The following is a 144,179-nucleotide window of genomic DNA, read 5'->3' on the forward strand; positions in this document are numbered from 1 at the left end:
CTCTCTGTTCCCACTAGAGCTAAGCTTCATGAAGACAGGGACCAAAGTACATTATCCATCATTTTATTACCAGTGCCCGGCACAGTGTCTGGAACATACTAGTAGATCAATTCATGTTTTGTGACTGATTCGATGTCACAAAAGCCCGGAGTGGAGAGTGTCAAATTTAACAGGAAGGACCAGCAACATAAATATTGAAAAAATCATGTTGGATCTGCTCATTTGGGTGGTTCCTGGGGATCTCAGTGAAAGCAGTTCTTAGTGGTATACTAAAGGGTTAAGTCAGATTGCATAGGGCTGTTGAAAGGATGGGAAGTGAGGGTGTGGGTACTAGGAACATGATTTACTGATTTGGGGAGTGTAGATAAAGAGGCGGAGACAACTAAGCGAGTCTTTTAAAACTGTGTTCTTCTTTTGCTAAGGATAAGAGAGATTCGTAGAGAACTAGCCGTGGGGGGTGGGGGAGAGACAGGGAGGGAGGGAGAGAGAGAGAGAGAGAGAGAGAGAGTTGTAGAGAAAGGAGATTCTCAGATTTGAGAGGAAACAGCTCAAGAGATAGAGAGGGTCCTTGAATAAGAGTCAAAATTTCATTCTCTGAAACTGGAACACACGAGGTAAGGACAAGTAGGTAGGGAGAAATTTATTCATTCACTCAACAAATATTTATCCAGTGCCTGACATTCATCTAGGAGCTAGGGAGGCAGCAATGAAGGAACTAGGGAAAAATTTCTGCTCTATGGAACTCACTGTAAACAAATAAGCTCCATAAATAAGTTATGTTAGATGGTGAGAGGCAGAAAGAGAAGGCAGAGGAGGAAAACAGTATGGGTGTGTGGGTGGCAGGGAGGCTGCAGTGTTAGATGTGGTGAGTTGGGAAGGTCTTGAAGGTGACATTTGAGTAGAGACCTGAAGGAGGTGAGGAAGGATCTCTTTTGGTGAAGAGCTTTCTAGGTAATGGAAATAGCAAGAACAAAGTCCCAAGGAAGGCAGGGGTCCTGAAAGGGTTAGGACGTCAAGAGGAGGCCAGTGTGTTTGGAATACAGTGAAGAAGAGTGAAGAACAGGGTGGTAGGAAATGAGCCCTAAGAGGTAACAGGAGTCAGACCACATATGATCATGCAGGAAATGTTAAGGACTTTGGCTTTTCCTTTGGTATTCGTTGGATGATGTTAAACAGAGGTGTGACATGGGCTCAGGTGTTAGCAGTCTCATTCTAGCTGATGTGTTGAGAAGAGTTTGTAGGGGCCAAGGGTGCAAGCAGGGAGGACAGTTAATGCATTTGACAGGTACATGTGAAAGTGGCTTGCACCAGGATGGAGAAGGTAAGTGGTGATTGGATTCTGGATGTATTTCGAAATGCTGGCAGGATACTTCTGGATCATGAGTGGAGTGTAAAATAAAGACAGTAATCAAGGATAATGCCAAGATTTTTTTGTGCTGGGCATCTAGAAGAATGGAGTTGCCTTATATCGAGAATGGTAGAACTGTGAGAAAAGCAGGTTTGGGTTGGGGTGGATATCAGAGTTCAGGTTGTTTTTGTTAAGTTTCAGGTGTTAATCAGACACCTAGGTAGAGATGACAAGTGGGCAACTTGAAATAGGAATCAAGAGTTCAGCGGAGCATTCAGGTGAGAGATTTGGGAGTCATGGGCTTCTAGATGAATTTTAAGCCATGAGACTGAAAGAGATAACCGAGGAGAGAGTATAGTACACTAAGTCCTGGTATTCTGTAATGTTTAGAGGCAGGGGAGAGGAGGGAAACCAGTAAAGGAGACTGAGAAGGAGCAAACAGAGAGGAAGGAGGAGAGCTGGGAGAACACTCTGTTCTGGAAGTCAAACGAAGAAATGTTTCAAGGAGGAGACAACTATCTTTGTCAAATGCTACTGATGGGCTAAAGAAGAGGAGGATAGAGAATGGACCACTGATTTATTGCTGTGGAGACCATTGGTGGAGTAATGGTGCTGAGAGCCTGATGGGAGTGGGATCCAGAGAGAATGAGAAGGAGAAACTGGAGACAGAAGGTAGACAAGTTCTTAAAGTGATACTGCAAAGGCTAAGAGAGATGAGGGGTGATAGTGGGGAAGGTGGGGTGAAGAGATTTTATTTTAAGATGAGAGCTCTTGAACACTTGTGTTTTGGGGAGAAATGGAGGACAATATGGCCCGAGGGTGAGTGCCAAAAGGTGATTCAGTGGTTTGAGTAGATTTATATGAAAATTAGCAATAGTCACTGAGGAAAATGAGAAAGGGAGCTAATTGAGACAGGTGACTTCAAATTTTGGGAAGCTCACATTTCACAGCATTTCATTATTTTATTCAAATTAATTTCGTTCAAGGATTTGAGAAATCCCCTGAGGCGAATTCCTTTTTTTGGCCATGCCTGTGGTATGTGGAAGTTTCTGGATCAGAGATTGAACCCACACCACAGCAGCGACCTGAACCCCTGTAGTGACAATGCTGTAAACTTCACCCACTGTGCCACCAGGAGAACTCCGAGAATTCTTGAAATTCTTTTAAAAAATTTAATTGTATTAGCATATCCTTAATTTACAATGTTGTATTAGTTTCAGGTGTTCACCATAAAATTCTTTTTTTTTTTGCCTAGTATAAGTTTATTTCTTAAAGTTATTCAATGAATTTATTACGTTTATAGTTGTACAATGATCATCACAATCCAATTTTATAGGATTTCCATCCCACAACCCCAGCACATCTCCCCACCCCTCAAACTGTCTCCTTTGGGAACCATAAGTTTTTCACAGCCTGTGAGTCAGTATCTGTGCTGCAAAGAAGTTCAGTCTGTCCTTTTTTCAGATTCCACATGTCAGTGAAAGCATTTGATGTTGGTGTCTCATTGTATGACTGACTGCACTTAGCATGATAATTTCTAGGTCCATCCGTGTTGCTAAAAATGCTGGTATTTCATTCCTTTTAATGGCTGAGTAATATTCCGTTGTGTATATGTACCACATCTTCTTGATCCACTCCTCTGTTGGTGGACATTTAGGTTGTTTTCATGTCTTGGCATTGCAAATAGTGCTGCAATGAACATTGGAGTACCTGTGTCTTTTTTTTTTTATAAGGTAATTTATTTATTTATTTATTTATTTAATTACTCAAATGAATTTATCACATCTGAAGTTGTTTAATGATCATAACAATCTGATTTCACAGGATTTCCATCCCACAGCCCAAGCACATCCCCCTACCCCCCAAACTGTCCCCTCTGGAGACCATAAGTTTTTCAATGTCTGTGAGTCAGCATCTGTTCTGCAAAGAAGTTCAGTCTGTCCTTTTTTCAGATTCCACATGCTGGTGAAAGCATTTGATGTTGGTGTCTCATTGTATGGCTGACTTCACTTAGCATGATAATTTCTAGGTCCATCTGTGTTGCAAAAATGCTGGTATTTCATTTCTTTTAATGGCTGAGTAATATTCCATTGTGTATATGTACCACATCTTCTGGATCCACTCCTCTGTCGGACATTTAGGTTGTTTCCATGTCTTAGCTATTGAAAAGAGTGCTGTAATGAACATTGCAGTACATGTGTCTGTCTTTGTGAGTCGTGGTTTTCTCTGGATAGATGCCCAGGAGTGGGATTGCCAGATCAAATGGTAGTTCTATGTTTAGTTTTCTGAGGCATCTCCATACTGTTTTCCACAGTGGCTGCACCAATTTACAATCCCACCAACAGTGTACTAGGGTTCCTTTTTCTCCACACCCTCTCCAGCACTTATGTTTGTAGGCTTTTGGAGGATGGCCATTCTGGCTGGTGTAAGGTGGTACCTCATCGTGGTTTTGATTTGCATTTCTCTACTGATGAGTGATGGCCATCTGCATGTCTTCTTTGAAGTACTCTCTGTTTAGATCTTCTGTCCATTTTTTGATGGGGTTGTTTGCTTTTTTGGTATGGAGCTGCAGAAGGTGTTTATAAATTTTGGAGATTAATCCCTTGTCAGTTGCTTCATTTGCAAAGATTTTCTCCCATTCTGTGGGTTGTCTTTTCATGTTGTTTAGGGTTTCCTTTGCTGTGCAGAAACTTTTAAGTTTAATGAAGTCCCTTTTTTTTTTTTTTTTTTTTTTTTGCTGTCATTACTCTAAGAGGTGGATCTGAGAAGATGTTGCTGTCGTTTATGTCAGAGAGTGTTTGGCCTATGTTTTCCTCTAAGCATTTGATAGTGTCTGGTCTTATATCTAGGTCTTTAATCTATTTGGAGTTTATTTTTGTGTATGGTGTTAGGGAGTGTTCTAATTTCATTCTTTTACATGTGGCAGTTCAGTTTTCCCAGCACCACTTATTGAACAAGCTGTCTTTTCTCCATTGTATATTCTTGCCTCCTTCATCATAGATGAGTTGGCTGTAGGTGCATGGGTTTAATTCTTGGTTTCTATCCTGTTCCACTGATCTATATTTCTGGCTTTTTGCCAGTACCATATGGTTTTGATGATTGTGACTTTGTAGTATAGTCTGAAGTCAGGGATCCTGATTCCCCCAGGTCCATTTTTCTTTTTCAGGATGTCTTTGGCTATTCTGGGTCTTTTGTGCTTCCAAACGAACTTTAAAATATTTTGTTTGAGTTCTGTGAAACATGTTCTTGGTAATTTGATAGGGATTGCATTGAAGCTGTAGATTGCCTTGGGTAGTATAGTCATTTTGATAATATTGACTCTTCCAATCCAAGAGCATGGAATGTCTTTCCATCTATTTGTGTCATCTTTGATTTATTTCATCAGTGTCTTATAGTTTTCAGAGTACAGGTCTTTTGACTCTTTAGGTAGGTTTACTCCTAGGTACTTTATTCTTTTGGATGTGATGGTAAATGGGATTGCTTCCCTAATTTCTCTTTCTGATCTTGCATTGTTAGTATATAGAAATGCTGTCAATTTCTGTGTATTAATTTTGTATCCTGTGACTTTGCCAAATTCATGGATGAGCTCTAACAGTTTTCTGGTAGAGTCTTTAGGATTCTCTAGGTATAGTATCATGTCATCTGCAAATAGTGATAGTTTTACTTCTTCCTTTCCAATTTGGATTCCTTCTATCTCTTTTACTTCTCTGATTTCTGTGGCTAGGACTTCCAAAACTATGTTGAAGAGTAGTGGTGAGAGTGGGCATCCTTGTCTTGTTCCTGATCTCAGAGGAAATTCTTTCAGCTTTTCACCATTGAGAATGATGTTGGCTGTGGGTTTGTCATATATGGCCTTTATTATGTTGTGGTAGGTTCACTCTATGCCTACTTTCTGGAGGGTTTTTATCAGAAATGGGTGTTGGATTTTTGTCAAAGGCTTTTCTGCATCTATTGAGAGGATCATATGGTTTTTAGTCTTCAGTTTATTAATGTAGTGTATCACACTGATGGATTTGCGGATATTGAAGAACCCTTGCATCCCTGGGATAAATCCCAATTGATCATGATGTACAATCCTTTTCATGTATTGTTGGATTCGGTTTGCTAGTATTTTGTTGAGGATTTTTGCATCTATGTTCATCAGTGAAGTTGCCCATAGTTTTCTTTTTTTGTGGTATCTTTGTCTGGTTTTGGTGTTATGGTGATGGTGGCCTCATAGAATGAGTTTGGGAGAATCCCTTCCTCTGCAATTTTTTGGAATAGTTTCAGAAGGATAGCTAATAGCTCTTCTCTAAATGTTTGATAGAATTTGCCTGTGAAGCCATCTGGTCCTGGACTTTTGTGTGTTGGAAGTTTTTTAATCACAGTTTCACAGTACTTGTGATTGGTCCGTTCATCTTTTCTATTTCATCTTGGTTTAGTCTTGGAAGATTGTTCTTTTCTAAGAATTTGTCCATTTCTTCTAGGTTTTCCATTTTATTGGTGTATAGTTGCATATAGTAGTCTCTTATGATCTTTAGTATTTCTGTGATGTTCGTTGTTACTTCTCCTTTTTCATTTATAATTTTATTGATTTGAATCCTCTCTCTTTTTTTCTTGATAAGTCTGGCTAAGGGTTTATCAGTTTTGTTGATCTTTTCAAAGAACTAGCTTTTTGTTTCATTGATCTTTTCTTGGTTTTCTTTGTTTCTATTTCATTGATTTCTGCTCTGATCTTTATGATTTCTTTCCTTCTACTTACTTTAGGTCTTGTCTGTTCTTCTCCCTCTAGCTGCTTTAGACGTAAAGTTAGCTTCTTTATTTGAGCTTTTTCTTGTTTCCCGAGGTGGGCTTGTATTGCTATAAACTTTCCTCCTAGAACAGCTTTTGCTGAGTCCCATAGGTTTGGAGTGTTGTATCTTTGTTGCCATTTTCTTCTAGGTATTTTTTTATTTCCTCTTTGATTTCTTCAGTGATCCATTGGTTGTTAGTAGCATGTTGTTTAGTCCCATGTGTTTGTGTTTTTTGCAGTTTTTTTCTTGTTGTTGATTTCCAGTCATATAGCGTTGTGGTCGGAAAAGATGCTTGATATGATTTCAATTTTCTTAAAGTTACTGAGGTTGGATTTGTAGCCCAGAATATGATCAATCTTAAGAGAATGTTCCATGTGTACTTCAGAAGAATGTGCATTCTGTTGCTTTTGGATGGAATGTCCTACAAATATCTATTAAGTCTATCTGGTCTAGTGCTTCATTCAGGGCCTGTGTTTCCTTATTGATTTTTCTGTCTGAATGATCTCTCCATTGCTGTAAGCGGGGTGTTAAAGTCCTCCACTATGATTGTGTTATGGTTGATTTGTCCTGTTAAGGTTGTTAGCAGTTGCCTTATATGTTGTGGTGAACCTGTGTTGGGTGTGTAGATATTTAAAATTGTTATATCTTCTTCTTGGATTGGTCCTTTGATCATTAGGTAGTGACCTTCCTTGTCTCTTAAAATATTCTTCATTTTAAAGTCTATTTTGTCTATTATGAGTATTGCTACTTCAGCTTTCTTTTGATTCCCATTTGTGTGGTCTGTTCTCTTCCATCCTCTCACTTTCAATTTGTATGTGTCCCTAGAAGTGAAGTGGGTCTCTTGAAGACAGCATATACATGGGTCTTGTTTCTGTATGGATTCAGCCAGTCTATGTCTTTTGGTTGGGGCATTTGGTCCATTAACATTTAAGGTAATTATTGATATGTATGTTCTTATTGCTACTTTATTAATTGCTTTGAATTTTTTTGTTGCTCTTTTTTCTTCCCTTCTCTTGTTCTCTCCTCTTGTGGTTTGATGACTATCTTTAGTGTTGTACTTGAGTTGATTTTTCTTTTTTTTTTTCTTTTTTTTTGTCTTTTTGCTATTTCTTTGGGCATATGGAGGTTCCCAGCCTAGGGGTCGAATTGGAGCTGTAGCCACTGGCCTACACCAGAGCCACAGCAACGCAGGATCCGAGCCTCGTCTGCAACCTACACCACAGCTCACGGCAACGCCGGCTCCTTAACCCACTGAGCAAGGGCAGGGACCGAACCCGCAACCTCATGATTCCTAGTCAGATTCGTTAACCACTGTGCCACAATGGGAACTCCTGAGTTGATTTTTCTTATTTGTTTGTGTATCAGTTGTAGATTTTTGGTTTGCACTTACTCTGAAGTTTTGATATGAGTCTATATGTATATGTATGAGATTGTTTTAAGTCGTTGGTCTCTTAATTACAAGTGCATCTCCAGTGACCTGCATTTATACCTTCCTTTTCTCACGATTTCTGATTTTGGTGGCATAATTGTGCTTGGATGATTTCGTATCTTTACTGTCTATATACCTTTACTGGTGAGCCTTGTCATTTGTGGGTTTTTTTTGTTTGTTTCTGGTTGTGGCCTTTTCTTTTCTGCCTAGAGAAGTTCCTTTAGTATTTGTTTTAAAGGTGGTTTAGTGTTGCTGAATTCTCTTAGCTTTTGCTTATCTGTGAAGGTTTTGATTTCTTCTTCAAATCTGAATGAGAGCCTTGCTGGGTAAAGTAATCTTGGTTGGAGGTTTTTTCCTTTTATCATGTTAAGTATATCATGCCACTCTCTTCTGGCCTGCAGAGTGTCTGCTGAAAAACCTGCCAATAACCTTATCAGGGTTCCCTTGTACGTTATTTGTTTCTTTTCCCTAGCTGCTTTCAAGATATTCCCTTTGTCTTTAATTTTGGTCAGTTTGATTCATATGTGTCTCGGTGTATTCCTTTTTGTGTTTATTTTATATGGTACTCGTTGCACTTCCTGGATTTGAGTGAGTGCTTCCTTTCTCATGTTAGGGAATTTTCTGGCTGTTGTCTCTTCGAATATTTTTTATGTCCCCTTCTCTCTCTCTTCTCCTTCTGGTACCGCTATAATACGGATGTTGCTGCGTTTAATGTCCCAGAGTTCTCTGAGACTCTCTTCATTTGTTTTCAATCTTTTTTCTCTTTTCTGTTCTGCATCCGTAATTTCCACTAATCTGTCCTCCACCTCTCTTATTCGTTCTTCTGCCTCCTGTATTCTGCTGTTGGCTGCTTCTAATGAATTTTTTATTTCAGTTATTGTATTTTGCATCACTTCTTGCTTAAGTTTTATATCTTGTATCTCTTTGCTCAGTGTTTCCTGTAAATTATCCATCTTTGCCTTCAGTTTATCTCCAGTGTCTTGCATCATCTTCAGCATCAATGGTCTAAAATCTTTTTCCTGGAGGCTGAGAATCTCCTGATCACTTAGCTTTTTTTTCTGGGTTTTTTTTTTCTCCCTTATCTGAGTTATAGTTCTCTGTCTTTTCATTTTCATAGGTTTTTGGTGTGGGGACCTTTTTACAGATAATAGAGTTGTAGCCTCTCTTACTTCTGGTGTCTGCCCCCCTTGTGGCTGAAGTTGGTATGGGGGCTTGTTGTAGGCTTCCTGATGGGAGGGACTGATGCCTGCACACTGGTAGGTGGAGCTGATTCCTATCCCTCTGGTGGGTAGGGCTTTGTCTCTGGGTGAGATTAGAAGCTTTTGTGCACCTAGAAGAGTCTTTAGGTAGCTTGTTTACTGATGGGTGGGGCTGTGATCCCACCTGGATTGTTGTTTGGCCTAGGGCTTCTCAGCACTGATGGGTGGGGCCAGATTTTCCCAAAATGGCCACCTCCAGAGAAAGGCATGCTGATTAATATTCCCAAGAGCCTTTCTTCCAATGTCCTTCCCCCACAACAAGCCACATTCACCCCTGTTTTCCCAGGAGGTCCTCCAGGTACTGCAGTCAGGTCTGACCCAGATTCCTATGGAGACTTTGCTTCTCCCTGGGACTCAGTGCATGGAAAGTCTGTGTGTGCCTTTTAAGAATGGGGTCTCTGCTTCCCCCAGTCCCATGCAGCTCCTGTGCACAAGCCTCACTGGCCTTCAATGCCAGATGCTCCAGGGGCTCTTTCTCCCATTGCCAGATCCCCACATATGGGGGTTTGATGTGGGGCTCAGAACTATCACTTCTCTAGGTGAGTCTCTGTGATACAGTTACTTTCCAGTCTGTGGGGCTTACCACCTGGGAGGTATGGGGTGCTTATATCACGTAATTGCCCCTCCTACCTCTTGATATAGACTCTTTATTGTCTTCTGGAGTAGGATATCTTTTTGAAAGTTTCCGGTCCATTTAGTTGAAGATTGCTCAGCATTTGGCTGTAACTTTTCTTGTTTTTAGGAAAGAATTTGAGCTCCAGTCCCGCTGTTCTGCCATCTTAATCCCATCTCTCTTAACTGTTTTTTGATGGTTTGTCATTCCTCTGTTCCTTTATTTCTCTCTAGCTGTCTTCTTTTTTGATTTCATGAGTTTCTTTAGTGGTTGCTTTTATCTCTGTCTCTTTTTCTTTTGCCTATCTCTTATAGCTTTTTGCTTTGTGATTACCATGAAGCTTGGATAAATCATAAAGTATTTTAAACTGAATACAACTTATTTTTAATACTTTTTGTCTTTTATACTTTATGCTGCAGTTAAGTGACTTATGTACTACCATTGTAGTATTAGAGTATTTTGAATTTGACTTATCTCTGACAGTGAGTGTTATTTTTTCATGTTTTTATGTTATTCATTAATGTCCTTCCATTTCTGCTTGAGGAATTCCTCTTAGTTTTTTATAAGGCAGTTGTGGAGGTGATAAACTCCTTCAGCTTTCCTTTGTCTTGGAAAGTCTTTATCTCTTTTTCATTTCTGAAGAACAACCTTGCTGATTGTATTCTTGGTTGTTGTTTTCCTTCAATGCTTTGAATATATCATCCCACTTTCTCCCAGATTGCAAGATATCTGCTAAGGAATCTGATGGTAGCCTTATGGAGTTTCCATTGTATGAGGCGAGTATTTTTCTCTTGATGCTTTCAAAATTCTCTCTCTCTTTGACAATTAATGTCTCTGATTTTTGACAGTTTTAATGTAATGTGTCTTGATGAAGCCCTCATTAGGTTGAATCTGTATGGGAACCTCTGGGCTTCAAGTACCTGGATATTTATTATCTTTCCCCAGATTTGGGAAGTTTTCAGCCATTATTTTTTAAAGATGCTTTCTGCCCTTTCTTCAAACTCTTTTCCTTCTGAGCCCCCCATAATGTGAATATTTTTTTTCTTGATGGGGTCCATAATTCATGTAGATGTTCTTCATTCTTTTTTTTTCTCTGACTGGATAATTTTGAATGACCTGTGTTTGAGTTCACAGATTATTTATTGTGCTTGATTAAATTTTCTGTTGATACTTTATTGCATTTTTCATTTTATTCATTGCATTCTTCAGCTCAAGAGTTTCTCTTTGATTCTTTTTTAATGATTTCTATCTCTCTGTTGATCTTCTTATCTTGTCCATGTATTTCTTTCCTGATTTCATTGACTTGTCTATCTGTGCTCTCTTATAGCTTACCTAACTTCCTTAAAACAATTTTTTTGAATTTCTTGCTTGGTAATTTGTAGCTCTCCATTTCTTTGAAATCAATTACTGGAAAATTATTGTATTTCTTTGGCGGTGTCATGTTTTCTTGATTTTTCATGTTTCTTGTAGCCTTGCACTGATGTCTGCATATTATTTTAGACTTTTCAGAGTGGTTTTGTTGAGGAAAGTCATTCACTTTTGTGTAGGTACAAGAGTGCCAGGTGATTGGGGTGTGGTAGTTCTGGCTCTGCAAAAAGCTCTAAGTAGACATTTCTCCAGAGAAGACATGCAGATGGCCGGTAGGCACATGAAAAAAATGCTCAACATCACTTAGTATTAGAAAAATGAAAATTAAAACTACAGTGAGGTACCACTTCACACTAGGCAGAATTTCTATCATTAATAAGTCTACAAATAACAAACGCTGGAGAGGGTGTGGTGGAAAGGGAATGCTTCTACACTGTTGGTGGGAATGTAAATTGGTACACCCACTGTAAGATCTACCATATGCTCCAGCAACCCTGGTCCTGGGCATATATCCCAATAAAATGATAATTAAAAAAGATACATGCCCCTATATTTTCATTGCAGCACTATTCACAATAGCCAAGACATGGAAATGGTCTAAATGTCTATCTACAAATGAATGGATTAAGAAGATGTGGTACATGTACACAATGGACTACTACTCAGACATAAAAAGAGTGGCTTACTGCCATTTGCAGTAACATGGATGCAATTAGAGGTTCTCATCCTTAGTGAAGTAAGTCAGAAAGAGAAAAACAAATACCATATTATATCAATTATATGTGTAATCTCAAATATGGCACAAGTGAACCTAGCCACAAAACAGAAACAGTCTCAGACAGGGAACAGACTTGTGGATACCAAGGGAGAGAGGGGAGGGAGTGGGATGGACTGGGAGTTGGGGTGAGTAGATGCAAACTATTGCATTTAGAATGGATAAGCAATGATACCCTACTGTATAGCACAGGGTTCTACATCCAGTCTCTTGGGGTAGAACATGATGGAAGATAAAAGAATGTATCTATGTATATGGAGTTCCCTTTGTGGCTCAGTGGTTAATGAATCCGACTAGGAACCATGAGGTTCGATCCCTGGACTTGCTCAGTGGGTTAAGGATCCGGCGTTGCCGTGAGCTGTGGTGTAGGTCCCAGATGCGGCTCGGATCTCGCGTTGCTGTGGCTCTGGCGTAGGCCGGTGGCTACAGCTCCGATTCCACCCCTAGCCTGGGAACGTCCATGTGCTGCAGGAGCAGCCCAAGAAATGGCAAAAAGCCAAAAAAAAAAAAAAAGTGTATCTATGTGTATACCTGGGCCACTTTGCTGTACAGCAGAAATTGGCACAACACTGTAAATCAACTATAGTTCAATTAAAAAAACCTGAGGAGCTGAAGTATGAACTTTAGTTATTAATAATGTATCAATATTGGTTTACTAATTGTAACAAATGTACCATAATAATGTAAGATGTTACTGTTAGGGGAAATGGGGTGTGTGGATAGATGGAGAACTCTCAGTAATATCTTAATAGATTTAATAGATTGTACAATGAATCCCAATAAATATTCTCAAAGATTTTTCTGAAAATCTAAAACTATTTTGAAAAATAGTCTATTGGAGTTCCCGTCGTGGCTCAGAGGTTAACGAACCTGACTAGTATCCATGAGGATGTGGGTTTGATCCCTGGCCTTGCTCAGTGGGTTAAGGATCTGGTATTTCTGTGAGCTGTGGTGGAAGTCGCAGACATGGCTTGGATCCTTAGTTGCTGTGGCTGTGGTGTAGGCCGGCAGCTACAGCTTTAATTTGACTCCTAGCCTGGGAACTTCCATATACCACGGGTACAGCCCTAAAAATACAAAAAGACAAAAAAAAAAGTCTATTAAAGATATTTAATATACAGCAATATTTATGAAGCCCAAAGGAGCGGCTTCTATGATAAATATGTAAGAGGACTTTAATTAATTTTTATAAAGGTGCTATGTTATAAATGATTTTTAAATTTCAGCATCGATAGTGATGGGACAATGACAGTACACTGGGATGAATGGAAGTGCTACTTTCTGCTTCATCCTGCAACAAATATTGATGAAATTGCTCATTTCTGGAAGTGTTCTACTTAGATTACTTTGTATTTCACTCTTTTTTTTTGCCATAAATGTCATAGCTGTTAGTATGATCATATAATCCCTCTAATACTTTCAGCCTCAGCGGCTAAAGGAACAGTAATCTCTCCTAAGAGTGTTCTACTAATTTAGCCAGGAGTATTAGTGTTATATGTACAAACACAGCAACCACAATTTCTTTATTTGCTAAAACCTAGAACTTAAACTAGTTATCCATCTACTGAAAGGGCCTACTTTGTGTTGAGAATAAATTACTCTGCTATAGTTAACTGTCCTAGAAAAGTGGGAAAATAATATCTTTTCTTTTTTCAGATATAATGTACTCAGTTTGGCCTTCCATCATAGGAAACGTAGTCAAAGATTAAGATAAAATTTTACAATGAGAAAGGATCAAATATATAATCTATCAGCTTTTTTATATAAGCACTTGAATAAGAATATTTTTTTTTTCTTTCTTTAGATCTCGGGTACAGGGGTTAAGTCAGTCATTTTCATGGCTTGCTAGTCTCATCCATTCTTGTGACTTTTTGCCTTCTCTTCATATACAATATTGGGGAAGACTAAGAGCCTAGGCTTTGGAGGCAGACTGCCTAGATTTAAATCCCCCATCTGCCACCACTAGCTATATAATCCCTCTGTGCTTCAGTTTCCTCATTTATATACTGGGGATAATGGTAAAAGTTTTGAGAATTAAATTAGTACATTAGCATATTTAGAAAAGGGTTGATCAGGTAATAAACATGTTTAAAAATGTTACTTATTGTGATAGACACTTTTTTGATTTGTATTCTTGAATATGTGTATATTCTTAGGAATCATGTAGTATTTTTGTGTGTTTTTAATTTATATAGATAGTATTGTGTTAAAGGCCACATCTTAGCTCTTATTTTATTTATTCAACAGTATGATTTTAAGATTTGTTCTTGTTATGCATTCACCTAGTTTATTGCTTCTGAGTACTATACAATACAAATTTAACACATCTTCCTTATCCACTTCACTAGTGACAGACCTATAGGTTTTCTCTAACTCCTCACACACTTAAAGTGGTTGTCTCTTATGTATCTTAAGGAATTTCACCCGTATTTCTGAGTCAAAAGGAATAACACATTTGTAAAATATCCTAGGCTATCCAGTTTTAGTTTTATAGCCATGGTTATTTCTTAAAACGACTTGCTGTGCCTGTTTACATTCTTGCTGAGACCAGCTCAGCAGGATGGGGCTGAAGAACGGGTGCTGTGGAACTTAAGGAAAAAAAGTTAACATAAAACAAGACACAGAGACATTTATCTTAAGTAAAGGTGGGAAAGGGGTGGGGGGGAACTCAAGGTCTCAGGGACCAAGAGCCCTGCCTCAAGAAACCACGTTGCTTTTATTGTGCTCTTAAGGATTACATCAAGTGAAAAGGGGGGTGTAGGTGCAGGATATAGGTTTTTTTTTATTATTTTATAAGTTCTTTTATTATTTTAAAAGTCACTTAGCTGGTAGATGGTTAAACTTTTACTCTAAACTTTAGGCATTTAAGAATCATTAGCATTTGAGTTAGCTATCTATGCATAGCATTTCAGAGAATCCTCACTGTGCTTCTGCAAAAGGCCTGCCTATTTGTGGCAACCCTGTGTGCCTAGGTTTGCACCTTGGTTCTCTTTGCTAATGCACATTCTGATAACGACCACTCGACCACTCGTAAACCACTTGGCCATGAGGTTCCTCTTTCTCTTATTCTTTAGAGGATATATCATGCTTGTGCAAAGGGCGTTCCAATCTGCACAGGTACAGCGTGCCTAGACCAATGTATTTTGTCCTCATTCAGCTGACCCGCGAATAACCCATGCCTTTAGGTCTTTGTTCTTAAGCTTAAGTCATTTACCATCACCGTGACTTTTTCTCACGCAGGAAGACGGGACAAAGTAAGGAAGGACAAGATGGAGTTTTCAGCAAAGAGGCTAAGAAAATATTATAAAAACATGTCTCGCAACACATTCCCCCCAGCAGTACATGACGGTTTATTTCTCTACTTACGCTGTTGCTTGGCATCATCCAGTTTTCTAGTATTTGTCATTTTGTTAGGTGTAAAGTGGTATCTTATTGTTTTAATGTGCATTTCTTTCATTCCTAGTGCATTTTAGGCATCTTAGTAATCTTAGATAATCACGTGCTCTTTTCTATGATCTGTCTGTTATATCCTTGTCTGTTTTTTCCAGATTTATTGAGATATAACTGACATATAACATTTTGTAAGTTAATGTGTGCAATATTGGACCCGCATTCTCGTGAGTACTAGTCAGGTTCATTACTGCTGAGCCACAATGGGAACTCCCATATTCATCTTATAACTGGAGGCTTATACCCTTTGACCAACATCTCCCCATTTCCCAGCCCCTGGGACCCACCATTCTACTCTGTTTCTATAAATTTGGTTTTTAAAATTCCACGTGTAAGTGATACCATACAGTATTTGTCTTTATCTGTCTGACTCGTTTCACTTTGCATAACGCCCTCAAGGCCATCTATGTTGAAGCAAATGGCAGGGTTTCCTTCTTTCTCGTGGCCGAATAATAATCCACGGTATGTTTATACCACATGTTCTTTATTCATTCATTCGTAGCTGGACATTTAGGTTGTTTCCGTATCTTGGCTGTTGTGAATAATGCTGCAGTGAACAGGAAGGTGCAGATATCTCTTTGAGATCCTGATTTCATATCCTTGGCTATATACCAAAAAGTGGAATTCCTGGATCCTGTGGTACTTCTATTTTTAATATTTTGAGGAACCTTATTTCCATAGCGGCGGCACCAATTTAAATTCCCACCAACAGTGTATATAAGGGCTCCCTTTTCTTCATATCCTTGCCAACACTCATCATTGCTTGTTTTTTTTTTAGGTAATAATAGCCATTCTAACAAGTGTGAGGTGGTTTTGATTTTCATTTCCCCGATGATTAGAGATATGGACTGTCTTTTCATAATATATGTTGATCATTTGTGTGTCTTTTAAAAATGTCTATTTAGTTCTTTTGTCAATTTTTTTCATTAGATTTTTTTCTTTTGATCTTAGTTTTATTTATTTTTTATTTATTTATTTATTTTTTGGCTTTTTGCCATTTCTTGGGCCGCTTCTGTGGCATATGGAGATTCCCAGGCTAGGGGTCTAATTGGAGCTGTAGCTGCCAGCCTACGCCAGAGCCACAGCAACGCAGGATCCTAGCCGCATCTGCGACCTACACCACAGCTCATGGCAATGCTGGATCGTTAACCCACTGAGCAAGGGCAGGATTGAACCCGCAACCTCATGGTTCCTAGTCGGATTTGTTAACCACTGCACCACGATGGGAACTCTTGATCTTAGTTTTTATTTAATATGTTGGATATCTGGATCTATTGATATCTATTTTTTATTTATTTTATTTTAATTTTTTCCATCATAGCTGGTTTACAGTGTTCTGTCAATTTTCTACTGTACAGCAAGGCGGCCCAGTCACACCTACATATTTACATTCTTCTTCTCACATTACTCTGCTCCATCATAAGTGATAGTGCTCATTAGATTGTTTTGTTATTGAATTGTATGAATTTCTTGTATACAACGTATATTTCTCGGCTCTTGACTCTGTTCCATGGATTTCTGTGTCTATTTTTATGCTAGGAGTTTCCTGGTGGCTCAGCAGATTAAGGAACTGGTGTCGTCACTGCTGTGGCTCAGATAGCAGCTGTGGCGTGGGTTTGCTCCCTGGCCTTAGAGCGTCCTCATGCCATGGGTACCACCAAAAAAGTTTGCACAATATTTTTAAGCTAGTACTGTATGTTTTTATTGTTATAGTTTTGTTGTATTGCTTGAAATCCTGGAGTGTGGTACCTCCAGCTTTGTTCTTCTGACTCAAGATTGCTTGGGCTATTTGAGATCTTTTGTGGTTCCATACACATTTCAGGATTATTTTTTCTATTTTTGTGAAAAATGCCTTTGAAATTTTTATAGGGATTGCATTGAATCTATAGATGGCTTTAGTTCTTATGGACATCTTAACATTATTAATTCTTCTAGTCCATGAACATGGCATATTTTTCCATTTAACTATGTCTTCTTCAATTTCTTACATCAGTGTCTTATAGTTTGCAATATACAGAACTTTTACTTCTTTGGCCAACTCTATTTGTAAGTATTTTATTGATGCCCTTATGAGTGAGATTGTTTACTGTATTTCTTTTTCATATATTTCATTGTTAGTCAATAAAAATTCAGCTGATTTTTGAATGTTGCTTTTGTATCCTAAAACTTTATGAATGTCATTGATTAGTTCTATCAGCTTTTCTGTTGGAGTCTTTGAGGTTTTTTTATGTATAAAATCATTTAATTTGCAAACAGACAATTTTACTTCTTTTTCATTTTGGAAGCCTTTTATTTCTTTTTCATGCTTAATTGCTGTAGCTGGAAATTTCACTGCTGTGTTGAATAGGAGTGGGGAGAGTGGTCACCAGCATCTTCCTTCTGATTTTAAAGAAAAAGCTTTTAGCCTTTCACCATTGAGTGTGACTGATGTTAACTGTATGTTTATCATAAATGGCTTTTATTCTAGTGAAGTACATTAATTCTGTGTCTAATTTTTGAATTTTTTATCATGAAAGTGTATTTAATTTTGTCAAATGCTTTTTATGCAGCTATTAAGATGATTATATGATTTTTATCCTTGATTTTATTAATGTGTTGTGCCACATTTATTGATTTCTATGTGTTGAAACATCCTTACATCCCAGGGGTAAATCCTATTTAATCATGGTATGTGATATTTTTAATGTTCTGTTGAATTCTGTTGGCCCTATAATAATAAAAAACTATGTGTGTTTACTTAGAATAACCCGTCCACAAAACCTCTGCTTTAGCAGATAGGCAACTGAGGTTTTAGGGGTTCAGGGCCCAGTCATCTCTTCAGCTTCTCCAAAAATACATGATTTATCAGGTTTCTCACTAGTTAATACAGTACATTAATTAACAGCTCACTAATTTATAATAACCCCATGACAAAATGAGGACTTGACACCTAAAATGTATTATTATTGTATTACTATAATACCATTACCTTAATGTATTACAAATTATACAACTGGATGAAAAGTTAACTGCTTAACTATATCTATTTATTCATAATATCTTGGGCAAGGAGATGCTTTCTGCAATTTCCTGGATGCCTCAAAATTCCAAGTTATAACACTGCTACATGCCTGTGAAGTAGAGTGTGTTATTTGTTCTAAATATTGTTTATCCCTCTTCTTTTGACCCATCCACATAGGGTTCATCCCTGACAACCCCTCTGTAGCATAAATATTCTTCCTGCCTCACTGATGTCATCTTTATGGTGTGGTGTATTTGATAAACTTCCTATGTCAAGCTCCTTACCTGGACATCGAATTAGATTTCTCTCATCTTCTCGTTTACTCTGCTCTTGCTACTGTCCACTCCCTTCTGTATCATTAGTGCATAAGATAGGAAACTATAGCAATTGCATCCCAAAAGACAGAGACTTGAATGAGATAGAAACCTATTTCTTGTTCATGTAATAGTAAGGCTCGCTTGAGGTGGCAGGATACCTCTGTTGCATGAATGTCTTGAGAAATCTAATGGTTCTTTCCATTCCCCAGGATGTTGTCCTTATACGCATAGTTAAAGCTGGGATATGAAGTGGAAGTTTTACATATTAATTCAGCTCATAACTAACTAGCCAAAATCTAGATTCATGTCTACTCCAAGCTCCCAGGGAAGTTTGGAAATTTTGTTTTTTTCTTTATAACTTTAGCACCTAAGTATTATATATTACTAATATATTTTTTGATTTTGCCTATTTTTGAATTATATGTAGTTTTTAAAACATTCTGTTTATTTAGATTCAACTATGTTAATGTATATAACTGTATTTTAATCCATTTTCCCTCACATAGTATACCAATGTGCAAATATATATATATTCATATATGTGTGTGAATATATATATATATATATATATATAGTTTATCAATTTCACACCTATTGAACATTTGTGTTGTTTCTAGATTTTTGGCGTCATAGGTGATGATACCATGTGCTTTCTTAGTCATGTCTCCTGTTGTACATGAATAAGACTTTTTCTAGGAATATAGAGCATATACCCAGGAATGGAATTGCTCTTTTGTAGAGTGTTTGTTTACTTTCACTAGGTAACATCAAAGCCTTTTCCAAAATTTTTGTTGTACCATTTGTTTGTTTCCACCATCAATGGATTAAAATTACCCTTGTTCTGTATCCTTGCCAATAGTTGGTATTGTCTAACTAAAGTTTTGGACAATTTTGTGAATATTAAAGAGAATATCATTGTAATTTTAATTTGAATGATTTTGAAAATCTTTTAATAGACCCTATTCTGTTTTGAAACTTCACAGGCTTTCTTTTCAGTGACTTTTGAAGTATTGACCTCCATATTCCCAACTTCAGTAGTCCATTCTCACATCTCAACTTACTTGATATCTTAGTTACATTTATTTGGTTGATCACTCCATTCTTGAAATATCTGATTTACCTTGCTTCTAGGACACTGCATTCTGTTGGTTCCTGCTGGCACTCTGTCCTTTCCTGTTCAGTGTCCTTTGCCCTTCCTCTTTCATGTGATGCTGTGGATGGATTGAATTGTGTACTTTTGCAAAAAAGACACTTCAAAATTCTAACCCCCAGTACCTTAGAACATGATCTTATTTGGAAATAGGGTAGTTGCAGATGTAATGAGTTAAGATGAGATCATACTGGAGTAGGATGGGTTCTTAATCCAGTGTGACCAATGTCCTAAATGATAACCATATAAAGACAAAGACACATAGGGAGAACACCATCTGAAGATGTAGGCAGAAATTGGAGTTATGCAGCTGCAAGCCAGGGAACACTAACAATTGCTAACCGACCAACAGAAGCTAGAAAGATGTAAGGAAACACTCCTCCACTGGTTCAAAGGGAACATGGCCATGCCGATACTTCAGTTTTGGACTTTTAGTCTCCAGAACCATGAGACAATAAATTTCTGCTATTTAAAGCAACACAGTTTGTGGTACTTTGTTATAACAACCCTGGCAAATGAATGCACCTGACTTCTAACTGTGTTGGCATTCCAGGGCAGTCCTTCGACGTTTTTGGTTCTCTAGCTGCACTCCCTTTCTAGGCGATATCTTGCAGTAAGTATATGTTGGAGTTTGAGAGAATTTGAAATACAATAGGGAAAATTTGTTAAGCATTTACTCCTTACCTACTGTGTGGCAGACACTGTGGTGTGTGACTAGGACATCATCCCTGCCCTGAGGGTTTACATTTGTTATGGAAGAGATCAGACCAATAGTTTGAGATTCCTTAAATAGATAGAGAATTTAAAACTAAAAACCCCAATTTGGTGGGAGCTGATTTTACATTAAATCTGTATGTGAGTGTGGTGTTAAAAATCATTTACAGGAGTTCCCGTCATGGCGCAGTGGTTAACGAATCCGACTAGGAACCATGAGGTTGCTGGTTCGATCCCTGGTCTTGCTCAGTGGGTCAAGGATCCGGCATTGCCGTGAGCTGTGGTGTAGGTTGCAGACGCGGCTCGGATCCTGCGTTGCTGTGGCTCTGGCGTAGGCCGGTGGCTACAGCTCTGATTAGACCCCTAGCCTGGGAACCTCCATGTGCCATGGGAGTGGCCCAAAGAAATAGCAAAAAGACAAAAAAAATAAAAAATAAAAAAAGTTGGATGTACTTTTCATCCATTTCAGTGCATTTTTCAGTGCACTCTTTAATAATCTTATAACATTTTAGCAGCAAAAATTCTTCTTATGTATGAAAAAATTTTCTGGAAACTAGGTTATACCCATTTTATTCTTTTCTTTGATTTGTGAAATTAAAGTATGTATTGGTGGACAATAAATTAATATTTCATCTTTATATGCCTCTAAAGGAAAATGAAAATGGTATTGAAGGTCATAAATTTATACATATATGTACCATTATTTTATTATCAATAATATTAATGCCATATTACCAGCCAAACAAATTTTAAAATAGATAAATTTGCTGTTTTTATCTAGGTTCACAGTTTAAAGTCAGGGAAAATGAAATTGATAGGTGGGTTTGAGCAGATGGTAGAAGGAGGAGTAATTTGTTCTCTTTGGTGAGGAAATGGTATAAATGTTTTAAAAATTGCGCCTGAGACGGCACTCAAGGTCGGGGCCTATGAACAGGTAAAAGTCACTGTGTATGTAATTTTATAATAACGACAGATTTTAAATTTAATTTAAAAAACTTTAGACCTTTATGAGATAAAAAACTGGAGTGTGCACAAGCAGTAGCTATCAAAGTAAACATAAGTGACTTTGTTTATTCTTATTTATTTTTGTTATTTTCACATTTGTTTGCAAGAGCTGTTCCATGGATCACATTATAGCTATTATATAACCTATTGCATTGCTTATTAGCAGTTCTTTTAATTTCTCTCTTTCTTTCTTTTTTTTTTTTTGTCTTTTCAGGGCTGCACCCACGGTATATGGAGGTTCCCAGGCTGAGAGGTCTAATCGGAGCTGTTGCTGCTGGCCTGCGCCAGAGCCACATCAACGCCAGATCCAAGCTGCATCTGTGACCTACACCACAGCTTATGGCAACACTGGATCCTTAACCCACTGAATGAGGCCAGGGATCGAACCCGTCACCTCATGGTTCCTAGTCGGATTCATTTCTGCTGTGCCATGACGAGAACTCCAGTAGTTCTTTTAATTTCAATGTCGCAGTGTAAGAGGCCCTCATAGAACATCTCAATATTGTTTTTCCTTTGAACAGTTTGAACGTTTGATTTAAAATTTGTTAATCTGATTTAAGATTTTACTTTTGCTTAAATGATTGGCTTTGAGATGAGCTCTATGTATTTTCAAATAATATGCTATTAGCATCACATAAGAGTCTGAGTACTCTGTGTGCATCTCAAGTTTTCCATTTTCACTCTAAATCTTGTAGTAATTATTTTTTTCTTTAAACATTTTTATAGCATATAGCATAAAATTTCTTCTTTTGTAGAGCCTTAGTTTACAAGGGCAGAAGACTTCAAAATTTTAAGAAAATATAAAAGATAAATAATATCCTTTCTCAACCCAAATCATTGAAAAGCAGATGCTCAAATAAAAGGGACACTAGACTTACTTGTAATGCACATCTTAAAAACATACATATCTTTCTTAAATAGGGATTTGCTTACTCATTGAACAAATATTTCTTTCATCACTACTTGTTTCTTGAGCACTTAATGTGTTTTAAACATTATTTTAGGTGCTGGGAGATATAGCAGCAAATAAAACAAAAATAAAAGAGAGAAATTCTACTCGTCTTTGAAGAATTTATATTAGCATATAGGTTGGAGGAGGCAATGAACAAGAAAGACATATGGTCTATCAGATGTTGATAATGCTGTGGAGAAAAGAGAGGATAAAAATTGGAGATACTAAGAACTGGCAACTCTTTCTAGGAGTTTTCCTATGAAGAAGAGAGGGAAATTGAGTGGTAACTGAAGGTGCATGTGGATGGAGAAAGAGTTTTCTAAAAAAGGAAGAAGCCACAGCATGTTTGTATACTTAGGAGAATAATCCAACAGAGAGGGGACTGCTGATGACAAGAGAGAGAGGAGAGTGGAGCAAGGAGATTATGCTTGAGTCTAGGAGAGGGAGAGAAGATGGGAGCTGGTGCTCATGGACACCATTGAGTGAGGCCAGGGATCGAACCCGCCACCTAATGGTTCCTAGTCAGATTCATTTCCGCTAGAGGGGTTTGGCCTTGGCGAGGCACTTCATCCATAGTTAGAGGAGAAGCTCGAAGTGGGTCCAGACGCTTTCTTCCTGCAGTTTCTTCAGTGATATGGGAAGTAAGGCCATGCTGGAGATGTGAGGAGAGAGGAGAAGGTATAAAACAGCATCTTAGGAGTGTGGACAAGCAAATGGATAGAGGAAATTAAATAAGACGGCTGGCAGCAGAGGGTCTGCGTCAAATTCTTTTTCGTCTGATTCGACAAATCAAACAATACTCTAGTTTGTATTTATGTACTGCTTGAGTCTAGTCCATGATCTTGCCCCTAGGAAGTCCATGAGTAATTAGTCATCAAATTATACTTGGAGTTCCTGTTGTGGCTCTGGGGAAACACATCTGACTAGCATCCATGAGGATGCAGGTTTGATCCCTGGCCTTGCTCAGCGGGTTAAGGATCCAGCATTGCCATGAACTGTGGTGTAGGTTGTAGACACGGCTTGGATCCTGTGTTGCTATGGTGTAGGCCAGAAGCTACAGCTCTGATTGGACCCCAAGGCTGGGAACCTCCATATGCTGTGGCTGCGGCCCTGAAAAAACAACAAAAAAATTATCCTTGTGGGTCAGGGTACCCTGGTTACAAGTCTGGTCTTATTATCTCTTAAGGTAATTATATTCATCTTGCATCTGATGATTAAGTACCATTTGGCCTCTGCTATTCTGGGATTTTCCATTCCCATTGATATTAGTGAAAATGGTTACACGGCAACATCTGCTGTCAGCCCTGAGAACAGCTGTCATTGGGCCTTTCAACAAGGACTCCCCTCTCATCCTAGAAACATGGTCAGTGAGTAGGTTCTCCAGTCCCATGATAAAATTCATTCTAACATTTCCACCTTCCTGAGTCTACTGATCCTTTCCTCAACACTCTTCTAAGACTTTGGCGTTGCTGCTTCATTCACTGTCAGCCATAATTGTCTGCAGGCTTTACAGATCCATCCCAGCAGCGTATTAGGACAGGTTTCAGGTGTCCTGTGTCATGGGAGGGTGTTCAGCATGAATAAAGTCCCCCCTGTCCAGCATTACGTTCCACCCCTGAGACCCCCGCCCTGTCCCCGTCCAACACTCTTAGAATCCGCTGCATGTTCCACTGGTTCCTTGCAGTCCATATTAGTCAGGTCCTGCAGCAGTCTGGTCAGAGGCTGGCTGTTCCTAGAATGTGGGCTGTGTTGGGCTAGGCCAGACCGTATAAAGATTATTGGTGGGGAGTCAATAAGAGGAGGTGGGGGGGGCACATTGTGAGGAAGACAAAGATCATCTTGTTAGGCATCTGCCTCCTCGAGACCTTTGCATGACCTCTGGACAAGGAGCGGCTGCTCTGCTCTAGCAGTGGGGAGGGGACAACTTGCTGCTGGAGAGTCTGGGAGTTCGGGGTTGTCAGGCATGTATACCCAGATGCCCCATCCCTTCTATCAGGATGCCACGCCTTTCCAATGAAGGTCCTCATTTTAGCATAGAAGACCTTTCGAAGCTGTGCTTTCAGTTTTCTTTGCAACTCTGGTACCCTGGCCTTTATATTCTTGGGGCTGATTTTCAGCAGTCTGTTCTCCACCTGCAGGAGATTAGGGTCTCTTTAAATGCTGCCATGAAGGCTTTTTCGTGTTCATAATATGCTTTAAGGTGATAGTTGGCTGACCTAACCTTGACATTATCCCTCTTCAGAGTTTCTAAGGCAGTGAATAAGAGCTAGCCACCTCCACAGTCTTTATCCTGTACTGTTCAAGTATTAGAAAAACTGCATAATGTAATGCTTTCCTTTCTAGCAGTACTTCATCCCAAGCCTCTGTGACTAAAAATCTTGGTAATTGTAATGCCACAGAATACCATAGGTTATCACCAGCCCGGATACCCCTGGTAATGGAGGCTTCGTTGCCAAGTGACTGGTGAGTGATTCAGTTCCAACAACATCAGCAGGCTTACCTCCCAGGACCACATTTCAAAAAAAATTACTTTTGGAGTTCCTGTCGTGGTGCAGTGGAAATGAATCCGACTAGGAACCATGAGGTGGTGGGTTCGATCCCTGGCCTTGCTCAGTGGGTTAAGGATCCGGCGTTGCTGTGAGCTATAGTGTAGGTCTCAGAGGTGGCTCGGATCCTGCGTTGCTGTGGCTGTGGTGTAGGCCAGTAGCTACAGCTCCGATTGGACCCCTAGCCTGGGAACTTCCATTTGCTGTAGGTGCAGCCCTGAAAAGACAAAAAAAAGATTAAAAAAAAAACCTGCAAAAAAACCTAACTTTTGATTTTTGTTGATTTTATCTGTTGATTTCCTATTTTCAATTTCATTGATTTCTGCTCTAATTATTATTATTGCTTTTATTCTGCTTACCCTGGGTTTAATTTGGTCTTCTTTTTCTATTTTCCTAAGGTGGAAACTTAGATGATTTATTTTTGTATCTTTCTTCTTTTCTAGTATATGCATTCAGTGCTGTAAATTTCCCTTTAAGTACTGCTTCGCACTGATTTTGACAAGTTGTGTTTCCATTTTCATTTAGTTAGAAATATTTTAAAATTTATCTTGAGACTTCTTCTTTGACCAGTGTGTTACCTGGAGTTGTGTTGTTTAATCTCTACATATTTTGGTATTTTTCAGTTATCTTTCTGTAATCGATTTCTAGTTTAATTCTATTGTGGTCCAGGAGAAGACAATGATTTCGATTCTTTTAAATTTGTTAAGGTGTGTTTTATGGCCCAGAATGTGGTCTATCTTGGTGAATGTGCCATGTGAGCTTGAAAAGAATGTGTATTCTGTTGTTGTTTGATGACATAATCTATAGATGTCAGTTGTATCCAGTAGAGTGATGGTGTTGTTTAGTTCAGATTTATTACTGATTTTCTGCCCACTGGAGCTGTCTGCTTCTTTTTTATCTTTTATATGCATTTAAAAAGTTTTATTAAAGTATAGTTGATTTATAATGTTGTGATAATTTCTACTGCACAACAAAGTGATTCAGTTATATACACATCCATTCTTTTTCAGATTCTTTTCCCATAGAGATTAGCACAGAATGTTGGGTAGAGTTCCCTGTGCTGTGCAGGTCCCAGGTGGCCAACCATTCTGTATACCACAGTGTACATATACCAGTCCCAAACCCTCAATCCGTCCCTTCCCCAGCCTGTCCTCTCTGGTAACCATAAGTTTGTTTTCAAAGTTTTTGAGTCTGTTTCTGCTCTGCAGATAAGTTCTTTCGTACCCCTTTTTTAGATTTCACATATAAATGATGTCATGTGATGTTTGTCTTTGTCTGACTTCACTTAGTAGGATAATTTCCTGGTCCATCCATGTTGCTGCAAATGGCATTATTTCATTCTTTTTTGTGACTAATATTCCATTTTATATATGTATCACAGCTTCTCTACTACCCATTCCTCTATCAGTGGACATTTAGATTGCTTTCATGTCTTGACTGTTGTAAGCAGTACTGCAATGAACATTGGGTTGCATGATGTATCTTTTTGAATTATGGTTTTCTCTGGATATATACCCAGGAGTGGGATCGCTGGATCATATGGTAGTTCTATATTTAGTTTTTTGAGGAACCTCCACACTGTTTTCCATGGTGGTTGTACCAGTTTACATTCCTACCAACAGTGTAGGAAGGTTCCCTTTTCTCCACTCCCAGTTTTTATTTGTAGACTTATTAACAATGGCCAATGTGAGGTTATACATAATTGTATTTTTGACTTACATTTCTCTAATAATTAGCAATATTGAACATCTTTTCATGTGTTTCTTGGCCATTTGTATGTCTTCCTTGGAGAAATGTCTGTTCAGATCTTTTTGATTGAGTTGTTTGTTTTTTGGTATTGAGCTGTATGATGTGTTTGTATGTTTTGGAGATTAATCCCTTGTTGGTTTCTTCATTCAAAGATTTTCTCCCATTCTATGGGTTGTCTTTTCATTTTGTTTGTGGTTTCCTTTGCCATGCAAAAGCTTTCAAGTTTAATTAGGTCCCATTTGTTTATTTTTGTTTTTATTTTCATTACTCTAGGAGGTGGATCTGAAAAGATATTATTGTGGATTATGTCAGAGAGTGTTTGGCCTATGTGTTCCTCTAAGAGTTTTAAAGCATCTGGTCATAAAATTTAATCCATTCTGAGTTTATTTTTTGTGTATGGTATTAGAGAGTGTTCTAATTTCATTCTTTTGCATGGAGCTGCCATTTTTCCTGGCACCACTTACTGAAGAGACTGTCTTTTCTCCACTGTATATTCTTGCCTCCTTTGTTGCAGATTAATTGACCATATGTGTGTGGGTTTATTTCTGGGCTTTCTATCCTGTTCCATTCATCTATATGACTGTTCATAGACAGTATGTATATGCCTATATACTCTTTTGATGATTATAGCTTTGAGGTATAGACTGAAGTCAGGGACCCTGATTCCTCTAGCTCTGTTTTCCTCAGGATTGCTTTGGTGGATTTGTCCATTTCTTTCTTTCTTCCTTTCTTTCTTTTTTGCTTTTTAGGGATGCACCCACGGCATATGGAGGTTCCCAGGCTAGAGGTCTAATCGGAGCCAGCCTACACCACAGCCATGGCAATGCCAGATCCTTAACCTACTAAGCGAGGCCAGGGATTGAACCCACAACCTCATGGTTCCTAGTTGGTTTCGTTTCTGCTGCGCCATGACAGAAACTCTGAGCTGTCCATTTCTAATAGAAGGTGTTAAAGTATCCAACTATGATTAGTGGATTTATCTGCTTCTCTTTGTAGCTCTATCAGGATTGTTACTTAAGAATTATTATGCCTTTTTGGAGAATTGAGTCCTTTATCTTCATTCCTGATAACTTCCCTTGCTCTTAGGTCAGTTTTGCCTCAAATTAATATAGCTGCTCCCCCTTTTTCTTGATTACTATTAGCATGGTATATATTTCTCAATTCAGTTACATTTAATCTATGTGTCTTTATACTTTTGATTTTTTGTAGGCAACATACATTTGGATCTTGGTTTTTGATCCACTTTGGCTGTGTTTTAATTGGTACATAGGACCACTTTTAAGTGATACCAACTGTTTTGGTTTGGAATCCCCCAAAGCAGAGTCTGGTTGCAGCTAGTTTATTTGGGTAGAAGCAGAAGTGAGGAAGCAGGGACAGTGAGACACAGAACAAAGAAAAGTCAATATAGGGGTACATAAATGAGATTTCAGCTATAGGCAGTAGGGGCTTGATTCTCCTGAAACTTCTAAGAAGTGTACAGAATAGTTCCCAGAATTGTCTGTCTGAGAAAGGGAGCTGAGACATCTATCTACCAGGTATTTGAGAAATGCTCTTAGGACTTTAATAACTTTCCCAGACTGCTAGGTTATCCAGGCCCCATAGCTTTGCAGAAGGCCCTAAGGCAGAAAAGCAGAAATGAAAGAGTTTTGCTTTAGATGGGGTTCTGCTGGTGTGAGCCATCGCAGAGCTGTCCTGAAGTGATGCAGGGCTGGAGGTATCTGCTGTGGCCAGCTATCTGCCTGCTTAGGTTTGGGAGGCTTCAGGGTTGCTTTAACAATGGATAAAATATAGGATTTTGTAGGCTATGCTCATGGATTTTTCAAGCAATGCAATTCTTTCAAAAACTTCCTGTACTTCTTTCTGCTTCCAGTCAATACCAGGTGAAGTAACCACATCCAAAAAACATCTCTCTTGATGTTTTATTTTCTAGCCCCTGTGCTCATTCCTTTGCTTTCTCATGTTTATGGTAGGCTATGTTGATATCAACCGAACCTGTAGCCTAACAGATGACATCCTTAGTCTGAATATTGCAAACCCTTTAGGACAAACATTTCTTTCTCTTGGAGCACAAAAGCAGGTGGGTTTTCTAACTTGGAAGCTCCACATTTCTTGACTATAAAGCCAGGCAAAAGATACTCCTTTGTAGAGCTCTATTCCTTTCCACCTCTGCTTGCAAACTGGCTTTGGAGAAGGCCGGAAGGCTAACAAGCAGAGAGATGCTTTAGTTCATGTCTCAGAAATCTCGCTAAAAGAAGCAAGGAGCAGGCAATATACCCTGGCATTCTGAGGTTTTACAGTCAATTTTCCTAAAACTTCAGGCTCAAAAAGCACAGGGTCTTCCTTCTAAGTTATCATAGGAGGCAGTTTTATCAAACATTTCCACACAGCATCACCTTCTTAGACTGTATATTTGTGTCCTAATAATAAAGCCAGTGCCACATATTTTAGGTTTTCGTTATGGCATCACGCTCCACCTAGTAACCAATTTCTGTACTTGTTAGGGTTCTTTCTAAGCTGTTGTAACAAAGAGAGTTCAAAATACAGTCGGTTAAATAAGATAGAGCCAGTGGTCCAAGGCTAGCAGTACAGCTCTGCCATCTTCAATATATATGTTCCAAGGATGCATCCGTCTTTACCATTTTCCAGGGGTTTAGGATAGTTTAGTTTAAGGAGACATCTCAGAAATTGTGCGTTCAACTTGTCACACTGTATTGGTCAAAATTAGCCATTTAGCTACATAACCCAGCTGTAAGGAAGAAGAGGAAAGTATAGTTTGTGGCTGAGTCAGCTGTGTTTCTAAAAGGAAGAAAAAGATAAATGGCACTGGGCATGGATAGCAGTCTCTGAGGTATTAACTGAACTCATCACACTTTTTTGATGGAAAGTTACTGATTTGAGAACCAGAGAGTTAGTTCATAGAGAGTGGCTGAAGCATATTGATGAAAGACCACCAGAAAAGGCAAATGGAAAAACATTTTGCCCGGGAAGTGGCAAGATAGTCTGTTTGCTGAGGCTCTCTCTCTTGGATCCCAAATGAGTTTCCAGTTTCAATCTCCATGAAACTTGACTTAGTTTAGTTCCCGTGAAGCCTGACCTTGAGGCTGATATTTCTCATTTCCTGATTTTCACATGTGTCATTCGATAACCTCCCAGTTACTGAGCTAACTACAGGAAACTGTCATTCCTTGTAACAAAGAGAGCCTCTCACATTGTTACTATTCCTGATTAACCAGTAACCAAGCAATATTAAGTTCCTCCCATGTATACGGTGTGGGGCTCAAGAGAGAGAAAATACAATCCCTACTTGCATTGTGTCATTTGCATGCCTTTTATGAAATGCCATATTCATCAATAGTTTAAATGATTTACTGTTGCTAACTTATTCTGCAGGGGGAAAAAAAGGAGGATAAATGGGCAAATGGGAGGTCTTATTATCTTAGACAATTAGTTGCATAAAAACTAAAATCAAATATTTTGCTAGATGCTGATTTTGGGTATCTGGAATACTTTTTCAAATGATTTTTATTACTAATTAATGTTATAAACTTAGAAACAATATTTTCCCTTTCAGTAATTTTAGACATTTCAATATTTTTATTTATACAGTATAAAAAATGGCTTAGTTTTGATGATGCTAAAGTAGAACTTATTGAAAGATTTATATCTCCTTCATTGGCGGGTGCAACTGCCCAGACCCGTATTTACTCCATGGAGGTATATATTATTATAAAAATTTACCTAAAGTAATACTCATAATGCAAATTATAATTTTAAAAAATAAATGAATCCTAGATCAGGATTTTTTTTTTTACTGTGAACAGCTTTATAGCTCCAAAATTTGTCTCATACTAGGTGTCGGTTGGCCCTAGTAGATTTTTTTATTTTTATTTTTTTTGGTTTAGGGTAAAGGTAGATTGTCCATGTACAAGGAAGAGAGATAATTTCATTCATTGAGTCTTTAATTGATAGAATCAATTATTAATCAAATCAAATTTGTATTGCACACCCATAGAGTTTAAGGTACTTCTTTCGACCCAGAGATGAGTCAGGCATTTTGGTCATGGAGTTTATAGTCCAGAAGGGGAAATAATTTATGTGCATCAGTAGCAAAGATCCGAATGTAGGGAGTTCCTGTCGTGCTGCAGTGGAAACTAATCCTACTAGGAACCATGAGGTTGCGGGTTCAATCCCTGGCCTCGCTCAGTGGGTTAAGGATCCGGTGTTGCCATGAGCTGTGGTGTAGGTTGCAGATGTGGCTCAGATCTTATGTTGCAGTGGTGTAGGCTGGCAGCTATGGCTCTGATTTGACCCCTACCCTGGGAACTTCTATTTGCCATGGGTGCAGCCCTAAAAAGACCAAAAAAAAAAAAAAAAAAAGTAGCCTTAAAGACTTTGGAGCTTAAAATATAATCCTGGTAAAGTTTTTTAGAGCAGGAGAGACTAGAGAAATGAGATGATTTCATACAAGATGTTGCTGTCATTCATGGAAGTGATAACAGGGGCTTGAAAGATGACATTGACTGGGGGAAACTGACTCACATTAGCGCTGTCTTGAGAACTGACCTCTTGTGATGTGGAAAACAGGAGGGAAAGGAAGATGGCAGAGCTCTGTGGGTGCTGTGCCCAGGTGTTTAGGGGAGTCACGCCTGAGTTAAGCCTCTAACAGCGGTGGAGAATGGAGGAGGTGACCCGGATTCTGCGAGATATGAGTTCAGATTTGCCTTTTTAATTTGAGTTGTTGGTGGACACCTAAGTTATGATTTCCTGCAGTTGTAAATGTAATACTGAGACTTGAGAGATTTCACATCTTTATGTGTCATCTGCAAAGAAGTGTTAGTTAAAGCCTTGAGATTGCTTAGAAAAAAACTCTTTTTTTTTTTTAAACTTCTGAGAAAACATTAATTTAGGAATTGAGAGGGAAAACAATGGCAGTGAAGCAGACAGAAAAGATTTTCTTGGGTAAGAAGCGTGTGCACTGCCCTGGAGAGGGCATAGGGTTTTAAGAATGGGATCACAGGAAGTATTGGGTTCTATAGACAAGTTCATAAAACAAACTTCCTGCTGAACTACTCTAATAGGGCACACAGTTTGCCCACTCAAAACAGTTTGTGCTTTTCTTGTCTTTGATTATTTTAAGGAGCGATTTCTCTTAGTGTAGACAGATTTCCCTTAAATCAGATAAATGGAATTTAAAAGGACAAGGAGTGAAGTTCTATCAGGAGAGCTACAGTGAGCATAGGCAGTGATCACAGACAGTCTGCTAGAGCCTATATTGTCCCCATAGCTCCTATTATTACTTTATGAGCACAAAGGGAACCCAGGTTATATTAAATTATAGTTAAATTATAGGCCTTGCTATTATAGTAGTTCCCAGGGTATGTATTTTAAGCGTATATAAAATGTTTTTTCCATATTGGTTCCTCACTTTACCATGATTATGTCCTTTTTTTAAGCTTGGATTTGGCTATAGTTGCTTCATTTTAAAGCAGTAATATTATCTCAAATGATTTTAGATATGTTGCTTTATAGCACATTAAAGGAATTTGAGTGGGTATATCAACCAAAGTCGCAAATGATTAATTATATTTTCCTGTTTAAATAACTTTTTAAAACCTCTGTGCTGTATCAGTTGTTCATAATTAAGAGTCAGTGAAAGGTTAAAATTGTGTTTAAGATTGTTTTCTTTTTTGATTTCTGTGATAATTAGCAAACACTGTGATAGAATACAGTTTACTGGGTTGCTAGGTGAATTGAGTGAATCTGGTCAATATATTTTTATTATATTCTTTCACATTTAGGTTCTAAAGACCAGGCTGGCTCTAGGTAGAACTGGAGAATATTCAGGGATTATTGACTGTGGCAAGAAGCTTCTGAAACAAGGTGTTAGAACATTTTTTTTTTTTTAGGGCTGCACCTGCGGCATGTGGAGGTTACCAGGCTAGGGGTCGAATCAGAGCTACACCACAGCCACAGCAACACCAGATCCTTAACACGCCGAGTGAGGCCAGGGATTGAACCTGTAACCTCATGGTTCCTAGTTGGATTTGTTTCCGCTGTGCCATGATGGGAACTCCATTATAACCTTTTGCAAAGATTATATTCCTGACTTGCTAGGCATTATACCTCATGCAGGCATAGATCGTGCTGTTTATGAGGTGAGTTTATTCTCATAATACGACATTATGTGTTAGATTTGAAAATTTGGTTCAGTAGTAGTTTTTATTCTAAAAATCTGGTGATAAAGGACTTTTCATGAAATATCGTTTCTAACCAAGTAGCGAATTTCATTGTTTTATTTGGCTTTTCTTTTTATATGCTAAGTTGTCTGCTATCCAAATAATAATGTTTTGTTTAGTGTTCTCTTTTGTGAATTGGTTTTTGGTAATAATATTGAAAGACTTTTTATGAAGCCACTATCACCCTGATACCAAAAACAAAGACACTACAAAAAAGAAAATTACAGGCCAATATCTTTGAAGAATATAGATGCAAAATCCTCAACAAAATATTAGCAAACTGAGTCCAACAATACTTTGAAAGGATCATAACCGTGATCAAGTTGGACTCATTCCAGGGTCACAGGGCTAGTTCAACATGTGCAAATCAGTCAATGTGGGACATCACATCAACACACGAAAAATCATATCAATAGGTGCAGAAATAGCAGCTATTGATCAGTTTCAACACCCATTCATGATAAAAACTTTTACCACGTGGGTATGGAGGAAGCATATTTCAGCATATTAAAAACTGTGACAAACCCACAGCCAATATAATACTCGATAGTGAAAAGCTAAAAAAGTCTTCCAGCTAAGTTCTGGAACAAAACAAGGATGCCTACTCTCATTATTTCTCTTCAACATAGTACTAGAAGTCCTAGCCATAGCAGTCAGATTTAAAAAAAGACATAAAAGGTATCCGAATTGGAAGGGAGGAGGTAAAATTGTCACTATGTGCAGATGACACGGTATTATATATAGAAAACTCCAAAGACTCCACAAAAAAAAAAAACAAAAAACCTATTAGAACTAATAAATGAATTCAGCAAGGGAGCAGGATACAAGATTAACCTGTAGAAACAGGTCGCATGTCTTTACACTAACAATGAAATGTCAGAGAAAGTAAAAAAAAAAAGAATCCTGTTTAAAATTACATCAAGGGAGTTCCTGTTGTGGCTCAGTGAGTTAAGAACCTAACTAGTATCCATGAGGATGTGATCCTTAACCCGCCTATTGATCCCTGGCCTTGCTTATTGGGTTAAGGATCTGGTGTTTCTGTGAGCTGTGGTGTAGGTTGCAGATGCAGCTTGGATCTGGTGTTGCCGTGGCTGCGGCATAGGCGGGCAGCTACAGCTCCAATTCAACCCCTCGACTGGGAACTTCCATATGCTGCGGGTGTGGCCCTAAAAAGGACAAAAAACAAAGCAAAACAAAACTGGTAATAAAACTAACCAAGGAAGTGAAAGACCTATATGGTGAGAACTAGAAATATTGATAAATGAAACCAAAGATGATTCAAAGGAACGGAAAGGTAGCCCATGCTCTTGGATTGGAAGAATTAATATTGTTGAAATGGCCATACTACCCAAAGCTGTCTACAGATTTAGTGCAATCCCTATCAAATTACCCATGACATTTTTCACTGAACTGGAACAAATGACCCTAAAATTTATGTGAAACTACAGAAGACCCAGAATTTTCAAAGCAGTCCTGAGGAAAAAGAACAAAGCTGGAGGCATAACCCTCCCAGACCTCAGAGAGAGCTACAAAGCTGCAGCAATCAAAAAGCATGATGTTGGCACAAAAAGAAATATATGGATCAATGGAACATAATAGAGAGTCCAGAAATAAACCCACACCTATAGGCAATTAATTTTTGACAAAAGAGGTAAAAATATACAATGGAGAAAAGACATTCTTTTTAGCAAGTGGTGTTGGGAAAGCTTCAGCCTCATATAAATCATTGAAGTTGAAACACTCCCTCACACCATACACAAAAATAAATTCAAAATAGCTTAAAGCCTTGAATATAAGACATGACACCATAAAATGCCTAGAAGAGAACATAGGCAAAACATTCTTGGACATCTTGGTAGAAATATTTTTTTTTTTGTCTTGTCTTTTTGCCATTTCTTGGGCCGCTCCCACGGCATATGGAGGTTCTAAGGCTAGGGGTCTAATCGGAGCTGTAGCCGCCGGCCTACGCCAGAGCCACAGCAACGCGTGGTCTGAGCTGCATCTGCAACCTACACCACAGCTCACGGCAACGCCAGATCCTTAACCCACTGAGCAAGGCGAGGGATCAAACCTGCAACCTCGTGGTTCCTAGTCGGATTCGTTAACCACTGAGCCACAATGGGAACTCCAGAAATATTTTCTTAGATCAGTCTCTCAAGGCAAAAGAAATAAAATAAAAATAAACAAATGGGACTTAAACATGTTTTTGTATAGCAAAGAAAACCACAAACAAAATGAAAAGACAACCTATGTACTAGGAAAAATATTTGCAAATGATACAACCAACAAGGGCGTAATTTCCAAAACCACAAACAGTTCAAACAGCTCAATATATTAAAAAAACAAAAACAAAAACAACTCCCCCCAAAACAAAACAAGAGTTCCTTGGTAGTGCAGCAGGTTAAGGATCTGGCACTGTCAGTACTGTAGCTCAGGTCACTGCTATGGTGCAGGTTCATTCCCTGGCCCAGGAATTTCCATATGTCATGGGCACAGCCCAAAACAAAAAACAAAAACCAAACAAACAAAACCAAAAAAATCCAATCAAAGAATGGGCAAAAGACCTAAATAGGCGTTTCTCTAAAGACATACAGATGGCCAACAGGCATTTGACAAAATGCTCAACATCTCTTATTATTAGAGAAATGCAAATCAAAACTACAATGAGGTGTTACCTCACATGGGTCAGAATGGCCAACATCAAAAAGTCTACAAATAGGAGTTCCCAATGTGGTGCAGTGGGTTAACAATCTGACTTCAGTGGCTGAGGTTGCCGCGGAGGCGTGGGTTTGATCCTCAGCCCAGCAACTTCCAAGTGCCGCAGGTGCAGCCATAAAAAAAAAAAAAAAAGTCTACAAATAATAAATGATGGAGAGGGTATGGAGAAAAGGGAACCCTCCTGCAGTGTTGGTGGGGCTGTAAATTGATGCAGCCACTGTGGAAAACAGCATGGAGTTTCCTTAAAAAAAAACTACAAATAAAGTTACCATATGACCCAGCAGTCCCACTCCTGACATATATTCATAAAAGATGAAAACTTTTAATTCAAAAAATACCTGCATCCCAGTGTTCATAGCAACACTATTTACAATGGCCAAGACATGGAAGCCATCTAAGCAACCCAAGTGTCGATCAACAGATAAATGGATAAAGAAGGTGTGGGGTGTGTGTGTGTGTGGGTGTGTGTGTGTATTACTCAGCCATAGGAAAGCGTGAAACATTGCCATTTGTAGCAATATGAATGGACCTGGAGATTATCATCCTAAGTGAAGTAAATCAGACAAAGACAAATACATGATATCACTAGTTTGTAGAATCTAAAAAAATAATACAAATGAACTTATTTAAAAAGCAGAAACAGACTCACAGCAATAGAAAACAAATTTACGGTTTTCAAAGGGGGAATGGAGGGATGAATTAGGAGTATGAGATTAACAGGTACACACTACAATATATAAAATAAACAACAAGGATTTACTGCATAGCACAGGGAACTATATTCAATATCTGATATAATAGAGAAGAATCTTAAAAAAAAATGCAACTCCATTGTACGCCCGAAACTAACATAATATTATAAATCAACTATATTTTAATTTAAAAATGGAAAAAAAGCCAAATTGAGCTGAACATACTCCAGAGCTATTTGTGACAATTACCCAAATTCTAAACATTTCATTCCAAACTTTTCATTTTTTATTTTTATTTTTTGTCTTTTTGCCATTTCTTGGGCCGCTCCAGTGGCACATGGAGGTTCCCAGGCTAGGGGTCGAATCGGAGCTGTAGCCGCCAGCCTACACCAGAGCCACAGCAATGCCGGATCCGAGCTGCGTCTGCAACCTACACCACAGCTCACGGCAACGCCGGATCCTTAACCCACTGAGCAAGGGCAGGGACCGAACCTGCAACCTCATGGTTCCTAGTCGGATTCGTTAACCACTGCGCCACGACGGGAACTCCCACTTCATTTTTTAATTAAGAATTTACTCTTTATGTTTGTCTCCCAGTTTTTTATTCCATCAATGACTTGAAAAACCCCCATAAAGAAGAATTAAGACAATATCTGATATTTATTGTGAATTACAAGCAACAGTAGGAGTTCCTGTTGTGGCTCAGTGGTAATGAATCCGGCTAGTATCCGTAAGGACTCGGGTTTGATCCCTGGCCTCACTCAATGGGTAAAGGATCTGGCGTTGCCATGGCTGTGGCATAGGCCAGCAGCTACAGCTCCTATTCAACCCCCCTAGCCTGGGAACCTCCATATGCTGCAGGCACAGCCCTAAAAAGATAGGGGAAAAAAAAAAGAAAGCAACAGTAAAAGCTACAGAAATAGAGGGTGTAGTTATAGAGCACATGGGGGTGGGGTCTGAAAAAACTAAAGAACTTGATGCTGATGAAATCGTGGTTCTTAACTCTGGATGCATATCAGAATCACTTGCATGTGAATTTTTAAAAAATAAAATTCCTGGGCTATACCCCAGGATATTCTCATTTAATAATTCTTGGAAGAGTCGGGGGATTCAGGGTTTTTAGCTCCGTAGATGAATCGGATGTATAGTTAAGATTGAGAGAACTGAGATGTTAATTGCACTGTTGTGAAAATGAGAGTTGAGGAGAGAAGTGACTGGGGAGCACGAGGTGAGGGTGGGGTAACAAAAAAAGGGCCAAGTGCCTTCTAGTGTCTCAGCCAGTCACTTCACTTTTATGGCTTTACATCTGTGTGGTAGACCATCTTAATATATAACCTTTGGTCATAAGGGCGTTGAGACTATATGACTAGTTAATGTGACTAGAGTAACTTAAACTCATTCTCAATATAGGAAGAATATCTCTCTAGGCACAAGCCCGGTGGTATTTTTTGGCAAGTGGTACCGCCATTATGTGAACGATAACCAATTTCATTTAGCCCTTAAAGAAATTTGCTTACATTTTTGTTGAAATTTAAAGTAGCGAATATTATAGTATATATTTTCCTTTTTGTTTTGTTGCTTCCATGATCCTATTAAAATAAATTCATTGCTCCTGTTTGGGTTGGACTCCGTCCATTCTCTTATTTTTATGGTTAAATTTTTTTTGACATAACATCGTGGCATTACATATTTCTCTATTGTTGCATGATTGTAATAAATGCACACTGAGTAAGGACATTGCGAAATGTATTTTTTCAAAAGCATCAGATTTTACATTTCATAGTAATTGCCCCAGTATATAATGGTGTAGTCGTATCCTTTGATAAATGAGTAGTTGTAGAAGCACCTTTTCAACCCATTATTTCTACATAATTTCTTCTAGCTACTTTTATTCAAGGAAAGGTGTATTTGAAAAGATGAAACTTTCTTAAAATTTGAGAATATATGGTTTTTTTAACCTAGAGTGGATTATGTGGTCTTCTCTGCAATGTTCTGTTAATCCCTCTGAGAATTTCCAGAATTGTGCTTGGGTCTTTGAATTATCATTACAAACCAAAACAATCAAGCCAAACAAGATAAACAAAACATGCACAGAAACAAACATAGAATACAAATTGAGACTGTATGAATACGATGAATACTTGAAAACATCTGTGCCCCTATGCCTGTAAGAACAGCAGAGATCACCCCCTCTGTACATGGAGGAGTAGGAACAACCTTTTGGTAAAATTTGGGAAAGAACGGTTATTAAAATTAAGTGACCAAGCTTGATTTCCCCTTATCAGCTCTGTGACCTGATAGCGTAGTCTCCTCATTTATGAAATTTATAAAACAGAAGTGACAACATTGACCTGTCAAATTTCTGTAGGGATTAAATGAGACAGCCTCTATGAAAATGCTCTCTATAATTCTTGAATCAGGAAAGTACTCAGGGAGTTCCCACTGTGGCTCAGCAGTAGCAGACCTGACTAGCAGGCAGGTGTGATCCCTGGCCTGGCTCAGTGGGTTCAGGATCCAGGGTTGCCGTGACCTGTGGTGGAGTCTGGCAACTGTAGCTCCTGATTGCCACAGAAGAAAATAACTGGACAGTATTATAGTATCTGCGGGGTCAAAAATTGAATACGACGCTGAGGCACCCTTTGGCACAGTTTTTCAGATACCATTAGAGCTTAAAGATCAGCCCCTTTGTGGGTTACCTTGCAGAACTGTGATACAGATTAGTGAAATTCTGTTTTGTGGTCTCTGGAGGGTTAGTAGCATGTTGTAGGATTTAACTAAAATTATTGGATAGGTGAAGGAGTGAGTTACAGAGAAGACTTGGCAAATAGGAATTAAAGATGAGAAAGGACCGTAGCAGAAGTGATGAGCTGGAGATGCTTGGGATTAAGTGCCTGTTGAAATTTTTGACTCTCTAGACAACCACAGAGGCCTTTCAGGAATTTACTTGCTGTTCCCTGGAAGAAAACAGGAAAGCCCTCAGATTTCCAGCCTCCTCGAGCAGAGCACCGGCTTCTCTAGTTTTGTGCAAAGCCTGTGTTCTGAAGGCACTGAGAACTTTGTATTCTCACTCTGCTCAGACTGCATATTAAAAAGCTAGTGTATCATTCCGTTCACTTTGGAGAGAGCAATTGAGAAAATTGCAGCACGTGCTGAAAGGTGGTTATATACCCTTGCAAAACCCAAAAGCATCCACAGATTCTCAAGGTCTGTAAACACTTCAGGAAACAGATGATTTTTGTTCCCCTCATTTCTAGGCTAGGGTCTAATTTTGTCAGTGATCCAGTTTTAAATATTAGTAAATCTCTTGTAGGTATGTGTAAAAAGTCTTAAATAAAGAACTTTTCAAGTTCTTGGTAATTTTACAGGGAGTTAATCAATGCACGGTTTTCTACCTCCATTTTTCATTAGGATTGGTTATCCTTAGGGATGGTTGTGGTGGCCTGATGAGTAAAACGAGAGCGATGGACTTCCCCTGAAGCTGTTCAGAGTGTCCATCTCTGCCTTGTCCTAGTCCCACCTTGGGTGCTCTCAGTGGGCAGCAGCTGTATATAAACAGCCTCACTGTGGCCCAGGGAACCTGACTCTGCATCTGCAGATCCAGCCCTTTGAGATTTACAGCTTTAGGCACAAGTCTCAGTTCTAACCCTTCACCTCATCCAGACTCACGGTCTCATGTCTTTCCACCTTGTGGCCATTCGCCTGCTCATGTAGGGCTCAAGGAGATAATGAGTATGAAAGTATTTTGAAAACTACAAGCCTTATATAGGAGTATTATCATTTTTAAGGGAAATAGTGTATTGTGTTGAAGTAGGTAGTAAAGATATTTTGATCTAGGAAGACCCAAGTTCAGTCCTGTCTCTTTCATTACCTTTGATATTTGGAGACTCAGTTAAACACTGGGTCTCAGATTCCAATTTTTTTAAGTGGGGGCAATAATATTACCTTTTATAAATCTTATCTATAGGATGATTTTGAGAACCAAATGAGATAAGGAAGATGAAACCGATTCATAATATATATAAGGCCATATAAGCCTTAGTTTATTAAGCTGTTCAGTATGGAGAGAATACATGTGGAGTTTGAAAGACACACTTAGACTTCAAAAACAGACAACTGTTATGCTGTTTATGCTCTAAATCATTTTTGCAATGTACAGAAGTGGTCTCCCCTGGCAAGCCATTGTCTAGCAAGGAAAGAACCAGGTAGTACCTGGCAGGCACAGGGGAGAACTGCCTGGTGTTGGAGCGCTTTGAGGGTCCCAGCTTCCAAAAGACTGTTCTGCAGGCAGAGTATTTAAGCCTGACATCTCCTTCACCTTCAAGGTTCTTTCCATCTGAGGTCTAAGACACAGACTTCGGGGTACCATTTTTTTTTTTTGGTATCTGTTTAATTTTATTTTTTGTACATATTTTATTTTATTTTTTTATGACTGCACCCACAGCATATGGAAGTTCTCAGCCAGGGATTGAATCTGAGCCACAGCTGAGATCTACACCACAGCTGTGGCAACACCAAATTAGGGGTACTGTTTATCTCCTGTTTCTTTTCATGTTAGAGAGACAACAGTCAGTGTGGACAGAGGGCCTAAAATGTGCCAAAGACAGAGGGGAATAAATTGTTAGTCTGAGCTCAGTTACCACCGCGTAAAGTGAACCTGCTTCTGTATAATCTGTATAATTCTTTATAATCATGTGTAAAAGTTAATTGCAATCTACTGCTAGCACCACTAGGTTTTTAACATATTTTGTCTCTTTTAATACCCTCAAAATTTCTATAAAATAGATCACCACTATTTTACAAATAAGACAGCCTCAGAGATAAATAATTTATCCAAGGTGACACAGTAATCTGAATTCAGTTCTGTTGATACAAAACTAATGCTCTTTCTATATCCTTATTATATACAATAATAGAATGATCTTACAGAAGTCCTGGGGAGCTGTTTCAGCCTCTTGTAACAATACTACACTGAGACAGAAGGAGGCTAGGTAGCTTATTGTTTGCTCTGCTTCACCCAGGACAAATTTTTGTTTATAAAAATTCTAGTCTGGGAGTTCCCGTCATGGCTCAGTGGAAACAAACCTGACCAGTATCCATGAGGTCGCAAGTTCAATCCCTGGCCTTGCTCAGTGGGTTAAGGATCCGGCATTGCCGTGAGCTGTGGTGTAGGTTACAGATGCGGCTCAGATCCGGCATTGCCGTGAGCTGTGGTGTAGGCCACAGACGTGGCTCAGATCTGGTGTTGCTGTGGCTGTGGTGTAGGCTGGCAGCTATAGCTCCGATTTGACCCCTTGCCTGGGAACCTCCATATGCTGTGAATGCGGCCCTAAAAAGCAAACAGAAAAGAAGAAAGAAGAGGAAGAGATCTCTCTCTCTTTCTCTACCACATGAGGGCACAGTAAGCAGGTGGATGTCTCCAAGCCAGGAAAATTGTCCTCATTGGGAACTGAATGAGACAGCACCTTGATCGTGGACTTCCCAGCCTCTAGAACCGTGAGGAAATTAATTTCTGTTGTTAAAGCAACCCAGTGAATGCTATTTGCTATGTCAGACTGAGCTAATACAAGTAAGAACAGAAGAGGAGAGCAGGCAGCATTGGCAGAGATCTTCACAATGCCCTTCAGCTCCTGGAGTAGGGAAACGGAGCTGAGAAGTCAGGACAGAGGCTTTGATTTCCACGGCCATCAAATTAAAACCCCAAGCTGATCTTTTTCTTTTGTTTCTTTCTTGAGTTATGTCAGTTCCCACTTCACATTTTCATGTTATCATAACCTCCTGTTGCTTGACCATCTGTTTCCCTTTTTTTCTATGTCTGTTTTTAAGTCTTTCTTCACAATTGCAATGGCTTCATTATACTTTTTCTTTTTAAAATTATATGTATGAATGTTGCCTCGAATTAGCAGATTGGTTCTTGAGGCTTAAGGAAAGAACCCATCCCATGGAGTTCCCGTCGTGGTGCAGTGGTTAACGAATCCCACTAGGAACCATGAGGTTGCGGGTTCGGTCCCTGCCCTTGCTCAGTGGGTTAACGATCTGGGGTTGCCGTGAGCTGTGGTGTAGGTTGCAGACGCGGCGCTCGGATCCCGAGTTGCTGTGGCTCTGGCGTAGGCCAGCGGCTACAGCTCCGATTGGACCCCTAGCCTGGGAACCTCCATGTGCCGAGGGAGCGGCCCAAGAAATGGCCAAAAAGACAAAAAAAAAAAAAAAAGAGCCCATCCCCATAAGGCAAAAGTACAGGGCAAAGCCTCAATATTGACGTAGAAGCTGCAGCGAGTCATCCAGAAGATCTGGCTCAGACAGTTATGAAAGTGGCTACACTAACAGTAGATTTTCAATGTGATGAAACCATCCTTGTATTGGAGGAAGATGCCATCCAGGATTTTCATAGCTAGAGAACAGAAGTCAATGCCTGGCTTTAAAGCTTCAAAGGAGAAGCTGACTCTTTAGTTTTAGGGGCCAGTGCAGCTGGTGACTTGACATTGAAGCCAATGCTCACTTACCATTTGGAAAGTTGTAGGGTCTTTAAGAATTATGCTAAATTGGCTCTGTCTATGCTCTATAAGTGGCACAACAAAGCCTAGATGATAGCACATCTGTTTGCCACTTTGGTATACTGACCATTTTAAGCCCGCTGTTGAGACCTACTGCTCAGAGGGAAAAAAAAAGATTCCTTTCAAAATACTACTGCTCATTGTCAATGCACCTGGTCCCCCAAGAGTTCAGATGGAGAGGTTCATGTTTTTATGCCTGCTTACACAACAGCCATTCTGCAGCCCATGGATCAAGGGGTAGTTTCAACTTTCAAGTTTTATTTTTTGAGAAATACACTTTGTAAGGCTATAGCTATCATAGATTATGATTCCTCTGATGGATCTGGGCAAAATATATTGAAAACCTTATGGAAAGGATTCACCATTGTAGATGCCATTAAGAAAATTTGTGGGAGTTCCCGTGGTGGCGCAGTGGTTAACCAATCTGACTAGGAACCATGAGGTTGCAGGTTCCATCCCTGGCCTTGCTCAGTGGGTTAAGGATCCGGCGTTGCCGAGCTGTGGTGTAGGTTGCAGATGCGGCTTGGATCCCGCGTTGCTGTGGCTCTGGTGTAGGCTGGTGGCTGCAGCTCCAATTCGACCCCTAGCCTGGGAACCTCCATATGCCACGGGAAGCGGCTCTAGAAAAGGCAGAAAGACAAAAAAAAAATTGTGATTTATGAAAATATCACCCTTAACAGGAGTTTGGAAGAAGTTGATTCCAACCCTAATGGATGACTTTGAGAGGTTCAGGGATGTCGGTGAAAGAAGTAACTGCAGATGTGGTGGAAATAGCAAGAGAACAAGAATTAGAAATGGAGCCTGGAGATGTGACTGAATCGTTGCTATCTCATGATACAACTTGAATGGGAGAGGAATTGCTTCTTATGGGTGAGTAAAGAAAGTGGCTTCTTGAGATGGAATCTGCCCCTGATGAAAACTCTATGAAGGTCGTTGAAATGACAACAAAAGATTTAGAAAATTACATAAACTTAGTTGATAAAGTGGCAACAGGATTGAGAGGATTGACTCCAACATTTTTTTTTTTTTTCTTTTTAGGGCCGTACCCACGGTGTATGTAGGTTCCTAGGCTAGGGGTTGAATCAGAGCTACAGCTGCTGGCCTACACCACAGCCACAGCAACACCAGATCTGAGCTGCATCTGCAACCTACACCACAGCTCATGGCAATGCCAGATCCCTGACCTACTGAGCGAAGTCAGGGATCAAACCCACACATCCTCATGGACACTAGTCGGATTTGCTTCCCCTGTGCCACGACGGGAACTCCCATAGCTCCAATTTTGAAAGAAGTCCTGTTGTGGGTAAAATTCTGTCAAACAGCCTTGCATACTACAGAGAAATCGTTCATGAAAGGAAGAGTCATTCTATGTGACAGATTTCACTGTTGTCTTATTTTAAGAAATTGCCACGGCCAGGCAGCAACCCCACCCTGATCGGTCAGCACCATCAGTGTCGAAGCAAGATTGCTCACCAACAAAGCTTATGACTTGCGGAAGGCTCAGGTGATGGTTAGCACTTGTTTTGTTTTGTTTTTTTTTTTAGCAATTCAGCATTTTAAATTAAGATATGTGCATTTTAAAGACATTACGCTATTGCATACTTAATAGACTACAGGATAGTGTAAACATAACTTTTATGTGCACTGGAAAAACCAAAAAAAAATTCTGTTACTTGCTTTATTTCAATATGTGCTTTGCCATGGTGGGCTGGAACTGAACTCATGCAGTATCTCCAAGGTGTGCCTGTAATGCCTCAGTCTGCATGTGGAGCATATTCAGTTTTGTTAATCATAGTTGAATGCGATGGAAATTTCTGATTAGAATTAGAAGTCCCAGTGGGGTTGGCAGGGGAAGTCAGGGCAGCTTTCTCAGCTTCATAGCTCAGGGACCAACATACAGTAGCTGCCTTTGTATCATCACATCTCCTCTTGCTCTCAGAACCCAGCCTAGTTTAGGACGCCTGGGCTTCCACACATTCTTTATTCCTTGTTTCCATCACCAGGGAAAACAGAAATCACCTTCCCAGACGCTGCGCTCTCTTTTAGAAGTGCTCGTGTGTGGGAACTGTGGGAAATCCGCCCCTTCAGAGCCCCAGCCCACCAGCATTTTCTGTGTTTCTCTCTTTGCCTCTCCCCTGGTGTCCTGTCCAGTTTCAGTCTTGCTCACACTGGTTTCTTCTCCACGTAGGGCCCTCTCCTAGGACACAGCATTCTGTGGAGGGGACTGAGATCTCCTGCCGCTGGGTCCTCTGTCCTTCTCTAGGACACCATTATGAACTCCTACGCCAACATCTTGGGGACCCTACCTTTGGCAGCGCTCATGCTCAATTTTGAGTTTTCAGATTCTCCCTGTCTTCTGTTTTCACTGAAATGTCATTTGAGGGATTTTCTTTTCTTTTCCTTTTCCTTGGGTTTCTAGGGCAAGTAGGATAATTCAAAACTTAGCATCTACTCCATTTCAATGGAACCCAAGGAAGACAAAATATATTCTTTTTTTTTGTTGTTTGTTTTTTTGTCTTTTTTTTGCTATCTCTTGGGCCGCTCCAGTGGCATATGGAGGTTCCCAGGCTAGGGGTCGAATGGGAGCTGCAGCCACCGGCCTACGCCAGAGCCACAGCAACACAGGATCCGAGCCGCATCTGCAACCTACACCACAGCTCACGGCAACGCTGGATCGTTAACCCACTGAGCAAGGGCAGGGACCGAACCCACAACCTCATGGTTCCTAGTCGGATTCGTTAACCACTGCGCCACGACGGGAACTCCGGAAGACAAAATATAGTCTATGATATTTAGACACTGCATTTGACATTTTGAAATAAAGGATAAATAAGCATATTTGTATTTATACATAGAATTACTACAAATGTGACAACAGTGCCCAGCAACAAAATGCAGGGTAACACAGAGAGGTTACTTTGGAAACTCAAATACCACAAGCGGTGCTACCCTCAGTGACATTATTTTCCAAAATGGTAGACATTGGTTGGTGACATTCTGAACAAAAGAAGTATAATTTCTCCTTGATTTACATAATAGTTACATTCTTAAAATGTTTAATGAAAACAAACAGTGCAAAAATAGGTAATAAATAGGTTTTACTTGCATAAATGGTCTGAAGGATACTTAAAGGTCACATAGGTAATATTTTGTCCAGGATTGTGCATCACATTTCAGGACATTTAGCATTCTTGAGCCCTTCCTCCTAAATGTCAGAGCTATTATTATGATAATCAAAAGTACCCACAAGTCTGTAAGACTAAAGGCAAAGGGAACTACCCGTGAACACTAGAATCTGGTTAATAAAAGTTGCTTCCCACAAGGGTACAAGTTAACAATTCTGAAACCACTCTACATGTTAACTGTTAAGAAAATGAGAGCAGGTGGTGGGAGCCACTTTTCTCACTGTTGGAGCCAGAGGTTACAGATAAACAAGGGCAGGAGGCTTTGTTCTATGTGGTAAGGACTGGTGTTAGAGACGTTAGCAAGAATTCATGTTTATCTTAGTATAGATACAGATGGTTAACATATAAGGTACATTTGTAGTGAGCTGTGTTTACGTAGGTCATGATACACACATCTATTTCTTTGCACTGTCAGCTGAAATGGCCTAAAGGAAACAGCACCCCTGTATCTATGACCCACCTTATGGTTTCTAGTATCATTCTCCAATCAAGGAAGCAGGACTTGGGTAAATAACTGATGCTAGGACTGGGGACGTAAATATCTATGATGAGAATGAAGCATCTTGAAGGGCCAGAAAGTGCAGAAGTGCTCGCAAAACCAAATCAAACAAAAAACCAAAACCACACACAGGCGCACAGTGAAGAGATGCGTCAAAGAGGCGCCGGGGCCCATAGAACAAGTTCTGAATCACCAAAGCTGGAAAAATTTGAGCAACAAAATTAATGAAGTAGTATTGGATTACAACCCAACATATAAAGAAATATGCATGAATCCACACTAATGTAAATAAATAATTGAATAAATAAATAAAGGCGAGAGAAAAGACAAATCTCTTTTGCAGATGAATTCCAAATAATTTATGTAGAGACTTCTCCTTCAACTCTCCACTCATGAAGTGTGGGCTATGCATGGTGACTCTTCCAAAGATTGTAAGAGGGAAAGGGGGAAAAGCTTACTCAACTTTATTGGACAAATCTGGCAAACATTGCCTCATCCAGGTCATCAAAGTCAATATCAACCCAGTTATATTGGTGACATGTACTATTGATATCATATGATGAGAATGGCATTTACCTCTGTGGTTTTCCTTCCAAAAACCTCATAACCGTGAGAAAAACATCAGAGGAATTCCCACTGAGAGACAGATTACAAAATTCTTGGCTAGTACTCCACAAAACTGTCAAGGTCATCCAAAACAAGGAAAATCTGAGAAACCCTCAGAGCCAAGCCAAGAGGAGGTTAAGGAGACATGATGATTGAATGTAACGTGGTCTCTTGGGTGGGATTCTGGAACAATGAAAGGGCAGTAGTTTAAAAGTGAAGAAGCGCTAAATAAAATAGGAGTTTTACTTCATAATAATTATCAGTATTTCTTCTTTAATTGTGACAACTGTACTCTACTAATTAAAATGTTAATAATGGGGGGAACTGGGCATGGAGTTCCTGGGAATTCTCTGTATTATCTTCCCAACTTTCCTGTAAATCTAAAACTATTCTAAGGTTAATTTTTTTATTTAAAATAATTTAAAAAAATTTCTCTACTGATTTCCAAGTTGCTCCCTAGGAGGAGGTGTTACTCTTACTCAGCATCTCCTGAGCTAGTCCCATACACTAATCTCTAATAGCTTCCCTTTCCTTGCTCACTTGGAAAAATTTAAGGTAAGGTAGAAAATACACACATTTGTTTTTAGGAATAGCTAAAGACACGGTTTCATGTGCCATGGTGTTTGTGTGAAATATTTTCACTAGATAATTTGATTTTCTGTCCAGTACATAATTGTAAAGATGATGATGATATTAATTGTATTAATAATATTGATGATGGAATATTAATAATAAACTTGAGAGGAAGGTAGGGAGCAACTCCTGAATAGTTGAGAGAAGTACACTTGGGTTGGGATTCTCAGACCTATTTCTAGAAAGAAGAGAAAACTGTCATTGGTGTGCTTTTCCTGTAAAAAATTAGTGTCGTTGACTTTCTTTGCTCTCTAGAGTAGAAAGCGAGCTTTAAGTAATATTATTCTGTAAAATATGCATTGATGGTAGCCCCAGTAGAATTTTTCTTAGAAAATGTAGTTGATCTATAATCTGGGAGGAAAAGCCTTAAGAGGAAGGAATATAATAATGATAACCACTGAAAAAATCAGAAAGGAGAGGATACTAAAGGCCCCCTTTTCTATAAAAACTGTGGGTTCTGTAAAGGACTAAAAGAAGACTCTAGTTAAGGAAGACACAGAGCTGTCTGAAAATATCAAATTTCACTTTATCATTATTAGTCACACCAGTAGAACACTGTGCCATAAGAAAGTAAAAGATTAGATCAAGGGAAGGGCTGCATGAGCAGAATAACCTCATGGTTCAGTAGCCACGCCAGGGCAGGATAGAGTAAGCATCCTAAGCCTCCTAAGAAGTGATGGTGCAGCCCACACCTGTGAAACAGAAGGGAATATGAAAGACTTAGGTGAAACAGCTCATACAGGTGAACCTAGAAGGAAAATCCTACCCTAAATTTTGTGGGTCTCCAAAAAGTTTTAAGGCATTGAAGTACTTTAGGTTGCTATAATTTTTTTTTCCCAAAAGGATATATTGCTTAATGCTTAAAAAAAGAAAAAAATTCCTACAAAATTTTTTGCTTATAAATTGAAGAATCAATTCCAGAATATTGAGCTATCCAGAGGAAATATTGCCCTCAGTTTTCTTCATAGTACTGAGTTAGAGATATCTAGCTGTCCCCCAAATATTTAATCTCCCCTTCTTCCTTGGAATTCACCTAAACACTTCTCAGTATCCCCTGTCGTTAGGGTGGGCATGTGACTAAGTTCTTTCCAACGGAGTGTCAGTGGAAGTGATGGGTCTAATTTCTCTGAAATTGCACGGAAGAGAGCTACCTGTGACCCAGAACACCTGCATAGTACTGTTACATGAGTGAGAAATAATTACTTTAAAATATGGCAGTTACAGTTTGGGGCCCATTTGTTAAAGCAATGTAGGCTATCAATACAAATTTCTTATTGAGTATTTAGTGAATTAATGAAAGAAAAATCATTTATAACACTAATACCCTGTTAAGATGTGGGGCATTTTATGTAGGAACTATTCACTAAATGCAAACTAAAGCAGTAAAGGGACAGGGGAACAAAATGGGCACCAGACACCTGAAAAACAAAAGTAAAGTGGCAGGAGTAAGTCCAGCTATAAAAATAATAACATTGAATGCAAATTAATTAAACAAAGACATGGGTTGGAGTTCCCATCGTGGCACAGCGGAAATGAATCCGACTAGGAACCATGAGGTTGCAGGTTTGATCCCTGGCCTCACTCAGTGGGTTAAGGATCTGGCATTGCTGTGGCTGTGGTGTAGACCAGCAGCTGTAGCTCCGGTTGGATCCCTAGCCTGGGAACTTCCATATGCCACAGGTGTGGCCCTTAAAAAAAAAAAAAGACATAGGTTATTAGACTGAATTAATTAATTAAATAATTGTCTTTTTTTAGGGCTGCGCCTGTGGCATATGGGCATTCCTGGGCTGAGGGTAGAATCGGAGCTGTAGGTGCTGGCCTACGCCACAGCCACAAAAATGCCAGACCTGAGCCACATCTGCGACCTGCACCCCAGCTCATGGCAACCCTGGGTCCCCGACCCACCGATCGAGGTCAGGGATCGAACCTGCATCCTTATGGATTCTAGTTGGATTCGTTTTCTCTGTGCCACAATGGGAATGCCCAGAAATTTCTAATTTCACTCCATTGTGAATATCCTAGACTATCCTAAACAATTTTGAAGAACAAAGTTTGAGGACTCATACTAACTGATTTTAAAATTACTTTAAAACTAGGAGTTCCCGTCGTGGCGCGGTGGTTAACGAATCCGACTAGGAACCATGAGGTTGCGGGTTCGGTCCCTGCCCTTGCTCAGTGGGTTAACGATCCGGCGTTGCCATGAGCTGTGGTGTAGGTTGCAGACGCGGTTCGGATCCCGCGTTGCTGTGGCTCTGGCATAGGCCGGTGGCTACAGCTCGGATTCAACCCCTAGCCTGGGAACCTCCATATGCCGTGGGAGTGGCCCAAGAAATAGCAACAACAACAGCAACAAAAAATAAATAAATAAAAATAAAAAAATTACTTTAAGACTATAGTACAATACAGGTGGTATTGGCATAAGGATAGGTACCCAGATTAAAGAAACAAATTAGAGATTTTAGGAATACACATATATAATTAATTGGCTTTTAATGAAGTACGAAGGTAATTCAATGGGGAAAAGATAGTCTCTTCAACAAATGTGTGTAGAACAATTGGATAGCCACATGGAACATGAACTTCAATGCTCCTACCTTACATGATACGTGAAAAGTTAACTGTAGTAGATCATTGCTTAATGCAAAAGCTAAGAAAATACTATTCAAAATATTGTGGATTAAAGACAGTTTTCGCTTTTTTAATTGAGGAAGTTTATAATATTCTAATACCCAGTACTTGAGGTTTTTATTTAAATAAAGTATTCTCATACACCGTCTGTGGAAATGAAAATTAGTCCAGACTTACTGGAGGGCAATTTGACAATACTTAGCAAAAGCAGAAAAAGCTGTAACTGAGCAATTTCATTTCTAGAAATTTATCCTAAGAAAACGATCATGGATATTACAAAAGATTTATACTTTTGAGTGTTTATATATTTCATTGCTATAATAGCAAAGAACTGTAATAATGAATATGTTTAACAAAATATTTAACAGTGTAGCATTAAGCAGTTCTTTGAAATGATGATACAGGAGAATGTTAATGACATGGGAAAATGCCTATACTATATTAACCAGGCAAAGCAGTATTCAAAATAGTATATATAATCTGAGATTACTTTAATCAAAAAAGGAATATGCAACAAAGCAGTTCCAGAAAAAAGAGAGGCGAGAGAGAAATGGAAAGATTCACATCTAAATTAAATCTCTGGATAATAAGATCATGCATATTTTTTCTTCTGTGATTTTCTGTTTTTTCCATATAATAAACATGTATCATTTTGTAATCAGAAGTGCAATTATATAGGTCATTTAAAAATAGCAAAAGAAATTCGTATAAAGGAGAAAATTTTAAGATGGCTGCAAAAATTCTAGTATAACACAGGTCGCTAATGAAGCCTCTTTTTTTAAAATTTTTATTTTTTTTGGTCTTTTTGCCTTTTCTAGGGCTGCTCCCACGGCATATGGAGGTTCCCAGGCTAGGAGTCGAATGGGAGCTGCAGCCGCCAGCCTACGCCAGAGCCACAGCAACGCGGGATCCGAGCCGCGTCTGCAACCTACACCACAGCTCACAGCAATGCCAGATCCTTAACCCACTGAGCAAGGCCAGGGATCAAACCTGCAACCTCATGGTTCCCAGTCAGATTTGTTAACCACTGAGCCGTGTCGGGAACTCCGAAGCCTCGTTTTTAAGATTAAACATCTTAAACAGAATTTAAACAGAATAAAAAATGTAAGACTAAAATAGGCATATTTAATACATGTTTAAAAACTTAGTCATTTTATAAAAGTTGAATTTCTTAGTCATCCTCTCTCTTACAAATAATCTTTGTTTTCCTAGAGAGAGGATGGTGGTCATGCCTTAATTCAGGTTGCAGTGTTGTGTGTTAAGTTGTTTAGTTTCTCACCCTGTGAGATCACAAAAGGCTGCCAAGAAGTCTGTGCAGGATGTTGTGGGGGCAACGGGAAGTTCTTCTGAGTTTTAACAAGTTTGGCCAAAGAAAATTCAACAGGTGCACATCGTAGCCAGCCTTACTCCACTTCATTCATGTGCGATCTGGACTACTTCAGCCAAGATAATTAGATTGGTAATGACTTGTATAATCCAAATACATTTTGGATTCAATGATACAAATGAAAAGCAATGGTCTCCATCCTCTACTTTTGTTTTTTATTGGTAGCAGTGTTATGTTTTTAGACCAATACACTTATATTTAAAGCAAGCATTTCCATTTTGAAATTTGTCTCAGGGAGGATATAATGGCTTTTAGGATAATGTTATCTCAAGCAATTTATGACTATGATGTATGATCCACCCCCCAAATATGATTACTTCCAATACAGTCCTGTCTGCAGGAGAAGGAACAATAAGGTTTTGTTCCGCTCCTCCTTACGGTGTATTTTCTCATGATTCTTCCAATGTCCCTTGGAGAAAGGGAGAGCAGGCATTTATAATCCAGTCTTGTCCACAAAGAAATTAGAGCTCAGAGATTTTAGGTACATTTTCTGGAAGTTAAAGACATCTGAGAGAGGGAAATAGGAACTAAAGTGATGCTTACAAAGGTCATGTTTGTTGGAATCAGATAAATATGAATCATGACTCTGTTACTCACCCTGTGAGTAACTCTAAAGTTACTCAGTCTTCTTGATAGCCAGGATTCACGTATGTAAAAAAGGGGGGGAGGTATTAATTCCTATTTTGAAGGGTTGTTATGAGACTTAAATGAGAATAATACATGTGAAGTATCTATAATTTAGGATGTTTCTCTAACAACTACCTCCATCCATTTTGAAACCAAGCAGGACACTTCAGGCCCCTCCTAGGTACAAAAGTCCCTTCACCCCCCTGCCTTTTGTTTGCAGAAAAAACCTGTAGTCTCCCAGGCTTCCTCTGAGTCACAAATAATAGGTTCAAACAGTTAATGATTAGGGCAATAGAGTCACAGAGTCTTTAGTTCTTTCCTGAAGGACATAGATAACAGTGTTTGATGCACATTCAGTTGTTCGCAGTTACTCTAACTGCCACCAGAAAAAGCTAACTGCTCGATGACCAGACCTTAGCCATGATATTAACTAGCCCATCATGCATAATTCTAACACATAATTTTAAGAACTGGTCTCACGAAAGTGGGAACAAACCAACTCTGGAATTGAAGATTAACTATGCTTTAAACAATCAAGATGACATTGATTAGACCACTGCATGACCAACTTCAAGATGATCGTCTGAGCTGACTGCTGTTTTGCACATAGCCCCCTGCCTCACCTGGGCACCCCTGAAACTCTCCTTTAAAAGCTCCTGCCCCTGGTCAGTAGTTGGGACTCAGTTCCTTGCAACATGAGTCTGCCTTCCTCCCAGGATTGCCAGCTTTCTCAACAAAGTTATCTTTCCTTTTATCCAAAATATTTGTCTCTCAGTTTTGGATCCCCCCCACCTTTTTTTTTTTTGCTTTTTAGGGCCGTACCTGTGGCATATGGGAATTCCCAGGCTTAAGCATTGAATCGAAGCTGTAGCTGCCGGCCTACGCCACAGCCACAGCAACACAGGATCTGAGCCAGGTCTGTGACCTACACCACAGCTCACGGTGGCACCAGATCCTTAACCCACAGAGCGAGGCCAGGGATTGAACCCGTATCCTCATGGATTCTGGTCGGGTTTGTTACCAATGAGCCACGATGGGGACTCCTCAGCATTGGATTCTTGAATGACGAGCAGCTGAACCTGAGTTTGGTAACAATTCCTCATTCTTTAAGATAGTTGCAGCTGAATATTTTTTAAATTTGTTTTTATTGAGGTTACATTGGTTTATAACATTGTATAGGTTTCATGTCTACAACGTTCTATTTCTACTTCTGTTTGCAGGATAGCGTGTGCACCACCAAAATTTAATTTCCATCCATCACTGTATAGTTGATCCTCTTACCCATTTTATCCTTCTCCCTCCACCCACGTTCCCTCTGGTAACCATTACTCTCTTCTCTGTATCTATGTATTTGTTTTTGTTTGGTTTGTTCATTTACTTTGTTTTTGTTTTTTTGTTTTTTATGTTCCACATATGAGTGAAATCTTTTGGTATTTGTCTTTGTCTGTCTGGCTTATTTCACTTGTATAATATATCCATGTTGTTGCAGTTGTCAGGAGTTCATCTTTTTTAATGGCTGAACAGTGTTCTGTCACATATATGTACCACATCTTCTTTATCTGTTTGTCTACTGATAGGCATTCAGGTTGTTTGCATATCTTGGCTATTGTACATAATGCTGTGATGAACATAGGGGTGCATATATCTTTTTGGATTAGTGTTTTTATATTCTTTGGATAAATACCCAGAAATGGGATAACTGGGTCATATGGTAGTTCTATTCTTAATTTTTTTGAGGAATTGCCATACTGTTTTCTGTAGTGGCTAATTTACATTTCTACTAATAGTGCATGAGGGTACCCTTTTCCCCACATCTTCACCAGCACTTGTTATTCTTGCCTTTTTGATAATAGTCATTCTAACAGGTGTGAGGTGATAGTGCAGCTAAGTATCTTGAGAATGGAAATAAGCATAACTTGTGGGATACAATTACTAGGCTTTTGTAACTGTTTCCCAGAGTTACTTTGTTGGGTTAGTTCTTCTTTTGCTGTAGATGTAATTTAGGTCAAGTCCCACAACTTTCTTATCACTTTCAGTTAATAAAAAATTCTTCAAGGAAGTACTTAATACATTTGGCTCAGTGTAGTCATCAAAAGTTCAATCTTGATTCAAAGCTAAAATTTCAGGCCTGCTGCAGACGAAAGGTCTGTAAGAGAAGAGAAAGGGGTTTGGCCGCTCCTCTTTTTTCCTTTTCTAGGATTCATCTTCTCTAACTTGCTAACCCCATCAGAGTCACAGTAGAAGCGAAAGGAGAGCAAAGGAAGACCAGTGGGCCAGTTCTTACCTAGTACTGTTGTGAGCAGCATCGAGTTCTCTGCTCTGAGGCCTTGTGAAACTCTTTCTTTATCAGCTCTTTTGTGGGTTCTTTGGAGACCCACCCAGTTACTCGGAAACTCTCTCCTGTGTTTTCGTCTTGGATGTCGTGCACTCTCTCTGGCTGGTCGCTTATATGTCTCCCTCTTCAGCCTCTGGACATTGGGTGGTGCCTCCACCTTTTTTTTTTTTTTTGTCTTCTTTCCTGCTGAAGTTTGTTTATCTCTCCAGACAGCCCTTTAGCTCTTTTAGACAGGATCTAAGACCATTCCAACTTGGCTCTCTTTTTACAGCCCATAGCTGGTACAGGAGAGAGATTCACGTATTCTCTGTTTCAGCAAACTCTGTGAGTGGAACTTGCCTAAGGCAGCAGCTTCTCTCTCTTTCCCTTTATTGTGAGAATGGTTAGCACGTTTCTCAAGCATGAATCAGATACCAGTCCACTGTTTCCTCAAAACCCGGAGACATATGTCAAGCTTTTCAGCTCACCGTTGTTCCTTGCCCTGGGCTGCAGGTGAGGGGCAGGTACCCTTCCCCTGGGCTGGAGCTGGGGTGAGTGAAAGGGGGCACTTAGCATAGCTGTAGCTCTCTCTAAAAATCCTCTTCTAATCCAACTCCTTTACTCCCAGTGTGGGTGAGGGTTTAAGGGCCACAAAACTGACTTTCTACTGCTACTTCCTTTGAACTTTCTGCTTTACGGCCTTGCATCTCATTTTGTAACAGAACATATGCTCTCTTGGTATCTTAATTAAACCTCTATTTAACAGTCTGTTAATTCTGCATTACTTTATATATATAAAATTTATCTTTCTGCAAAGTTGCTTATTAATTTTTTATCAATTAAATTCCATTTTGCTTTTTTTTTTTTGTTGGCTTTTTAGGGCTGCACCTACAGTATATGGAAATTCCCAGGCTAGGGGTTGAATTGGAGCTACAGCTGCTGGCCTACACCACAGCTCACAGCAACACCAGATCCCCAATCCACTGATGCAGGCCAGGGATGGAACCCACATCCTCATAAATCCTAGTCTGGTTTGTTAATCACTGAGCCACGAAGGGAACTCCCCCATTTTGCTATTGATTTAAGTAAGTCAGTTTCAGAGATACTTTATTGTTTTTTTTTTCTGATTTGTTTTGAAGTAGAACTGACATTTGAGTATTTGTCAACTTACACATAATCTGATATACTGACACCCGAGTCAATTAGATTTTATAAGAAAAATCTATTTGTACATCTCTAGCCTTTCTAGAAAATGCATTTCTCTCCTTTCTTATTTGGATTCACTAGGAACTGCAATGCTTTGACATAATCCTCGGCTCATGGACTCTGTTAATTGCTCCAGTGGTGAGCACGTCACCTAGCCTAAGTCAAGGAGTCGCCTGTGAGGATTTGGAGAACTTAGTACCAGGAAAAGCATTGCAAAAGCTGTCTCTGGTGCCTGAGTTGGAAGATAGAAAACGGGGCGATGTTACATCCATGCTTCCCACACTATGAAGAAAACTGATCTGCACTGTGGGAGAAGGCAGAAGCAGGAGCAGAGAGGGGAGCAGAGACACAAGACACAGAATCTTGAGGCTGTTTCAGTTCATGTACTTGTTTTACCTGAGTTCTAGCCTCAGTCCTTCTCTTCTTGCATAAGTTGGCTCAGAGTGGGTTTCTGGCAGTTGGACTCTCCAAATGCTATCTCCTTAGAGCTTACTAAGTTTCTTAAAATTTTTTTGAAAACAGAAAATACAAAATGAGGGTATGAGTATACATTTATGGTATACATACCCATCTAATACAATGCCTTGTACAGAGTCAACATCTAGAAGACATTCGAAGACGTTACAAGGGAGCCTTAATTAAAATCAACAATAAAGAAGAATCAACACTCTAACAACTCTAAAAACTGGTACATTTAGCATTTCCCATACTGGCTCAGCAGAAATGAATCTTACGAGCATCCATGAGGACACAGGTGTGATCCCTGGCTTTGCTCATTAGGTTAAGGATCTGGTGTTGCCATGAGCTGTGGTGTAGGTGACAGACACAGCTCCAGATCCTGTGTTGCTGTGGCTCTGGTGTAGGCCCGCAGCTGTAGCTCCGAATCGACCCCTAGCCTGGGAACATCCATATGCTGCGGGTGCAGCCCCAAAAAGACAAAAAAAAAAAAATAGTGGTACATTTTGACAACAGAACGTCTCAAGGATTGCAAAATGAACTTTCAACATCACTTGCTCCCTCTCCGCCCTTTTTTTTTTTTTTGTAGCCTTGAGGACAAAGTTGCATGATATACTTGAGGGCTTAAATAGATGACTGAGTCACCGAGGAGTCATTCACAGGGACTATAAAGTTTCTGACTTCACCTGAAACTCTTTTGTTATCCATGTAAGGATACTGATGTGATAGATGATTTTTGTAATATATAAAATAATTTTAAATAGTAAATATATTGCATTTTTTTCTGTTGCTTTAGTTTTACTGGAGTGCAGAGTGAACGAATATGGATAGAGAATATTTTCTAAAAAAGAAGAAATATGTTGTTATACCCAGGTTTTAAATAATGTTTTAACTCTATATCTTTTGTTAGTGTGTTTTAGGGCTCCATAATATATTAATGACTGAAAAAATAAAGACCCACTAATCTTTCTTTCCTTGGATCTTCTCTTGCCTGCATTCCCCTCTCTGCTTTTACTATTTAGCCCAAAGCTATTCTTCATCTTTAAGTTACAGCGCCCTCTACTGAGTTGGTAGTAACATTACATTTTGACCATTTTTCCCATAGTGGCTGCTTTTCCTTCAAAAGGAAAATAGCACTTTGAAAATCAACTAAAAAGATGAACTTTCTGCAAATTTTATTGCTCTCAAACTATTTTAAACTTATTACAAAGATACAAGTAGTCACATTACAACAAAGAAACAAACAATCATGAGTTTGAAGGTATCATGAGGATACAAGCATGCAATGTAAGACATTTAGTTTTCGAGTATATATAGCAAAAAGATATAAAAGAAATTAAAAAAGCAAAAACCCTCTACATTTTAAATATGAATAATAAACATTTTTTAAAATGAAAAAAATGTGCATTTAAAATTTTTCTCTGCATAGCAAAACTGTTAAGATGAATGCTAGAAGAGCAAATTTTTATTGTTTTGCAGATTTTCAGTTTTATTTTTATCTACATGACCCTAATTTTTTCCAGTTATGGTACGCTGGAGGTATGATTAAGTTATTTTCTTTTCCTCCTAACTAAATAGTATGCTCCATTAGTACAGAGACCCCTTTATGGTTCTGATTCTAAAAATATTTAAAACTATGAATTCACACCAATACTACTAATTCAAATCCAACACTATAAGGTTCATTCTAGCTTTCCTCTTTTCGTATTTGTAACTCATTTCTCTGACAGCAAGAAGCCTAGCATTCCTTATCCTCAGTATATTTATTTATTTTCTTGGTTCCCTGATATGGTGGTTCTCTCAACCACCAGGCTGCTCCCCTGCCCAGCTACCTTCTTCCCTTGGGCTTTGACCCATACTGGGCAGCTTTCTCAAGTCTGCCTGATGACTTAGCCAGTGATCCCAGAAAGAAGGGAGGAAAGGAGGGAGGGAGGGAGGGAGATGGAGACTTTACATACAAAAATGTAAGTACAGAATATTGAGACAATTTCCGTGATTACTGATTCTTCAGTAGATGTACAGTTTTTTTTTTTTCTGCATTTTAAATCTATTGGTCTTCAGAAACTGAAGATGGCCTGAACAGTAGTACTTTCAGAGTGATGAGGTGTGCCGTTTTGAATCCAGTTTGAATTTGACACAACTGGTTTGAAATGGGAATTAATTACATGCTTTAATAGTAATGGCAATTTATCGGTAATTAAGTGCCATGTTTTTGTGATGTCTGCATTTACCTTTTTCAGGGGTTGGGAATAGTGGATAGGCTGAGCAAGAGACAGGATTCATCTTATCTGGAATTCTGTCTCCTAAATGACTTGGAAAACCTGGGGAGAATATCCACTGATCTTAATGTGATAAATGAGTCCAAACTTAAAATAATTGTCGTTTCCCTAAAGACTATTGGAACATTCAAAATGAAAACTCATTGTATGATAAAACTGTCTTTCCAGTGATGGTGATGGTTTTACACCGAGCCAATCAAACTCTTAGGCCACTTTGTGCTTACTTAAATTTGAGACGGCAATGACCAGGATTTTTCAAAAGGACCAGGTACTTGTGGATTTTGGTCTTATTACAACTAAGTACTCCAGTAGTTAAAAAGGTAAACTTGTTTCCCAACTAAAATTTTGAAAATCTAGAATGATTATTCAAGCAGATCCCCCTAATGATATGGTATTCACGTAAGTGTTGAAAAGAGGTCTTCGAAGACCAAAATAGATGAAATGGATTAAACTTTGAAGGTTGCTTCGATAGAGGACAGTAGTACCAGAGAAAGCTAGATGTTGGGAAAAAGAGAAGCAAGCCGAATTGGGCTGAACCCCCCAGACTTCTGTCCTGATCAAGAAAATGAATTGGGTTAAGGAAATGAATGAGGTCAGTGTCTCTGCTCTTGGTCTTTGTAGACCCACTGGTCTTCGGGAATTACCAACATGCAATAGGCAGGGATGCCCTCTTTCATGCAGGTGTTTAAATGTCTATGTAACATTTTCTTTTCTCATGCAGGATGTTGCTATTGTTAATTATACCTTTATTTGGTGTGTTAACAGTTTTAATTCATTGCAAACACTTTTATTTTAAAAAAAGTAACAATGCATTATTAGAAAGTTGAAATAAAAAAGCCTTGAATTTTTACGAGATTCCACAAATGGGAAATTATCAAACTGCTGTAACGTTTCTATACGCTTCCTCTTAAACCCCGACTTACTTTGTTATGAACAGGTAACAGCTTGCAGTCTGGCCCCAGTATGCAAATTATACTTTGAGTGGTATTATTTTATATTAGAAGAGCTTCTCAACCCTTAACATATAAAAGACCACCTAGTGCTCTTGTGTAAGTATGGTTTTTATTTAGGAGGCCTGGGGTGGACCTGAGAGTTTGTATTCCTAACAAACTCCAGAAGTATCCAACGAAAGAGGATAATTTTTAACAAAACTAGAAATTGGAAGTAAAATAAGCAAATAAATTGATTTCAAGATCATTTTTACTAAGTAGGCAGTCCTTATTTTACGAACTCTGGATTTGTATATGTCACAAATATATAAAATAGTATGAAGAGAGGTAAATTCAAGGTCTGGGGGGCCTGGATTTTTTTTTGGAACTAGTCTTTGTTTAGTAACTCAGATGTGGGGAGATCTTTATTTACAAGTGGAGTTGTACCTCCTGCAGATAATAGGATACAGTGATAGTTTCTATGGGCAGCTCTGGATGGACAGAGAATGATCACAATTAATATCTCATCTGATTGATGTTGGGGAGTGTTAAAATCTTTCACATACAGTATACAACCTTGCTATTATGAGGCAGATACTCATACTCATTTTACTGATGAGAGGCTACCCAGGGAGGTTATGCCTCATCTCCAAGTTTACACAGCTGAAGGCTCTGAAGTCCAGGGTTCCTTTGCTTAGTGCATGTTATGCAGTAAGAAGTTCTGTCTTACCCGGGCAATAAACCACACTCTTGTAACTGTGTCTATCCTGAGAAGGAGTAGGCCTGAGGTTTTTCTGATAAGTGCTGACGAGCAGATGTGCCCTGAGATTTATCAGGGGCAGATCATACTAACTAAGCTGTAGAGCAAAGTACGGCTGCCTACCTGGATGGATGTTGATTTTTTTCTCCAAAAGACCCTTGAGTCCCCCTCCCCCACTCCTCCCCACCCCTCCCCCAGTTTTATTAACACAAACACTGTATTAGTTTTAGGTGTTCCTTTTTTTTTTTTTAAATTGCTTTCAGATTTAACTCCTTTCCTTCTTAAAGCTTAATTCCCATCCCAGGTATGCAACCACCCAACCAACCCTCTCTGTCTTTGTGTGTGTGTGTGTATGAGTGATACTTATTTTTTTTAAAGGATAATTGATTTGCAGTGTTGTGTCAATTTCTGTTGTACAGCGTAGTGACCCAGTCATACATATATACACATTCTTTTTCTCATACCATCTTCCAGCATATTCCACCCCAAGACCCGACATAGTTCCCTGCCCGTGCTGTACCATAGGACCCCATTGCTTATCCATTCCGAATGTCAGAGCTTGCATCTACCAACCCCAAACTCCCATCCATCCCACTTCTTTCCCCCTCCCTCATTTTTTGTGACTAGAAAGCAGACCTAGAGATGTGTGGGGTCTGTGGAGTTAAGTTACACGAAAACGCAAGGGAGCTGTGTGAGACAGAGCCGGACAAGGCCCCAAATTCCGTGCAGAAAGAACTATTTCTGGGCAGTTCGCCAGGGCTCCCAGCCCGAAAGGAGCGGGGCTTGAAATGCAGAAACCTGAGCTTCGAAGCGTCCCCCTCCCCAACCTTACTTCGCAGATGCGGAAACCCACAGGCAGGCACAGCCGCCCTGACGGCTCCTCCACTCGGGAGACCGAGCAGAACTCACTCCTCAGGTCCCCCGGCCCCACCCCGCAGCCCTTTCACTTCCTGCCCGCGCGGGGCAGCGCCAGGCCCGTCGCCCGACCTCTCCCGGAGGCTGGCTTGGGGCGAGCTCCTCCCCGAGCAGCGGCGGGAGCGGCCACTCCCTGTGCGCGGAGCCGGGTGGGGCCTCGACTCCTCAGCCTGCAGCGCCTGCGGCGCCGCGAGCCCCTGGCCTTCAGGCCTCGCGCGCGGGCAGCCCTCGGCCCCCCGGACCTCCCTCGGCTGGGCCGGCCCGCGCCTCCGGGACCATGCTGCGCTGGCTGCGGGGCTTCGTGCTGCCCGCGGCGGCCTGCCAGGACGCCGAGCCGCCGACGCGCTACGAGACCCTCTTCCAGAAGCTGGACCGCAACGGGGACGGCGTGGTGGACATCCGCGAGCTGCAGGAGGGGCTCAAGAGCCTGGGCATCCCCCTGGGCCAGGACGCCGAGGAGGTGGGTCGCTGCCCGGCGGGCGCCGCGCGGGGGCCGGGAGGGCGGCGGCCCGCGGCTCTGCAGGAAGAAGCTGGAACTGTGGCTTCCAGCCCGCGCGACGCGGTTCAGAGGCTCGGGAGCGGGACCTCGGCCGGGTACCCGGAACGGATGCGAGGCAGGATCTGAAAGGCTACCGGTGTTTTTCCAAAAAGAAAAGAAAAGGTGCAGTAGACACAGTCGCTTACAGTTTGAAATCCCATACTGAATACTTTTGTTTGAACGCATCCCCAGGCCTTTTTACGCCTTTGCAAAAAATTTAACCCTCCCCACCCCCCGCCTTTGCAAATATTTAATCAAATTTCTTAGCTCTCGCTCTTTAGTGGGTCCCACGTTCTGTGAAAAGGCTCACACTCTGTAGCTCTTCGAAATGGCTTTACTGCTCCAGATAGTTTTGTGTTCTGTTTCAGAACTGTTTGAAAAACAAAGGTGTGTTTCTCCCAACTTCCTGTTGAAGAGATGTAGCATTGCCTTGTTGAAGACACTCTTAATGCCCTAACTGCGTAAAGCTGAAGGATTGGCCGATCGATGAGCAATTTCAGCTTCTCTGAGTCATTTTAATTGTGTCTCTGAGGTCCAGCCCCTATCGGGGGTGGAGATCCTTGGAACCTCTCCAACCCACTGAAACATAAGAGGACACTCCAGCCTTCTCTGTCCCAAGAGGGAAAGTGATTAAGCTGCAAGAGCCAACAACTGTTTTATGGTAGTTATATTTTAAGCTACTCACTTCAGTGGTTACAGGGCTCTTACTATTTCTTCGTGAGTCACATTTAGTAAGTTACAACTTTTAGGAAACAGCCCATTTTGTCCAAGGCTCATAATACTCATTTCTGATTTTGAGTTCTCACTGTACCTGTAGTTATGGTCTCTGTTTTATTCCTGTTATCTCTCGACGCCTTCCATCTTGCAAATCTTTTTTCTTGTCAATCACTTTCCCCCCTTCAGTCTTTGTCTACTTTATTCATACATTGAAAGTACCAACTCTCAGTACTTTTTGCTGATTGTTTCTCATTATTATTATTTTTTAAATGAGAGATGCAACATTTATTTCAGGTTCTCTCTCTTTCTTTTTCTTTTTCGCCACACCCATAGCATGTGGAAATTCCCAGGCCAAGGATGGAACCTGTGCCACAGCAGTGAAAATGCTGGAGACTTAGCCCCTTAGGCCATCAGAGAAACTCCCCGTTTCTGTTTTTTAAATTTTCTTTCATTAACTTCTGTTTATTTCCTTCTACTTTCTCTGTGTTTACTCATTTGCCTGTTTTTTCATTTCTTGAGTTGAACACTTGATCCATTAATTTTGAGCTACAGTAGCCTTTTAATCACTTCTTTAGCTGCACCCCATATGTTTGTGTTTTTGTTGTAATTTTGTTGTAATACTTTGTTCCAAGGATTTTCTAATTTTCAATATGATTTACTCTTTGACCCAGGAATTACTTAAATATGTGCTTTAAATTTGCAAATATTTGTTTCTTTGATTAGTTTTTTTTTTGAAAATGAGAATAGAAAAACCTCTGGCAAGATTAAGAAAAACAGAGAACTCAAAATTGTAAATAAAAAATGTTTTTAGTTTTCCAAAAGTTTGATAAGAACAAATATAAAATTAGTTTTATATAACCGTGTGTATGCAAAAATGTAGAACAGAATAGCATATATTTATCACTGTGTGTGTGCATTTATACATAGACATAAAATGTATTTTATACATGAATACACATAAATGCCACTCTACGCTCACAGCAGATATTATTAACTATTGCAAACACTCTTTTTGGACTGATTCATTCTTCAATAAAAAGTTAATATGGTTACTTCTGGATGGTAGGATTAAGTTAACTTTTTACTTTTTTCTTCACAATTTTTATTTCATTTCAGTTTTTTTTTTAGTTGATCACATTATTTTTATGATTCGGAAAAATAGGGCTTATTTATTTATTTTTTAATAAATATCGCCTCTTCTGGAGTGAGCTCTTCTGGTCTGCCCTCTATAGAAGAGTTGATCACACTCTACTCTGTATAAGTCCCTTGTCTCACATATCACGATGGCCAGAATTTTCAGAAGGTATTATTTTTATCTATTGGCTGTGCCTGCCACTAAGACCAAACGTCTTAGGATGAGGATCATGTCTCCAAGTACAGTGACATAAAAAAGATTGAAGACTGTGATTGGAAATGCCCTAAACGAGGCAGTGGCTCATTTGAAATAATCAAAGAAAAAAGGGGAAAAAATTGAAAGCGGTTGTTAGTCCTTTTATATCTAGCACGTGTAGGACAAGAAAACCAAAAATTATCGTGTTGCAAGATGGTCTTTTTTTAGAGCAGTTTTTGCTTTACAGCCAAATCAGGAGGAAGGTACAGAGATTTGCCCACATCCCTGCCCAGACACGTCACGTACATAGCCTTCCTCGCTGGGAAACATCATTCACCGGAATGGTACTTTTTTGTTTGAACCAAGGATGAACATATGTTGACCTTAGGGTTCACTGTTGACCTTAGGGTTGTATTTTCTGTGGGTTTAGACAGATGTATAATGACATGCATCTATAATCTTTTTTTTGGCTGTACCCACAACATATGGAAGTTCCTGGGCCGGGGATCAAATCCAAGCTGCTGCTATGACCTATACCATGTAGCAATGTTAGATCCTTAACCCACTGCATTGGGCTGGGGGTCGAACCCTTGTCTCCCCAGTGACCTGAGCCATTGGCAGGTCCTTAACCTGCTGTACCATAGTGAGAACTCCGACATGTATCTATACTCTTAATATCAGACAGAGTATTTTTACTGCCCTAAGACTCCTCTGTGCTCTATCTATTCACTCCCACTCCCCAGTCACTTTTTATGTTTCCATAGTTTTGCCAAATAAACATCTATTTACATGCCTAATGAACTTGTAAGGAAATAAGAAAAAATCTAGTCAAACCGCTTGAGTTTAAATCATGGTTCTGCCTCTTAAAATTTTGGGCAGTTTTAAGAATCTAGCTTCAGTTTCCTCATCTGTAGCAGAGGTAATATTGGTACTTATAGGGTTATTGTGAGGAATAAATGAGTTAAAATATGTGAAGCTCTTAGAATAATGCCTTGTGCCTAGTGAACAATCAGTGAACTACTAGCCTTGAAATTATCTAATACTGTTACTGCAGTCAGTTCTGAAAGTGTTAAAATCTCCTTTATGATTGTAGATTTACTAATGTTTCTTTATAGTTCTGTCAATTTTTCCCTTTTGTGTTTTAAAAAAAGGCTATGTAGTCGACTGTACTATTGGTGTGTTCAAATTTAGCAAATTTATCTTCCTAGTGGACTGTTCCTTTTGTCTTTTTCTTGCCTATCCTTATAGCCTGGTTCCCCCTGCCCCCCACAATATTTTCTGAATGCCTGAGTCATTGCACTAGCCATGGTGTTCCCCTCAAACAGGTCATTTTCCCAAGTCACCCTGGGAAATCTTCAGCATCTAGGCTCCTGCTTTGGAAAGGCACCATCCTTACCCCATGTTCTTCTACTCAGGGCTCTTTGCCTGCTGGGTGGTGAGTGAGCCAGTTCCCAAAGCCTATTTTCCTGCCTCCTGCCTCGGACCACTCCTGGTGCTAACTGTGTCATTTCTGGTCCTCCTAGGAACAGAAATCCAGATGGGGAGTTCCCACTTTGGTGTAATGGGTTAATGATCTGGCTTGTCTCTGTGGCATTGTTGGTTGGTTTGATCCCAGCCCGGTGCAGTGTGTTAAGGGTTGACAGCTGTGGTGTAGGTTGCAGACGAGGCTCAGATTTGATCCCTGGCCCTGGGAACTTCCATATGCCAGGCGTGCAGCTGAAAAAGGAAAAAAAAAAACAAAAAGAAAAATCCATATGATATTGGGTGTGCAAAAGAAGGATGAGGGAGAGGAAAAGGAGTGAGCTGAGGGAGTCTTCAGACCATGATACACATCTAACCCCTGTTAGAAGAGTGCAAGAAAGGAGACCTAGGAAGAACTTCAGGCCAAAGTATAGTTCTCAGAAAGTCTCCACCAGGCTGATGGAGAGTGGCCGAGGGAGGGCTGTTAGGGGAGTCCTGTGGTGGCTGCCCAGTGCTGCTGCCCTACTCTGCTAGTCATTGGTTGGAACAGCCCAGCCCATTGGCTGTTCACATGCTCAGTGTGAGTGCTGCAGCGGGTTCAGAGGTCCAAAGGTGTGGCAGTTTGTGTCACCTCTGCTCCCACAGTAGGTTCCCTTGTGGGGTGGTCTGACCCTCCACTCGTGGCCCAAAGATCTGGGAAGTGGTCCCTCGGTGTTCAGAGCCTCTCTCCCTCAGGGAGGTCAGTGGGACAAACCACTGTCCCCATTGCTTCCCTTCCCCACTGGTACTCATTTCCCTTCTTGATCGTCTAGTTTAAATTCCACTCACACTCAGCTGGAATCTCTGCAGGTCTCTGTGGCTTGCCTGGTGGTGGGACCCAAATCTTCCTTCCTGTGGGGGCTGAGCTGCCAGGCCAGTGTTGCTGCACGTGCCTCTTTGCAGTTATAACTGGTCAGGGGGGCATCAGGTGGCGTCCCTGGTGTCCATATAGATCCCCTGAATTCCATAAACATTCTCCGTGGTGCAGAAGCAGCCCAGCCTCCTGCTGATCAGGGCCAATTTACACCTATGAAGAGCGTGACTGCTTTTTTTCGCCTGTTGGCCCCTGGGCTCAAGGAGTTCCAAATGTTCAGATGGCAGTTATAGCTTGTGGTTCAGTGGAATCTTTAATGTGTCTCCTGGCAAGAGCATGTCGTGTTCGGAGACCAGAAATGAACCGTGCAGAGCCCAGAGTTATGGGACAGAAAGCACAAGTCCCCAGTGAGTCCTTGGGAGTGCGGGTAAGTGGGGATGCTCCACCTCTTGGCTCTTGGACTCATGTACTCTTCCTTTTGGGGCACAGAGCCACGTGGTAGGGGTCTCGGATATCATGTATGTCCTGCATCCGGAGGGGTGGCAACCATCGTGGCCGAATATTGTCTCCTGGGTGTGCTTGCTGTGCTTGCAGCAGGCCATTCCTGCATTCTGTGAGGCTGGCTGCTTCTGGCTGGTATGGTATTAGGGGGCCAGTGGATCCCTTGGTCTCCAGACCACGTCATACCTCTTCTACTGTGAAGGGATCCCCCGGTCAGATGCTTCGTTATGTGGGGATTTCATGCCTGTGGATCAAGCATTCTGTAAGCCCCCAGAGGGTGGTGCTGTCTGAGCCTTTGAGGGCAGGAAGGGGAAACCACTACCTTCCTTTGAGAAAGAGCCAGTACCTCTTCCATGACAGGAGTGCCCAATATAACTGACTTTCTTTCGAGGAACCAGTTGGTCTTCTTGAGGAATAGGGCCGTCAGGGCCAGATCATGAAAGGCATGGCAACCAGCAGGTTGAATTTTTTTTTTTCTGGCCACACCTGTGGTATATGGAATTTTTTTTTTTTTTTTTTTTGGCCGCACCTGTGGTGTATGGAAGTTCCCTGATCAGGGATTGAATCCGAGTCTCAGCTGTGACCTACGCCAGATTGAATTTTTCTTATATGAGTGATGGGAGTACTTGGGACGTTTTAAGCAAGAGGGGCCACAGGCAGACTTAGGATTTAGGAGGATCCTGGTGGCTGTGTGGAAAACAGATGGAGGGAGAGAGGGAGTGGAGGCAAGCCTGGGAAACAGTAGCCAGTGAAGTACTTGGAATTAGGATCACCTGGTTAGTCTTTCCAGGGAAAATTCAGAGCCATAGGTCAAGGGTTTACATAATGTCAAGGACTGGGGAGATTATCCCAATACTAGTGTTTCTAGAAGTGAGAACTATAGGTGACGCTTCAAGGGAAGGTTTCAAGATCATTTACGTCTAAAACAAATACTCAGTGTGAACTCTACAGATTTCCATCTGACTTGATCTCCTGTCCATGATGCCAAGATTTTCTAATGAATTCAGCATTTAGAAGAGAGGAAATTTCTGTTTAAGTTCCTGTAGGCCTTAGATGGAAAGAATGTGGAGTATAAATGAGACTAGACTGTAGAAAATAGGCATAAGGAATGTAATAATTTAGGAATATGATAAGGAATGCAATAACTAATCAAGCCAAAGTGTTCCACAATTATCCAGGGGAGGGAAAAGACTTGAAGGCAAATCCTGAGACAAAGTTAAGAACTGGCTGGACGTGACCTTGCTTTGGTTTCTTCTGAGTGGTTCCAACTTCTTTCATATGAATGACCTCTCTTTTCCATGTGCTTCCAGATCTCCTCATTATGAAATTAGTGTTTTAGAAGAGACAAAATTCCCTCGAAGTTCTCCCCTGGGACTCAGGAATTGAGAATATGGAATTAAGAGTAGAAGGTAATTTGAGGAACAAGGAGATAGAATAGCTATCACAAATTCTCCCATAACAATCTAGTAATCCTATTTGCTGTTTAGAGTATTTTCCATTTTTTCTCTTCTTCATTCCCCTCTTCCTCCTCCCCCTTGTTTGTCTGTTTATCAGAGTCCACGTTAGAATATTCTAGAAGATAGTCCCAGGGTTTGGATGTCATTTGAGGTACTCTGAGGGAAAAAAGTTCAGGACATCAAAGAGTAAAAGAAATAACCTGAATTTTAATTTACTGAAATGGAAGTCAGAAAAATAAACTGATAGTGAAGAGTCAGCAGTTTTAGCTGTAAGTATGCTTATTTTGGTTCAATTTAGGCTTGGAAAATTCTGGAATAGTGAGGACTAAAAAAAAAAAAAATCTGGATTTAGAATTAAGGCAAGGAAATGAAAAAAAGGGCATCTTGACCAACAGGATTTTTTTTTTTTTAATTCCTCTGAAATCTTGAAATCATTTAGTGGCAACTCTTTTATTAATATGTGGAGGAAAAAGGGGACAGACTGTAGAGTCTGAGGGTATTCTTGTACCCGAATTCACACCTAGCTGACCTAACAGAGGGGTGTTCCGTTAGCCTGGGGACTCATAGGCAATTTAAATGTTGTCTACAACTTTGAAATGGGGAAAAAAAAAAAAAAAAAAATTAGTCCCTTCAGTGGACTACTAGGTGTTATATAGCGCCCCCTTCTGGATTGTCTGCTCTTCTTGGGGTTTACCTCTTTCATTGTCTTTGAACTTGTACCGTCTTAGCATTCCTGACTGCCTGTATTTGTCTGTCTGTGCTTGATCCTCCTTTGAATTTATTGCAGTATCTTATTAGTTACCTCAGTAAGCAATAAGTTACATAAAAATTGTAGTGTAGATGATTAAAAAAAGACAAGTTGTTTGCTATATAGTCACAGGCACAAAGCCTTAGTGTAATTTTCTTGAGAGAGACTTGGAATCGTAAGAGGGCTAGGACTCGTAGAGCTGAAAGGATGACCCAGGAGCCAGAAGGGAGGCAGCATGCTCAAGGGTTCCATACCTGGTGTGAAGTGACCACGTGACCTTGGTTAAGTCATTTAACCCCTTGCTTTGCTTTACTTAGTCTTAAAATACAAATCTTTCACACCTCCTGGTCAGAGGTTTTGTAGATCACGTGTGACTAGATAGGAACGTTCATATAGGAACCTTTACCATGTGGCATCACATGTACTAGATGGTGAATTCCTTGATGACCTTGTGTCCCATTGGGTATATTGAATGTACGCCGAAGGACTAGGTAGTGTTGGAGGATTAGTTGGACTGGGTAATCTGATTTAAAGGCTCTTCTAACTTGTATATTCTATGATTTTTTTTTTTTATTCTGTCTTTAGATTCACAACTACAGATGAAATACGGCCACATACAAAAATAGTAGCTTAGCAAATGCTTGTTGCTTTGAATGGAATTTCTTTTTGGGGTTTCCATCCCTAAGAGGATTTCTCTGTTAAGAATGAGGATTGATTCCATTAGCATTTCAGGTGTCAGAAACTTCATTATTAAAGGAAATACAATCTAAGTCATAGAGGTTCATTTTAAGGCATCCTAACAGACAGATTACGGTGTAAGAAAATCAGTGGAATTCCAACTACATTCATGCCCAATGCTCTAAAATATGTGACATCTAGGATTCCCTTCGTGGCTCAGCGGTTAATGAACCCAACTAGGATCCATGAGGATGCAGGTTTGATTCCTGGCCTTGCTCAGTGGGTTAAGGATCCCGAGTTGCCATGAGCTGTGGTGTAGGTTGCAGGTGCGGCTCAGACCCTACGTTGCTGTGGCTGTGGTGTAGGCTGGCGGCTATAGCTCCTATTAGACCCCTAGCCTGGGAACCTCCGTATGCTGCCAGTGTGGCCCTGAAAAGCAAAAATAAAAATAAAAAATAAATGTAACATCTGTATCTTTTGTGTTTTCTCCTGACTTATGTTAATGCAAGAAGTCCTTACTAAATAAATCCCCCTTTCCATCTTGGCAGCAGTCTACCTTTTTAGTCTCCTTTCCAAACCGCCAGCATTCTGTGTCCCTGACCAGGCCACAGCCATGTGCATTTATCCCTGTATTTTCTTCTGCTTGGCATTCTCCCTTCTCCTTTTCTGCCTGGTAAATTATTACCCATCATTTAAGGCGTCAGCTTACATTTATAATTTTACTCTAGCTTAGTCAGAATTATTGCCCTTATCAGGACTCCAGTAAAGCCATTTGACGATAAATAAGCTTCTCCAAGACAATATTCGGTAAGTGTGCCGCTCACCTCCTTTTGACCACTCTGAGTTCCAAAATCTTATCTTTTTAAGGGTCACATGGGGGCCCCTAAGATGTCTATACTTGACATGATCTGTGAGAACAACAGAAGGATTTGTCGAGAAAGTTTTGAAGCCTCACTCTGAAAGGCGGACCACTGTATCTGCTACATTAACTGGTTTAGTTTGTGTAGTGGTTATTATGGTCTGTGGAGTCAGTTAGACCAGGGTTCAAATGTTTTCGCCATTTTGCCACCCTTGTGACCTTGCGTAAACTATTTAATGCCCGGAAACCTCAAATGTAAACTAGAAATGGTGAGAGCTACCCAATAGCCAGCACATATGTTAAATTCATTCAGTTAGTGTTTTTGAATAGTGCCAGACACTGTTCAATGAACTGGGGCTGTAGTGGTGAACAAGATAGACAGGGCCCCTCAACTGTGTTTTCAAAACTTTCCCTAGAAGAGGGAAAGTGTCTGATGGGTGAGTGAAGAATAACTAATAAGCAAATAATGAATGTTTTTAAAAAGTAGAAGGAGCTTTATCAGAAATAGTTGCCTTTTAGCTAGAGGAGATGCTCAACTCTGACTTGCTCTGTCCTGTTGGGTCCATAAAATGCTGTCAGTCTATTTTCCGTATTCCGAAGTCTGGCCGTGACTTCTCTCTTTTCTACTTGGTTCTGTCGACTCTTGTGCCTGCCTGGTGTCTGTCTTCTATGACTCTTTGTGACTGCTTGCATTCTTTGCAGTGCCCGCAGAAGCACCATGCCCGTAGACTGTAAAATTCTCTCCGGTGGGAGAATTCCTTGTTGATTGGGCCACTGCATGTCTTGTGAAACAGCATTAGCTGTTGCCTCTGCTCACCAGCTCTGGGGGGAAATGTTTATTGCGAAGCCTGCAGTAGTATTGTGGCTGACCATGACACAACCTCCTCCTGGCAAACCCATGGGTAGTTCAAGGACATGGGATGGTCCTCCTTGTGTTGCTGGTACTTGACATGATGAGTGAATAGAGCAAGAGCTGGAAGATAGTGGTTTGATTAGAGTTTTTTTATGAACTAAGTTTTTTGGGGAGTAGTTTTAGGTTCACAGCAAAATTAAGAGGAAGGTAGAGAGATTTCCCATATCGCCCCTGCCCCCGCACATGCACAGCCTTCCCCATGATCAACATCTGGCACCCAGTGGTGCATTTGCTACCACTGATGGGCCTTCATTGACATATCACCCCAAGTGCATAGTATACTTTAGGGTTCACTCTCGGTGTTGTATATTCTCTGCGTTTGGACAAATGTATAATGATGTGTATTCATTTTTATAGTATCATACTGGTTCACTGCCCTAAAAACCCTCTCTGCTCTGCCTTGTCACCCTTCCACTCATTTCCCCAACCCCCCCGATACTTTTATTGTCTCTATAGTACTGCCTTTTCCAGAAAGTGACATAGCTGCAATCATACGGTATGTAGCCTTTCCAGACTGGCTTCTTTCACTTAGTAATGCATTAAGATTCCTCCCTATCTTTCAATGGCTCGATAGTTCATTTCTTTCTAGAACTGAATAATGTTCCATTGCCTGGATGTACCACAGTTTAGGAACCCATTCACCAAGGAATGAAGGACATCTTGTTTGTTTCCAATTTTGGCAATGACAAACAAAGCTGCTACAAACATTTGCGTGCAGGTTTTCATGTGGACATACAGTTTCATCTCCTTTGGGTAGAGGGGCATGAGTGCAGGATTCTGTAGTAAAAGTGTGTTTAGCTTTGTAAGAAACTGCCAAACTGTCTTCCAAAGTGTGCCATTTTGCTTTCCCACCAGCATGAGAGTTCTTGTTACTCTATAAGGATTTTAATATTCAGCTTTTTAAAGAATACTCCATGTTTAGAAAAATATGTAAAAAGTGGAGTTTTAACTGTGAAAGGGCACTTCCACGTTTCCAGTGGATCTGCGTGTGGGACCACAGGTGTGTGTATAGAGAATCCAGAACTCTCTGTGGTTCTGGAAGGCGGTGATTAAGAAGCCCTCACAGACTTCGTGCGTGAGTATCTCCTGACTTTTCCTTGGACCCCAGTTGACTTAACTTCTGCCTGCTTTGCGATGAACCTCCTAAGGCTGCTGCCAATCTGCAGGGATGGAGCTGGGACTCTTTTTGTTGAGAGCCTTGCCCTGGAGCCACCTCCGATGCTGGGAGAAGATAAGGAACAGGAAGGAGGAGGGGGTCACAGAAGGAGAGGCTCACGGGGGCAGATCTTCATTCGGGTCCCAGGTTTCATTACAGCAATTCCCAAGTGGCTCCACTTTAGAAGAATTCTTTGAAAGGTGTAAGCAAACAACTTGAAAAGAGAGTTTTGCCCCCCCCCCAGTCATTATGGCCCCCAGTCCATGTCTCAATACTCCCCTACCCACTTTTCTCTAGAGACAGACTTGTGTCCTTCTGGAAGCTTCTGAAAGGCTCTCCCTGGAGTGAAATGGGAACCAGGGGGTCTGATCGGCTGACCTGGGAGTGAGGCTGGAACCCCAGGGCCTCCTACTCCAGGCCTGGCCCCCAGCACCGCCTGCACCCGGGGTTCCCAGCGCTCCATGTGCCTCTGTGCTGGAGCCCTTGCGAGGCGTGATGCCCTTCCTGATCCATACCCGGTGGAGGGGCTTTGTTTGGCTTGGGTAGTGCAGAGGGGACTGCTCTTTGGTCTCTTCCCCCTGGTCCTGCAGTGGGCAGAGATCCTTGTCCTCCCTCTTACTTCCACCTCTGCGAGACTCACCAGGGTTGCAGCGTGGACCATCCGCGTCGCTCTTGCCGCTGGGGATGCCCTCTATGAAGAACTGCTGATACCTGGACCATGATAAAGCTGGGACCCTGGACATCCTTGAGCTTGAGGAAGGCCTGCAGGATGTAGGGGTCATTCAGGATGAAGGGAAGGTGGGCCTCAGTGGGGCTGTGCTGGGAGAGGTGTTAGGTCTGGGAAGCAGAGACGGGTAAGGCCAGATGTACACCTTTCCCAGCCTGACCTGGGCCCCGCTATAGTCTTCAGGTCAATTACCGATATTACTGTATTAAGAACAACTGATACTTCTCTCGAGCATTTTCCTCATTTTCTCCCTGGCTGTAATAAAACTTGCAAAGTCATACTGCCCTCAAGATGTTGATGGCAACCTTGCTTTTTTGGAGTCACTTGTTCAGCATTCTCATCTGTTATTAGCAGCCTAGATGGGCATGTAGGCCAGAGAGGACTGGCGGAATCACTGCGTGTTTTGGGAGTTGTGTGGTAGTTGGAAGTTCTCTGATAGTGTATATTTTGTTTTCTGCTCCTGGAAGGAGGGCAGTCCATTTGAGTGGCTTCTACTCTGGGGGTTTCACCCGTGCTGACATTTCCTCATAGCAGCTTTAATGATCTGACTTTTAAGGAATGAGCTTGGGGATTGTTTCCTTTGCACATCTTTCTTTTTCCCAGCAACCTGGATTACAGGCTCCTTCTCAGCATGCAGTGCCTCATGCATATTTCTATCAGTGTATTCCCAAGTTATTTTCTGTTCAGAAATTATTATGGCAGGTAACTGTCACTTTGCAATTATATTTGCTCTTTGGACGTCTAGCTCCACAGACCGGGAGATCCATGAGGGTGAAGGCCTGGCCAATTCATTTCAGATTATTGGCACTTCATGCTCAAAAAAACTGTCAGTTGAGTTCTGTCATGTTAAGAGTCAGTAAACTCTTCCTATTAGCTGTGTAAAGTTTGGGAATCTTTATTTTAATCATTCACTCAGTCATGGATCAGTTGTATTTGGAGCACATTCCATACACCAAGCACTGCGTCATGGGCGGCTGGTTTAGAACATCAGAAGCTTGGATGGGATGTTGTCTGTGGACCAGGCTAGTCCAAAATATTACCTCTGTAAAGTTCACTTGGTTTTTAAAATTGCACTTTTACTTTGACAGCTAAATGTCCTTCATGCTTTTTTGTAAAGGCAATCTTGTACTTAGGTTTTTAAAGTGTAACTTTCATTCGTTTGGTACAAATTAACCTTTCATAAGAAATTCTGGATAATGCCCCAAACAATTTCAGTCCTTTAAAACACATTTCTTCTTTATCAAAACAAAATTTTTTGCAAATCTGTCTTCCGTTTCCTGTGAGAGATCGTGTAAGTGGTATGAGGCTCTATGTGACTGATGAGCACTCACTTTTCCAAACGCTGGTGGGCTCTGTACCAACCACATAGAGCCTTATATTTCAGGGACCACTGATGTGGCTTGTCCTCAGGTAATGGTGACATCTCTAGGACTTTTTTTTTTTTTTTTAATGATTTTTATTTTTTTCCATTACAGCTGGTTTACAGTCTTCTGTCAATTTTCTACTGTACAGCAAAATGACCCAGTCACATATACATATATACTTTCTTTTTTCTCACATTATCAGGCTCCATCATAAGTGACTAGATATAGTTCTCAGTGCTATACAGCAGAATCTCATTGCTTATCCATTCCAAAGGCAATAGTTTGCATCTATTCACCCCAAATTCCCAGTCCATCCCACTCCTTCCCCCTCCAGCCCTTGGCAACCACAAGTCTTTTCTCCATGTCCATGATTTTCTTTTTTGCAGAAAGGTTCATTTGTGCATTATATTAGATTCCAGATATAAGTGATGTCATATGGTATTTGTCTTTCTCTTTCTGACTTCACTCAGTATGAGAGTCTCTAATTCCATCCATGTTGCTGCAGATGGCATTATTTTGTTCTTTTTAATGGCTGAGTAATATTCCATTGGGTATATATATATATATATATATATATATCACATCTTCTTAATCCATTCATCTGTCGATGGACATTTATGTTGTTTCCATGTCTTTGCTATTGTGAACTGTGCTGCAGTGAACATAGGGGTGTATGTGTCTTTTTCAAGGAAAGTTTTGTCCAGATATATGCCCAAGAGTAGGATTGCTGGGTCATATGGTAGTTCTATGTATAGTTTTCCAATTTACATTCCCACCAACAGTGCAGGAGGGTTCCCTTTTCTCTATACCCTCTCCAGCATTTATTTGTGGACTTATTAATGATGGCCATTCTGACTGGTGTGAGGTGGTACCTCGTAGTAGTTTTGATTTGTATTTCTCTAATAATCAGTGATGTTGAGCATTTTTTCATGTGCTTGTTGGCCATCTGTATATCTTCTTTGGAGAAAGGTCTATTCAGGTCTTTTGCCCATTTTTAAATTGGGTTGTTGTCTTTTTTGCTGTTGAGTTGTTTAAGTTGTTTGTATATTTCAGAGATTAAGCCCTTGTCAGTTGCACATTTGAAACTATTTTCTCCCATTCTGTAAGTTGTCTTTTTGTTTTCTTTTTCGTTTCCTTTGCTGTGCAAAAGCTTGTCAGTTTGATTAAGTCCCATTGGTTTTTATTTCTGTTTCCTTGGGAGACTGACCTGAGAAAATGTTTGTAAGGTTGATGTCAGAGAATTTTTTTGCCTATGTTCTCTTTTAGGAGTTTGATGGTGTCTTGTCTTGTGTTTAAGTCTTTCAGCCATTTTGAGTTTATTTTTGTGTGTGGCGTGAGGGTGTGTTCCAGTTTCATTGATTTACATGTCCAGTTTTCCCAGCACCACTTGCTGAAAAGACTGTCTTTTTCCCATTTTATAGACTTGTCTCCTTTGTCAAAGATTAATTGACTGTAGGTGTTTTGATAAGAGTTTTCTCCCACGTCTTCAGTTTCCCTAGTGGAAAAATTATTTATATATTTTGAGAATTCAGTTGATTTTTTAAAATATGGAAACTGTGCTTGTGTAGTACTAAGAAAGAAAAGATATTTATTTTGATGACAGATTTTTTGAATGATATTTGCTTTGGGTTTTTTTTTTTTTTTTTACTGTGAAAGGTGAGAGACTGAATATGCAAATGAACAATGGTTGGACCATATTTGTAACTGAACTCTGAATTTCATTATGTATGCAAATGTCAAATCACTGTGTAGTACCCCCGAAACTAACATAATACTGTATGTCAACCAAATTTCAATTTTAAAAAATTTGAACTTTGACCCATAACCCCACCCATGAAACTACCCCCTGTCTATAATAAACCACCCGGATGCCAACCTGCTGTAGTCATACTTACTGGAAGCCAGAATGCTGTCTCTAGAGACAGCCCAGGAAGCTAGACAATAACTTCAGTAACCGTCAGCTCCAAATGGCCAGGAATTGACAGCTTCCCTAATTTTTGTTCCTGCTTCCAACTTAAGACCCACCACAGAAAGCCAGATATGTCACCCTAACCAGTCACTCTGGCTGCTCCACTTCTGGTTAGCCCACCTGCAGTTTTTCCAGGCCAACAACCTCTGATTAGGCCACATTCGAAAACTCCCTTTTCTCTACTGTAAAGCTTTCCCACTCTTCTGCCTACCTTTGAGCTGAAACACAAGTGACAGTGGCTGACTTCTTTGCTAGAGTCAGCTCAGATTAAATAACCTTTGCTTTTCTCTTTTGATTGGACTTTATGTCCACAGACAAAATCACAAGAAAATTTAAAAGGGAAATCCCACTCTTTCATATTATTGTAACTCAGAGTCGATAGACAAGGAACTTTGGGAGTCTGTATTTACCACAAGAAAGACTAATGAAATAGAGATTTTAAAAAATCACGTTGTTCAAAGATAGGGTCAGAAATGTCCTTTAATGTGTAATTTCCAAATGATAGTTGTTCACTGATATTTTCATTGACTAAAATGTAAACTTTCTAGATGAAACTCCAGTATATAAACGGAGCCCCTGAATGCTCTGACATTTTCTCTTGGATTATGTAAATCTCCAAATATGTGTTGAGAAATCAGAACGTAATTTCCAGATGAAAATCATCCTCAATCTAATTTGTAGAAGTGAACTGCAATAATTATTTTTCAGTGACAATACAAATGTATTTGCTTTTAAAACTGTAAGCAATAATTGACAGGATTTGAATCCAGGCCATTTAGGTTGCAGATAATAGAATCCTACTCATACTAGTTTACATGAAAAAGGCTAGAATTCTTGGTAGATACCCTTTATCAGTTTGAGGAAGCCCCAGTCTACTCCTGGTTTGCTCAGTTTTTAGTCATAAATGATACTGAATCCATCAGATATTTTTCTGCATTTATTAAGGTTATCATGACTTTTTTATTCTGTTACTGTGGTAAATTACAAGAATAAAAATATCTCTTTCTTTTTTTTTTTCGAACATATAAAAATATCTCTTAACTTGGCATTACTGGAGTACATTTATATTGTATATATGTATTTGTATTTATATTATGTATATAAGTATTATGTACATATAATATATAGTATAGGTATACATATGTGTACATATAATATATAATATCATGTATCCATTTTATGTATTATTTTATCTATATGTATATATATTATATGCATGTATATATGTATATTATGTGTATGAATTAATATATTATTTCTTTCTCAAAAGGAATTTTTTAAAAATAGAGACAGTTTGATATGACAGCTTTTCATAGGGATTGTTTTTAGGAAAGATTATTTAATTTCGGAAGTCAAAGGGAAAAATATTGAACATTTAAATTTAGGTAAAGAGTTTGTCTTCTTTCTTGGGATTCATAAAATACATATCTTAATAGGAAAAGAGTCAATCTGCTTGAAGTACGAATAATTTAGTATTTTTAACCCATATAAAATATCTGTCATTTTTTTCTTTCTTGTAGAAAATTTTTACTACTGGTGATGTCAACAAAGATGGGAAGCTGGATTTTGAAGAATTCATGAAGTACCTTAAAGATCATGAGAAAAAAATGAAATTGGCATTTAAGAGTTTGGACAAAAATAATGATGGTGTGTCTTTTCTATTTATCATCAGCTATGAAGAAGTGCTTCTCATGCTTCCAAGAGTCTAAAACAGTGTATATTTAGTCTTTTTTTAAGATGTTAATACTTGTGTTAATGCTTGTTTTTCTTAGTAATGTGATTTTTATACAGAATGTTCTTGAAGTGAAGAAAATTAATACATAGCTTTGTCCATTGAATTATATACTGTGAGTAGGGCTTTTTATAAAATATCAGTATGGAACTTTATACTGATTTGACTTAAAGCTACGGGTTAAAAACAATAATTATGTTTTCTTTCTGAGCAATAGAGATTTATTTTTGTTCATACTAAGTGCGAGTATTATATATTCTAAAATTTAAACAATTTTCAGATTATCTTATATTTGATAGCCTTTTTGAAAGAATTACATGTGATCAGCAAAGATACTCTCTGATTCTGAAAGTTAGGAAAAAAAATAGCAGATAGCCATTTAAATATGTACCTTTCAGGAATTCCCATTGTGGCTCATGGGTTAAGAGCCCAACATGGTCTCCATGAGGACGTGGGTTCGATCCCTTGCCTCGTTTGAAAGGTTAATTATCTGGTGTTGCACAAGCTGCAGTGTAGGTTACAGACGCAGCTTGGATCCAGTGTGGCCGTGGCTATGGTGTAGGCCTGCAGCTACAGCTCCGATTGAGCCCTAGCCCGGGAACTTCCATATGTGATGACTGTGGCTGTAAGAGGAAAAAAAAAGTATATATACCTTCTGAGATTATGGGAAGTATATATACCTTCTGGGATTATGGTTTTTCTATTTAGATGAATAGCTTGGAATTAAGAGTCGCAGTTGCTTAGCACAAAAAGTAGGGCCATGGAAGAAAGGGAGCAGCTGTAAAACTCTTACCCCTAGAGGCAACCTTTGATATGAAGAGGGAATTTATTATTTATTTATTTATTTATTTGTCTTTTTTTTTTTTTTGCCTTTTCTAGGGCTGCTCCCACAGCATATGAAGGTCCCCAGGCTAGGGGTCTAATTGGAGATGTAGCCGCCAGCCTACGCCAGAACCACAGCAACGCAGGATCCGAGCCGCGTCTGCGACCTACCATAGCTCACGGCAACGCCAGATCCTTAACCTACTGAGCAGGGCCAGGGATCGAGCCTGAAACCTCATGGTTCCTAGTCGGATTCGTTAACCACTGATCCACGACGGGAACTCCTGATAAGATGAGGGAATTTATTTTAAAAATATATAATGTAGCCTCAGACCTCTTCCTATGCATGAGTGGTCAAGGCTGTTCCACTCAGATTGGTTATTCAAGAAACAAATTAAATAAGGAAATTGAGAGAAAATATGGTTCCTCCCAGGTGTTGGTTGGCAAACTTTATTATTATAAAAGGCCAGGTGGCTGTGAGGGCTCAGTTGCAGGTATTCATCTCTGCTGTCCTAGTGCAGAAACAGCCATAGATAATATGTAAATGAGCGGGCATGTCTGGGTTCCAGTAAAACTTTATTTACAAAAGCAGGCAACTGGCCTTATTTGGCCAGAGGGTTCTAGTTTGCTGGTCTTTGGTTTATACTGAACGTCAGCTTCAGTTAGATTCAAGGCTAGTTCCTTCAAAGAAACAACTAAATACTTGGAATGGTTTTGATGATCCTGCAAGTCTGTGACTCTCAGCCCGGAAGAGCTGAGTTTGTGGCAGAAAGTAGTAGTGTTGCACACTCGTTCCTGCCCATAAACCTTACATTATATGCCCAGTCTTCCTTAGTCCAAGCTTATACAAAATTCAGTCCTTCAAGTAAATGTTACTTCCCACAAACTTTCATCCAGCCCCAAACCCTCTATAGTTCAACCGCAGAGATGGGTCTGTCTCTATAGTGTTAGGGCGGGTGGATGCTGGAAGGTGGGGCTCCCTCAGGATCACATGCCAGCTAAGTAGAGGCCAGTTACCCCAGCATGTAAAATGTGCACCTATCACCTACCAATGGTCCATTTCAGAAAGTTTAAATGAGTCAGAAGGAATAATTAAAGGCGAAATCTTCTGATACATTTGTAGCAAATGCTAGTGAATGCAGAGTTTCCCTTTCATTTATCTTGTTTATGTATTTAAAAAACGCTTTCTCATTATAGGTTCATTTTTGTTTGTTAGACTTCCTTAAAGCAAAGCATGTAGTTTATCCTCATTATTTGTGAATTCTGTATTTGAGAATTTGTCTACATGCTAGAATTTAACTCCACAAGCGTCCCCCCCCCCCATCAGTACTCACAATGCTTTTGTAATCATTCAGGACATGCACGGAGCAGTGACAAATTTCATTTGCTTATTGAGTATGTTTGTAGCTGAGCTAGAACAAGTTGATACTTTGCTTTCTTGTTTTAGTTCTTGTACTGTAAACGAGTCCTTCTGCCGTCTATTTGGGGCCGTGTTTTTTGCATTTTTGTGCTTTTTCTTGGTGATTTAACTGTTTAAAGTGACTCCCAAGAACAGCACTGAAATGCTGTTCCAAATTGCAGGAAGGCCATGGCGTGCCTTAGGATGAAAATACAGGTGTCATAAAAACTCCATTCAGGTAGGGTTTATAGTGCTGTGACCATGAGTTCAATGTTAACGAGTCAATAGTACATATTAAATGAGGTGTCTTTAAACAGAAGTCCATAGATAATTAGGTTTTGTGTTGATTGGTTGATGAGAATTTTGTGACCAGAGGCTCATAGGAATCTAACCTTTTATTTCCTTTAGGAACAATGGTTTAGTTTTCCTTAATTCAGTGTTCACAGTGACTTTATAGAAAGTAACTACCAGGAACAATGAGAATCATCTGTATTTCTTTGAGAGTGCAGTTGCAAAGGAGAATATTCAGTGGTGTTTGAAGAATTTGATTGCTAACAGGGCAGTGCCTCTAACTGCTCTGACACTCTCCGGATTCTCATGTGGCTCCTTTCCTCTTCCTGGAATTCTCTCCAAGTCCTCTTCAAACTCTTTCCCTTGAATGGAATGTTTCCTTTCACCACTAACAGTAATTTTTATCTTCCTCTTTTCCTGGAGAACTTTGCTGTTAATACTGGTTTGACATCAGACCCTCTTACATTGTTTTCTTTGCCTGTTCCATGCATATTAAGTCTTAGCATCTTTGGGAGTCTGTGAGCTACTAAAGGGAAATGCAGTCTTATATTTATTTAATTTTTTACTTTTCTCTCTTCTAACTCCTCTTTTACAAGCGTGCTCTGGTCACTCTAATAATAATAATTTTCCCTGCTCCATAATCCTATTATCTTTATTTTTATTACTGGATTTCGCAAAAGAATATTCCACACTCTGGCTTCTTTTAGTCGTTTTCTACGTGCTTTTAACTCAGTGCAGTACATCTTTAGGCATAGTAAGTTCCCAGCCATTTATTAAAATGTAGAAATGCATACTTTAAAATTCATAGATCCTAGTTTAATTGAATTTACCTCAAAGTCAGTCTATCTTGATTTAAATCCCAGTCTTGCTGCTGCTGCTTGTTATTTCTTGGGAAGATCACATAAAGTCCTCCGTGTCTTCTCTTTGAGATGGAATATCATTATTTTCCTACAAGGTTGTTGTGATTTCCGGATGAAATAATGTGTGTATACCTGTTTATGTCTTTGTCAGATTTTGAGTTTGTGTTGCCATATGCATTTAAGAAAATTTATAGTTTATTTAAATTCATAATTTTACCATAATCAGTTCAAGGCTCTCCCTTAAAAAATGAGGGATTTGAAAGTCATGATTTCTAAAGCCCTTATCAGTTCTGAGTTCATGATTTTTATTTTTTTAAAGGAAAAATTGAGGCTTCTGAAATTGTCCAGTCTCTCCAGATACTAGGTTTAACTATTTCAGAACAACAAGCAGAGTTGATTCTCCGAAGGTAAGTTCTTTATCTATTTGACAGCTGTTTTGTTTTGTTTTGTTTGCTTTTAAGGGCTGTACCTGAGACATGGAAGTTCCCAGGCTAGGGGTCGAATCTGAACTTCATCTGCCTGCCTACACTGTAGCCACAGCACTGCTGTATCTGAGCCACGAACTCAGTATCTGAGCCGCATCCTGTGACCTACACCATAGCTCAAGGCAGCACCGGATCCTTAACCTACTGAATGAGGCCAGGGATTGAACCCACATCCTCATGGATTCTAGTTGGGTTTATTACTGCTGAGCCACAATGGGAACTACTGATAATTGTTTTTTTTTTTACCTCATTTTTAATATCCTGCATTAGAGATGTGTGTTTGTAAGGGTGGCTTAAAACAACTCCCTGCACCTAACCATTCCTCACTATGTACTTTCCATATCTTTCTTCCATTCCTTCTTTTCATTTTGTATGTATACATACATATATAGGGGTGGGAACTATAAGTTCAGACAGGACATTTTCAAGGCCTTCTGGGGTGGTGAAATGGCGGGAAGGCATTAAATCTATGGAGATGGGGCCTAAAAGTTTTAGTGCTGCCTCTTTCCCATGTGGTTTCTAATATGATAGTAGGACTCAGTTTCAAGATAGTGAGTCTAGCAGATTATCACATGATTTAACCTGTAAATAACTGGATGAGAAGGACATTACGAAACACTCCTAGTTGACTGACAGAGAAACACTGATTAAAAAAAAATCCAATTTAAAAAATGGGCAGAAGACCTAAGTAGACATTTTCCTGAAGAAGACATACAGATGGCCAGTAGGCACATGAAAAGATGTGCAACATCACTAATCATTGGAGAAATGGAAATCAGAACTACAGTGAGATAGTCCACCCCACACCTGTCAGAATGGCTATCATCAAAAAAACCCCAAAAAAAACAAAAAAAACCCCAAATAACAAATGTTGGCCAAAACGTAGAGAAAAGGGAACCCATGTCCATTGTTGATGGGAATGTAATTTGATGCAGCCACTATGAAAAATAGTATGGAGCTTCTTCCAAAAAACTGAAAATGCAGTTATCTTATGATTCAGCAGTTCCACTCTTGGATATATGTCCAAAGAAAATGAAAACACTATTTTGAAAAGATACATGCACCCTAATGTTCATAGCAGCACTATATGTACCCGAGCCAAGATATGGAAGCAACCTCAGTGTCCATCAACAGACGAGTGGATAAAGATGTGGCGTATATATACATTACAATGAAATACTACTCAGCCACAGAAAAGGATGAAGTTTTACCATCTGTAACAACATGGGTGGACCGAGGAGGGCATTATGCTTAGTGAAGTAAGTCAGACAGAGGAAGACAATACTGTATGATATCACTTATGTGTGGAATCTAAAAAATATAACTAGTGAATGTAATGAAAAAAGAAACAAACACAGAACAAAGTAGTGGTTACCAATGGGGAGATGAAAGGGAGAAGAGGGCACCATTGGGCTAGTGGATTAAGAGGTACAAACTGCCGGGTATGAAATAAGCTGCAGAGATGTGTTGTACAGCACAGGGAAGCAAGAGAATATTCTATAATAACTATAAATGGAATATGATCTATAAAATTGTGAATCACAATGTTGATACTTAAATATAATAATTGTAAATCAACTATACCTCATGAGAAAAAATATGAGAAAATGCACATGCACGCACACCCATATCCACCCAAAGAAACACTTACTTAAACTTTCAGAAAACAGAGGTGCCAGTTGGAACAACATTGCCCAGGGCGGTCAGTTAAACTATTTAGTAAGTCAGACCTTTACAGACTTAATGTTTTACTTCACAGGAGAGAGTGATAATCTCTGAAGTCTTAAGTGTCCTTGAAGACTCTTTTGTTACACAGGGACTGATTTTTTGAGAAAAAGGTAACAGAAAAGGATGGTTACATTATATTAATATTCTCATGAATGTTTTGTCTTCAGCATCATCTAAAATGTGTCTCCCAAATGGCTTTATTGTCAAGTTTATCTCTTTTTATAACTACACCGGTAGCATTTCCCTCTTTTTGTCTGTTCACAAGTTCCTTTGTAAGCAGCTGCTTCATAGGAAGGCCCCAAGTCTCAGAGCCGTGTGTGGCATCACTTGTGTTAACAATGGGCGAGAAAGGCTTTGCTGAGGAAATGTAGGGCTAAACAGGAAAAGGAGGTAAAGAGCATTTTGACAGTCGGATATGAGGGTGCGTAATATTCTGCTCCTGAAACCACATTTCTCCAGGAAAGTGAGAGTTTTTCTCTGCTTCCCAGGCCAGAAATCATACTCCTGTATTCCTTTTCATAGCTTCTAAAACAATGCAAATTCCAAGCAGCAAGCTCCAGAAATAAATCACAGGTAATGCAGAGGGTGGGTGTTTAAAAGGTGCCATAGAATTCACTATACACACATTTTATGACAGCTCTTTGATATGTAATTCACATACAATAAAATTTCTTTAAAAATGTACGAGTCAGTGGTTCACAGTATATTCAGAGAGCTATGCAACCATCACCATTATCTAAATTTGGAACATTTTCATCAGCCCCCCAAAATAATCCTGTACCCATTAGCAGTCATTCCATCCTCCTCCCCTGCCAGCCCCCAGAACCACCAGTCTACTCTCTGTCTATGGATTTGTCTGTTCTGGATGTTCATTAAAAATGGGGTCATGCAGTATGTGGTCTTTGTGTCTGACTGCTTTCACTTAGCATGTTTTTAAGGTTCATCCGTGTTGTGGCATGGATCACTACTTCGTTCCCTTTTTTAGACCAAGTTATATTCCGTTGTATGTGTATATCACATCTTGTTTATGCACCATTCATCAGTCGGTGGACACTTGGGTCGTGTCCGCGTTTTGGCTGTTCTGAATATTGCTGCGATGACTATTCATGTGCAAGTTTCTATGTGAATGTATGTTTTCATTCTCTTGGGCATATGCCTAGAGTGGAATTGCTGGGTCATATGGTAACTCTGTGTTGAACTTGGTGAGGAGCTACCAGATTGAAACCGTGGAGGGGAGGGAGGAGTAATCGGGAGGACGGGAGTGACATATACACACCACTGTCTAAAACAGATGATTGACAGGAACCTACTGTATGGCTCAGGGAAGTATACTCAATAGTTTGTAATAACCTATATGGGAGAAAAGAATGGAGGTATATATAAATGATTCACTTTGCTGTGCATGTGAAACTAATACAACATTGTAAGTCAACTACTCCAGTACAATTTAAATACGTGAATGAATAAATAAATACAATTTTTGAACCACACACACACAAAAAAAACCCAACCAAAAAAAAAAAAAAGTGGCTGTGCCATTTTACAACCTTAGTAGCAGTGTATAGAAGGCTTAAAGTTCTTCACCTCCACCCCAGCATTCTTATTTCTTGATTTTAATCATCTCAGTGGGTATGAAGTGGTATCTGTAGTTGTGTTGATTTGTATTTTCCTGATGGTTAATGAATTGAATATTCTTTTGCATTGTTGGGCTGTCATCGTTTCTAGCATTTATAGTTGTTCAGTGAAAATACTAAAATATGTTTGCATTAGAAAGACCTCATCCCCCCCGCCCCCTGCTTTTTTTTTCTTTTTACAACCACACCTGCTGCATATGGAAGTTCCCAGGCTAGGGGTTGAATTGGAGCTGCAGCTGCTGGTCTATACCACAGCTACAGCAATGTGGGATCCCTGAACTGCATCTGCGACTTACACTACAGCTGACAGCAACACTGGATCCTTAACCCACTGAGTAAGGCCAGGGGTTGAACCTACATCTTCATGGATACTAGTCAGGTTCTGAACCTGCTGAGCCACTCTGGGAACTCCGGTTTTCCTATTTATGTGTCTCCTTTACTGCTCACATGAAACACTTCATTTCTGGAACTTCTGGTCACCAAATCTGTGGAGTTTTTTTTTGTTTCCCTACAACAAGCAATTCTCCCCAGCACCAGCCGGGTGTCCTACAGTTTAACTCAAATCTAACGGTGTCTGCCAGGATGTGGTGTCAGATCCCACAGGTTAAGGGCTTAGTTTCACAAGACTGCTCTCCACTTGAGATGCCAACCACCAGTAGTAGGTCCCCAGATTACCCACATCTTCTTTCTGACTTGGTGACAAATTAGGTGTTCCCATGACCTCCTCCCCCTTGGTTTGATTATTTGCTAGAGCGACTCATGGAACTCAGGGAAACATTTACTTAGGTTTACTAGTTTGTTCAAAGATATGGTGAAGAATATAGGCAAACAGCTGGACGAAAGGATACATAAGGGGAGGTCTGAGAGCGTCCTCAGGACAGGTGCTTCTGTCCTTGTGGAGCTGGGGTGCGTCATCCTCCCAGTGTGTGGATGTTTGCCAACAGGAAGCCCCCCCAAACCCGTGCTTTTGGAATTTTTATGGAGGCATCCTCCTGCAAGCATGATCCGTTACTCACCCCATTTCTAGCCCCTGTGTCCTCTTTGGAGATGTGGAGAATGGGGCTCAAAATTCCAAGTTTCTAATCATGGCTTGGTCTTTCCGGTGACCAGCTGCCATTCATGAGCCATCCGGAGTTGCCTCATTGGGACAAAAGATGCTCCTAGTGCTCTTATCACTTAGGAATTTACGAGGGTTTTAGGAGCCCTGTGTCAGGGTTGGGGTCAAAGATGAAATATTAGAACAAGAGGTGCCCCAGTGCTCTTATCACCTAGGAATTTACAAGAGCTTTAGGGGCTCTGTGCCAGGAGCAGGGACCTGAGACCAACATCAAATTTCTGTTATCTCACAATGTTTTAAAGGGCAGCATCTGATTGTGCTTTCAGTGGTGGAAATCATAGACCCTTCCTGGAGTGGTCAGTCAGCAGTGTGACTCACCTCCAAATGTCAGCTGCTTTTCTGCCATTGCACTGTCTCTTAGTGTCCCCCAAAACAAATTCGAGGGAGAGAAATTGAAATGGCTGTGACTCAGTCGTCCAAGTAGGAGACAGGAATCATGTGGTTGCAAAACAGCCTCCTCGTTCTACTTTATTATCAGTAGATGTGGCGGAGGAGCTGAAACAGGCAGTCTCTCCCACATAGGTGGGCTTTATCTTCTGCACTCAAGGACAGTCTGTTTTTCTTTTAGGCTTTTATTATCTCCATCCCTCTTTCCTGTCCTTGTCACTACCTCCCCCTCCACATTTATGGAGGATCTTGATGCTTGTCAAATGGGCATTTTTGCTTTTCCTGGAGTCCTAGGAAACTTTAGCTTTTGAGCTGGTGACTCCTCTTTCTCCTTAGCTTTAGTGTTTCTTGCCTTTCTCAACACCTGGGACTTTCATTCCATTTTGCTTGGGCAAGCCCACTCCCTCTCAGGATTGTATCATATCTAGAAACTCCTCCTCCTCTGAGGTCTTAAACCATCTGACCCTTCTTTCAGATTTTACACCGTCTTGCTCCTGCTTCCTTGCTTTTCGGCTTACAGACCTCTGGCCCCTTCCTTTCTACCAGTCCATCAATCTCCTCCTGATTGATTCCTTCTCCCACTCCTACTTGCTTCCCCGCCCCATCCTGAACCATCCTGTCATTTGTTCTCTTTGCCCCAGCATTTGGGCTATTAAACATTTCTAGGGAAAAATGAAACCACATAGGCCCAAGAATAACCAAGACGTTCTTGGACCAGAGAGAGCCAGGGCCCTGCCCTATCAGATATCAAGAGTTGTTATTAAGCTACGATTAAGACTTAGTGGTATTGCTACAGAGATAGACGAGTTGACAGATGGAACATACTATCCCAGAAACAAACGCATCCATGTTTGGGATTTGACATGTGAGAGAAGGAGCTTTGCAAATCAGTGGGAAAAGGAGGGACTATGCAGTAAATGATGCCGGTGCACCTGGTTGTCCATGCAGACAGAGATGGAGCTGCCTACCTACCTCACACCATGCACAAAACACAGAAAATAAACATAGAGTTACCAGAGGGGAAAGGGGAAGGGAAGGGATAGATTAGGAGTATGGGATTGACAGATACAAACTATTGTACATAAAATAGATAAGCAACAAGGATTTACTGATAGCACAGGGAACTATATTCAATGTCTTATAATAACCTATCATGGAAAATAACCCCAAAATTATATATAACTGAATCACTTTGCTGTGCACCTGAAACTAAAAAAAATATTGTAAATCAACTTCAATTAAAAAAAAAATAACCTAAATGTTAAAGTTACACTACAAGCAAAAACTTTAAGGGAAAAAGAAGAAAATATGTCTGTATCTCAGTGTAGGCAAGAATTTATTTAAAAAAATATGAACGTCAGTAACCACAAATGAAACAGTTGATCAGTTCAGCCATATTAAAATTAAGAGCATCTATTCATAGACATCATAAAGCAAAAAGACAAAAGGTATTTGCTAATTTGTAACTTGAATGATTAGAAGCAACTATATAAGGAACTATACGTATTTAAGAAAATGACATAACCCATTAGAAAAATGGGCAAAAGATATGAACAGGCATTTCACACAGGGAAAACATGAGTAGCAAATGAATATATTAAGAGATGCTCAACTTGGTTAGTAATTTGAAGAAAGATACAATTTAAGCCACCACGAGAGTACCTTATTTAAGAAGTTTGTCAGCACTAAGTGTTTTGTGGCTTTAACCTATGGAGTTTGGAATTCATATATTCATTCAATAAATACTTGGTCTGTGCCAGGCACTGTTCTAGACACTTTGACCATATCCATGAATAAAATCAACAAAAAATCATTTCCTTGTGGAGGATACTTGCACATGTATGTGTTGGAGGTTGTGGGGTAGGGACAGATGATAAACAATTGCATTAAAATGGAAAATAGTCATACAAATAGAGCTATAAATATCAGAACCCAGAAAAATTGTCTTGAAAACATCAGTAGTAACTATGACACTTTTGCAAATATGGAATATTAACATCTGTATTCTGGGTCAAATGAAAGTTTAAGTGTAATTTCACATATGCAGGTCAATGTTAAAAGTAGCACTGGAAAATACAATAAATGTCTGAAAATCCTATTTTATTTGACTGTTGTCTTTATGCATCACTATCATAGAATAAATATAGAATTTGGAAGAGACACCAAAACTTTTTCAGAGATATTCATTAATTCAGCATCTTTGTGCCAACTGCATTAGGTGCTGGGTCTGCAGTAGTGAACAGAATAGTCACAATCCTGGGCAATGTAGAGTTCAAATGACATTATTGCTAAGAAACTTCTAAAACAAGCAGAAAGTTAATGAATATCCAAGGCTACAATATATTATTATTATTATGTTTTTAGGGCCATATCTGAGGCATATAGAAGTTCCCAGGCTAGGGGTCGAATCAGAGCCACAGCTACCGGCCTGTGACACAGCCACAGCAATGTGGGATCCAAGCCAAGTCTGTGACCTATACCGCAGCTCAAGGCAACACCGGGTCATTAACCCACTAAGTGAGGCCAGGGATCGAACCCGCATCCTCATGGATACTGGTCAGATTCATTTCCGCTGAGCCATAAGGGGAACTCCCCAAGATATTAATTTTAAATGTTGAAGATAAGGTACCAAGATTTCTTAAGATTTGAAAGGCTCAATCACAAAGTTTGATTTTTTTTACATCATTGCTGATTTTTGTAGCTTAGAGAAAGTTAGAGAAGGAAATTGATAGCATATTTTGAGTATATTCCAAAGTCAGATCCAAATGTTAGAACATTAAGAACTATCTCCCTGAGCCAGTATAAGAAAAAAATGGATCACAAATCCATTTGTTACTACTTCCTAATTTTATCTTCTAGCTTTAGCATTTGATAGCTCATGGACTTGGAGTTTGACAGAGCACCAAAAGTAGCATTTAGAGAAATCTGTAATTTTAGAGTCCATTTTAATCTAAATGATTCAAACTAACGGATCATCCGATGCTTGTTGCCATTTCCAAAAATCTTATAAGAATATTGAGTTGGATGAGAAACTATCATTCTGCAAGCTGGCCAATAATGTCCGTTTTCTTGGTAAATTTTGTGTTGTTCTTTAATCAGTTTCTTTTTATTTTCAGCATTGATGCTGATGGGACAATGACAGTGGACTGGAATGAATGGAGGGACTACTTCTTATTTAATCCCGTTACAGACATTGAGGAAATTATCCGTTTCTGGAAACATTCTACCGTGAGTATGCTTCATGTATTAACTTATACAAATTTGGAGCTGTAAGCTATTGGTGTAGTTATCCAAGAGCACTCTAACACTGGTGGGCCAGGGTACCCAAGTCCCAGAAGCTCCTCAACTTATAGTATAATTCTACTTACTCTCTTAGGTGTATATTCAAAGTATCTTAAAAAAAAAAGCAAAACAAACAAGACTGTATAAACTTTGCAGATGTAGTTCCTGTTTTTACCATTCTCAAAATTTGGAAGAGGTACTGCCTTCCAAAAATCTCAAGCAGATTCAGCTTTTGTTGTCATTTGAGTGTTCTGCCATAGGGAAGTGTCACAGTTACAGGCTCTTACTTTTTATGATGATATAATAATAAATAAATAATAAAGAATCTCAGTATCTTGTGGTTGCTGAGGATCTGTTTCTTTGGCTATTGATAATGGTTAGAGAGTCCCTTCTGAAACTTACTTGTTCAGTCAACTGTGTAGATTTATCTCTGACATAAGGCACCTATAATACTAGTCATAGATGGTTAAGAAAACCTATGGCTCATCTACTCAGCATTGCTCACCCATCTCTATATTCCTCAAAACTTTCAAATTTCAATTCATTTCATTAATATTCTGCTGAAATAGCCTGGTGTAAATGAATTTCATTTTATTGTGTAATCTGTTCCTGAAAACAGTGGGAGCTCCTCGAGAGAGTTTTTATTTTTCTCCTGGGTTTGACTACTATACTTATTCCTGGGATTTCAGAAAACTTCATGTGCACTAAATGAAGCCTAGAGTTCACATTGCTCATAGTAAAAAAATGCCTAAACTTACCTAGAGCATTGTAGAATTATTGGTGATTAATACCTTTTCAACTGTGAATATAGAATAATACTATATTAGTAGTTTAGTTGCCTTGATAACCTTTATATTTAACTGAGGTCATTTATATAATCAAATCATGACCGGGTCTTTGGAGATAGTTGATAACATTCGAGGCTGTAATCATGTATCTATTTTATTGGTAGTAAAATGAAGAAACCGAGAGCTACTATACTGTAGCATAGCTCCTTACCCTGACACACTTTAACTATAAAATCTTTGACACTAGAACCATTTAAATAATAAAATTGTAAAAATATCATTATAGAATTTTGTTGCTGTCAAGCTATATATGTAAACTATAGTGATGTTTAGAGTAGATTGGAAGGTGGATCATTTTAAACAATACCTTCCTGTTAGCTACATTTTATATAGAATCTATTGCATGGTTTAAATGACAAGTCAGATTTATAAAAATATATGCAGACAGTCTGTATAGGAAATGAGCTGAGGGGTATTCATATTACAGTTTTTATTTAATTTTTATCTACGTATTTAAAGCACATATGATGGTATAAATTATAAGATGGATATAATTTTGAGGTCAAGGGCGTATCTTCGAAGAACTGACAGATTAATTTCTTTCTGTAGCTAATAAGGCTTCACTCTATCTGATAAAAGGCTGCCCTTTCATTCTGACTTAGAGCCAGAGGACAAAAGTTACTCTGAATCTACTAAGAAAAAAAGTTGTAATTGTTGATTTTGTAAATTTGAGATTAGTGTTAATTTTGTTTTTTGTGAACTGATCTTGCACTTCATTTAGCATCAATAGCCTACTTATAATTGCCTCCGTGCTCAAATTGGTTCAGTATAGTACTGAGGAATGAAGTTGATCTTAATGATAAGACATGATTCTTCTCTAAAACAAACCTTCTGGAATGATGTATTTTTAATTGAAGGAGCCTCGGGGTCTTTTTTCCATTTTAACAGGGTATTGACATAGGAGACAGTTTAACTATTCCGGATGAGTTCACGGAAGATGAAAAAAAGTCAGGACAGTGGTGGAGGCAGCTCTTGGCAGGAGGTGTTGCCGGCGCCGTCTCTCGAACAAGCACTGCCCCTTTGGATCGTCTGAAAGTCATGATGCAGGTGTGCCTTTGGATCCTGTGTCTAAGTTTGTCCTAAATAACCTGTGACAATGAGAAATACAGTGCTTTGAAAAAAGTTGAAAAATTTCTTAGTAACAGTCATACCTTTAAAAATCTCTCAATTTTATTGCTATTAATCCCAAATTCAGTCCATATATGTATTTCTGTCTGAACAAACCTTAAATTGTTGGTACCTGTGTGTGATGAACTTTTAATCTTGGCAGTCTGTGACTACTCCAAGTGTTTAATTAGAAAAGAAAATCTGGAGCTCCCATCATGGCTCAGTGGTAATAAATCCTACTAGTATCCATGCAGATGAACGTTGGATCCCTGGCCTCACTCATGGGTTAAGGATCTGGTGTTGCCACGAGTTGTGGAATAGGTTGCAGATGTAGCTCGGATCTGGTGTTCCTGTGGCTGTGGCGTAGACCAGTAGCTGCAGCTCCTATTTGATCCCAGTCCTGGGAATGTCCATATGCCACAGGTGTGGGCCTAAAAAGACAAGCAACAACAACAACAAAAAACAACAACAAAAAAACAACAATAAAAAAAAATCCCCAGCAATTATTATAGGGTTCTCCTTCCTTCTACTTTATATGCTTTCCCAAAAGAGGTTTTTGTTTGTTTGTTTCCTAAAATCTGGAATCTTGAAGCAGGGATGTAATTTTAAAAATTATTCTAAAGATGAATTTGGCAGAAAAAGACCTAGGTTTATAGACTGACTTTGCTCTTCACTAGCAGTGTAGCCTTAGTTGGTTAGAATGGAAAGAAAAGAGGAAAAGGAAAGTATTGTTATTTATTTGGTGCTCATTGTAATAACCCATTGACTCCTCTAGTAACCCTGCAAGAGAAGATTTTATCCTCATATTATCTCTGGGGAACACGAGGCTCAGAGAATTAAATAATTTTTCCTTTACAATAAATTAGATGAGGAATGGAGTATTTTTGGCCCCAAAGTGCATGGTTCTCACATTGAATGGAATCCCTGAGAACTCATTTTCCTTAATTCTGGAATGGGAATAAGAATACCTGACAAAGGTGGTTGTAAGAATTAACCAGGGTAAGGTATGTGAAAATGCCTGATACATGAGAACACCCTGCTAGAATATAGTAATTGCTTAAAAAAAGGTTTTTAAAGGTTGTATTATTCTTATGGTCAGCACATCTCAAAAATATATTTTGGGGTAAAGATACTGACTTTTAAAAAACAGGAGTGAGAACTGGTGTGTATTTTTTTTTTTTAATTGTCTTTTTGCCTTTTCTAGGTCCACTCCTGTGGCACATGGAGATTCCCAGGCTAGGGGTCTAATCAGAACTGTAGCCACTGGCCTGCACCAGAGCCACAGCAGTGCAGGATCTGAGCTGCGTCTGCGGCCTACACCACAGCTCCTGGCAATGCCGGATCCTTAATCCACTGAGCAAGGCCAGGGATCGAACCCACAACCCCATGGTTCCTTGTCAGATTCGTTAACCACTGAGCCACGACAGGAACTCCTGTATTTTGATTTAGGAACAAAAGAAAATTGAGAGCTTGAATAAATATTCATCTCTTCCTTAGGCATATTTTATTGTGAAATTTATGTAAAATAAAATGGATATATCTGGATGTTAGTTCCTACAATTTTGCTTGGGGTTGGGGGGGTGGCATTCTCTAAACTACCTTCAGATTCAGTAGTTCACAGAACTCACTGGAAGCTTTTATACTCATGGTTGTGGTTTATTACAGAGAAAGATACACATTAAAATCAGCTAAGGAAAGAAGAGCATAGGGCTCTACTCAGGGAAGTACCAAATGCAGTTTCTGTTGTCCTCTGCCCAGAGAGTCACACTGTGGGATTTCCTGGCATCAGTGTGTGACAATATGCACAGAGTTTTTATTGTGTCTAGACCTTTGGTCTTCAGCCCCTTCCATCTTTTTTTTTCTTTTTTCTTAATAGTAGTTATTCTTTTCTTTTTTTTTTTTTTCTTTTTTATGGCTCCACCTGTGGCATATGGAAGTTCCTGGGCTAGGGATTGAACTGGTGCTGCAGCTGCAGGCCTATACCACAGCCACAGCAACACCAGATCGGAGCTACAATTTTTATTTTTGTTGTTAGGCTGTGTGCATTCCAGTGTCTAGGGCTCTGCTAAAAACATAATATCCACATTGTTTTCAGACACATTTGTATTTCTGTGAGTATTATTTCTTGCAGGGAGGGATAATGTGTTACTTCCAGAGTATTTTTCTAATTTTTCTCAGCAATGAACTTGCTCATGTTCCAAAAGGTATTCCATAGCCTAACAAAGAATAATTTGATTTATATTATCTTTTGAATGTTTTCCTAATTTTAATTTTGGTCCTGTCCTCTCTGCCTGCTTTCCTCCACTGAGGATATTGATTTTTCTATGTTTTAGATTCAGAGTCAGGCCTCTAAACTGGTGGTAATAATTCTTTGCATCCTATGTTCTGTTTTCAAGTGCATTAAAAATAGTATTGAAGAAAAGAGAGTGGTTTCTATGACTACTTTGGAAGTAGTAATTAACATGCCACCAGTATTTTATAACATGATGCTTTAATTTGTAGGTCCATGGTTCAAAATCAGAGAAAATGAACATATATGGTGGCTTTCGACAGATGGTGAAAGAAGGAGGGATCCGCTCCCTTTGGAGAGGAAATGGTACAAATGTCATTAAAATTGCGCCTGAGACAGCTGTTAAGTTCTGGGCATATGAACAGGTAATTGTTATCATCCATGGAATTTATTAACAAAGAGGAGTTAATCAACTGGTGGAATAACAGTTAACATGCAGCACTTTTTAGATTATTGTTTTAGCTCATGAGACTTTTCTGCATATGCTCCATGAGAAATTTCCCTTACAGAAGATCAGGCTAGATACACTCAGAGACTCCTCTTGACTAAATTCTGAAATTCTGAATTTCTGACCTTTGTGTTCTTTCCTAAGTAGCTCGTAAAGGCAGTGGAGAATTATAGCTTATTCATTTTGCATTCAGAGGAGACACTGCACATTAACATAAGTCTTTATGAAAGTATCCCATCCAACATCTGGAAGGAGAACTTTTTGAGTTGAAGTCCTCTGTGCAATTTGACATTGCTGTAAAACTGAGTTGAGTTTAGAGTGAAAGCTCCATGAAGGCAGGGGGCTTGGCTTTTTCTCCATGTACTCCAGCACTTAGGGCCTGGCACGTGGTAAGTGCTGAGTAAGTGTTTGTTGAATGAGTGAGTGAAGGGATAATGAAGGAGTGCATGTACCTCTGAATCAACTTCCCTATTGACTTAGATTATGTAGGATACTTAGATGTTAGGATACTGCTTCAGCATGACATGGTATTAAGAGGAAATACAGTAGTGGGTTTTAGAATTTGGTTTCTTTTTATGGTCATTAACAAAATTATCTAGTTAAGGCATGCGTAAAATTGTTCTTTCCATTTTTTCTTCCATCATGGTTAATCATAGAGAATAAGAACTTTGAAACTTAATTCCACCTTATAATTTTTATTATTTCAAATAGATTTTTTATTGTTTTGTAGCGTGTTTTTTCTTGAGCAACAGAATACTGTTAAGAAGATTACAAAGTCTAGTGGTGTCTTGACTTAGGAAATAGAGAAGCAAAGAAAAAATTCAATAAAATCTAGCCTCCATGGCTGTAATTAGAGCCTGTCTTTGGGAAGGATATTTTCCTTCAGTGAATGTTTAAGGAAGCAAATCACGACTACTAAGAGGTAGTGTTTCAGGTACCTGTAAGTGAGTCTGACCACCTACTTAGATTTTATGAAGGAAAGCCAGAGCCTAAAATAAATAAGTATTCAAGTATAAAACCATTATTCCATGTGCGGAAGTCAGTATTTTTGAAAGTCCGCGTTATTGCAAAAGCAAACGTGCATACTGCACTTTGCGACTTGCCTGGCTGATTCTTCTGTTGGACCCTGTCAACAGGTATCCTTTGCTTCCATCCAGCCAGACTTCTTTCTGAGCTCTTGTCACCGTATTCTAACTTCTGCATGCTAACTTTCTTTAGAGATCAAAAGAAAGCTCTCTGCACAGTGTGGCATAGTGTTCTTGTGGTCCCTGGGCCCTATTTTGCATGTCTACTTTCTGTCCCCTGCTGAAGGTCCACTTATCCCTCAGGACTCTCCCAAGGCCAGCTTCCTATGAGAAGCATTTCCTAAGCATCCCACCCAAAACCAATGCCTCCCCTGCCCAGCTTCCTAAGAGCACTGGATTATAGAATGTTCACTCTTCCACCCATTGTTATTCCCAGTGAGTTGTAAACCACTTTGGGAATAAATATTATGCCATATGTATTCTCAAATTTCCTAGTGTATGTAGCTAGCTCACTTCTGGATTCAGGTAGGTCTTGTTCACTGAATAACTAAAAGCTTAGAAAATGAAGAAAAGGGTATTTTCAGCCTGGTATGTAGCCCTTTTAAACATACAAATTTAAAGGTGTGGTCTGTTTCGGTTGTCATTACCATGGCAGTGCAGTTGTGTCAGTGACAGGGTGGCAGGTGTGGTGTAATATTGTCATGGTTTCAGCTGCCATCTGTGTGCTGACTGCCTTCCATTCTAACATTTCCCTCCTCATCTCCACCTGCACGTCCACCCATGCCCTGCACATCCATGCGTCTCCACTTACATCTCCCAGGGGTACCTCAGACTTGGCATGTCCACAGTGCAGCAGTCACCTCTCCACCACCGCTTGCTCCAGTGACACACTCACACACACACACCCACATGTTCCACTCCTCTACCTATAGGTCATATGGTGGTGAACATTCTTCCAGACTTTCCTGGAGTTATTTCCTCCGGGAAACCTTCCCTTTATTTCCCTCTGTTGGCACTTTGACATTGAATTCTGATTATCTCAGTACTTAACCTCTCTTCTTATTGAGAATGTGAGCTTCCTTAGGCGGTATTTGATGGGTATTTTGAGCGGAAGCAGCAACCTGTGGACAGAAATGTAGGCACAGGAGAGCATCAGTCATGAAGAAAGCTGCAGGTGGTTCACAGGTTCATGTGTAATCAAGTATATTTCTGGGAAGATAACAATGAAAGGCTGGACAGGTAGGTGGAGCCAAATGCAAAAGGAAGTCTAGATTTTATTCTCAAAATGGTGAGGGGGATGTTGAAGCCTCTTATGTCTGGGAGTGAAATGAGTGTATTTACATTTAAGAAAGCTCAACCTGGAAAAAGATTAGAGATGTATTGGAAGAGATTGAGGCTGTACTAGACGTAGGAAGATTATTTAAGGAAATATTTCAGGAATTCACATAAGAAATGATGAGTACCAGTATAGGGTGATGGCTCTAGTGCTTGGAGAAGAACTGAAATGAGCTGAAAAATAGTTGGGGACATAGAAACAACAGAACTCATTGTGTGGATATGGAGGTGAGAAAGAGGACTTAAGGATGATTCTCTGGTTTCTAACTTGAGCAACTAAATACATAGATAAGATGATAAGAGGAATAGATTCTGAGGTAGAACAACAGGTGGCATTGTGAGCCTGCTGGATTTGAGCTATGTCTGTGACACATGCAGGAGTAGTTCTGGAGAAGCTTTGTTCTTCAGTAGAGAGGGCGTGATTGAGGCGAAGCCTTTGGCGTGGATCACTTGGAAGGCTTACAGAATGAGAAGAGTTTTAGACATATACCCAGGGAGAAGTAGAAGGAGAAATCTGCAAATACCTAGAAACTGTGAACCCTTTATTAACCTCGTATGTTCTTTGCATCTTGGGAAGAATGCTATGACTCTGCTTTTAGCAAAGGAGCTACTGCGTCCCCTCTGTGGACCATCTGTGTTTTGTGGAATTCTGACTTGAAAATCGCTGTCCAGTAATTTTCAGTATTAATTCCAGTAAGGCTAATACATTAGCCTTCAAGCCTGGCTTTTCTGTAGATGTTATTACTGTAGTGGATGCATTTTGAGACACATCACATTGTCAATCAATTGATTTCTAGAATCTGATGTGTATTTAGTATTGTCTAAGCTTGGGGCTGCCAGTAGCAAAATCCTGTACACTGGGTGCTTGAAACAACAGAAGTGTATTCTCACAGTTCTGGAGCTGGAAAGTCTGTCATCAAGCTGCTGACCAGTTAGGCTTCTGGTGAGTGCCCCGTTGCTGGCTTGCAGATGGCCACCTTCTCACCATGTGCTCACAGGGCCTTTCCTTGGTGCATACATATTGAGGGAGGCTGGCGGTGGAAGAGAGGATGAGAGTAAGCATGTGTATGAAAGAAAGAAAAAAAAGGTAAAGAACTCTCTGGTGTCTCTTGTCATAAAGACTCATCCTTATAAGACCCGATCCAACCATAGTTACCTCCCCAAGGTCTCATCTCCAAATACCATCGCAGCGGGGGTTACAGTTTCAACATATGAGTTTGTAGCAGCAGAGAGCAGGGGGTAGGGGAGAAAACAGTATAATTCATCCTATAGCAGGTATTAACATACATTTAAAACTTTATTTACACAGTACAAGAAATTGCTTACTGAGGAAGGACAAAAAGTAGGAACCTTCGAGAGATTTATTTCTGGTTCCATGGCTGGAGCAACTGCACAAACTTTTATTTATCCTATGGAGGTGAGTACCATTGTGAAGTCTGATTGCATTGATGGTGGTTGTATTGTTATCTAGTGTAACAAATTATCCCAAAATTAACAGTTTAAAGCAACAGGTATTTATCACCTCTCAGTTTCTGTGGGTCGGGAATCTGGGCATAGCATAGCTGGGTCCCTGTCTCAGGGTTTGTCACAGCCTATAGTCAGGTGTCAGCCAGGGCTGCAGTCACTGCAAGGTTCAGCTGGGGGTGGGTCTGTTTTCAAGCTTACTCACGTGTGTGTTTTCAGCTCTCCCTAGCTGTTGGTTGGAGAGAGTAGTTCCTTATCACGTGAGCCTCTCCATAGGATGCTTGACTGTCCTCACAACATGGTAGCTGGTTTCTCCAAACCTGTAATCAAAGAGGCCACCCAAGATGGAAGCCACCCTCTTGGGACACGTCTGTACTCTATTGGTTACCCAGACTTCCCCGGGTAGAGTGTGGAAGGGGGCAGCCCAGGGTGTGAATACCAGAGGCAGGGAGAGTTGGGGGCCGTCTTGGAGGCTGGCTGCCACAGTGTTGGTAAGAATTTTAACACCCATTCTTCTCCAAGGAGTTTTGGAACCGTAGAATTTGATTAGGTGATGGCCATCCTAACTGGACATCCTTCCATTAGAGCGTAGGTTAGCGAACCATGGACCTGTGCACTGTTTCGCACAGTTCTTGAGCTAGGAACCGTTTTTACATTTTACCTTTTAAAAAATGGTTTCAACGACAACAGCAACAGCAAAACAAAATTAAAGAATGTGCAACAGAGACCTGGTATTTTAGTCCTGCCAAGACTGAAATATTTACTTGGTAGAAAACGTTTGCCAACTTCTGCATTAGAGCAAAAATAATATTGTGGATGTGGATATTTTTATCGATATGACAGAGGGCTTCTACAACTGATAAAACCTAAGTGTGAAATACACTTAATTTTCCCCTTCACGGTATTCATATTAATAGCTCTCCTTGCAGGCCTCTTAATATGATTGTTCATATTCCTCTACACACCCCTCAAAAAATATCCTAACTTCATACCTCAGTTCCCTCTTAATAGCATCACTTCCCAGCCCCCTGCTGGCCTCATCCTGAGTTCCAAGCTAGAAAAACAGGAATCATCCTTTACCCTACCATTTCCACCATGCTCCATATCTAATTGATCACAGTCAGTTTTTTAAAGACATCAGTAGACTGTCTTCTTTTTCCTCTGCCACTGCCCTAATTCGGATCCTCTTTGCAATAAATGGGTCTTCTTGGCTCTGGTCTTGGACGCTCAACAGACATGGTATATGAGAGCAAACACATCGGTGGATTGGACAGACATTTCGGTGACAGTGTATGCTGGGTATTTGTTCTCTGTAAAAGTACTTCTTTTGCATTCCATGATGATAGCATTAATATGAATAATACTATTTGTCATACTCTTTCATAACCAGGTTCTGAAAACCAGACTGGCTGTAGGCAAAACTGGACAATACTCTGGGATATTTGATTGTGCCAAGAAGATTTTGAAACATGAAGGCATGGGAGCTTTTTACAAAGGTTATGTTCCCAATTTATTAGGCATCATACCTTATGCAGGTATAGATCTTGCTGTGTATGAGGTGAGTTTGTAGCAATCTTTTGAATCTGAAAATGCAGTTAAATAGTTCTCATTGTTAGAATTTGACTTTCTATAGACAGGTACATATATACCAGGAAACAGTTTGGGACCAAAAATAGATTCAAGGGTGTGCTTTTTGATCTTTCTTTTCAAGTTCCTTGCATATGCGCCCCCATACCCCTGTAGTCACTTTTGTATTAGATGTCGCTGCGAATTATTTTTATTAATGGAGGAGAATAGACTCACATTAAGATATAGTTGTTCACATCTCTAACATGATCTACCAAAAAAAATTAAATGGATTAAAGACTTCAATGTAAGACGGGATACTATAAACTTCTAGAGGAAAACACAGAACACTCTTTGATATAAATTGCAGAAATAATTTTTTGGATCTGTCTCCTAGAGTAATGGAAATAAAAACAAAAATAAACAAATGGGACCTAATTAAACTTAACAATTTTTCCACAGCAAGTGAATCTATCAACAAAACAAAACAGACCAAAAAGACAGTCTATGGACTGAGAGAATATATTTGTGAACAGCTCTAATAAGGTACTAATTTCCAAAATACACAGATTTCTCATGCAGCTTAATATAAAAAAAAACAACCCAATCAAAAATGTAGAAGGGAGTTCCTGCCATGGCTCAGTGGATTAAGAATCTGACTGCAGTGGCTCAAATTGCTCCAGAGTGAAGGTTCGATCCTTGGCCTGGCAGAGTAGGTTAAAGGGTCTGGCATTGCTGCAGGTGCAGTGTAGGTCACAGCTATGGCTTGGATTCATTCCCTGGCCCAGGAACTTCCATACACAGTGGGTACAGCCATAAAATTTTTTAAAAAGTGGGCAGAGGGGGAGTTCCCGTCGTGGCACAGTGGTTAACGAATCCGACTAGGAACCATGAAGTTGCGGGTTCGATCCCTGGCCTTGCTCAGTGGGTTAAGGATCCGGCGTTGCCGTGAGCTGTGGTGTAGGTTGCATACGCGGCTCGGATCCCGCGTTGCCGTGGCTCCGGCGTAGGCTGGCAGCTACAGCTCCGATTCGACCCCTAGCCTGGGAACCTCCATATGCCACAGGAGCGGCCCAAAGAAATAGCAAAAAAAAGACAAAAAAAAAAGTGGGCAGAGGACCTAAATAGACACTTGTCTAAAGAAGATATACAGATGGCCAACAGGAACATGAAAAGATGCTCGACATCACTAATTATTAGAGAAATGCAAAGCAAAACTGCAGTGAGAGATACCTCACTCTTCAGTTAGAATGGCCGTATTAAAAACTCTACAGGGAGTTCCTGTCGTGCAGCAGAAATGAACCCGACTAGTGTACATGAGGATGTGAGTTTGCTCCCTGGCCTTCCTCAGTGAGTTAAGGATCTTGTGTTGCTGTGAGCTGTGGTGTAGTTGCAGACACAGCTTGGATCCCACGTTGCTGTGGCTGTGGTGTAGGCTGGCAGCTGTATCTGTGATTTGACCCCTAGCCTGGGAACTTCATATGCCCTGGGTGTGGCCCTAAAAACAAAACAAAACAAAACAACAAAAACCTCTACAAATAAAAATTGCTGGAGAAAGTGTCGAGAAAAGCAAACTCTATTATTGGTGGGAATGTAAATTAGTGCAGCCACTCTGGAAAACAGTGTGGAAGTTCCTTTAAAAACTAAAAATAGAGGTACTGGTACCTGACTGGTATCCATGAGGGCTTGGGTTTGATCCCTGGATCTGGTGTTGCTGTGGTATAGGCTGGTGGCTACAGCTTAGATTCTACCCCTAACCTGGGAACCTCCATATGCCTTGGGTGAGGCCCTGAAATAAATAGATAGATAGATAGATAGATAGATAGATAGATAGATAGATAGATAGATAGATGGAGTTACTATGTGATCCTGCAATCCCACTCCTGGGTGTGCATCTGGAGAAAAATCTAATTCAAAAAGATAATGCACCCCAATGCTCATAGCAACACTCTTTACAATAGCCAAGACATGGAAGCAACCTAAATGTCTGTCAGCATAGGAATGGATAAAGAAGATATAGTACATATACACAGTGGAATACTACTCAGTCATGAAAAAGAATGAAATAATGCTATTTGCAGCAACATGGATGGACCTAGAGATTATTATAATATGTATATAACCTGAAGCTAATACAACATTATAAATAAACTGTAATTTAAAAATGGTTATTACAGGGAGTTCCCGTCGTGGCGCAGTGGTTAGCGAATCCGACTGGGAACCATGAGGTTGCGGGTTCGGTCCCTGCCCTTGCTCAGTGGGTTGACGATCCAGCGTTGCCGTGAGCTGTGGTGTAGGTTGCATACGCGGCTCGGATCCCGCGTTGCTGTGGCTCTGGCATAGGCCGGAGACTGCAGCTCCAATTTGACCCCTGGCCTGGGAACCCCCATATGCCGCGGGAGTGGCCCAAGAAATAGCAAAAAGACAAAAAAAAATGGTTATTACAGATATAGTTTAGCTTAGAAGATAGTATTAGGAATTTTTTTTTTTTGAGGAGAAAGAAAGCAAAAATGGCACATTTTCTTTGATTTATTAAAATTGATAAAGCCAAGAGACTGATGTGGGTACCACAGAGTCATTCCTTGAACTTGTCAACCTGAAGAAACCCAGGAGGTGTAATCAAATACAAAGCGTTTATTTGGGGTTGAGGAATTGCAGTTTGGTCCACATAGATTTGGCTCACAGCCTGAACAGTGTCAGCTAGGGAGTAAAAGTCTAGGTTTTTAGTGGCAAAGAAGGGAAGTTTGCATTACAAAGAATTTTAATTTGAATTGAAGGCAGAACCTCATTGGTTAAACATGATTGATTACTAAGGCTAACACCTAGGGGGAGGTAGGAGTTTGTTACTGTGACAAATTGCAGGTGTTCTTTGCAGTGTCCTTGGACTACCTGTGATGTGGCCCAGTTCATAAGTTCATGGTTCCACCTGGTGAGATGTATATAAGGTCCAGCTTTTGAATGCACTTCTGACTTCATTTAAAAGCTCCTTGACATAAGCGACTCCATTTCATTTCACATTTCCCCCTTTTGATTAAGATCATTCTCTAAGTGCATTGCATTTAGATTTGCTTTGTCTCACATCACTGGGATTGGACCTATCCAGAAAATCACATTTCATGTGTAGGGGGTAAGTTTTTATTCTCCAATGGATTTTTCAAAGAATCAGTGTCACAAAGGGGTAGACCACATTTGAGGAACAGGGAGGCATTCACGCAAGTTTGGTTGTTCATAAGGCAGTTGTCCTCGTGGCCTGATTAGCTAAGTTATTTCCTTTAGTTGGATGCACAGGTACACTAATGGTGGTTAGGACAGATGGAAGTTGGATCAATTCCAACAATTTATTGACCTAACTTTTATTCTTCATCTGGTTGCCTCCCAAGGTTAAGAATCCTCTGTTTCTAGAGCATGCCAAAGTCATGAACTACCCTAAAGGCAAAGCAACTCTCTGGATAGATATTCACAGTTTAACCTTCTGCTACGGTGAAATCTCTAGTTAAAGCACTGAGTTCTGCCTGCTGGGCTGGAGTAACGGTCAGCAGTGGAGCTGCTTCAGTTACTTCAGAGGAGCGTATAAGCGCATACCCATCCCAGTATTTTCCTTTGCTGCTCTCCAACAAGAGCCATCAGTAAACCATGACATCTCAGTGTTAGCAATAGGGGTTTATCGTAAGTCAGCTCTAGGGGATAATAACTGCCCAGTCAGGGTAGACAGTCTTGAGAAGTTTTGTCATTAAGTAAACAGAGAAGGGTTGCAGCCTTGAGGTTTTTGTAATGAGAAAGTCATGCGAGAAGTTAGTAACCATATTTCATATGGGGTAAGAGGGCCTGCAGAAAGGTGTTGAGTATGATGCGAATTGAGCAAATCTCTTTTTGCACGGGGGAACAAATAATGAGTGGAGAGCCCCAAACTGTTTCTTCAGTTGGTGTTGTGAGGGCTGCCGCTCCTGAAGCAGCTCTCATGTACTGGGGAGGTGTCTGGCTACAGGTCTGATTGTTCAGTGTAATAGTCAGCAGGTCGGTATTGACCTCTGTGCCTTTGAGTGAGCACTGCTAAGGCCTTTGCCTTCTTTAATACATGAAGTGGAAGAGGGAAAGCTGCTAATGAGTATATCTTAAAGTAGGGGACTGAGAAAGCCACAAAGAAGTTTTCCTCCCACTCTGAAGGATCTGGTCTTTCAGCTCTGAACAATGAATAAAGAGGCTGGGCTATTGAAAAACTAAGTATCCAATTTCTAAAGTATCTGGTCAGACCCACATATCTTTAAAGTTGTCTTTTGGTCTGCGACTAGGGGAAATTTAATACCTTTGAATCCTCCTGAGATCAGGTGCCCTAGGTATTTGATCTACATGTGAACAAATTGTACTTCCTTTAGAGACCTTATGACCTTAGCTCGAGGAGATGGATGCTGTCTTGCTCACTTGATTCCTCGGAAGAGGAACAGAGAAGAAAGCAACCAGCATATTGAAGAGGGTGGAAACGTGTAGAAAAATGATATCTGTTAAATTTGCTTTTTGGATCTGTAGTAAGTAAGAAGGGCTTTCGGTCTAGACTTATGGCCTGACAGTCCAGTATTGCCCTTTCCACATGAAAGAAAATAAAATTGGACTTTCTCAATCCATAGGGATGCTGAGAAAGTTGCTACAGAGGTCAGTTATGGTGAAAAATTTTTTCTCTGTAGGTATTGACCTTAAGAAGGTATGAGGGTTAGGGGCATCTGGTTGACAGTTGATGACAATGTTAATAGCCCTCAAATCTTGCACAAATTTCCATTCTCTTCTGTGGAGTTTCTAAATAGGGAGAGTGGGTGTATTACAGGGCCTAGTGCAGAGGACTATGAGGTCTTAGGTCCTACATTCCTCTATGAATGATGTAGTTCCTGTTAAGACCTCAGGATTTATAATTTTTTTTTTTTTTGTCTTTTTGCCATTTCTTGGGCCTCTCCCGCGGCATATGGAGGTTCGCAAGCTAGGGGTCAAATCGGAGCTATAGCCACCAGCCTACGCCAGAGCCACAGCAACGCTGGATCCGAGCTGCATCTGCAACCTACACCACAGCTCACGGCAACGCCGGATCCTTAACCCACTGAGCAAGGTCAGGGATCGAACCCGCAACCTCATGGTTCCTAGTCGGGTTCGTTAACCACTGCGCCACGACGGGGACTCCATAAGACCTCAGGATTTAAAAGATCTTGTTAAGCATTAAGAAGTGGTTTACCACAGTCAATTTAAATTTAAAGTGGGGGAGCGAAATGAATCTGCCCAATATTGGCCGTGGATTTTGCCGATTCTCTTGAGGGTTTTCTTTAAGTGTATATTATCTTCCAAGCTGGTTTTAAGGGCAAAAACTGCTGATAGGCTTGAGGAGCTTGGAATGCTGGGGATGCTGAGGGGTTGAATTAATTTCAAGAATACTTTCTTTTCCCTTTTGAAAAAAAAAAAAAAGGGGATAGAGCTGTCTCCTCAAGTCTATGCTTTGAGTTTTTTTGGAAGTATACCTTCTGGTAGAATTACTGGGTCATATGGGAATTCTTTGTTAAGCTTTTTGAGGACCAAGCTGTTTTCCATAGAAGCTGTACCCTTTTCATTTCTACTAAGGGTACACAAGAATTCTGATTTTTCTACATCCTTGCTAATATTTGTTAGTTTCTAGCTTTTGTTTTTTGAGTACTTATCCTAACAGGTGTGAAGCAATATCTCATTGTGCTTTTGATTTGCATTTCTCTCACAATAAGTGATGTTGAGTGTCTTTTATATGGCTGTTGTCAATTTGTGTATCTTTTTGGAAGAAATGTCTATTCAAGCCCTTTGCCCATTTTTTAATCAGGTTATTTTAAATATTGTTGTTTAGTTGTAGGAGTTCTTTATATACTTTGGATATTAACCTCTTATCAGATATATGGTTTGCAAACATATTCTCCCATTCCGTAGGTTGCCCTTTCACTCTGTTGATTGTTTCCTTTGCTGCACAGAAGTTTTTAAGGTGTCGAAATCCATTTATCCATTTTTACTTTTCTTGCCTGTACTTTCGGTATCATATCCAAGAAATTGTTGCCAAGTCCAGTGTGCTAAAGCTTTTATCCTATGTTTTCTCCTAGGAATTTTATGTTATTAGGTCTTATGGGCAGGCATTTAATCTATTTTGAGTTAGTCTTTTGTATGTGTTGTAAGGTAAGGGTCCAACTTTATACTCTTGCTTGTAGACATCCAGTTTTCCCAGCACCATTTGTTGAGGATACTGTCTTTTTCCCCAGGTGGAGTCTTGGCATCCTTGTTGAAGATCATGTGCCCATGTATTCAAGAGTTTATTTCTGGGCTCTCTGTTTTGTTCTGTGGAACAAACTGTGCACCTGTCTTTCTGCCAGTACTGCTGTCTTGATTACTGTTGCTTTGCAGTATTTGTTGAAAGTGTGAAGGCCTCAGAAGTGTGAGGCTGCCAACTTTGTTCTTTTTTTTTTAAGGTTATTTTGGCTTGTTAGGGTCCCTTGAGATTCCACTTGAATTTTAGAATATATATTTTTTCTATTTCTTCAAAAAATGTCATTGAAATTTGAATAGGGAGTGCCTTGCATATATAGACTGCTTTGGGTCGTGTATTACTATGTTTGGGCTACCATAACAAAATACCATAGACCATACCATATACCAAAATACCATAGGTGGGTTAAACAGAATAAATGTATTTCTTCACAGTTTTGGGGGCTAGAAGTCTGAGATCAAGGTTCCAACTGATTTGGTTTGTGGTGAGGCTCCCTCTTCCTGGTTTGCAGACAGCTGCCTTCTTGCTGTGTTCCCAAGAGGAGAGGGAGAGAGTGAGTGAGTGAATTCTCTGGAGTTTTTTTCTTATAAAGACACTAATCCTATTGAGTCAGGACCCCACTGTTATGACCTTGATGTTGCCAAAGAACCTTCATAAGGTGATAAAATTTTGAGAATATCTGTAAATATTGTACAAGCCAATGAAGAGGGGGAGACAAGACAAAAACAAAAATAAAAAAGTAAAAAAAAAAATAGAGAGAGAAACCTGAGAGGCAAGAAATGATAATGATCCTAGGATGTAGAAGAAAATGGATTATGAAATACACAGAAAGGACTTAGAAGATTTTGTATATTTTAGGAGTTCCCTTGTGGCACAGCAGGTTGGGTAAAGGGCATTGTCACTGCAGCAGTTCTGGCCACTGCTGTGGCACAGGTTTGATCTCTGGCCCAGGAACTTCCACATGTCTTGGGCATGGCCAAAAATACCGAAAAAAAGATCATGTATATCTTTTATAGAATTTAAAATTAATTATTTTAAGAGTGCATTTTTCTATCTTTTTTTCCTCCCTTTTCTGGTTTTAATAGTGTAAAGAATTGATTTGTTTCTAGTGAGTCACTGCTGTTTTCTCATTTCCATAGTTCAGACTATGGAATGATTGTCATTAGCCTTTGTGACTTTATTTATTGTCATGTTATTACAGTACTAAATGAACACTAAATAAGGCACTTAAATACAATTTTTGCTTTCAAATTTATAGAGCTATTCTTGTTATATAATTGTAAGGTTGAAGTATGCTGTTAAATTTTTCATTAAATAATTTAAACTAGTATATAATTTGTCCCATATATTACCATGTATTTTTATACTTATGATGTTTTAGGAATTCCCATTGTGGCACAGCAGAAACAAATCTGACTAGTATCCATGAGGATGTGGGTTTGATTGCTGGCCTCGCTCAGTGGGTCGGGGATCCGGCATTGCTGTGAGCTGTGGTGTAGTTTGTAGATGTGGGGCTTGGATCCTGTGTTGCTGTGGCTCTGGTGTAGGCTGGCAGCTGTAGCTCTGATTCGACCCCTAGCCTGGGAACTTCCATGTGCTGCAGGTGCAGCCCTAAAAAGCAAAAAAAAAAAAAAAGAGGGAGATTTTATATTCAAAATGTATATTAGCATATATATTTTATTCAGTTTCCCTCAATTATTGCCTTCTAATGGAAATACAGGGACCTAGGGATCATAGGGAAATGGCATGGCCGAGATCAGTACACTCTTCTGTACCCTTGTTTAAAAAAATCCCTACCGAGACTAATTTTCCTCGTTTCTAAAATCAGAAGAAAAGCTCTACCTCAGAGCTTTTATAAAAGGCCTAAATGAAGTCATGTTTGTGTAAAGTACACAATTAGATGTGAGTAGTAGTATAGTGTTTTTATTTAAACTCACTGTAGGGGGAGTTCCCGTCGTGGCACAGTGGTTAACGAATCCAACTAGGAACCATGAGGTTGTGGGTTCGATCCCTGGCCTTGCTAATTGGGTTAAGGATCCGGCATTGCCGTGAGCTGTGGTGTGGGTTGCAGACCTGGCTCGGATCCTGCATTGCTGTGGCTGTGGTATAGGCCAGCATCTACAGCTCTGATTTGACCGCTAGCCTGGGAACCTCGATATGCTGCGGGAGAGGCCCAAGAAATGGCAACAAAGACAAAAAAAAAAAAAAAAAAAGCCAAAAAACAAAAACCAAAACTCACTGCAGGAAATGTACTTTAGATCCCACATTTGCTGTGCTCTTGATCTTCACATGTATTTGGAAGATGAGCAGCCTGTGAAGACCTGTCACGTGCGAAGGTCCTGTGGCCGCCCCTGTTCTCTGCAGTGGCTGCCGCTCCTGGAAATGTGCCACCTGGCCTTGCAGAAATGTGGCCTGTCTGTTATCAGGATGAGAGTGGCTGTGAGAACGTTCATGTTGAGCGGAAGCAATTGTAAAATTAGTTGTTTTATTATTTCTCTTCTTTCCTGTTTCTCTGGCAGCTCCTAAAGTCCCATTGGCTTGATAATTTTGCCAAAGACTCTGTAAACCCAGGAGTCATGGTGTTGCTGGGATGCGGAGCCTTATCCAGCACCTGTGGTCAGCTGGCCAGCTACCCTTTGGCCTTGGTGAGAACACGCATGCAGGCTCAAGGTGAGTTTAGGATGAAAGGATGACCCTGACGAAAGTACTGCGTCAGTAACGTGCTTTTGGAGCTTCAAGTTCTCCTGGGACAGCAGGGTGTGGTTTTCAGATAGTATTTTTCAAGCTTTTTCCTGAAGGGGGCTTTTTAGAATTTTTTTCCCTAATCAGTTCCTCTTCATGAAATTTTAATACCATGGATACACTGCTCATAAACTGTATGCATATTTGTGGTTTATGCATAACAAGAATAAGGTTTTTTTGCATGTGTTGCGAATGTGTGTTTTAAGAGTGCAGGTATCCCTGGGTTCTGGTTCTGCATCTATGGATTCAACCAACTGTGGATCAGAAATATTCAGAAAGGAGTTCCTGTTGTGGAGCAGCAGAAACGAATCCAGCTAGTATCCATGAGGATGTGGGTTCCCTGGCCTCACTCAGGGGTCAGGGGTCTGTTGCTGCCATGAGCTGTGGTATAGTTTGGAGACTCGGCTTGGATCCCATGTTGCTATAGCTGTGGTGTAGGCCGGCAGCTGTAGCTCCCATTTGAGCCCTAGTCTGGGAACTTTCATGTGCTGCAGGTGTGGCCCTAAAAAAGGAAAAAAAAAAAAAATTCGGGAAACTCCCCCTCAAACTCCAGAAAGTTCCAGGAAGCAAAACTATTTATATAGCCTTACATTGTATTTACACATATTTAATAGCATCTCTGCTGGAAGTGTTGGTTAATTAATGATTGACTGCTCATTGCAGGGTTGGGGATAGAGCTGCAGGTGCTCAGGGTGTGCTATTTAAAAAAAATGAGAGTTGAGGTGAGATTGGCCAGGAATAAAGCAAAAGAGACAAGAAAGGCACAGCATGCATACATTTTAATATAGCCGTAAAAGGCAGCCAATCGTAAGAAAGGGGAATAACTGATAGATGGCAGGAGAGCCGGGAGGGCAGATGTGGTCAAAGTGGAGGGAGAGTCAGTGTCACTGTGGGGAGGAATCACAGTTCAAAAGGTGTAGGTCCATGGTAGTGAACAAGTCCAGCCACCATTTATCAAGAATGTGACAAATGCCAAGTGCATTACATACGTTGTTGCTAATTCTTACAACACTGCACAGTTTTCATTCCATTTACAGAGGAGAAAATTCCATTTACCATCAGCTCTCAGCTCTCTCACTTGCTAGCTAAGTGTGTTAGGACACGTTTCTCTCTCTCTCTCTAAGCCTCCAGTCCCTTATTTATGAAATGGGTATAATAATACTTTCCTAGGAGGATTAGTATATACAGTAACTAGCCCAACATCTAGCACATAATAAACATTCAGTAAATAACTGTTAGTCCCATCGTTATAATCAGGATGCTCACTGCTAGGCACCATACAGGGAGAATTATATAAAGGGGTACTTTCTTGGGTGCCTTGGAATACATTTGATCCTTTCATTGTATTCTCGAATATCATTCTGAATCATAATCGCAGATGGTAGTAATAGCACATGCTTGAATATTAAGTTAATGTGGCTTCTTTTTTTTGTTTTCTAGCCATGGTAGAAGGAGCCCCACAGCTGAACATGGTTGGGCTTTTTCGACGGATAATTTCTAAAGAAGGAATACCTGGACTTTACAGAGGCATCACCCCAAACTTTATGAAAGTGCTCCCTGCTGTAGGCATCAGTTATGTGGTTTATGAAAATATGAAACAAACTTTAGGAGTAACTCAGAAATGACATGTTGAATTTTTTTGCTTTAATGTGATTATGGAAACTTTCAGTCATCTCTAGATTGACCTTTTTTTTTTTTTTTCCCCTGGAATTGCAACATGTCTGTGGCAAAAGAAGCTGTATTTTTTTCACAAAAGGGAAGAGCATATCAATGATAACGTCAAACGTTTGGACTTGATTTTATACATTCAGAAATGTGAAAAATCATAGTTTTGATACGATCATACAATTTTGAAAAGGCCACAAAACTGTATTTTATCTTTTCTTATTCATCCTATTTACAAATCTGTGCCCTGAATCCTAAATCTGAAAAAAAAAGTACTTGCTTGAACTAAGTTTGTTTGTGTGATAGAGTTATAAATCTTTAATCTTTATTTTGGTTGGTTCAAGTTCCTGCCAGTTCCTTTATCCTTAAATATCTTTTCCTTGAAAACAAAATGATCATGAAACCTCAAAACTTAAATTGTTTATATATTTTGTGTGTCTTTATAAACTTCTTAAAATTTCCCTGTAGAATGGAGAATCATTGCATGAAAACATACCTTACAGCAGCCAAATAGGTATAGCGTTTATATTCTTTCTTAAAGCTGAATAAGAATGAATGTTAAGTGGCAGAATTTCAAGGCGTGCAAATAGCCCAGCCCATTCATGTAATTTTTGTGTAAGGGGGAGTGCTCAAATATTTATTTCTGTGGGCACGTCCCTGTTTTTCTTGCACTGTTATTTGATCCCAGGATGGCACACTGATTGTCAGTATGTTACTGTTAAATTATCAACACACGGCAACTTATTTGAAAGATGCTTTTTATTGTCATTGGTTTGAAAAGCACCAGGAAACAAAACCCTTTGGCCTGTAATCAACTTTTGAAGAACATCTTTCTTTGCTTTGTGCTTTGTTTCCTACTTGAGTCTGACTTCCATTTTAATCAGGAAGGCTTCTTGGTTATCTGAAATCTCTTAATTACACAAAGTAGGTTGATCATGCGTGAAGGGCATTCTCATTTCCCCTCACTGTTTAATTTCTTTGACCCTGCACTTCTCTAATTGGGCAGCATATATATGAGGAGAATAGTGCATATTAATAGTACTATATGTTAACTTTATAATTTGGTGTCTGTATTTAAATGAGAGGCCCAATTTATAGACATGTACATTCATGTTCTTTCTTGCTCCCAGTCTAAGGAACATGTTATGATATAGAAACTTACTTTATAATATTGATAACATGCTTTTATTTTACTGAAGCCATTTTTGCAATCAGCTGTCTTTTCTAATTTGTGTGATTAAGGCTTAGAAAAATATTTATTAATTGAAGTTATTCTTTAATTTAGTTCGAGTTTGATTTCTAGTAATTTCTGTTATAAATTGCCAACATGTTCATGAAAATCTAGTGACATAACAGACATTTCCTTTATTTGAACCTACCTCTCATATTTTCTGAACCAAAAAGAAATGTTGGATTTGTATTTGTGAAACATATACTAAAATTTAGTTTTCATTATATTAGTTACATCTGATAAATGTCTCTGTATTTTTATGATACATATGATGCATATGTATGGGACTCTGTCTTCGGGATGTTTGTACTTTTGAAATACATAAATGACAATATTAAGGTGCATGGTACATGATTAGCTCTTTTTTTCACATGAAATTATGGAATGAGTAAAATTGCAAACTACTGAAAAAGATTCATTGTTCATTATGAATTTAAATTGTTTGCTATTTATCACTTGTAAGGTATGAGTGTGATCTATCTGTGTATCTTGTATCTTTTGGAAAGAGCCCAGAGTTGAAAATAGTTTATTTCCATCACTATTGCATATTTACTTTCCATTTATATTAAAAACATAAATATATATTTGTTTTTGAAATGACTTGTTTCCTCATTTAAAAAAATGGAGTAATTACGTATAGGATGGGTAAAGAATGAGGTTCTACTGTCCAGAAAGCAACGTAACATTGTATGTCAACTATACTTCAATAAAAATGTTTTAAAAATAGTATAACTAAGGCAAAAAAATGGCTGTGTCATGAAGCTTATATCACTGGCAGCAGTGCAAATAATATATATATAGCATTATTGAATAAGACTCATTGTAGTCTTTCCAAATGCTTTGGCCTTTGCTGAGTAGCCACAGCAGTTATTGTCTCTCTCATACATTTTGGTCTAAGGTAACGTTTCTCGTGATGTCCAAATCCCGCATTTACCAATTAGGGTTGTACCTTCGGTGGTCATAGTACTGAGGAAAAGCCAAAGTCCCAGGGTTCCTTGCCACATCGTGGTGCAGCATCAGTTTGTCCTGAGGTTGCGGGAAACAAGAGCTAAGTAAGTTGACCGGTAAGTAATTAAAACAATTTTATAGTGCAGATTATACAATTATGAAGATTGTAAAATTTGATATTAAATGATAAAATGCATGACTGTAGAGAAATTCTGCATTCCCATTTGAATGCTCCCTGGATTCCAGGAAAAATATGCTAGCCCACCTTGGCTCTCAGGGGCCCTTCATTAGAAAAATGCTGCCAATTTGTTTCTTACCTATTCGTCTTATATACCCATCAAGAGAGTAAGCTTCATGTGAACAGGCATTGTATTTTTAGTTTTGTTCAAGCTTTCTGTAAGTTTATATAAAAGTATGGCATGGTTTCCTTACTCCCAAATTAGAATTTTGCAAAATCCTCTGTTGTCATGGAATTTTTTTTTTCTTTTTGTTTTTTTTTTGTCTTTTCTAGGGCTGTTCCTGCAGCATATGGAGGTTCCCAGGCTAGGGGTCCAATTGGAGCTGATGCTGCCTACCTACGCCACAGCCACAGCCATGAGGGATCCAAGCTGTGTCTGTGACCTATACCACAGCCCACAGCAACCCTGGATCCTTAACGCACTGAGCAAGGACAGGGATCGAACCCACAACCTCATGGTTCCTACTTGGACTCATTAACTACTGCACCATGACCGGAACTCCGTCTCATGGGATTTTTTTCCTTTTTCTTTTCCTTCCCCTCCCCTTGCTCCCAAACGAGTAGCATGAGTAGAGGGGAGAACCAGCAACCCTCTCTCCCTCCTTTGCTGTCTTCCCTCCTTGGGAGAAGTGCAGAAGAGATTGAACTTGCTGAGACCACCCTCCAGGAGCAAACACTTTGTAAAGTTCCATCTGCCCTCTGGCTGCTGTGCAGGACAGAGTTATTCCGAAGTCCAAGCTGCCTGGGCCTGGACCCACTGCTGCCCTCTGACCACAGTGCAGTTAAAGACACCTGTTCACTGCCTTCTGGTTTTTCTGCTTTTTGCTTGGTTTGTTTTTTTGTAAATTTGCATGTTCTCTGGTTATAACTGGGCCCCACAGCCCTACACTCCGATGCTTGGCCACAGCCGCTGCAGTGCTCTTTCCTGTGAAAGCAGAAGTGCCCCGAGCCTGGGACATGTGGCATTTATTCCATAAATATTCACTTGCTTATTGGTTCTTTCAGTGAGTATTTATTTAACACCGACTGTGTGCCAGACACTTTCAGGGGATGAGGACACAGCATTGAACAAGACTCCATACCTTTCCTCGTGGAGATTATCTCGTGGAGCCAGACAACAAGGGAAGTAAAATACATCACATGTCAGATGGTGGTAAGTGTAGAAGGCAGTGCTGGAGCCAAAGTTGCAATTTTAGGTGAAGACCTTGCTGGGAAGGTGCTGTTTGAATAAAGGCCCAAAGGGCAAATGGGACTGGGGCCATGCTGATCTCTGGAAAGGGCGTCCAGGCAGAGGGGAAGCAGGTAGGGGATGCAGATGGAGGGACATCAAAGCGGCCAGTGTGGCTGGAGTGGGGTGAGCAAAAGGGAGGCTTTAGTCAGGGATGAAGCCAGGGAGGGCTGTCAGCCCGCAGTTCTAGGACTGCAATAGCCGCAGTTACATGGTGATGTTTCCTAACCAAGATTCAGATGTCTGTCCTCTGGGGCGGGAGTTTCATCATTGGAAACATCGTTGGGAAACACCTGCAGTTTCTGTAACCATCATGCCCATCACGACAGGACAGCCTTCCCTGAAACTGCTGTCCCAACAGAGCGGCTCCTTCCCCGGGTGGCAGGTCTTTTGGCTTCTCTATGCCTTTCCCTCTCCAGGGAGAGTTTTAATTGTTAAAAAGAGAAATTACGGAGTTTCAGCTGATTACAAACCTGACTCATATTCATGAGGCTGTGGGTTCGATTCCTGGCCTTGCTCATTGGGTTAAGGATCCTGCGTTGCTCTGGCTGTGGTGTAGACTGGCATTTGCAGCTCCATGTCAACCCCTAACCTGGGAACTTCCACCGATGCAGCCCTAAAACAAACAAACAAACAAACAAACAAACGAAACAAAACACCAGAGAAATTCACTTAGAGAACTTAAAATCTTTCTAAGAGTTCCCGTTGTGGCTCAGCAGGTTAGGAATCTGACATACTGTCCATGAAGATGCAGGTTCGATCCCTGGCCTTGGTGGGTTAAGGATCCAGTGTTGCCGTAAGCTGCAGTGTAGGATTTGTTTGTTTATAATTTATACAAGTTGTACCATATTGAAAACGACCTCTTTATTTTTCATTAGTTGATATTGTCCTGCTTTGAATTTACTTCTGCAAAGTCCATATAATAGTAACCAAGGAAGTGATGTGTATTTTGTACTCTTAAAAGAGGTACCATTCTGGCCAGGGATGTTTTTCTGTCTTTTTTATGGCCACGCCCACGGCATATGGAGGTTCCCAGACTAGGGGTCGAATCAAAGCTGCAGGTGCCAGCCACAGCCACAGCCACAGCAACGCCAGATCCGAGTTGTGTCTTTGACCTACACCACAGCTCACGGCAACACCAGATCCTTAACCCACTGAGCAAGGCCAGGGATCAAACCTGTGTCCTCATGGATGCTAGTCAGATTTGTTTCTGCTAAGCCCTGATGGGAACTCCCTGGCCAGGGATTTTAACATGTTCTAAAGTACTTGGTCAGACAGAAACTTACTGTGATCCTTGGTGTTAACTAATCACATGTGTCTTCCAAGAACTTGCACTCACCCCTTTGTATACCAGTCTACTAACCAGTCACAACCATGGGTTCAGGGTGAATTAGCTTAAATTCCAGCACCTGTTATCAGTGTTGGCTGCAGATGTGCATGCCTCTGCCCTCACAGGAGGTCCCCACGTGAGTCTTAGTGTGCCAACTGGAATGTGCAAAATATGCCATGTTTCTGAATTTTCTGAAAATTAGCTTAAATCCAGGTACAAGCTCCTATACCATTCAGTGTTGTGCCGGTGACCTGGGGTCTTGGCCCTCTTGACACTGGTCATGGTCCACCCGTGGCAGCTCACATGGTCCCTTAGATCTGGTGGTGGTGCCATGCTTGGTATGGGAGTAGCTGGTAAGACATGGGGCATCTGTACCTGGGGTCTGGCCTTTCCATTCTGGAAGGGTGAGGAGCCGAATGTGACTCTCTCCTTATCTTGGGACCCACCAACCTTTGTCTCCTTCCTAGTCCCTGGATTTGTTCCTTTTTCTCTTTGCTCTTGAAGGTACCCACCTGCTCATTCCCTAGGACCCCTGGCATGCTCTCTGCCGGTAGCTTAGATGCTTGCAAAAGACAGAAGAGCCTCTTAATTGGAAATGACTGCTATTTTCCACTTTGAAAAATCACCAAAGAAAGGAAATCCTGGAGCCCTGGCTTCTTGTCTGAAACGAGATGAAAGGGAACATCTAGGAGGAGTAAATAATGAATTAGTTTTTCACTCCGTTACTTTGCTGTAGGCTTTCAAACCACCTCCTGCACCTTGTACTCTGTGTCTTAGGGATGAACCCTATTGTGCCACTGAGGGTGGGCTCTGCTTACAAGACACAGCACATCATTCCACCTGTTGAATCTCTAAGTCCCCAGAACAGTACTGATACATGGCAACGTAGCTTCATGGCCACATGGTTCTGTAAACGATGTCCTGAATGAAAAGTCTACAGTATAATCGAGAGCTGACACTTTCCAAGGGCTTAGGAGGAGATGGAACGTAGAGGGTAAAAGCAATTGTAAAGTGGGGGAGTAGGATGAGATTCTTCGGGGTTAGAACTCTTTCTGAATCTGTTTAGTTGGGGATAATTTAGGGAATCCAGATGGAAGCCCCCAGAAGACAGGCTTGACGAGGTGCAAGGGGAGGCCTACAAGGAACGCTAGTGACTCAGGTGCTGGAGGCTCTGACAGTAAAAGAATCTGCAAGAAAACGAAAGGTTAAAGTCCCCCCATTTGTGATCTTTGTCCCCCCTCTGATTTTGTTCCAGTCCCTCTTTACTCTTCATAAAGATGTCCCTTCTGGAGAAATACGAGAGAATCTTCCATAAGGTGATAAACCTGTATGTCACGAGGAAGGAAAAGCCGATAAACAATTGAAGAATTTTGCCATCGCTTGAAAATTTTGCTATTTTGTATAGTTGTTTTCTTTGGTAACATGTGGGGCTATGGTTTTAGGGAATTCTGACCAGCTTATGGAAGATGCTTCTCTCTTTGCCAAACCTTCATGATTCACTTATTGGTCTTGTGAGGCGATGAGCAAAAAGATTCAGAACAGGATGGGACATAGAGAGGTCAAGAGGGCTATTTAGCAAGATTACAATTTTTTATGACACTATTAACAAATAATCAGAAGGTGACTCCTGGTGCGTTAGTTCCCTCCTCTTTTTAGAATTCTCAGCAGTGGCGTTTGCCTGGGTCAAGACAGGTCGGTTCGGTACCGCTCTGTGGACAATGCCTTTAAGGTGAGAAGTGAACTGAAAGGCTTTTTATCACTGTGATAATTGCTCATGATGTTGTTCAGTGATAGATCTGCCCATTTGGGGCACCAAGGGCCATAAATGTGGTCCTCTAGTCACTTAATACCGGTGTTCCAAGTATCAAGTGTGCCTGGTTTCAGAGAGGGCAGGAGAGGAGAGGAGTGGGAATTTATGGATGAGTTTGCAGTCCGTTTCATGCCTTTCCTTGTTGAGTTTGTACAAATGATCTCTTTAAAAGCAAATAGTACCAGCTTCGGGAACACTCATACAAAGAAGCTTATCTTTTCCCAGATGGATGGCTAATCATGTAGCAAGTGGCCAGAAACCTCGGCCCAAAGGTGCGTTATTTTCCAAGGATTTCTTGTCATGTCCTTTTTTTTTTTTTTTTTTGTCTTACTGACTGGGGACAGAGGAGTTATAAACCTATTTAAGTAGACCCTTACATTGGTCTGTCATCCAGTGCAAAGTGAAATGGGAAGGCTGGTGTTTACCTGCGTGGCAACAGCACAGGCTCAGTAAAAACGTGACCCCTGGCCCCCAGAGCAAGGCTTCGAAGGTGCTTGTCATGGGCCCTTTCCCCACAGCAACCCAGGGACCACCACTCCAGCAGTGTAAACTCTTAGTGCCCAGTTATTCTTTTAATTCTATCACCAGTGGCCTAGCTCGTATTAGCTTTTCTCTTAGTGCCAGATACAATCGTTTGGTTTCAGAGGATCCAAATTAAGATGATCTCCGCACTGAGGTAGGGCCAAGTTTTTACCTCAGCCTGTTGAGTCCAAAGTTTACACTCTCGACTGTTATAAATTGTAATCCAAATACTATATGCTCCTTCTCAGGGGCATGGTTTTCCTCCAGGCAATAGAATGGTGTGTGTAATTGGCGCGGGGGTGGGAAGGAGGGTCTCTGTATCCTTGCTGATTGCCGGCCTCCCAAGGATGCTGACAGCTTTGATTGAGTAAATTGATGGACGTGTGTACATAATTGCCAATCTCATGTTAGCATGAGCTGTCCAGGCTTTTCCCTACACCAGAGGAGTCATCCACAGCAGTGTATGTTTCCACTTAGAGCAAAGACAGGTGTTTTTATGGAACCACCAGGACTTCTCAACCAAGTCCATAATTATGTATACACCATGCTAATTGCATATATAATACAAACAAAGCAGGACAGATTAAGGAGGACGTTACAAATGTAATACAATTGCTTAGAAGAACAAAAGTAATTTGTAAGGATCACTTTGTAACTTCTCCAGCAGATCTTCTTAGACACAGTCAGTCTTGGCAGATCTTTTTAGACACAGTTGAGTCTTTGCAAGTAGCATCTTTTACACAGCCTTGGTAACATATAATTGACATAGGATAAACTACAAATATTTACAGTGTATAATTTGATAAGTGTTGATGTATGTATATACCCATAAACACAGGAAACAACTTATCCACTTTCTTATTATCACTATAGGTTAGCTTGTATTTAATAGAATTTCATATAACTGTCTGGCTTCTTCGACTCCACCTTCTGATTCCTTCATGCTGTTGCAGGTGTCAATAGTCCATTCCTTTTTATTGCTGAGTAGTGTTCCATTGTAGGCATAGTCTATGATTTGCTTTGACAGTGACTTGTCGATGAGCATTGCAGTTGTTTCTAGTTTGGGGCTGTTACAAACAAGCTGCTATGAACATTTGTGTATATACTTTGAATGGATGTATATTTTTGTTTCTCTTGGGTAAATACCTAGGAGCGGCATGACTGTTCAAATTGATCCACATCTTTGTCTTGTGGCTGTTTGTTAATTTCAGCCACTCTCAGAGGAGTGTTGATGTCTGATTGTGGTTTTAATGTATATTTCCCTAACGACATGTAATTTTTTTTGTCACCAGGTTTGGTGTTTATGAGTGTGTGTGTGTATATGTCATGGCTGATCAAATTATAAGTTTCATCATGGTTAAGTGTCTTTTCAGATATTCTGACCATTTGGGTTTTTTTTGTTGTTGTTGTTTTTTTGCTTATTATGGGCCAGTGAGAGTTCATTATGTATATTATGTATAAAAGTCCTTTATCAAGTATATACTTTGCAAACATTTTCTCCCAACCTGGTCCTTGTCTCACCATCCTCTAATCTATATCTTAGAAGAGCAGTTTTTAATTTTAATGTACTCCAATTTATCAATTTGTGCTTTATGAATCATAGTATTATATCTAAGACAACTTTCTTAGATTTTAAGATTTTCTTAAAAATTTAAGAATATTTTCTCCTATGTTTTCTTCTAGAAATTTTGTAGTTTAAAATCTTTGGATTTAGGTCTATGATCTGTTTTGAGCTGATTTTTTTATATGGTGCAAGTGTGGATTGAAGTTCAAGCTTGTGTATATGAATATTCAAAAGAATATTCAGTGCTTCTGGTACCAATTGTTAAAAGGACTATTCTTTCTCTACTGAATCACCTTTGTACCCTTATCGAAAATCACTTGTCCTTATATATATATGGGTCTGTTGCTGGACTCTATTCTGTTCTGTTGATCTATTTGTGTATTTTTTGGAGGGGGGGGCCTTTTTGTCTTTTTAGGGCCACATCCAAGGCACATGGAGATTCCCAGGCTAGGGGTCCATTCGGAGCTCTAGCTGCCGGCCTACACCACAGCCACAGCAACAGGGGATCTGAGCTGTGTCTGCGACCTACACCACAGCTCACGGCAGTGCTGGATCCTTAACCCACTGAGCGAGGTCAGAGATTGAATCTGCGTCCTCATGGATGCTAGTCAGGTTGGCTAACTGCTGAGCCATGATGGGAACTCCTATTTGTGTATTTTAATGTCACACTGTCTTCATTGCTGCATCTTCAGAAGTCTTGAAATCAAGTACTGTACTGTCATCTAGCTTTGTTCTTTGGGTGTTCTAGGTCCTTTGCATTTCTATATGAATTTTGGAATCAGCTTGTCAATGGCTGCAATAAAGCCTGTGGCAATTTGGGATTGCACTGAATCTATGGATTAATTTGGAGAGAAATGACATCTTTTTGACCCATAAAGTAGGTATCCCTCCACTTATTAATTAAAATTTTTTCTTGGTAGTGTTTTTTAGTTTTATAGCAATTTGTGTGACTCTAACAAAACCATAATACTGAACACAAAATGAAAGTTTCAAAAAGACCCAGATTTACTAAAGCAGTCCTGAGGAACAAAAACCAAGCAGGAGGTGTAATCTCCCAGACTTCAGACAATATTACAAAGCTATAGTAATCAACACAGTGTGGTACTGGTACAAAACCAGACATACAGACCAATGGAACAGAATAGAGAAACCAGAAATAAACCCAGACACCTATGGTCAATTAATCTTCAACAAAGGAGGCAATAATGTAAAATGGGAAGAGAGTCTCTTCAGCAAATGGTGCTGGGAAAACTCTTCAGCTGCATATAAGTCAACGAAACTAGAACAGACCCTCACACCACGTGCTAAAATAAACTCAAAATGGCTTACAGACTTAAACATAAGACCAGACACTATAAAACTCCTAGAAGAGAACATAAGGCAAAACATTCTCTGACACCAACTGTACAAGTGCTTTCTTAGGTCAGTCTTCTAAGGCAATAGAAATAAAAACAAAAATAAACTTAAAAGATTTTGCACAGCAAAGGCACACATACACAAAAGGCACCTTATGGAATGGGAGAAAATGGTTTCAAACAATGCAACTGACAAGGGCTTAATCTTCAAAATATACAAACAACTTAGACAACTCTCAACAGCAAAAAAACAAACAACCCAATTGAAAAATGGGCAGAAGACCTGAATAGACCTTTCCCCAAAGAAGATATACTGATGGCCAACAGTTATATGAACAAATGCTCAACTTCACTAATTATCAGAGAAATGCAAATCAAAACTACCATGAGGTACCACCTCTCACCAGTCAGAATGGCATCATTAATAGGTCCACAAATAACAAATGCTGGAGGCAGTGTGGAGAAAAGGGAACCCTCCTGCACTGTTGGTGGGAATGTAAATTGGTACAACCACTATGGAGATCAGTATGTAGGTACCTCAGAAAACTATACATAGAACCACCATATGACCCAGCAATCCCACTCTTGGGCATATATCCAGACAAAACTTTCCTTGAAAAAGACACATGCACCCCTATGTTCATTGCAGCACTATTCAAAATAGCCAAGACATGGAGACAACCTAAACGTCCATCAACAGATGAATGGATTAAGAAGATGTGATACATATACACAATGGAATACTACTCAGCCATAAAAAAGAACAAAATAATGCCATTTGCAGCAACATGGATGGAACTAGAGACTCTCATACTAAGTGAAGTAAGTCAGAAAGAGAAAGACAAATACCATATGATATCACTTATATCAGGAATCTAATATATGGCACAAATGAACCTATCTACAGAAAAGAAAAAAACTCACGGACATGGAGAACTAACTTGTGGTTGCCAAGGGCTGGAGAGAGAGGGGGTGGGATGGACTGGGAGTTTGGGGTTAATAGAAGAAAACTATTGCATTCGGAGTGGATAAGCAATGAGATCCTGCTGTATAGCACTGGGAACTATATCTAATCACTTGTGATGGAACATAATGCAGGATAATGTAAGAAAAAATATGTATTTGTATAACTGGGTAACCTTGCTGTACAGTATAAAACCGACAGAACATTGTAAATCAACTACAATAGAAATTCAGGAAGGACCATTTTTTTTTTTATTACTCAAATGAATTTATCACATCTGTAGTTGTATAATGATCATAACAATCTGATTTCACAGGATTTCCATCCCACAGCCCAGGCACATCCCCTGACCCCCCAGACTGTCTCCTCTGGAGACCATAAGTTTTTCAATGTCTGTGAGTCAGCGTCTGTTCTGCAAAGAAATTCCGTCTGTCCTTTTTTCAGATTCCACAAAGCATTTGATGTTGGTGTCTCATTGTGTGGCTGGCTTCACTTAGCATGATAGTTTCTAGGTCCATCCATGTTGCAAAAAATGCCGGTATTTCATTCTTTTTAATGGCTGAGTAATATTCCATTGTGTACATGTGCCACATCTTCTGGATCCACTCCTCTGTCAATGGACATTTAGGTTGTTTCCATGTCTTGGCTATTGTAAATAGTGCTGCAATGAACATTCGAGTACATGTGTCTTTGCGAGTCGTGGTTTTCTCTGGGTAGACACCTAGGAGTGGGATTGCTGGGTCAAATGGTAGCTCTATGTTTAGTTTTCTGAGGAATCTCCATACTGCTTTCCACAGTGGTTGCACCAATTTACAATCCCACCAACAGTGTACTAGTGTTCCTTTTTCTCCACACCCTCTCCAGCACTTCTTGTTTGTAGACTTTTAGATGATGGCCATTCTGGCTGGTGTAAGGTGGTACCTCATTGTGGTTTTGATTTGCATCTCTCTAATAGTGAGTGATGTTGAACATCTTTTCATGTGTTTCTTGGCCATATGTATGTCAGGAAGGACCATTTTGTGTCTTGGTTTGAATATTGCTTCATGTTGCTGGGTATTCTCCTGATAGCACAGTGTGTTGAATGGAAGACCTGGCCCCAGACTCATGCGGCAAAAGCCCTGGCACCAACCAACCAGGACAAGTAACTGTCATGGCCTCCATTTTCCACTGGGTGGCAGACTTCTCACAGCTCTACAGACTGCAGGTAACAGGGAGGGGATACAGAGCTTTTTCGCTTTCTCTCTGCTTCCATCAGGAAAATCACTGGGTTGCCTCCGGCCAGATTTGAATTTCCTGCACGAACCATCATTACCTTGTTTAGAGGAGGGAAGGTAGGATTGGCCTGTTACCACTCCAGCAGAGAAAGTGACAAAGAAGGTCCTTCATGCACTGAAGAGAAAGGCTTGTTCTTATTTTCGGGACAACTTTTCAAATATAGAAAAATTCCATGTTTTTACAAGTTAAATTAGACATGATTAAAAAGAAAAAAAAAAAAAACAAGCCTTACTGTTCATACACAGAGTTATATTTAAATGTTCAGATAATAAAATTGTGACCATGGAAGATATTTTGGGATATTTGTTTTCATAGCATAATGAATATTTTTTCATGTGCTTAAAATATTTTGAGAGGTGTACATAATTGAAGCTTGAAATACAAGCTTAAAATAAATGTAAAAATAAAATAAAACAAACAAGTAAAATTCACCACAAAATTGAGTTTACTCCATTTCCTTCTGCGATTTTTTTTTTTTAAACAAGAAGTTGTTTTCATTGATTGCACTTTGGTTGGCATGTTTTAAAAGAAATGCAGTTTAGGCCTCAGATTCTGGTTATTCATGGAATAATAGTTCTGGTTATTCATGGAATAATCAGTGTTATGGGAAATTTTAATGTTACTATTAGGCAACTCGACTTGTATTTTTTGATTAATCTGAAGTATCCTTCAATTCTAGTAAACAGGGTTTTTTTTTAATATTACTCAATGAATTTATTACATGTATAGTTGTGCAATGATCATCACAACCCAATTTTATAGCACTTTCATCCCAAACCCCCAGTGCATCCCCCCAGCCCCCAACCTGTCTCCTTTGGAAACCATAAGTTTTTCAAAGTCTAAGCAGGAGTTTTAATGCTATAATTTTATTTCAATGTTGTGCAGCTGTGTAAGTATAACTATCACTTCAATAAACAATGTTTATGACATCCACAGGGAGTCTCTTGAGAGAAAATAAGATTGCAAACACTTTAGTGCATAGATTCTAACAAGCTTAAGTTTTGATCAGAGAAAAATAGAAATTAGGATGGAGAGGAGAACAGGTAGATTCTGCCCTCATAGGGTCCATCAGCTGCTCACAACTCCCTGGGATGGCAGGAGCTGAGAAAGGCCGGGTCCCTGGCCCCTTTGCCTCTTCCTGTCTTCTTCCTCTCACCCACCACGCTCTGAGCTGTTTTTACCGCTCCTTTTTACTTTTATTTTATTATTATTATTATTATTATTTTTGTCTTTTTGCTATTTCTTTGGGCCGCTCCCGCAGCATATGGAGGTTCCCAGGCTAGGGGTTGAATCGGAGCTGTAGCCACCGGCCTACGCCAGAGCCACAGCAACGTGGGATCCGAGCCTCGTCTGCAACCTACACCACAGCTCACGGCAACGCCGGATCGTTAACCCACTGAGCAAGGCCAGGGACCGAACCCGCAACCTCATGGCTCCTAGTCAGATTCGTTAACCACTGCGCCACGACAGGAACTCCTACCGCTCCTTTTTAAACGTCTCCACTGCCTCTTTCCCCTTGTTTGTTAACGTCTCGCTCAAAAGCTGCAAACTGGTGACTCCACAGCCTGATGCCTTTGGAGGAAAATCCTCAAGAATTGAAAAAAGAAAATCAAGGTAATAGAACTGGCCTTGTTAAATCATTAGCTGTTCTTCAACCTGCCCGAGATGGAGATGAGCTTTTCAGTTCATTTCCTGCAAAATTTGGAATAATGTTGGTACTTGAAAAGACAACACAGGAGCCAGAGCTGAGATCTGGTGATGTTCTGGCCACTTTTTAGCCAGTGGTAAAATTTTCTCATCTAATGATCAATCTATAAAATAAAAAGATTCTTATAAAAATGAGAAAGAAAAGATTATAAAAGTAATGAAATTATAAGGCTTGTTCACAAAGAATAGAGCATATTGATAGAGCTTCCCAGTTATAATTATTGTTTATTTCAGTTTGAGGGATATTGTGTTTAGTGTTTGATACTGATTTCGAAATCTGCTTGACATTCAAACACTGATTAATACTAATGATTTTCACTGGTCCTCCCCTCCCCCCCCCTTAAGCCCTAATGCAGTGGCTGTAAACTTGGCTGCATATTAGAACCACCTTGGTGGGGGGTGGCACTTAAAAATCTCAGGTCAGCCCCAGACCAATTAAATGAGATTCCCTGCAGGTGGGAAGTAGGTGCCAGGATTTTTCAAAGCCTCCCCTGCACCCTGCCCCGTGATTCCACTTGGCAGCCAAGGGGGAGAATGGTTGCAAACTGATTTCCTTCTGACCACTGCATATAAATGATTTTATTAATGGTTGAGATGAAAGCACTATAAACAAAGGGCAATGTTCTCCAGCCTCCTACCTGGAGGAGAACAGGACAGAGAACCCACAGGATTTGATGACAGATTAGATAGAGGGTTAAAAGAAATGGAGTCAAGGATGACTCAGTCTTTGACCCAAGAAAGATAGAATACAGCCAAAGGATAAAGTTGTCTTTTATTGAGATGGAAAGACCATGTAAATACTAAAAAAGGTGGGGCTTTGGGATGGGAAAGAGACGAATTGGGTTTGGAGCATATGAAATTCGAGATGCCTATGAGCCATCCAAGGTGAAAATTCAAGAGGGCATTTCTGGAATTCAGGGGCGAGGTAGACACAGGTGTTTGGGAGTCAGCAGCATCCCGGTGGTATTTAAAGCCCGGAGAGCAGATAATTGTGGGGGAAGTGCATACAGACAAGGAGGAGAAGGCAAGGCGTGAAGCGTGAAGCGGGCGCCCCCCTCCAGGGAGGAAACAGTGGAGGTGATGAGAAGGCGCAGCGGTGAGGAGGGAAGCATGAAGCCTGGGCTGCGTGGGCAGCCCGGAGGTGAAGACTGAGAAGGCATGGGTAGCTCTCAGCCCAGGGTGGTCTCCTGGGCAAGGAGAGTGCTGTGCAGTTTCTCAAGACCAGGCAGGTTCAACCTGGATTCGGGCAACGGAAAGAAGAGCCAATGCCCTGCGGGTAGGTGTGACATCCCTTTTATTGGCCTCATGAGCAGCGGTGGTGGAGGGGGCGGCTCGAAAAGGCCGCCTGCCATTTACATTAGTACAGAACAGGGCCGGCGATTTGCCCAGATGTTACCCAAGGGGTGGTCGTTATCCTCTTCCACTGCGCGCGCACATGGATGGCTGTCACTATGTAATAGGTGCTGCATCCTTCCTCACCGGAACAGCCTAGGCAGAAAGCGCCTGAGTGACTTGGCCCCAGAGAGGAAGGGAAAGTCTGCCCCCATACATCATTTTCTCCAGCAGGGTTTACTTCCCCGACGTAAGCACTGAGGCAGCACATAGCTTGATTCACCAGCTAGGGTTTCACTGGGCAGGTGCTGCGAAAGCCCAGAGGAAAGGAAATTGGGAATGCTGGACAGGGGATGGTTGGGGTCAAGGCCGTGGCCCCGAAGCAAGTAAGGGGCAAGGAGGAAACAGGTGCAGAGGGAAGTGTGTGCGTCGGTGGACCAGAGACCCTAATGCATTTGAAAACAAAGTGGTAGGAAATGCTTGACACATAACAGTGCGAGGAGAGAGGATGCATCAGACAGAGACTTTGAGAAAACGTTTGGGGAGCTGACGATTTCCTATGACCCAGCTACCTGAAGTCTTTAATGCGTGAGAGCCAGCGACCAGGAAATTTGGGGAAAAATGTTGAGGGCAAGGGGGCTAAGTGGTCAGAGGGCAGCACCTTCTGTGGGATGCAGTTGAGCCAAAGTGCATGGAGGGAGGGTGGGTCCAGAAGTTGAAGTGGAAAGGGAGGGGCACACATATGCCTCCTCCTACCCTGTGGAGGGCAAGGGGCACCCTCATGGGGGAGGGGGGGAGAGGTGGGGTGAGGATGGGGCTGGGGGTGGAGTGGAGAGCTCTATGAAGCTAAGGTGGGCTGGCAGCTGAGGAGGGGGAGAGTTTTAAAAGTGTGGAGACAGGGCTGTGAACAGAGGAGACACCTGTCAGTCTCCTTCCTCTGCTATGTGTGTTGGGTGGAGGGGGGGGGAAGGTGCTCCTTGAAGCTTATGCGGGCAAGCGTGGCCAGAGGCAGGGCACTGCCTTCTGGCTGTGATGAGGGAGGGACGGCTGGTCCAGACATAACCTGATTCACATTGCTAGGAAAACAGGGGGCCAAGGTACAAACCCCAAACATGCGAGTGTGGGGGAACCTGGCAACCGGATGGGAGAAATAATGGGATGGACGAGTGTGAGGGGTGGGGGTGGCAGGAGCATCCTGGAGGCAGAGCAATGACCTGCTTTTTAATGACCTTGACTTTTTAATTCAATCCCAGTGACGTCGAGGGTGGGTGGGTGTGGTTCATTTACAAGGGCAGGAAAAGGATGAGCAGCGGAAGGCTTGGTTTTCAAAGAGGGATGTGTAGCCATTGCAACACAATGACAGTAGTAGAAAGAACGAAAGGAAATTACACACTGTACACTACAGAGGCTGTGCCTTTTCAATCAAGAAGAGCCAATTAAGCTGTGCTGTTGTGTAACATCTCATTCATTTGTCATTGAATTACCTCTGCTGTATGTACTGTTTCCGTGAGTTAATTTTTATTCCATTATGAAGGAATAAATCAAATCCAGTGAAAGGAAATCTGTCCTCACTGCTATCTGCAGGAGGAGGGGCTTGAACCCAAAGTCTTTTTGTGGTTTCGTATTTTTGGTTTCAATTTAATAAAGAAGAGGAGCCTGAGGGATGAGCAAAGAGGCCAGGTTTTGCCTTTTCCCCTTGAAGCCCATAAATAGAATGAAAAGAAGTAGTGAGATGAGACGATGGTGAAGAACCAGAGCGCATGAAATGTTGACAGAAAGCACAAGCACTGAGGAGTTGTGGTACCACCGAAAATACAGTGATTAATTCAACACGGTTTTTTTTTTTTTTTTTGATGTTTACATTTAGAACTGTCTCCCTGGGACTTTGCTGGGCATTAGGCATGTGTGAAAATAAATAATATGTAGTTTTTGTTCTCAGAGTCATTGAGAAGGCTGACATGAAACAACAGTTTCAATTTAAAGAGATACGTATCGCAGTATCTTTGTTCAGTGTACAGCGGTAACGACAAAGGCGGTGTTGACAAGGCGCCGTTGGGAAGGTGATGTTTTTGCCTGGGCTTTGAAGGATGAAGAGAATTTAACCACCCTAAGAAGATAAGTCAGGGTGGCCTGGAGAGAGGGGACAGCACACGTGAAGGCAAAGAGTCACGAGAGGCTGTGTGTGTTTGGGGAAATGGTATGTTCTGTGTGTGTTCCTTGGGGAGAATGGCTAGACACATGGATTAAACCTGAGCTCTGTGCCATGCTAAGGACTTGGGTGGAAAAAGAAGCCCGTGGGAGGAGTTTCAGAAGGGAGGGACAGGACCTGCCAGATCTTTCCAGAAGAAGGATGGGTTGGAGGGGCATGACTTGGAGGCAGGTGCACACTGAAGGGAGAGAGACTGCACACTCACCTTTCCTCGCTGCAGCCCCAGGGTGTGGTACACGGTTTGGCATATGGTTGGTGCTCAACAAGTGTTGAATACATGCAGGAAGGAAAGACAGGATTACCGAGCTGCGTGGTGCAGGCAGGAGACGGGGAGGAGCACGTGTGGGGATGGCTGTGCCTCCCTCCTGCCCCCAGCCCATCCACACCTCCACGCCTCTCAGCCCTGCTGACTCAGAGAAGCAGCGTGCCCGCTGGGGAGACGGAAGAGGAGGGAGCCCTGGAGAGCTGGCATCCTGGAGCCCGGGATGAGAGGATTTTAAAAAGGAAGGACTGGCCAATGCCATCACAGGCAGCAGAGACAGATCTGCAGGTGTTGCCGGGTCTGAGACCCTGAGCGACTGCAGGGAGGAGAGTTCCCTGGCGTGGCAGCCACAGGCTTCCAGGGCAGTGGGCTGAGGGGTGTGCGGGCGGAAGGAAGAAGAGGGTGTGTGGGTGGACCTTCGCTCAGAAAGTTGTGCTCTGAAGGGAGGGGCCAGCGAGTTTGAGGCAGAGGCAGGATCAAAGGGAAGCTGTTTTATTTTTTTGGTTTTTTGGTTTTTTTTTTTTAAGGATGGTAAGTTTCTGAACTTTAGAAAAAGCAGCTGAGAGCAGAGATTAAAGCCAGTGGGTGGAGACAGAAGAAGGGACATGGGTTTGGCTAATAGGGGTAATTAAAATTTTTTAGTTTTAAAATTGAAGCCTGCATTTAAAAAAATGAATAGAGGAGTTCCCGTCGTGGCGCAGTGGTTAACGAATCTGACTAGGAACCATGAGGTTGCGGGTTCGGTCCCTGGCCTTGCTCAGTGGGTTAACGATCCGGCGTTGCCGTGAGCTGTGGTGTAGGTTGCAGACGCAGCTCGGATCCCGCGTTGCTGTGGCTCTGGTGTAGGCCGGTGGCTACAGCTCCGATTTAACCCCTAGCCTGGGAACCTCCATATGCCGCGGGAGCGGCCCAAGAAATAGCAACAACAACAACAACAAAAGACCAAAAAAAAAAAAAAAAAGAATAGAGTTGCCTGTTATGGCTCAGCCGGTTGAGGACCCAACAGTCTCCATGAGGATGCTGGTTTGATCCCCGGCCTTGCTTAGTGGGTGAAGGATCCGGCATTGCTGTGGCTGTGGTGTAGGCCAGCAGCTTCAACTCCAATTTGACCCCTAGCCCAGGAACTCCATGTGCCACAGGTATGGCCTTAAAAGAAAAAAAAAATGGAAAAATAAATATAAAAGAATGCATAGACGTCAGTAAGGGAAATAGGATGGAGCGGAGGAAAGAAGGCTGGGTGGATGAGAGAAAACCAGGGCTCCGGTCCTCGCTTTGCTTCTGTGTGAGCTTCACCAAGCTCTGGCTCTGCTCTGAGCCTTTGGTCCACCTTTAAAACAGGTGACCCTCTGTCCAATGATCTCTTTCAGCCGTAAAACTCTATGATTCAAAGTGGTACAAGTTTGCTAATATATACCTGTAAAAATAAGGCTTTTCCCAAGATACAGTTTGCCTCAAGGACAACTTAGATATTTTGCTTTTGGAATTTTTGCTTTATATTATCTCTAAGAATAAATAAGATAGCGTGTGAGAAGGAACTTTGGAGACCTAAGAAGTAAAACAGCTAAATTTCTATTCATTAATAATCATGCTAATATTCTTTTTTAATTTATTTTATTTTTTTTGTCTTTTTTTTTGTTGTTGTTGTTGCTATTTCTTGGGCCGCTCCCGCGGCATATGGAGGTTCCCAGGCTAGGGGTCGAATTGGAGCTGTAGCCACCGGCCTACGCCAGAGCCACAGCAACGCGGGATCCTGAGCCTCATCTGGGACCTACACCACAGCTCACGGCAACGCCGCATCGTTAACCCACTGAGCAAGGGCAGGGACCGAACCCGCAACCTCATGGTTCCTAGTTGGATTCGTTAACCACTGCGCCACGACGGGAACTCCCATGCTAATATTCTTGACCCAGAGACTGCTCACATGTTTCTCTCCCTTTTTTTTTTTTTTTTGGTATATATTACCCCAGAGTATGAAATCTTAGCAGAAGGGGAACTAAAATTAAATTAGCTCCTTATCTAAAGATTTAGATGCCCTGGTACGAACCTCTCAAGAATAATAAACTAGTAATTTCCCTGTGGATGGTGAAATTAGGGTTTGGATAATTATTTCCTCATGATTTAATTGAAAATATTAGTGATTAAGTGCACAGATACCAGGAACTCTAGTCCAGGATAACACATGTCCATTTTTCATCTTCCGTCTCTGCATCACTGGCAGCCTGTGAGGTTTAAATGAAAACAGAAATGCTCGTGAAAGATGGCAGAGTGGTGGACCATTCTGGGGCATATTTAAGCCTTGGTCACGGGTGTGAGGGGGTAGGGGGTGCCCCCTCCAGGGCTCTGTGAGAGCAGAGGCCAGCAGATGCCTTGTCTAGAGTCTCACTATGGGATCTGGCAATGCCTCCCAGACATTCGGACCCTCAGACCTGGCAACACAGGAATTGGCTGGCTTGTTGTGACATCAAACTTTGAATCAGTCAAACATCAAATAGACACACTGCCCTGCTCTCTCCTCCACCTCCTCAGCTCTGTAGTGAGAGTGCCACCAGTCTTGCAGGCTGGCGACCCATGGCCATCCTCAGCTCTTCCTTGTCCCTCTCCCCCCGTGTCTAATGCATCCATTACGTGGGATTTTTGTCACCTACATGGCTTCTCTTCTGGGGCCCTTTTGCTCTAATTTCAGCAAGCGCTCCCTCTCGTTCCTCCTGCTTCCCAGATTCCTCCCTTCATATCCACTCCACACGCAGCCGGATCTTAAAGACGGTGTGCAAGCCCTTCCTGGGGCGACCTCTTGTCTCTGGTGAGTCCTACCTCCCACCCCTCCTGCTACTTTCATGTCTAGATTCCAGCAAACAGGGGTGGTTCCCTGCGTCATCTCTTGGCACACGCCTTCTGCTCACCTGTACTGCCCTTGTCCTGACCTTTTCTGCCTCTGAAACATCTATTCGTGTTTATCATCCCCTTCTCTTTGAACACCCTCCAACCAACGATAGAAGTCTCCAACAGTCTCTCCAGCCAACTACAGAAGGCACGGCCAATTGCCTTGTCCATCTCTTCTTGTTGGGTAGATTGGAGGTGCTACCTTGTCTTTCCAGGTTAATTTCATCAGTCTCCACAATCAGACTCTGAGCCTCTAACGGACAGGAAACCAGGTCTTAGTCATCTTGGTGACTTAGTGTCTAGCACATGATAGGTGCTTAGTACATGCACAGTAACTGGAACTAAATTCTGTTTCTTTCTTTGCCAGCTATACATGCCTTTCACTTTTATTTTCACAAGTGTTTCTATTAAAATAGCTCTTTCTTTTCACACGTATGCTACTAATAATAATGGCTTCTGTTTACTGAAAGCTTTGCAAATGACAGGCAGCATTCTAAGAATTTTATAGACTTTATCTCCTTTATTCCTCACAACAGCCAGGTGAGGGAATTATTGTCCATATTTTGTGCAGGAAGTAACTTAGCCTCAGAATGGAAACAACTTGACCAAGCTCTAGCAACAGACTTCAGAACCTGCCTGCAGATGTGAGTCTCCTAAGAGCAAGGGGTGTGTTCTCGGTTATCTTACGCTTGCCTCTGACCAACAGTCGTTAGCATTTATTGAATAGCCTTTAGCAACATAATCTTGGCCAGTTATTTTATTTTATATTATTTTTTGTCTTTTTAGGGCTGCACTTGTGGCATATGGAGGTTCTCAGGCTAGGGGTCTAATTGGAGCTGTAGCCGCCAGCCACAGCCGCAGCTACACGGGATCCGAGCTGTGTCTGTGACCTACACCACAGCTCACAGCAATGCCGGGTCCTTAACCCCCGAGCGAGGCCTGGGATAGAACCTGCGTCCTCATGGATACTGATCAGATTTGTTTCCACTGAGCCGTGACGGGAACTCCAGGCAGTCATTTTAAAAAGATGTTTTTAAATATTCTCACTGTGCAAATACCTTCTCACTTAAGAGACAAACATCCCAGAGTTCCTTGACCACTGATCCCAAGCCCATCCCCTAATCCAGAGGAAACCACTATGAGCTCTGTGTGTAGTCTTCCAGATCTTTCTCTGGGATTTTACTCTCATTGCAAACACCTACATTGTATATTGACCCTTGAACAACATGGGTTTGAACTGCACGGGTGCACTTGTATGTGGATTCTTTTCACTGAGTGTTTACTGCAGAATATGTAAATACGCACATGACTCTTTCATGTGGATACGAGGTCCTACAAGGGGGTTGGCACCCTTAACCCCCATGTTGCTCAAGGGTCCACTGTGTTAGTTGGGATAAACAGCGCCCCCCCGCCCCATACAGCCGATTAAGGAAAGTAGGCATTTGTGTTGGCCCACATAATAGTTATAAGGTGAACAGTTCAGGTAGAAAGATAGCTTTGGCCACATGGCCAATCATGCACCTTCCTTCTCTTTTTGCCGTGTCTGCAAGGTCAAAATCAAGTCACAGGTGGCTCCAAATCTCACCTTCAGGAAGATGCCTAGAGGAGCTCACGCCCGTGTTTTAAGGAACAGACCTAAAAAGAGCACCCCTCCCTTCTGCTGATGGTCCGTGGTTGGGAGTGTCCATACCATTTCAAATCTAAAAAAACTCCATCAAATAACTCTCTGTACTGGGCAACTGTAGCTATTTACAGGGTCACCAGCTCTATGGGGGGGGGGTGTCTTCTTTCCCTAAATTCTCATTATCGCTTGATGTTATTAGATTTCTAAAAATTTTATCAATTAAAAAGATGAGAAACATCTCATTTTTTTCTGTTGATGTTTTTGTTTTTTTTTTCTTATTGATTTGTAATTCTCGTCCCACATACGCCAAACAGATTCTCTCTAACTTATCTGTTAAGCTTGTTTATGATCGGGTTTCTCAACCTTGGCCCTACTGACACATTGGGCCGGAAAATTCTGTTGTGGCGACTGTCCTGCACATTGTTGGATGTTTGGGAGCAACTCTGGCTTTAATGTGTTTGATGATAAATGTGTCCCACCTTACTTCCTTGGTTTTGGGGCCCAAATTACCCCCAGTTGAGAACTACTGTTTATACAAAGCTTAAGTCTCAGTACAATTAAATTGACAATATTCTTACGATTTTGTGTTTTTGTGCCTTGTTTAAGAAAGCCTTTCCTACCTCCAAATAATAGAGCTATGCTCTTTTATTTTCCTCTAGTACTTTGATGGATTTTTGGAAAATGCTTCAATCTTTACTGCCCTGGAAATGCATCTTGTGTAAACGGGAGCTGGGGGTCTGTGGCACAGCCACTGTACGTGCCGTCTTGGACCTGCCGAGCCTGCCTCCATTCTGGCCACCTGCCCTGTTTCCTGGCCAGAGTGGTGACCCTGGCAATGGCTCACATGGCTCTCATGGTCATAAAGCCATGGCCACTGCTGCCGTAGACTGAAAAGCTCTTGTGTGGCACCAACTGACCTGCGCCCTGGTTAGATGGGGCCTGGGGAGGCTGGGGCTTCTCCAGTGGTGGCCTGGAGGGACCCAGAGCTAGGGAGCATGAGGGAGTCAGAGCCCCAGTGGGTGGACTTGTAGCAAGACAGAGAAGAGAGAAAGGGGAAGGCCTGCCTTTAGCTTGCTTGCCCATCCTCCCCATGGAGTCCCAGGATGCATGGCTTCCTATGGCCTTTTGGGAGAGGTCCTGTGAGACAGAGCGATGAGCTGGGTTGTTGCAAAGCTGTGCTTGAGGAACTCACCCCCGTGCACCTGCTCTCTCACCTTCCCACAGTGCAAGGTCAGCACGTAGGAGTCCTCCAGGCCTGTCCAAAGTTAGAATTCCACCGTAACATTTACTTCATATGGGTAGCTGATTTCCTTAACAGGTTTTATCAAATTCTCCCCCTTTTTTTTTTCCATCCTGAGGATTTTTTTTTTTGGGGGGGGGCAAATAACAAAAATTGCAACTAAAGATAGCAAAATATTGGAACTTGAAATGAAGCCAGGGGAGTTCCTGTTGTGGCTCAGTTAATATACCCGGCTAGTATCCATGAGGACGCGGGTTCCACCCCTGGCCTCACTCAGTGGGTTAAGGCTCCAGTTGCCTCGAGCTGTGGTGTAGGTCGCAGATGTGGCTTGGATCCTGCCTTGCTGGGGCTGTGGTGTAGGCCGGCAGCTGAATCTCCGATTAGATGCCTCGCCTGGGACTCTCCATCTACTGCAGGTACGGCCCTAAAAAGACAAAAATAAATAAATAAATGAAGCCAGAATTGGAGCCTGCATTTGCTCCACTTACACACTTCCCCCTCACCCTGGGGGAATTTAGGAATGAGTAATGTAGTAATAAGAAATTACTGTATTACATGACAAGAAATCTCTAGGAAGAAAGGGCAGGCTCCAGGCACATTATAAGCATCAGCTCAATTATGTCATCAAGGACCCAGGTTCCTTCCTTCCTTCTTTCCTACCGTCTTCAGTGTCAGCTTCAGCCCAAGGCTCGTGTCCCATGGGATGGCACCTTGCTGTAACGTCCCAGGAATTACATGCAGAGGTGATCACGTGCAGAGACAATGCCAGGACACACCTGTGCGTGACATTCTATTAAGTTGTGTTTGGTACAAACAGAGGAGCCTTTGTGTGAATTACCTGCATGATAGATTTTCTGCCTAATATCGTTCCTGAGGGAGATTTGGGTTGGGGGGTGGGAATCACGGGAGAAGTGGAGACTTCATTCTGTGATTGTGGGGACACTTTAGGGAGGGCAGGTCTGGGTGGGCTCTGGGAAGCCAGAGGAGGTACAAGAAATGGCTGAGGATGGACTGCTGTGGAGTGTGTAGGATCTGTCTGCTCCCTCCTCACCCTTCAGGACCCTGGATAAGGGGCCCATTGCTGGACAAGCCTGAGCTGTCCTTTGACCTTCAGCCTCTGGCCACTCTCACACCAGCTCTAGTGAACAGCTCCACTGACATTTACATGGGAACTTGGAGACATCTCCCGGGCTGGCTGGACAGGGCCCTAGGAGCTGTGTGGTATAGTGTATATGTGAGTGTGTGCACACATCCTCGCCTGAGCCTTCCTGTTTCTGATGCACTGCAGAGGCCATCGGCCTGGTTCACAAGGTGAAAACCTCACCCTTCCCGTCTCCTGATGAGGCAGCTCAGGCCGGGTCTGCAGGCCCCTCTCTTGGTCACCTGTCACATTGAGCTGGGCTGGCCCTTTGCAGGCTCAGCGTTATGATCCCAGTCTGGGGCTCACCAGACTCGCAGTGAACTGACTGCTGATCCGAGGGAGGTGGGTCTTTCCAGGATGAAATGATGCCTCCGGCTTCGTTCTTAATCCATCGCTCAGCTCCTTCTTCCTCAAGTGTGAGGAATGGAGGAAACAACTCATTGGAATGACTTTGGAAGGACCTGAACCTGTGTGGCTCAGCCAGCCCCTTGCATTTTCACTGTCTTTTGGAGCTGCCTGTCCGTGGAACAGGCTTACTTTGAGCTGATTTCTGCCATATACTGTATGGCCTGATGGGTCAGGGAGGCCTCTGATTGTCCAACTGCGGATGAGGGGGTGCGTGCTGGTAAGTCTCTTCAGTCTGGGAACATTACGGAGTCCATTATAATTACCCATCCAGGAGCTCCCGTCATGGCTCAGGGGTTAATGAACCCGACTAAGATCCATGAGGACGCAGGTTCGATCCCTGGCCTCGCTCAGTGGGCTAAGGATCCGGTGTTGCTGTGGGCTGTGGTGTAGGTCACAGATGTGGTTCGGATCTGGCGTTGATGTGGCTGTGGTGTAGGCTGGCAGCTGTAGCTCCGATTCAACCCCTAGCCTGGAATCCTCCGAATGCTGTGGGTGCGGCCCTAAAGAGACAAAAGACAAAAGACAAAAAAAAAAAAAAAAATAGCCATCCACGCCACATGCTTCAATCCAATTACATCAGGAATAAAGCTATCTGAGTCCTCACCTCAGTGGTTCTGAACTAAGGGCCCCTAAAATCCTAGCCCAACAATGGAATTTATTCCAAAGGAAAGAGGGTCATAAAGAATTTTCATGCTCTTCTACACCTTTAAGAATATGAACAGAAATACTCTTTTTGGTTTCTGAGGGTTTGGAACAGGCATCAGGCTCCTCTTAAAAGTCAGAAGCAGTTCTTAAGCTGTGCTCCAAAGCAGGTGGGTGTGGACAGAAGGCCCCGAGGGTCAGGGAGAGCTTCCTGTTCCAAAGGATCTTTCCAATCTTTCCGCTCATTAGAAATTTTTCTTGGTTCATAAATAACTGGTTCTAAGGGTTACATTGGTTCATAATCCATTTGTTGGGTCTAAATTAAAACAATCTGCATTAGGATTACTGGCAATGTGAGTCAAGGAGTTGAAGAAGTAATAATAAGGACTATTGTTTGCTGAACAACCGACTGATGGCCACGAATTATCTGATGAGGGTTTTTGGAGGTTGGTACATTATTCCAATGGGTTTCAAGAAGGTTCGTGATGGGCTGAAGGTTGTCCTTCTGTCAGTTGGCAGAGTTCTGATGGGAACCCCGACATTCGGACTGGGAGTCGGATGCTTGCGACTCTTGAGTATTTCTGGGAAGTGGGGGGGATCTCTGGGAGGCCAGAAGGCAGAGTGAGAGGGAGACGGAATAATAATGACACTCTTAGGATGGGTAGCTGCAGGTTTTTGGGTACGTGCTCTGTGCAAACCATCTAATAGATGTCATAGCATTTATCCTCTCAGCGACCCCAGAAGTCGGGGAGGGGGTCGTGTGTGACCTTCATTTACAGATGAGCAAAGGGAGGTCGAGAGAGGCTGCAGGATGTGCTCAGAGTTACACTTGCCAGGGCCCTGAAGGCAGCTCGGATTGCCAGGCGAAAATGATACCCCTCAATTCTGTCCCCAGAGCCATCAACTGCCAGTGCTGTTTAGAGAAGGACATGCTGCCAGAGGCAGGAAGTGGGCTCAACTTCATGATTCTGGGCATAAACTCCCTTGGGAGGCCATTGAGACCTGAAAACTAGAATTTTGTTAAATTTATTTTCCTACTTTTTGTTGTATTTGCATATCTAGTTAGCCCAGCATCATGTTTCGAGTTTAATCTGCTTGTCTTCCCTGAGGCATTTGGGGCCCATCGTGGGAACTCAGTTACATCTGTAGTCCTGGACCCCAAGGGGAGGTGGGGAGGAGCAGCAGGAGGAGCCTCTCATTGAGTCAGGTTCGCCGTGGCTGCCTGAGAGTGCACTAGTCTGGATGGGTGTCAGCTTTGCCTCACCTTACCAAGCCGCCCACTCCCCCCCCCCCCCCGCCCCCACCGCCCCGAGTTGCTTGGTGTTATTGTCAAGGTCATCAGAAGACACCCCATTGTAGAGCCACTCACGAGTGTGAGCCCCTGGGAAGTATGGAGGGTACCATCAGTCTCGTTCTAAAAATGCAGTCACCTCCTGGGGAGGCACAATCCGTGCTATGGCCACTTTTCGAGGGGACTGAGCCCAGACCCGCCGGTCAAGGTGGGCTTGGGAGTTTGTTGCCAGGGGCTGGAGCGGATGGGCTCCTGTGGCGCTTGCTATTGAGGGCTGAGCCCAGTCTTCTCTGGTGCTCCAGCTGCTGCCTCCATTTCTTCTTCGTGGACTTCCCAGAAAGCCCCCTCTTGCCATGCTACTCAAGTCCCAGGAAAGGGGTTGTGTTCCCCAATTTCCCTTGATGTGTAAATGCAAACCAAATGTGATTTCAGGCCACACTCACAGATTTGGTAGGTTAATTAACTGTGTTTGGGGAAAGTAGAATTAGGCATGCTAACAAAACCTTAAGTGAAACACTATCCAGACTGTCTGATGAAAAAGGTCCTTGCTGACAACTTCATTAAACATATATGAGGAAGTGAGTCAAGCATTTCAGCAGAGGAAGTTCAGTAGACCGTGGGCAGGAAATAATAGGAACACCAGCAGGGCTTAGAGGAATGTGAACCTGAAGCGTATTTCTTAGGATGAGAATAACTGGCTTTGGTAGGGATGCATGCCATTACAAAGAGTTAATGGGGCTTTGTTTATTCACATGTTAAAAATATTTATGGAGCTATGTTTTCAACCAAGGTACTGTACTAGATAGACAAGGATAAAGGTATGAGGAACAAGATTTAGGGCCAACCCTCTTGGTACTTACTGAGTCTAATGGATTCCCATTATGAGGAATTTTTTAGCGAACTCTAGGCCAGTGGACAATATGGACAAATTATTTACTAATATTCTTATTTTTTTTAACTTGGAAATGTACAAAGTGTATAAGATGCAAATGTACAGTTTAATAAAAATAAGACAAACATCTACATAGCTATGTCCCAGTTTAAGGAACCAAACATTATTAAAACCTCAGAAGCCTCCAGTGAACACCTTCCCAACTTAATTCTCTCTCAGCAACACCCAAAGGTAGCTACCCTAAAATTTGTGTTAACTATTCTCTTCATAGTTGGTTTTTATTTTGATTTTTTTTGGTGATTTTTAGGGGTGCACCTGCAGCACATGGAAGTTCCTAGGCTAGGGATCAAATTGGAGCTGCAGCTGCCAGCGCATGGCACAGTCACAGCAACACCAGATCCAAGCCATGTCTGCAGCCTATACCAGAGCTCACAGCAATGCTGGATCGGATCCTTAACCCACTGAGCAGGGCCAGGGATTGAACACACATCCTCACGGATACTAGTCGTGTTCCTTACCACTGAGTCACGATGGGAACTCCTCTTCCTAGTTGTTTTACTTTTGCATGTTTCCCCCAATAATAGTTTGGAAATCTCCAAAGTGTAAATCACTTTGGCAAGAATTGTCCTGAGTATGATATTAAATCTTTCTACCCAAGCATAGGGCATGTCTCTCCATTTGCTTAGGTCTTTCACAATCTTGCAATAAAGTTTTATATTTTTTTCTGTGAAAGGATGTACATTTTTGTTAATTTTTCCCCTAGCTAAATGACACTTTTTAAATAAAAAAGAGTCTTAAAATATATCTTAAAAAATATGATTTCTGACTGGTGGTTGAGGGTGTAGAACAATGCAACTGACATTTTCGTGTGGACTTTATCAATAGCAACTGCTCAACTCTGCTACTGGTTCTAATGATTTGTAGCAGTTTTGGGATTTATATGTAGACAGTCATAGGATATACCAATAATGACATATTTATTGCTTTTACATTCTTTTTTTTTTGTCTTTTTGTCCTTTTATTTAGGGCCACACCCACAGCACATGGAGGTTCCCAGGCTAGGGGTCTAATCAGAGCTACAGTTGCTGACCTACACCACAGCCACACCAGGTCTGAGCCGCATCTGCAACCTACACCACAGCTCACGGCAATGCTGGATCCTTAACCCACTGAGCGAGGCCAGGGATCGAACCCACAACTTCATGGACCCTAGTCTGATTCGTTTCGGCTGCACCATGACGGGAACTCCTTACATTCTTTTTTTTTTTAAATATTTTTCTTGTCATACTGTATAGGCTAAGATCTTTAGTACAATGTTAAATAGAAACAGTGATAAATAGGCATCCATGCCTTACACCAGGCAGTGACTGACAGTGAAATGCTGAAAGCATGACATTTTAAAATTTTATTTTCATTTGTGTCCTTATTTTTTTATTGACGTATAATTGACTTACAATATTAGTTTCAGGTGTGCAGCATAGTGATTTGATATTTTTATATATTACAAAATGATTGCTACAATAAGTTTAATTACCATCTATCACCATAGAAATTATTATAATATTATTGACTATATTCCCTGTGCTATACATTATGTCCCCAAGATTTATTTTTTAATCTTTTTGTCTTAAAGTACAGTTGATTTATAATGTTGTGTCAATTTCTGCTGTACAGCAAAGTGACCCAATCACACATCATATACATACATTCCCTTTCTTATATTATTTTCCAGGAAAGTGGACTCTTTTTTTTTTTTCTTTTTTGGCCTCACCCATGACATTGGAAGTTCCCAAGCCAGATCATTGGAAGTTCCCAGGCTAGATCAAACCAGTAACATGACAGAGACAAGCCAGATCATTAAAGCAATGAGGCACAGTGCGAACTCCTCCGATGATTTATTTTATAATTTATAATGTATTTTATAACTTAGAAGTTTGTACCTCTAACTCTCCTTCACCTATTTCACCCAGTCCCCCCACCCACCTCCCCTCTGTATCAGTGAGTCTATTCCTGTTTTATTATGTTTGTTCATTTGTTTTCTTCTTTAGATTCCATATATAAGGGAAAATCATACAGTATTTGTCCTGTAAGCACTGCATTAAGTATGGTTTGCTACTGGTTAATTTTAGATACCTTTTGATAAATTAGAGACTTTCTGTTTCTAGTTTCTTATGGATTAAAAAAATAATAAATAGATATTGAATTTTATTAATTTTCTTATGTCTATTGAAATACCCGTTTAGATTAACGGATATTTAATTTTAGGTCAAACTTGTATTCCTGACAAGGAAAATGAACTTGATCATATTGTTATTTTATTCCTTTTGGAATTCAGGGTTATATTTTCCCTAGGATATTTCCATTTGTGTTCATGAGTAGAGCCTGATTTGGTGATCAGTTTCCTTTCTGGTACTCTTCACCTGGGTTAGGTATGGAATTATGGTCTTTGTCTGGGTTAGGTATGAAATTATGGTCTTTGTCTGGGTTAGGTATGGAATTATGGTCTTTGTCTGGGTTAGGTATGGAATTATGGTCTTTGTCTGGGTTAGGTATGGAATTATGGTCTTTGTCTGGGTTAGGTATGGAATTATGGTAGCCTAAAAACATGAGTTGGGGAATGTTTCGTCTTTTTATGTTCTCTGATAGAATTAATGTAAAAAAAAAAAAAAAAAGGAGTTCCCGTCGTGGTTAACAAATCCGACTAGGAACCATGAGGTGGCGGGTTCGGTCCCTGCCCTTGCTCAGTGGGTTAACGATCCGGCGTTGCCATGAGCTGTGGTGTAGGTCGCCGACTCGGCTCGGATCCCTCGTTGCTGTGGCTCTGGCGCAGGCCGGTGGCTACAGCTCCGATTTGACCCCTAGCCTGGGAACCTCCATATGCCGTGGGAGCGGCCCAAGAAATAGCAAAAAGACAAAAAAAAAAAAAAGAATTAATGTAAGATTAGCGTTACTATTTACTAAAAATGTTTGGTAGAATTTCCTATGAAGCTCTCTGGGTCTAGTTTTCTTTGTGGGAAAGTTTTAAAATATTGATTACATTTACTTAATGATTGTAGAAATAGTCTATTTCTTTAGTTATTATTGGTAAGGATTTTTCCCCACTAGGGATTGACGTGTTTCATCTGGTTTTAAAATTTACCAAAAAAGCTATTTATCATAAACTATTTTTAGCATCTGTGTTTAAAAAACAGCCCCAAATCCCAGATAGACACATTATCTTTTCCCTGAGCATTTTTCCAATGAAAGGACTTATTGGTTATTATACTGCTAATTCAACCTCTGCTCCCAGTCACCGTTATAATTTTGAAGGCATGGATCACTGATTCAAATGTCCATGCCTTGACCAGATATTTGCCCCAAAGCTGCGTTTTAATTGGCCTTTGCTGTACCCAAACCTCCTTTTTGTTATCTTTCACTGTTTGGGGTTGAGAGGCGGTTTACCTTCTGCACGGTTCCAGTACCTCAGTTTATGAACTCTCTTTCTCACCCCTCTCGCACACCAGCCAAATCTTCTGTGAGTTCTTGTCCTCCCCGTGGCGCCTTGTTGAATGCAGCCAATTGTAACTAAAACATAGAACTAACATTTTGTTTTCTGAACTCTTCCCCTGGGGTTATAAATTCACTAGATGCATGGTCTGCCTTCTGGGTCACTGTAGTGACGGTTCTACCAAACACTTCCCACTCTATAAAACCGATTACCCTTCCAGCTTCTGATTAATTTCCTTGCTGCTCACCAATGTCACCTATTGAAGGTATTTTTGTTATTAGTGGAGTCCTCCTTCTAATGGGTAAAGATATCAATTTCCGTGTCTGCAAAGTAAGCCTAGGTTGTGCCACAGTCATTTGCTTGTTTGCTCGTGGGCTTATTCCTCGGCCCTCCCCTGCTTTGCTCTGTCATGTAGGAAGCTGACACCTAAGGCCTTGTTTCAAGGGTCCCCTTGTCAGCTGGATGGGTTTGTCAATGGGAGACACTGGTGAGAAATTATTGGGTATCTGAGATTGTGAAAGGCAGAGACTACTGTGACGCCATGGGTCCTCTCTTGTTCCCATGTGTTGTTTTTGCACCGAGACTTGGAGCCTGTGAGGGCTCCTCTCAGGTGCACCTGCTTCCCAGGTTTCCACTTGAGTGCCGTCTCTTTTTGGTGGTATTTGCCGCGTCTTCAAGTTATTCAATTTGGCTTCAGGATGACATTTGGAGAGATTCAATAACTTCCCGCTGCTACCATCATTCTTTTTCAGGAAGTCCCCTGGAGCCACTTCAAATATTCTGTTTGAATTTTTGGACCGCAGAATTGGTGTGAACTTAGACTGTGAACCCATGAGAGAAAGCCCTCTGATTATGAGATCTTAGGGGAATATTCTCCCCCTTGCACCGGGCACCCAAGTGAGGGCGGACTGCCTCCTTCATTGTAGAAGAATCTGTTTTCTGATACTTTTGTTCTGAGGGTGTAGCCCTTTGGGATCTTAGCTTCCCACAGGGGCTTTCTATTTGATGCCCTGGCTTGGCTGTTATCTGGGATTTAGCTTTTCCCCATGCATTCTGCAGTCTTACCAAATGCATTCCCAGGATTTAGGGCAAACCCTCCATGCAGAGTTCCTTACTTGCTTACCATTCAGAGTTCCTGGTCTCATTTCATTTTTGAATTCTATAGATTCCTTTGTGCCAGCTCAGTGATGCATTCAAAATATTTTAAGAAACATTTTATCCTGCATTTTAGTTGGTTCCATTGTGATGGTTGTTCAGAGTATCTAATCTGTCCATAATGCTAAAAAAAGGAAGCCTGCTTCTAGTCTTATTATTCTTTCTGCTGCACAGAAAGCAAAAGTCCCTAGGACAGCAGTCCGCATCTTTAAGGACCATGACCACACTGAAAAGACATGGGAAATTGATTACCAGCCAGTAACAAGGTAAATTGATATGTTTACATTATTAGTCACTCTGGCGTAGGCTGGTGGCTACAGCTCTGATTAGACCCCTAGCCTGGGAATCTCCATGTGCTGCAGGTGTGGCCCTAGAAAAGGCAAAAAGACAGGAAAAAAAAAAAAAGAAAGAAATATATTGTGGGTATTCATGATTTGGAAGTTGATGTCAGGTTTATGCGATGTTGCACTAGAGCCCAGCAAGCAATTTAAAACAGAATTATTAGGGGAGTTCCCATTGTGGTTCAGCGGTAATGAACCCAACTAGTACCCATGAGGATGCGAGTTTGATCCCTGGCCTTGCTCAGTGAGTTAAGCATCCAGCTTTGTTGTGAGCTGTGGT

The 144,179-nt window shown here is 40.8% G+C and overlaps 2 protein-coding genes across 2 annotated transcripts; both read left to right on the plus strand.

Annotated features, from left to right (window-relative positions):
* Window positions 1-1,312: 1,312 nt before the first annotated feature.
* Window positions 1,313-56,018, plus strand: LOC125128742 (calcium-binding mitochondrial carrier protein SCaMC-1-like). Its single transcript, XM_047782916.1, is given in 6 exon segments — window positions 1,313-1,321; window positions 20,978-21,130; window positions 30,055-30,162; window positions 32,247-32,338; window positions 32,531-32,603; window positions 55,812-56,018. Coding segments are annotated over 6 exon segments (642 nt in total).
* Window positions 56,019-61,214: 5,196 nt separating this feature from the next.
* Window positions 61,215-112,646, plus strand: LOC125129913 (calcium-binding mitochondrial carrier protein SCaMC-1). Its single transcript, XM_047785153.1, has 10 exons — window positions 61,215-61,529; window positions 77,861-77,987; window positions 81,764-81,851; window positions 89,912-90,023; window positions 91,814-91,972; window positions 94,535-94,687; window positions 98,440-98,547; window positions 99,985-100,152; window positions 108,936-109,086; window positions 110,599-112,646. Exons 1-10 carry the CDS (start codon window positions 61,347-61,349, stop codon window positions 110,781-110,783), a joined length of 1,434 nt encoding a protein of 477 aa, XP_047641109.1. The 5' UTR covers window positions 61,215-61,346; the 3' UTR covers window positions 110,784-112,646.
* The last annotated feature ends 31,533 nt before the right edge of the window (window positions 112,647-144,179 follow it).

The sequence above is a fragment of the Phacochoerus africanus genome, chromosome 6 (genome assembly GCF_016906955.1).
Source record: "Phacochoerus africanus isolate WHEZ1 chromosome 6, ROS_Pafr_v1, whole genome shotgun sequence".
Taxonomy (NCBI): Eukaryota; Metazoa; Chordata; class Mammalia; order Artiodactyla; family Suidae; genus Phacochoerus; species Phacochoerus africanus.

Excerpts from the sequence above, each read along its gene's own strand:
- LOC125129913 (XM_047785153.1), top strand. The coding sequence starts at position 61,347 with ATGCTGCGCTGGCTGCGGGGCTTCGTGCTGCCCGCGGCGGCCTGCCAG. Across the intron at positions 98,548-99,984 it reads CTTTTATTTATCCTATGGAG|GTTCTGAAAACCAGACTGGC; the intron begins GTGAGTACCATT and ends TTTCATAACCAG. Across the intron at positions 100,153-108,935 it reads TAGATCTTGCTGTGTATGAG|CTCCTAAAGTCCCATTGGCT; the intron begins GTGAGTTTGTAG and ends TTTCTCTGGCAG.